Source organism: Embiotoca jacksoni, unplaced genomic scaffold (genome assembly GCF_022577435.1).
Source record: "Embiotoca jacksoni isolate LCO1_2020_lvr unplaced genomic scaffold, fEmbJac1.0.p SCAF_7, whole genome shotgun sequence".
In the NCBI taxonomy this organism is placed as follows: domain Eukaryota; kingdom Metazoa; phylum Chordata; class Actinopteri; family Embiotocidae; genus Embiotoca; species Embiotoca jacksoni.
In genome coordinates, this window is record NW_027185425.1 from 12530886 (window position 1) to 12675064 (window position 144179).

Genomic DNA, 144179 nt, shown 5'->3' on the forward strand with positions numbered 1-144179 from the left:
GAACCTGAGGCTCAGGAAATGTCAAAATCAGGGTTGTTGCAGCATTGCTGTGGTCACTATCGTGTTACGTGTGACTAGATTTGTCGAGTGCTTGACAAAAAGTAACAGCATACTTTTTGGATTTGATGTCTGGATGTGAACTCTGTGCTCGAGACAGCCATGGGAACAGGGTGGGATCAGGACGAGTCATGCGTTATCATGCATTGTCAGTGGGTGTGTTGTAGGCTTGAAATAACCATGGCCAATCACAGCTTCTCTGCTCATCTGATTTAAAGCAGCATCCCTTTTGCCAAGGCAGCTGTTGCCCCAGTAACTCAGTGTTGTTAAATGAAGATACAGAGACAGGAGTGTTGGAAACTGAGGATTTTAGTGGTATGAAGAGAGAAATCTGACAAACAGTTGACTTGGTGAATCTTAACTCTAAAGTTGCAACGTGCTGCTCCTCCCAAGTCATCCAAGTATCAACCAGTTGCAAAAAAATGTGACAAACTTCTATCATGTTAGAGCAGTCTTTATCCTTGTATACTATTTGAGGTACAGTCCCCTGTATATGTGTTACACTTGCTTATTGACATCAAACCAACTGAGGCAACAAAAAGGTAAAACTGCCTCAGGTTTTGTGGTATCACAGTGAAGATGTAAAGTAATCGCTTCCTTGATAACTTTACCTGTAAAATTCTTCATCTTATGTTATTATTAGAAACCAGTATGCTCTGTTTTGCCATCTGTTGACTCAAACTGTAAATTTTGGATTGCATTTCATGTCTCAGTGGTACCAGTCAGTAATGTGTATTTGGATGTCTCAGTGTATTAGGTATAAGTCGCTATCAGCCATGAGTGCCTTCTATAGTCTCCTACTATATAACACAGAAGTTCTCGGTCTCAGGTATTGTTCCATTGCAGTGAAGCAACTTGCTGTATGAACATTTTCCTGCTTTATTTTCACATAACTTTTTTCGGGTTTTTCTTTGTGACACTTTGACCTTTGTGGATTTACACTGGGATTTTGTTCAGGCCTAAGTGTTGACCCACCCAAAAATATAACACAAGCCAATCAGTGTGGTTAGCGTGCACACAATCTACATGAAGGCCAATTGGCAAATATGTTATGAAATACTGAAAAAAAATGAGACTGGGCCTTTGACTGGCCAGCGTACTCTACCATAGATCGATTCATAACATAGTATATAGGCAGTGTAATGATATGTGATTTTAGCTGATTATTTCTCGACATTAGTTATGCCAGATGCAGTTAATTTGAGATAAGTGCTTCCAGAAGAATATTTGCTTTGAGATGTATGTTTAAAGGCTCCATTAAGAATTCGGGAATCGTGCCAAGTTTAGTGGCAAGGTCACCCAACTAATGTTGACCATATGACTCGTTTTATTGACAAAGTGTACATTAAAGAGTGTTTAGGTAATTGAGCGCTGACAGAGAGCGAGGTCAGAGAGACTGAAGCAGTAGTTCTTCTCATTTAATGGTAGGGAACTATCAGTGCAACGAAAGGCCGGAGTTTAGCACCTCACCTCTCCAGTGTCAAAACCGTTCCACAGAATGTTGTCTTGGTTATTTGCTGAGGAGGGCACGTCAGTTTTAAAGGTATGTTGAATTCATTTAGACCTGGTCCATTTGGACTTGTGTCCCTACATTGCAAAAACAATCAACACAGTTATGATGCTGGAGTCAAAATTCATTACCAAGTTTTCCAAGTTTATAAGAATGCTTTCTTTCATACAAGTCATGAGGTAAATGCTGAAGGAAGGTTCTGGCTGGATATTTTGGGAACGAACAAAACTCCTAACTTTTGAGGACTGACGTCGAAAAAAATCATGAGGGTAGCAACTGCGCACCTTGCCGAGCTGTTATTTTGAAAAACAGTGACGTTGAGGTGAAGTGGCTTGAGTATAGAGTCATAAGTGGTGCTCTGCGAAAGTTGCTTGTGTTTGTTCTTAATGTCAGTGACAGCTCCTGACTGTTGAACACATGCCCTCTCTGAGAGTTTCATCGTGGTGACTGCTGCTTTTCCGCCTTCGGAGTGAAAGCCAAGTGTCGGCGGAGGAGTGCTGAGTCATGGCTTTGAGGTGGCTCTAACTGTAAAAATCACTTGTTCGCCTTGGGTACCTAGGTGCCCGAGCCAGCACTATTTCTCAATCACAACCAGCTGTCCGCATGTCTGAAAACTCACACCAAGCCACAGAATTTTGTTAAAATAAAGAGTCAACCTGCTTTAAAAGCCCCAAATGCTGCTGCCTGCTGTTTTTGCTGAGGACTGGAGCCACTCCTGAAACACAGTAGAGTGCTCCTCTGAGGCCTCTCAGGGCTGCACATAGATAGTGCTTTACTACATTTTAGTGGCTGTAAAGAAAATGAAAGTATTAGTTATGATCATTTATATATATTGTATTAAACATATGTTGAAATAGCAAGGTCCAGTGTTGAAATGGCATCAACCTGCAAATTCTAGCTTTTTTTTTTTTATTAATGCAGATTAAATTGGCGCTGTTAAGAACACCGCTGCATGTCGGAGAACAGCATATGTTTTTATTAACTTCTATCGCAGCAGGCTTCGGACATAATTTTTTTTTTATCCTATTTATGATCTCATAGCGGTCAAACTTAGCTTGTATTCATATCAACCATTATGGTTAGCAGCAACAGCACCATAAAAACATGTTATACCTGGATTGACAAATAGAAGTCACCTCAGGGTTGCGTACATTCTTTTGATTACCCAGGGCTGAAGAAATCACAACGAAGCAGTGGCCATTTTACATCAAATACCTTCTCAAAACTACCCTGACCTATCCCGTCCAGGGCCGAGGACCTCCTACTAGGATGCATTGGGTAGGAAGGTACATACATTCTTCTATTTCAGGGATTTAGAACATTATCTTCAGTAAAATGTACAGTAAAGGAAAAACGTTCCATTAATATTGATACAATCATGCGTTTTCCATTCTTTGCACCTTGTTATTGAATTTGTTGTTTGTTACAAGTCCTGCATATTACACAGTAGGTCTGTCCACATCAGGGTTGGAAGTACTGATACTCTTGTCCTGTCAACATCAGTATAGTGTGATAATCTTCACAGTGTAGAGCTGGGAGAAAGCCATGTAAAGTTGGGCGTTGACCATATTTCACACTCACATCAGAAGCACCATTGGAATGCATTTAACACAACCCTGAAGTATCTCACACATACTGTAAAAGCTATAATTCACTGAGTCTTCTTTAGGCACAACCTTTTAGTTGGAATTGTGTCTCTTAAACTTTTTCCTACTTTTTGACACATCCATTTGAGGACTTTTAAGGGAACAGTGTGTAGAACTGAGGATAGTCAATGAGCAGAAATGAAATATAATATTTATGTTCATACAATCACCTGAAACAAGGTGCTTTTGCTACCTTAGAATGAGCCCTTCATGTCTACACAGGGAGCCGGTACTCTTCCACTGACCTCGCCATGTTGCACCGCCATGTTTCTACAGCACCACAGAGAACACAAACCTAATACTGACTGTGTAGATTCTCTTTCACGTTTGAAAGGGAAGCCAAATTCATTTGGTGGTAATATGCAACCTCACCGCAATATGCCGCTAAATCCTACCCACTGGTCCTTTAATAGACACATGTACAATAGATATCTACAATAAAACAGCTCTAGAGCGGAGGTTATATTCATGAACTAACCATATAAACGTATTTCTGAACACATTTTTGATTTTAACCACCGACAAGCAACACACATGCTTGAGCACAAGTTCAGGAGAAGCTCAGACAGAGCGTCTCACAGAAATCAGACCATCAGTCAGACAGTCAGTCATCCAGGCAGACACACACCCACACATGCACACACACCCACACATGCACACACACACACACACACACACACACACACACACACACACACACACACACACACACACACACACACACACACACAAACACGTCATTCCAGAGGTTCGACTCACCAGCTAACTCAATAATGACCTCCAAAAAGCTTTCTCATTAGCCTTAAAGTAAACGGTCATCCCTGCACAAAGCCTGAATGAGATTCTGTAAAGTCAAATATACAGGTATTTTATGGCCTGCCGCTGGATCCACATGCCAGGAGTAATTTAGGAAAGACCACACTTCGACATGTGTATCCCAATGACTTTTTGATTGTTACAATTACATGTGCATGGCTCTTGTTAAGCCTCCTGACCGTTTATAGTTTCCGGCTGAGTACAGAGATTCAGATATTTTTTCTCCTCATTTATGGGGGAACATTAGAGGCCGCCTGCCTCTGAGGCCTCATCGCAGATGGTCCGATGATTTGCACGCCGAGGACCCCACACTAGAATATTTTTACCCTTGTAGCCTTTCTTCTCCTTTCTTTCTTGTGCTCCATCTCTGTATTTTGTCATTTCTCCTGCCAACCAGCTTAGCTCAGCTCCCGGAAAGCTATAAAATGAGTGTTTAAACAAAAAACACTGGCATGCATTTGCGCTCCTTCAAAGAGGACTAATTCTGGTGTTGGAGACAGTTCAGAGACTTGTCTCAAGTCTCGTTGGATAATCTCAGACACATTCTCAATTGACAAACACAGAGGGGTGAGCTATATATTTGCATGGCAATTCCAAGCATCGCCACTAACATCAGCCACATGGCGTGCCGTGACAAAAGACGACAGTGACACACGATTGAAATTAAACAAAAATGTCCAAGTCTCCATGACTTTATACCTGAGACGGCATTGAGAGTTGTGTGTTCCCAGGCCTGTCATGAGTGCTGCGCTCCAGTGCTGCAGTTCCCAAGAGGTTGCGCGCTCCAATCTCTCTAATGAGAGAACCTTCCAGACTAGACATTGTGGGCTCTGGCTCCAGCCTCCAGCCCATGCTGTTCTCACCACAAAGAAACAAGCCATGTTATTCACTGATTCCTTTCTGACATCCCTGGCCAAAAAGTCTCCAATCCCATCCTCCTACTGCCACCACTTTGGACTTCTCTCTGCAACACTTACCCTCATCTTTTTTGCTTTCCGATCATTTTCTTTACATTTTTGTTATTTTCTCATCTTAAATGTGGTCTGAGATGTTATGATGACTCAAACGATGCATACTCTTCCGTTGACGCACAAATAGAAATGTAAGAGCGCTGTTCCTACACAGGCAACGCTCAGGCGAACCAGCTCACACGTTCAAACTCGTACAGGAGCGCTGCTGTGCTTGGCATGTTCAGCGAGTGTCAGTGTTTACACAGCATGTGATAGCTCTGGCTAACAGGAGAGAGGAAATAGCATCGACAGAAAGGGTGGCCAGTTCTGAAGGAGGAGGTCCATCTGTGCAAACAGCACCTAGTTAAGGGAGTTATTAATTATCCCGGGTCTCGCCAACCAAACTTTTGGTGTGTGTGTGTGTGTGTGTTTGTGTGTGTGTGTGTGTGTGTGTGTGTGTGTGTGTGTGTGTGTGTGTGTGTGTGTGTGTGTGTGTGTGTGTGTGCAGGCAGCAGCAACATTTTGACTAGTAAGATACATTACATGAGGAATCACAGGAACATTCAGAGCATCTTCCACAACAAGCAAGCAAGTCCTTTCACAGGTTCTCCTCTGTACTTCCTCACTTTCTCTTAAATTTGGGAGAGAGGAGTCAATGGCTTTTTTATTTTAACCCCTCCATTTTGCTTTCAAGAATGTCTGCAATGCTTCCCAAGAATCTTGCCTTGTTGACTTTGGTTTGGGATAAAAGGTGCAGCCTCCTCTGTTCTCCATGCTGATCCGAAAGGTGATTAGGCTGGCCTCAACATGAGCCCATGCATAGCCCCGCACATTGACCCAGACAGATTACCCTCCGTTTCTGTGTGCTGCTGTTATTCAGGGGAGCCAGGTGAAGAGACAGACGAGAGGGGAGAAATTAAGAGAAGAATGTTGGTAGCTTGGCGGTGGTGGAGAGGACACAAAGTTCAGATGCTTGTTGTATTGAAATTGTTTGTTTGGGGACGACGCTGCTTCATGTATCTTCTCTTAGTTATGCAATTCATTCTGATGGATTCCAAATTTCTTGAGGAACTTATTCCTGGAAACAGTTTTGTTCTGTATTCACAGTATATACGAGTTTCTATCAGTGATGTGCCAGTTTATAGTTTATGGTTGTATTAAACACTCAAATGTTGAGTACAATCATCAGTAAGGTATCGTATCTATCTGGTTGCTGCTTCTGGTTCTTCAGTTCAATCTGTTATCCAAACATGCTCAGTGTGTGCCAGTTTTAAACTGTTTACTTTAGTTTTTAGTTTTTTCAGTTTTCTACATCTAGCTATTTGCAGTTAAGTTTTCATGGTTGTTTATGTGGATTTCATGGTCTTTCATTTAGTTTTAAACAAGTGGTAATATGGAAATTGTAATTTCAGTCCAACCCAGAGTCACGCCAAAGTGTGTAATACACCTGCCAGTCCACGATAGGAAACCGTGTCAGTGAGTTCTGACTCACCTGGGCGTGATAAACCAGGTGATGAGATTAAGTGGGAAAAAAACAAGTGGTTATGTTCAGAGAAACAAAAGCATGTGGTTTGGGTTAGGCACCACAACTTTTTTGTCAGGGTTAAGAAAAGATTTCTATAAAAATAACTGCATCGCTATCTCACGGATTCGATCCCTGGTCCCTGGGTGAAAATCAGTCAGTACCCCCAATGTCTGACTATAATCAAGCAAACTTTAAGTACTGCAGAACACTTTTATATAGATTGATACCATTTTATATATGTGTGTTAAGTATGGCGTTTATACAACGCAAAACTACAAGCTAAGCTTAGCTTAGTATAAATATGAATGAGTAATAATTTGCCCTGATCTGTGCAAAGCTAAAAAAAAAATCTGCTTACCAGCATTTCTAAAGCTCACTAAGTAACATGTTGTATCTCCTGTTTGTGGTTTTACTGGAAGTCATGTACTCTTCCCTGTCATAATCTTCTTCCTCTTGTGAACTGACAATGAGCTCCCTTCATTGTTGTAACTTTGACGACGTATTAAACTTCGCCACTACCTAAATTCCTCTTGGCTAGTTTCTCGGTCACAATTGTACACCAAGTCATGTTTGTCTTTCAGGTTTTGTTTTTCCCGAAGAACCTCATCTTAAAACAATCTGTGCGATGCATTCTGCCTTCATTAGAAATAACCGGAACAGTTCATAATTTTTTTTTTTTTTTACTTCTAGAGCAAGTCAGTTTACATTTAATTACTCGCAATTTCAAGGTGCTATTTCCTCATCTTACTGACAACTTGTGATGTCCTTGATGTTTCACACATGGTTCCATTGTCACGTTCTTGGGCAGATCTTGGTCCAGTATAGATTATCTTTGAGTTAGTTTTCATCACCAGTTCTACAGTCACTTCTCAATACAATGTGTTGATTTGAGGCTTCAGGCTGTCTAAACATATGGTGTAACGTGAGCAGTACCACAGCAGAGCAGCAGTACCGGTGCTCCATTTGTCTCAGGAGGCATTCAATTGCGGTATTGAGCTGTAGGTCACTCACATTTTGGAAGTGCTCAGTGTCCAATCCACAAATGCTAAAGTTAAGAGACCAAAACAGGGAAACAGAAAAAAAAGGATGTAATGTGTAAAACACAAGCTAATATGTTGCTTATATAGACATCTGGACTGATTGAAATAGTGTTTTCTGTTCCATCAGATGTACATATTTCAGATGACCGACATAGTGTCTGAAAGGGTATCTGTTGCAGACATGCTTCTAGAGGTGTAAGTTGCTGCACATGGAGGTGCAGACTACCTTTTCCAGGCTCAGCTGAGCGAAGCTAATAAGAAGACTGACAGATACAAATTTTCTTATCTCGCTCTTGGCAAGAAAGCAAATAAATGCTTTTCTCAAAACTTTTCTTTTAACCACAAACTGTGCCTCTGATATCATGGTTCATACTAAACCTTCAAAAGTGTGCACTGATGCAGAGGAACCAGCGTAAAATATTGGCTTATTATTTCCCTCTCCAGTGCAACAGTTGATCTTGGAGATGCATTTTTCTTCCCCTGCTACCTCAATATTCTTTTCCTCTCCACACTGTAATTACCCTCTCCCCTTTCCCAACTCCTCTCCCCAGAACTACCATCAGGAAGCTGTAAGTAAAACTGCTGTTTTGAAATAAGGGCTATTTCCACATTCACCATACTCTGATGCATGGGTGAGAGAAAAGCGTGATTGGCTTGCACGGGCCAACAATAATATTGTGTTTAATCTAGATATCATTACATGCAAAATGAGCAGGAAAAATTCAAGGGCACCATTGTTTCCCTGGGCTAGTTTTTCGAGCGTCCAATGATGGGGTGTTTCCTTTAGAAACCCAAGCCAAGAGAGATGTGGAGGTGCCACAGTTTTTGAGAAAAATGAAGCGAAAGACCCAGAATTAGAACGACAGAGGGGAGCGGAGGAGAGAGAAAAGGTGAATACATTGAAATGAGAGCAGTTATTGATCGCCCTCCAAATAGCATTTTGAAACACGTGGACAGAAAATGCTGCATTTGATCTTTCTGTGACACCATGGATGACCCTGCATCCTTGTTGTGCACTTGAAATTACATTGACATGGAGCTAATCACTGTTATTTTTGCCCCTTACTCTGTAAAACCAATATCACAACCGCTGCTCTCTTACTGGGGTTTAGATGAGAACATTAATTGCTCTTTGCTTACCATAATTGCACAGAATCATGTGTGTTTCTCTATAACATTGCCAAAATATTACACGCTTCATGTTGATAGTTTGACCAGCTCATGTAATTAACGTTAATTAAACTACAGCTCATAAAATATTCCAGTGTTAGCTGTCATTTTAGTCAGCAAATTCAAAAGCGGTCGGCTACAAACGAGTAGGTCGGCTACAAATGAGTAGCTTGATTTTTCTCTATTTCAGGACTTCAATTGCCAAAGGTCAGAAGAGGGAACGTCAAGTGGAAAACTCACTGCTTCTACTTGGCGCTTGGATGAGGCACTGGGACCAAGGCAATCCTCTGCCGCCCTGTTTCTCATTGCCTCAATCCAAGGGGACAAATTAGGGCCAAGTGCAGCAGTGGAGAAACAGGAGGAGGAAACAGAGGCAGGGACATCTGTAGGTTCCCCAAACTGAGCCAGAGAAACTGACGAAGGCTTGTTGGAGCTTATTAGGGAGGACACACAGTTCCTGGAAGACAGGGGGAAAGTAAGAGGAGCAGGGCAAGGACCAACGGCTCAATCATCCCCTTTGGAAAGAAGAAAGATTTTTTTTTGTACTTATACCGAACTCGGACTTTTTTAGTAGGAGGTAATTGATTTGAAGGTGAATGTGGGAGTCAGGCAACTGGATAGTAAATAAAGTCAGAGGATATCTGGTGGATTGATGAAGAATAACAGAATCAAACACAGGACTGGGGCAAGAACTGTGACACTTAAAGCAACATGAGTTGATTTTGGCCACTTGGGGGCAGTGGACCAAACTGTAAACACAATCACAGGAACTATTTTAATTGTATAAAATCATTACGTTAAACATGTTAGCAAACAATATCATTCATTTATTTGGAGTGGTGTTTCTTGCTGGACATCAAATGGCAAGTCCAGTCCTGACTTTCATTTTAGCTCTAGTTTGGTCTTCACTAACCCCTTAGAAGAACTCTATGGCAATCTGTGGAACATCTAATGCAGCAAAATGCTTTACTTTATTATGACCTTTGCTGTGGTATTGTGCCAAAAGTCATGTGACTGAAGTCATTTGGCGAAGTACAAAAGTCCTTAAGTCTGCATGTAAAGGCTAGTTGGGATGGTCAGATGGGTAAAACAGAAGATTTTCACCCGAGAGGACAGGGTTCAGTCCATGAGAAGCAGCATAGATTTTCTTAAAGAAATCTTTTCCTAACCCTAACCACATGGTTATTTTCCTTAACCTAACCACACGGTTTTCCACGTGGTTTTGTTTTCCTTAACAACATGGTTTGGCGTGACACCAGATTGGCTGTTTGCTGGGCAAGCATGTAGGTTTATCTCAAAGTTATTGCTGTCAACAGCAGTCGAAATCTACACCATGAGAGGAAACTTAAACAGTAAAGTTGTGTTGCAGTAGAGCTGACATAGAGTTTGTTCACCAAAACAAGAGGCAGAAAGACACTAAAACACTTTCAATTTCTGTGGGTTTGTCATTATGGGAAACCCCCAATTAGCAATTTCATCTCTACTTAATGTAGAAATGTGCGTGAATGCAGATTTACTCTGTGAACTTTACTGCTAAAGCTTCAGTCTTTTACTGTGTTTGCCTGGCTTCACAACAGCCCTGTCTGTGAAATACTAGAGCTTCCCAAATTCATTCATCCTTGAATTCATTACAATAAGGGTTTTCACTGAGGCTGAAAAAAATGAATAAAAAGAGGGAGCCCAAAGTGTTACTGGACTCCCGACACCTGACTGTTGTTAGAAATATCACATATGCACTTGTTTTAAGGGGTGAAGTGTTTTCATTTCGTGCAGTACTTGTGGCGTTCTCTGTTCAGTGCATTTACAGTGCAGAAACCGATTCCTCTCCCGTATGTAATGCTTTGCAGACTGCCAGCCAACTTTGATTCATCAAACTTTAACCATAGCTGACATTGAACATGGCATTACACTCCTGCTGTTGACAGAAATTTGTGTGAGTGTGCAACTTTAGAACAAACCTACAGCATTTCCACCTTCTCACTACACATTTTTGTATCTGTTTCTTAATGGAACATTTTCTTTATGATCGGAGGCAGAGGGTCAGATAAGCAAGAACATTTACTAACCACCAGAATCTGATCCGCTCGATATCCACAATTGATTTGCGCCCTTATATTACACAGGAAAGGAAACGATAGGATCAGCTAATGCTCCCGGTCTCCCCATCCCCTTCTTAATAACTCCTCAGAGAGGACGAGAGGAAGATGAGGGAGGAAGAGGGAGCTCAGAGAGGGTGAGAGTGCCACGGGATGTGATTAGGCCGGACCTCCCGTTTATGATTTCTGTATTACAGGCGCTTGGTGCCAGACATTCCCTCCATGGAAGGAATGTCTTCTTAACCAGTTCCATGTGAATGGTTTAGGAGGGAACCACAGCCCACTGGTTGGGTTGAAGGCTCAGCTTTTAAAACACACACCGAGGGAGAAATATGTAGAGGATGGAGGGCAAGACGCTGGAGAAGAGGCATACTAGGGGAAACATGATGAACAAAAGGTCAGAAATGAGTGGAGGGATTTCACGTGTTGTGTACCACATGCACACGGCGTACTGCTCTGTATGTACAAGGTTCAGGCCACTTTATACCTATCTATTTTCCAATCTAGTAACCACTCCAGCTGCTGTGGACATAGATTAAACATAGAATTACTCAATATTAAGTGGTAGTGGTGGTAAGAATAAAGTTAGTGATGTGGCTTTCGGTTTCATACAAAACACAGGCTAATATCTTTTCCAGGATTGCGTGACTTAAGCTTTATTAGGCAATAAGAGGGAAAGAAAGAGAGATTAGCCCCGAGCAAGAAAAAAAAATTCATATTTATATGAAATTTGTTAGCTTTTTGTCGATGAGATCATCAGATATATTGTGTATATGTGTTAAAATAATATTGGATGAGGCATGATTTACTGGAACATCTATGAGATCCAAATGTCATGAAGTCCACATGGAGAGATTTTGTTTGATATTTTATCATATGGCCTTCTATCACCCCACATCCCGGGCCAACAAAAAGACATACTCAGACATGAAACAACATCATAAAAGCCTGGCATGCTGTCTGTGTCTCATTTCATAAATTCAACCAACTGTGTTAGTGACAATTTTACACCATTTAACCATAATTGCATCACCACCTAATCATTAATGTATAAGTGTTCTTACTCTGCATTTCACACTGTTTCTCTTCCCACGATAAATTGGCCTAAAAAAAAAAAAAGCACGAACCCTGCGCCATCCCTCTGCAAGTTATGTGCATTTTACAAAGGAGCAAAGTGTTTACGTTTGTTTGCCCTGGAGTTTCTTCTCGACTGGATTTTAGCCACATTAACAAAATGCTAACATGCACGCTGTGCAGCAAAAGGCAGCAATTAGCAGCAGGAAAAAGACTCGCATGGTGAACTGCTGTAAAAGGCTTTAATTTGGCATCTTAAATAAACAATTATGTGCCATAAAAAAAACAATGCACAACCTCAGACGTATCTTTACAGGCCCTGTTAATACCATAGTGTAATTCTGTAATGTGTACCCCCCCATTCCCTTATTTCCTCGTTTCTGTTAGTCCATACAAGTCACAACCTTGTCCTATACAAGCTGCTGGCCTTAGCTCCAACAATAATGTTTATTTGACTATCTCAGGAAAGAAAAGACACGCCTGTCGGTACGAGCTAGTCAAAGCAGGAAATCTATGAGAGGAAATTTAGATGTCCTGCACATATGCAAGCCCACTCTCCTGCACCTAAACACTCGGTGTACAAACAGACAAGACACAAGCCTGAGGAAAGATGGGCTGTGGCCCCGAGCCTGCAGCATAGTTGATGAGATGATTGGCCATGTTGAAAATATGGAGGCATGTTATTAAAAAGGACTGTAGAGGCTTTTTTTTCCAGGGCTCGTCCTCCATATACAACCAAAAATCCAGAGAAGAACACAGATATTGACACGGATTCTGCAAAACTCTTGACTAGTACGAATTCAATTGGTATGATTGTTACGAAATGCTTAAACTTAAGAAAAGATTGTGCTTCTTTTTTAAAGGTCCATTCTTGTATATATTCTGTATTCCATTTCTTTTGTGATTATGAAGCTGGAATCTGTGCAATCTAAGAGATTTACACTGCTCGTCTTCAACAACTGTACCGTTCTGACTTTTGTAGGAGTGCGATGTCACAAACTCACTCTCAAGTCATATGTGTTATTTCTCAGCACCGCTTTTATCTGGAAAAAAAAGGCAGAGTGATCATTCTGTCGCTGAGCTAGTAAGCTACAAAACTAAAGAAAGCCTGTGGTTGGCCCGGGCGTGCATCATTCAGAAAAGATTCAGCCAATCAGAAGAGAAGGTGTTTGATATCCATGCGCCTAAAAGCACAAAAACAAAACAGCCTGTTCTTGGTAGAGCTTCAGGAAGAAATTTAGGAGAGGAGATATGAAACTAAACTAGTTCTTATAACCACAAAAAGTTTTGTTGTGGATATCAAGACTGCAAATAAAACACCAGTATCGTGTAAAATATGGGACCTTTAAGAGCTTAATTAAATGAAACTCTATTATTTACCTCTGTATACTGTGTAATAGATTGTATTGGTAGTGGAAGGGTCCACCATTTCTGCGCTAGGTTAAAATTGGTTTTGCCTTAATTAGACAGTTACAGTGTAGAAAGATGGGAAAAGTGTGGAAATCCGTGCAGCAAAGGAGCGGCTGGGCGGGAGTCCTTGTGTCTGGAACTCTCAGCCATCAGCTCGCTCACTTCTGTTGTATTTCTGATGAAGTAGCTCTTCAACAAGTGTAAAGAGAATAAAGATCAAAAGGTGTGGTCTGATCAAGGTTAAAAAAAAAAAAAAAAAAAAGACCACTGACACAGGTCACTGATTGTTCTGCCTTTCAGAATGGCTGAGCGAACGCTAATATGAGCAGCGTATCCAGACTATAATCACAGCGGAAAACTGAAGCTATGAGCGATGAGTCTGGAAGAGCTTGTCTAGCTTACTGCTGCAGCGCCATTGAATACTGCACTTTTAATTGCTAGTGGTGTATTTGCTCAAGTTGAATGTCATTCCTTGGGATACTGGGCTGCATTATGATGTAGTCACATCTCCATTTTCTCTCTTTTCTCAATCTTTTCCTCTTTTCTCGTGTTTTTGTGACACATCTGTGTGTGACTCTTTACCCATCCATGCATGTCATGCTCTTTATCTAGTAGCACCCTCATCCAAGAAACTGATTTAGGTCTTGGTTGCTCACTTGCTGCCTTCATGGGTGGTCCTTGCCACAGTTTTTTTGCTGTGGTGTTTGTACAGTTCAGGGGTCTTTGTTTTTCTGGCATGTCTCTCCATGCTAACCAAAGCCGGAGGCCTGCTGCATGTTTTCCTTTGCATATCTACACATCTGCAGGCTTTTGGGAGAAACTGGGCAAAAAGCGGGAAAACAGATGGAGGGTGGAGAAGTAGAGAGGCAGAAAAACACGAATGCTCCTGCCACTTTCTTCCGTAGGTGTATGTGAGCGTTAGTGTTAGCCCTCCTCCCCTGACATAAACTGTGGTTTGTTGGCAAAGGCCTGGCACTCATGTTGACAGGCTCATTATTTATACTCCATTTTGACAGCTTGTTTTGTGTGATATACACACACATATTTCCATCCTCGCTCCGCCCTGTCTTCTTAGTTCCACAGGAATAAGTCAGCGTAATGAATTTTGTATGAAAAAACAGTGTTTCCCCAAAGGGTGTATTATGGATCAAGCAGTCACTCAGTCACCAGCGCTTTATGGCTAATTCCCCCCAATCTGAACAAGGTCATATTGTTCACTATTTATACTCCCAGAATGATCAAAGTGGAAAAATGATCCCTTCCGACAGGTAATATTTCTAAACGCCTCGCTGAGAACCAATTTTGTGTTATTCAAACCATTTTCCCAGATGCATTTCTCAGGACGTATTACCCACTCAGAATCTGAAATTCATGATGTGATATCTACAGATTGTCTGTGAACAGAGCTCGGAGACGGTGCCTGCAGTGCAGTTTCTCTGCTTCCTCGTGTCCAGAGGACGTTGGGTGGTGGGACACGTGGAAACAGCTGTTTAGGGAGGAGGTTCCTGTGTGCACCACGGTCTGGACACATTCACAAAGCCAGACAGGAAGCCAGGTGAGACAGGGCCATCAGTATGCAGTGTATGAATGTGATGAGAAAAGCTTATTTGACTTTAAAAGGGGTTGTAACACCAAACAAACAAGCCCAGAAGCTTCCCCAGGGTCAGCAAGTGGTCAAGTGAGTAAATGAGTTTGTTATAATAGGACTAAACTTACAACTGTAGATTTGACAGGTCCGTGGAGACCTTTTTAAGTCATTCGCAGCAGGAACACAGAATCTACTTAGTGTACAGCCCAGGTTTGTAATGCTTGGGAAAGAGAAACCTGCAAACACAATACTACAGGGAAAGTTGTTGTCTCGTGGGGGTGACACTCGAGAGTTTACACTTGGTTTCTATTAGCGTTTTATTGAACCTGAATCCAGCATCAAATCTGAGTTATTCATATAATCAGCCCAGCCCTTAACATTTCATAATTACATTGCAGATAATTTACTAAGATAACTATACACAGCTGAGATCTGTACTTTGTTTTGGCTGAGAAAGACAATACAAATTTCTGAATCTTTATTTACATGCTGTATCTACAACCTAAATCGGGATTTCTCAGCTTTTGTATCTTTAAAACTCACCTATCCATCCATTATCTATACCCTAAAAGCACTTACGGACTCAGAACATAAAATTAAATACATTTTAGATGTAGATTTAGCACAGCCAATTAATTCCTATTTAAGAAAGGAAAAAAGGTCCAAAGCACTCCTCAGGCAAAAAATAAAACACTTTTATTCAGATGGCTAGGCGTTTAATTTTTTTCCAGCAGAGTGCCTTGGACTTTTATCTTTTTGAATTTTTTTGTTCCCTTCCAAAGAGCTCCTTCAATACATGATTTGAACTTCCTGTTTGATAATTCTTACTTTTTTTTGCACACCTCTTTCATGAGCCGTTTGCTACAAATACATACAGTCCCAAATGAAGAACTGGTAAGTTATTGGCATGATATGCATAAAGTAGTGGTGAAAAAATTATTTTAATTTATGAGTTGAACATTTGAGAGGGAGACTCCAACAATCATATGGTTCGTTTCACTCTGGGCTACTCACTATTCGTCAAATTTTCCTCAACTGCACTGTAAACTTAATTTTAGAGTAAATCTTAGTTGTTTGTCTCTCTTTAACAATCAAAATGTAGCATAACTCTGTTTAAAGAATAACTGACGCCACAGAAAGCCAGCAGTACACTCTAGTCTAGCCAGTTTTTCATAAAAATGTACAGTAAGAAGTCACAAACAATCTTTGCACACGTCCCCCTGCTTAAACTCTAAACTCCCCGACAGTTTACTGTAACATCTTGTCACTCAGCTTATCCTGCTTTTGTTTTCAAAGCAGGAAGTCTTCCACAGTTACTTTGCAATGTTTGTTCAGCTTGTTATCTCTAGATCACTGCTTAATTACCTTGTCATTTTCATATCAGATTGTCTTCAGGCAAACAGGACTTAATTATCTAATTATCTAGAGATAACAAATATGCATTATGTGCTGCCAGTTAGTCAGACAAAACAGTATATATTGTTATCTTGAGATATCAAACCCTGTCTCTTGTGATTGTGGCCCTAAATGTCTCATTATCTCAAAATAAGCTCTATTGCACCATTGATGTGCGATGTAGAGTCAAAACATCAGACTGACCCTGTCAGAGGGAGAGAGAAATAATCAGAGTGCAACTTTACTGGCAGTGGATTCAATTTTTAATTGTGCAAAAAAGGCCAAGATTACATCCCGTTAAAGTGTTTGTCCTGTCACTATGATTGAATGGGTTTAAAACTGTAATAATTGGTACCACAACAGTGAAATAAGAGCATTATAAGATAAATAAATTGATCAGAGAATGATAAGTCAGATGTAAGTTCAAAATAAAGACCCTTAAAAAAATTGAGGTCAACTTCAATACATTTGATCTTAAATAATACACGTGTATACTCAGAGGTCTTACATTTGTCCTCCATAGAATAATCCTTGAGGGATAAGAAACCCATGAATGAACTTTGCTCATCCCTGGACCACAGTGCCAGCCCCCTCATATCTAAGCGGGGTGGGGTTTTTGGATTCGCCGCTGAGATCTCTAAACTCGGGCAGTTGACTTTATTTATTCTAACCTGACTGTTTGGGTTTGGGGATTCTGTTGCTCCCTCTATGAAGGAAATTGCTCTCTTGCCTGCTGGTTCTGAAACGGAAAATGGTTTTAAAAACGATAACAAAACAAACCTAAACGTTTCTCTGTCTCTCTCTCTTTGTTTGCGAAAGATCATTGTTCTCATTGCCCCGTCAGAGCCAGCTAGCCGAGACGAGTCCTGTCATCGAGAGGGAGAAGGAAAATGGAATTTGAATCGTTGAATAGCTGGTAGAGTGATGAGTTTATCAGTCGAGAGCAGACCTCTGGGTGTGTTGTTTTTTTACTGTTTGCGTGCAAGCGTTGGTCGTCGTTAGAAGATTGGCAGGATACTGGTTAAGTTAGTGGTCGGGGAAATTACAGTTGCAAAGTGTGTTTGTCTTTGGATGCACCTTTGAGATCAGGAATAACAAAGTTTGTTTCTTGGATTTACAATCGCCTCATAATCTGGTAGGCTGGCTTTAACTCAAAAGTGTTGGACTCCCATTGCTGGGCGTTCTCATTCACGTATCCCATGACCTTGACTTATGGTACAGTAGATTCGTGTCCGCACACACACACACACACACACACACACACACACACACACACATTGCAGTGAAAGTTTTTCTGTTTGAGATATAGCAGCACTGTTGCACTCTGGAAACAATTACCAGCCAATAATCTTCACATTCTTTCATCTCACCACCAGCTCAGCTGATTAGGATATTCACTGGTACGCAAGGCTAACCTCAAACACGCACATTTTGATTGTTCCTACCATACAGTACAGTACAGTACAGTACAGTAAGTGCTCTCACTCTTCTTTCTCACACACACACACACACACACACACACACACACACACACACACACACACACACACACCTGACATCTGATTCCTGACTGATGATTAATGACCCTAGAAGTCTTTCAGCAGGGACCACCCAGGGTCAAAATAACCTGCCATAAATACAGAAGCAGTAAAATACCATTCAGTCGCCACTCTTCTATTTGCACATGCTGCAGCATCGAGAGTGTGTGTGTGTGTATGTGCACACAGGTGTGTGTATGTACCAGAGCAAGCAAAGGTTGACTAGTGACTGTGGAAACACTTAAAAATGTGCACCCTCCTCCTCCTCCTTCTCCTCCTCCTCCTCCTCCTCCTCCTCCTCCTCCTGTCTTCAACCGTTTGTGTGCATGTGATGTGTGTGTGTGTGTGTGTGTGTGTGTGTGTGTGTGTGTATGTGTGTGTGTGTGTGTGTGTGTGTGTGTGTCTGTGTGTGTGTGTGTGTGTGTGTGTGTGTGTGTGTGTGTGTGTGTTGGGGGAGCTCCTCTGCAAACACCTTTCAAAATGCATAATCTTCCTGTTATTCACTCCTGTGAGTCCTCTTCATTTTCTCCTTTTCTCTTTTCCGCCCAGTCTTCCCTTACCCGCTTCAGTGGACGGAAGAATTACCCCAGCTGTCCTCTAATCTCCACAGAGAGATTTTTCCCAGGGTGGAAACACTGTCATCCTTTTTCTCCCCGCTGTCCCCCCTCTCCCTCTTTTATCAGTGTCAAATGATTACCCCAGGGGGAAACTGAGCTCGGCAACAATATGCGTCAGGTGAGCCAGGGGGAGTCGGGCCAAAAACGTCTCCTCCTCTACCTGCTCTATCCATCCATCCTTTCTTCCAGCGTCCCTCCTCTCTCGTGCCCTTCCATCACCCCACCCACGCTCTCCACCCTTGTGCCAACTACAGGCGGTGGCAGAGCCCCAAGCCCATCTCAGAGGAATTTCCCTGTTGAAATTTATATCAATGTCAGAGGCCTCAAGTTTTATCCACAGTGTGTGAAAAGACTGAAACTCCCCTCTCCTGCTATCATTCCCTTTCCATTCTTTCCTTGCTTCTGTCCTTCTTTAAACGTTTCCTTGTTTCCCTTTCTAATTGTCCTCTCCACATCATCCCTCTTTTTTACTTTCTCTTATCTCTGTTGTGCTCCTCGACTTTTTCTTTCTTTTAACCCCCTTTTTCCTTTTTTTTGCCTTATCCTTCCTCTCTTACCTCCCTCACCAGCTTGTTTTTGCTGTCCTTCACGGCCCCGTGCAGGCACAGCCTGGTGAATGCCAGGCATTCCTTTGTAAGGTTAGAACAGACAAAGGTGGACCACATCACCTGAGAGAAAACGGCCCTTTTTGAATCGTCGCCCGAGGGAAAGAGAGGCTGATAGCGAATAAAAGAGGGACTATAAAAGCAGAGGAGAAAAGAGCAAGATGGAAGAGAGGAACACCTGTCCTCTAATGTCCTCTTGTGAACCTTCAACTCTGACCTTTGTTACTTGATATCAATGGCTTGTTGAAATAAAAGGGGCTTAACTGAAGAAAAGTGCATTAGGTGTACATACAAACACCTAATCCAGTGCTGAAAAGTGAACGAACGTTGTGCATCAGAGTAATGAGATTAAACACTGTCAAAATCATGTTAGCTTATGCTATCAATGCAATTACTCCCATACAATACTTTACTCAGAAAGTGACCACTGACTGGAATAAACAAGGTCATATTACAAACCCAAAACTTAATTCCAATCAGGCTCACAAGCAACTCCACCCTGCAGCACACTCCAACCATTCACACAACCCACTCAGGGAACGCACAGCTCAACGCCCCCCCTCCTCCCCCAAAACAAACTCCCCTCCACCCTGAACACACCACCTTTGAGCAGAACAGACCCCCATACGTTCACACATAGTGGGCCTATGTTTGGAGACGCCGGGCGTGGTGCGTAGGGTGGAGTGTATCTGTGACGCCAACCTGCCTTTCACGGCTTATTTTTGGGGCTTTTGACGAACATCAAGGGCAAAGCGGGTCTTGTGTGTTGGTGTGTGATGCAATGCAACGGTTTTCCAGTCAGTAAATGGCCACTGTTTGTTTTGACTCTTGCTAATGGAACAGAGCAAAAGGAGGAAAGTGGAGTGAAAAAAGGGAAACTTATGACGACCAGGTGTTTTTTCCCTCTTCTCGGGAATGTTTCACCTTGTAAAAGCAAGCCAGTGGGAGGGGACTTTTGTGTACCGTGCCGAAGTGAATGGTTGGGGAATTTTTCAAGGGGTGTGTGCTGACCGGAGGGTACGAGTGAGCATAAACGTGTGTTGTGTGAGAGTATTACAGGGCGAGCTCAGATTTTTGAGAAGCCAGAGGAGAAATTCTTCAGTACAACTATAGAGTAGCCATGACTAGAAGAGGCTGAGGCTTTTCTTGTTGTTTGTTGTGTGAGTCTCCACCAATCAATTTATTGCCTCATTGAGCCACAGACAACCTATGCTTTTGTGGACGGGGTGTGATCAACAACAGTATGCTCACGCAGAAACACACACCTGGGTGGTGGATGAATGAATGGCAGGTCTGACTTACCACACAGGGCTCCTATTGATGACATCATTGTGGGCATCTGGTCACTCCACCCTTTTCATGTTCAGAGAGCCATTCAGTCTACTTCGACCGCACCATGGCTCTTTCACAGACGTGACGCCTGTTGTTTATTTCTTCAGAGATTATTCAATTTGGTCGTCTCCAGTCGGGAACAAAAGGCTTTTTCCCCTTAATTTTGATAGCACAATTAACAACAGCCAAGTGTATGACCTTCCCTTACGTACAGTTCAGATGTCTGTAATGAGAAAGAAGTTAAATGAATCCCAATTCTTTATTCCCTTAAAGAATGTTCAATCACTTTGCTATCTTGACATTGGAAAAATTTGCCAAGAGTGCAAATAAAACATAAAACCCCATTTGCACTGTAAATTCTGCCATAATCACACTCCTCAAACAGCGGGTTCCATTAAATATAATAGACATTATCCAAATATGCCCTTGTTGAGACCTTGCCAAGATCTCACGCAAGGAAAAGCTGAGTTCAGCCCGACTTTGCTCCTAATGGTTGGTAGATTACACAGTCTGGGGACGTTTATTACTCTTCATGAGCGAAACATGAATGAAAGAATTGCAGAGGGACTGCCAGCTTTTGATAACTACCTGCAATTGAACTAATGAATCAATGGATGCTGCAGAAATGAAAATCTTCTCAAATGAATCAGTACCAACTGGCACAACTTGATAATGAATAAAACTACAAAACACAAAAAGCCTAGACAAGTCTGGGCATTTTTCTACCTCTCTCTCCTCTCACTTTCAAGATCGACTTGGAATCACAGACTATCTGATCTTTAACTCAGCCAACGGCTTGGTCCCAGTAGGTCTGTCAGGAAAAGGCTAGGCCAGCTGTCCTCCGGCACGTCCAATCAGAAGCACAGAACAGCATGCTCTTCAAGGTCCACTACCATAGCACAGGGCCAGCTAGCACACTGCCAATTAAACACTGAGTGCTCAGTTTGTACCGGTCCGAGCGTCCCTCTGCTCCACTGGAAGTTACCTGGTGAACGATAAGGAACGACTGTAGTTTATCCAGGTTGTTAGCCAACATCCAAAACATGATTTCCAGTCACTGATTTTCATGAGAATTTGCGCGTTTTCCCGGCAAATGCTTGGCACGTTTCAAATGTAAGGTCCATTTGATACTTGTAATACATCTTGTAGTAATGAATGGATGGGCTGTGGTAGAGAAATGTGAAACGATGTCATTTACTGCTGCGCTTTGGTGATTAACCACAAGAGAGTGGTATCATGTAATGATTATACACAAACTGCAGCAGGTTTTAGTAGCCAACACAATGCCCCCTTATGTATCACACTTATCCAGTGTTATGTCATGCAAAGAGATTATTGATTCGCTTTTGGCGCTATAAGGCAAGTAAAGGTAGAAGGGGAGTTTTTGTGGGGGGACTTTTGGATTGAAATCTGGGGGGTGCTTTGTGCCAGTGTGTGCAGGTTGAGCTTCGTTTGGTGAGCTGATCTGATAGCATGTTTGAAAAGCAGAAGGAAAAAGGGCAGGGAGATTTTTTTTTTGGAGGTGAGTTTGGGAATGAGAGTAAAAAGAGGCAGAACATGAGCAAGAGATGCCTCTGAATTTCCCCCTTCTCGTCTCTTTTCATTCCCCTCTCTTCATCCCACCCCACCCCTCTCTGTGCGGCGGCTACCCCACCCCATCCTGCTCACTCCCCTCCTCCCTCGTTGCAGCCAGCCACAGACACTTGCTTTTTGTATGAAGGGGGTTAACCCAAAGAACAATCCTGTCTGTCTTTCCCAAAATAAGCCAGTGGGAGAGGGATCGCCCAGTAAGCCAGGGAGATTGGAGCAGCGAGGTGCACAGCCCCTGGTTATAAGTCCTGGGAGTGAGAGCACAACCTGCTTGGACCCACAGCCTTTAGCTCCAAATACACTGCCTTCTTGCTGCCTGCCTGCCTGATCTGACTGACTGACTGACTGACTGAGTTTCACTCCACTGTTACTCACTCTCTCTCCTTCTCTGTCGTGCTCCCTTGCTCCTTCCCTCCTACTTTCCACCCTGGAGAGCGAGAGCGCACAGATTGGGAAGGTGCTCCTCAGACCTGCGTCTGGACAGCTTGAAGACGGCACACAGAGGATTTTTCCCTCTACTCTCACTTGCGCTTTCATCCCCTTTCTCATTTTTACCACCTCTGCCAAGAAGCACATGGATGGACTTTTTTGGTTTTTCACTGGAGGCAGAAAAATAAAACTTTAACAGACAGTCTGCTCCACCTGCAGTTGAAAATATTGATTTTTTTTTTTTTTTTTTTTTTTTAACTTTTATTTTTTTCCCTGCACTTGCAAGCAGCACTGGACCAATTCAGGGTGCCAGCTCTTTGCCCGGGAGGACGCCACTCCTCATTTTTGCCTGCATGTTCACTGAGTATCTGATGCCATTGCATCCCATGGGAGACACGCGTGGCTGAAATAAGGAGGGAGGTAGAAGAGAGACCCACCGGAAGAGCGCACCTATCGCTGCCCCTTAACCCACCGCACCCCCCCTCTGCCCCTCAACGCTCTGAGGAGAGAAAGGTAAGCCCTGTACCTGCCCTCACATTTCCTCTGGCTCTGTCAGCATCCTCATGTCCTGTCAGCTCGTGTCGTTTAATTTTTATCACATGTGCCTGAGGTGAAACTTGGCCAAAAGAAATAGAGGGAGAGAACAGGAAAGGAAAAAAAAAAATAAAAAAACAGATTCAATAACTTGGTCATGGGACCTGCATAATTCTCCCCAGTCCTAAGCTAGTGCAAAGAGTAATGCCTTGCAGATTAAAGAGAACCGGTACAGTTTATTCACCAAACAGACGCTGTACGGACGCTGATTTAGACTATTGAAGTTGTAGCTGTGCACCACGAGTCCTGACTTTCTCTGAAATCACAGGGATTCTCTGTGCCTCTCTGAAGGTGGATTGTGGTTTCTGCTTTATGTGAATTTCAAGTCTGGGTTCAGACCTTGTTGATGCATCCATACCCATATATCTGAGAGTTTTGTTGATGATGTTGAAGTGGGCGTGGTGTGTATCATGAGTGCATATTGGGGTGGGGCAGTGTGGTAGCAGGATATGTACAACACGTTATTGACTTAACAGGAGCGTCTTCCATGTGGACAGAGTTTGTGTTTATGCAAAGTATTTGCTACTCAAAAGCTATGGACGACAGGTTTATTTGACATATTTGTTACTCTTCTCTTCTCTTCTCTTCTCTTCTCTTCTCTTCTCTTCTCTTCTCTTCTCTTCTCTTCTCTTCTCTTCTCTTCTCTTCTCTTCTCTTCTCTTCTCTTCTCTTCTCTTCTCTTCTCTTCTCTTCTCTTCTCTTCTCTTCATCAACCCTGTTGCTTCACTCTGTCCATCCACTGTGACGCCTCTGGCAAGCGACACCGCATTCCTTTGTAACGACATCCCTCCATCGCAAACAGAAAGAGGACAGATAGCTGTGACTCTGAGTCCTCAGGTACCGTGCACGACAAACTGAACAGGGAGGCCGAGAGACAGAAAGAAACATGCAGAAGAAGCGAAAAAGAGCCCATAAGTGAGGCTTAGAAAACATCCACGCTCTACTGAGGAGATACATTTTTGATCACATGTGTTTTAGTGCACCAGCAGCAGGCTTTCTTAGCAGATGAAGGAGGGAGAGACACAGAGAGAGGTGTAGAGTGAGAGTAAGAGAGAGGGGGGTAGAGTCTGGAAAAGACAGTGGTCTGAAATCCAAAAACATTTGGCAGCATCCCTCTGTTTCACTGGCTTACGGCAAGAAAAAGTCGACTGGATGTATACCTGCGTGTGTGTGTGTGTGTGTGTGTGTGTGTGTGTGTGTGTGTGTGTGTGTGTGTGTGTGTGTCGGTGCGTGTGTAGCCCCACATGCATGCCCCTAGTTGACTGAATCTCCGTGAATATTAAAGTGTGTTACACAATCTGGGACCGGAGTGGATGAAGGGAGACACACCAGAACGTGAACTCTCCTCCCTGACGGTGAGCTTCAACGGGAGCTCGCAGGTCTGCGGAGCTGCTGGTGTGCAGCAGCGTCTGCTTTTACTGTTCAAAATTGCTCATAAAGTTCAGGGCCTCTTAGGTAGATTTACTCGTTTCCAGTCGCACACTGTCTTTGATTCGATTCAAGAACCTATTGGTGAAAAGATTTATACCTCCTCTCTGCTCCTTCCAGAATGGCATGTTTTTTGTCTTTTTTTTTTTACAGTGCCTGGCACATGGATGTTGGCAACCTTGCGCTGTAACCATGGCGACCGTGTGCCACTGACTTTCACTGATTTGTGTCCTCCAGCGGGAGGCAACTTGCCAGTAATTGGCTGACTTGTTGCGAGCAGCTCAAGTGTGTGTTTGTGTGTGTGGTACATTATCGAGCCACAACTACCAGGTTCCAACCGGCCGCCCCTTCAGGCCTTTGATGCAAAGTGCCAGAGCGTGACCAAGCATACACAAACAACAGTCACGCTGGATACACGCGGGCACATGCTTTATGCCCAGTGCAATGCAAACACCAACATGGATTTAACACTCCTCACAGACACACACACACACACACACACACACACACACACACACACACACACACACACACACACACACACACATTTTAAACAGATGAACGCCGTCAGTGTTGCCAAACGTCCCGCTCATAGAGTGCTGAGCTGCTCATGCCCCACTGCTTTTACTTTATAGGCCAGAACGTGTTGTAGTTGAGACTTTTTAGACTCCAAACTCAACAGCAGCTCTTTATTTTTTTTTAAATAATTTGTCAGGATAAGTCTTGTTCTGATGTCAAGGTCACGGAGCGAGGTCGTCTTTGTCAGGCCCGTAAGCTTTTTGGCGAGCTTTCATTCTCACCAGAGCAGCAAAACAGAGAGACAGAGTGGAAAGAAAAGAGTGCTTGCATGTCTCAGCTGTGAGGCATTTTAAATGCCTCCGTCAGGCGCCTTATTGTATTTCAGATTCTCACGACCCTTTGCTTTAAAATATCTTACTTCATCAGAGAGACAGGCCGTGTCGATGCGTACCTGCACAGAGAAAGACTTCCTTTTAGAGGTGATTTAAGTGAACGATGACTACATTGATGTACTTTCTGTGTACCTCTCCCTCAAGATTGTTAACTGGCCTACAGTTTGTGGCCACAAGGGGGCAGAACAGCAGGCAGTTCACTGTCAAACAGTGACCTGTTGTTGTTTTAGCAAATGTTTCAGTGAATCATTATTTTTTAAGTGTTATTATATCTGGGCTTCAACACTAAGTAACACAGATGACATTTAAGGTGGTGTCCTACTCTGTTACCATTCTTCATGATTTACTCCCATCTTCTTTGAGACTCAGCATCTACAAGCTGTCACTTGCCTGTCCGTAGCCGTGTCGAAGGATGACTCATCATTTTTAACACAACTTTGCTGTATCGGTTGCATACAGTATACTACATTGTACTACCTGGCTGTACTTCGATTCATGGTTGTATGTGCTTTTGCGTTTGTGTTTGAAAGTGGGTGAGCACATGTGCTTCTATTACTTTCAGTGCGAGCAGGAAATGAAGGAGAATGCCACTCATTCTCAAGAAGAAGTGAACGCCCACCTCGTCCTTTGACTGTCCTGGAGCCCAAAACACCTTCACAGCACGCAAACACATACACACACACACACACACACACACACACACACACACACACACACACACACACACACACAAATATCTCTCATCTGAGCCTTTTGTTTCGTTTCATAGGCACATAAAGAGGTAAGGGAGTGTAAACAGGGAACTATTTAAAGACTTCTCCAGCAATGAGTATGTTTTTGTAAAAGTCCTCTGTTCAGCCAGGAGCTGTAATTACAACCGCACACTCGCACACAGTCCTCAGCACGTTATTATGAGAAATGCTAACCGGTGGCAGCTGATATACTGAATGAAGAATTGCAGCGAAGGGAAGGGCGGTGGAAACAGAATACAGGTCCTGGTCTTAATCAGAGCCTGGACCATAACATTTAAGATTAATGGGCAGGATTTTGTTTTTCAGCTAAAAAGGGGAGTAAGATTTGCGTCTCGTCTGCGCATGTTTATGCCGTCTGAGCTTGTTTGCATATCAACAGTAGCCATCTTGGCCTGGACACAGGGCTGATATATGTGGAAGTCAGTCAGTTTTAATGGCAGATAGTTAATATGCACAAACATACGGCCCTCCAGAGTGGATGGAGCAGTGTGTTATTAATCAGGCCCTCGTATTGAAGGACATTGTTTTGGCTCTGTATAAGACAGAAGGGGGAGTAAAGGGTTTTCTATGATTCCTATCGGTTTATGTGGATTATAACTTTGGCAGCTTCATTTATTTATTTTCTCTCTCTCTATTATGAATAATTTACCTGTTTCCCGTTATCTCTGTTTATCAGTCTCCCACTTGCTCTTTCATCCTCTCAACTGTCTGGACCACGGGAAGTTTTTCCACTGGGCTGGCAGCAACAGGGGGACGGAGACCGAGAGACAGGGGGAGCAGGCGGTGGGGAGGCTTGGCAGACGCCCCTTGTTATTTTTCCTCCGCCTCCCATTGACTCTGTCAGCAGCGGTTCACTTTTCGAGAGGCCTGCGAGCTCCGAGCGGTTTGACAACATCGGCTATCAGAAGGAACTTATCGCATGCTCACTAAGACAGAAGCAGGAGGAGGACTGGTGGTGAAGGTCATCACTCCGTTGTCACATTTTCCCCTTTTAACGTTCTTCTTGATTTTGTTCCAGTTGTCCCCGCTTCCTTCATTCTTACCCTCTTTCCCTTCTTTCCATCTTTTTTTTTTTTTTACTTGACTACAAATCCTCTCGAATCAAACGCCAACTCTTAACTGGGCTCAAACTAAAACCCCTGTGGTAAAGTAGCCTTGTTCTCCATCGCCAAACATTGCTTTTAGTCAGTGAGGCCTGAACAAGGCGCAGCAAGTAAGTCACGGACAGAGAAACGAATTGAGCAATGCTTCCTGGAGTCAGATCTATATTTTTCCAGTGGTGCGTCGGAGCTTTGTGGGGCGGCAGCTTGTGTTTTCAAAGAGAATCCAACAGGAACAAATAGGGACGAGGGCCTCGGTGCTCATCCAGCAAAAGCGCTGTTCCATGTTAATAGGATGTGACATGTGCTGGTCCGTCACCGAGGCTGAGTATTCCTGGGCTTAACTCTGGATGCAAGGAAGCAAGAGTTTCCCTGCCTCTCCTGAGGATGTGCACAAAGACCTACCCACGCAACAGTCTCAGTTTTGGGGAAAAAAAAGAGGGAATCCATAACAGAGTGAAGCCAAATGGAGAGTGTTTGATGTTTGGCGGGCTGAATGCGTTTGTATGTTCAGGTAGCCAGTACAGATTAGCATGTGTGTACAGTGCATGTGGGTAGGTTTAATTCCTTTTTGACTCTCCTACCTCTCATTCATTGCCCCTCAGTTCACCGTCTGGCAGGAGTTTTGTTTGGGGCTTCCAAAAGCAGGACGTTGGGCCAACTCTTAACGGGGGTCAGCTCCTCAGTATAAAACTCCCATTATCCTCCCTTTTTATCTCGTTACAGATGTAGTTCCCGAGCCAACTGTTTATTTTTATTATTTCACTTCAGATGCAGGATGGTTATATCTCTCTCTGATGGGTCAATAGTGAGTAAGAGGTTGGAAACAGCTCTTCTGAGACTATTTGAAAAGCTCCAGACTTTGTTATTGTTCAGTCTGAGTTTGATTTAGGCGTGTGCGTAGGTGTTCGTGAAAAGAGAAAGGAGACTGGGGTTACGGGGGTGTTATGATCCCCTTGGAGCAGGATCATAAAAAGCATTTTATTTCACAGTGCCAGATTGTTCTGCAGGAGGAAATAGATGCTTACTAAGTGAGACATGCATCGAATGCTCACACAGTATGTGTTTCTCAATTATCAGTAGCAGACAACTGCTTTGTATCCTCCATTCATCAATAGTTTTGTTTAACCAGTTACCTCATAGTTAAACTTGTTACAGTTAACTTCTTTATACCAGAGAAATCTAAAAAGAGTCAGTCCTCCCGACAAAAACAGAAGCATTAAACGTTTTAGCAAATACCCAGTACCTTATAGTTTAAGTGACAAACGTGGTCTGACTCACCGGATGTAGGATGTTGGTATATGCCTCCCATTGATCAACTGTTTCCAGTGACATTGTCCTCCTTTTCCTAGATTTGTGTGTTACCATTTTTAAAATCCCTGTTGTATGAGGAACAACATCCTCTGAGTTTGCAACCTGTGTGCTGGAAATGTAAGATTTGGATCATACAATAAGACAGACCTGCTTGGTTCTTTTCTCTCATTTACAGGGATTTAGCCATTTTGATGCCGGGGCTGGCCTCCTGCATGTGCAAATGTTCCACCAAATCAAGTTCCCCTCCCGACACAATTTTGTAAAGACACTGTGGCTGCATCCTGGGCTTAGTGCCACCCGAGACGATTGTGATTGGTTTAAAGAAATACAAACAATCCAAAGTATTTTTTCCCCCCTCGAGAGGAATGACATTATGGGTGCAGCTAGTTCATTCTCCAACGCTGGCACAGCGCAATGTCTGGCTAAGTGAGACTATAGGACTGTTGGAGTTTGTGGTGTGACGTTGTTACTGGGTTTAGACAGATCAGAAATGACATTTTAGATGTGGTACGATCGTGTAAGATGAAAATTGACTTCATTTTCTGTCTGAACAACGCCTCCTTCTTGTAGCAATGACAACAAACCTTTCTGTAACCTTAACAACATAATAGCATTATCCCAAACCACAATGTTTACCTAAACATAATCAAGGACTTATTTCAAAACAAACCATAATCTTTCTCTAACCTTAACTAAACCTTTACCACCTTTGCGTGGGTCACAGTGTCCAACAGTTAAATTTTTGTAACAGAGAAAGGGACTGACATACATGTTTTCTTGCTCATCGTTGAGGTAGATCTGAAAGTGCTTACATATGTTGTGTATTTTGTCATTTAATTTGGAGGACTTGTGGGTCCAAAACTCTTTCTAAATATGTTAATTTTCATTCTTACCGAGATATTTTTGAAGTCAGGAAGGGAGACGGGAAAATACTTCTCATTTAATGAGTTAAACATCTATATTGATTTTGCTCAGCATGACATCACATGAAAACACACTGGACTTTCAATGTTCCTGATGTCATTTCACTCTAGCACAGGCGTGTCGAACTCATTTTAGTTAAGGGGCCACATACGGCCCGCTTTGATCTCAAGTGGGCTAGACCAGTAAAATCATAGCATAATAACGCACAAGTAACGACAATATTTCTCTATGTTTAAATCATTGGTGAAGGTTTTTGGATGATAAACCCTATTTTAAGATCTTTCTACAATAAACTAGAAACATAAAGAGCAAAAACTCAGACATCAGCCCACTGTTTATCCGCCTGGGCTGCTCTCTGCAGATTCCCTCGCTTTGTGACGCGTTTGACGTCAAAGCGAGCAGTGAGCGCTGCTGCCTCCAGAGCAGACGTCGCCTTTACGCTGTTTTTGAAGCAATTACCGGATCGATTAAAACAAAAAAAAATACAAAACGTTTGTACTCATAAACCTCCATATTCTCATAGAAATGCAATTTATGCCTTTCTGTAATTTTCACACTTAGCAAAGTCATCCGGCGGGCCGAGCTGGACCCCCTGGCGGGCCGGACCTGGCTCGCGGGCCGTATGTTCGACACCCCTGCTCTAGCAGGTGGTTACAGATGCCCACCACATGTGTGAGCCCTCTTTCTTCCACCCTTAAACAAACCGGCAGGGGTTGCCAGGCCCTGGCCAGATAAACACCTGAAATTTGGCTTGGCTCATGGTGTTCCCCACAGCGATGGATTTAAGACGACTTATCCCCTGCACTGGACCACCCTGAGCTTCTCTGTTGTTTCTTTTGAAAATTTTGTTATGTCACACTGTATTAGGCATCTGAAGAGCACGAATTACACCCCCAGTGGCCGTGCAATCTTTGTGTACACTGATATGTATTAACCATGGCTCCAGTCCCATGTGGGGAGGACAGCAAAATAAGACAAAACACCCACATTTTTTTGCTCAAGCTATTACAGTATCCCATGATTGTTGAGTGCAGCGTGCTGTTTCACTCAGACTTTTTGTTTAAATGGCCTTGGTTTAGAGACTTAATCCTTTCTGTACAGACTTTGAGCCCATTGAGCAACATGGGTTTCATAATGCAGCGCTCAGAGGCTTTAGGCAGCGACCAAGACAACCAGCCCTTTAAGGCTTTTGTCTTAATTATTTCCTGTAATCAGCAGCAAAGTAGTGAAACGATAAAATGAAAAAGCGACTTTGTGCTCGCTCCAGCTCAGTCGAGGTGAACGCAGTGAAAGCTTTGCTTGTGTGTGTGTGTGTGTGTGTGTGTGTGTGTGTGTGTGTGTGTGTGTGTATACGTGGTCTTTACCACAGGTCTCTTGTTTTTTTTATTCCCACAATGTGTACGTAATGCTTCCCAGTGTTAGACAGGAGAGGCGATGCAATTTGGGAGCATTCCTAAGTACTCAAAGAAGCTGTCGAATAAGAAATATTTAGTTTCATGCTCATAGGAAGGGTTAACACTCTGCCTATGATTTAGGAATAGAGTAGAGTTTCATAGAGAACATTTGAGATGCTTTACAGTGAAGACTAAGATAAACAAACAAGACTAATTGCATGAGAGCCTCACTGTTTGCCTCTGTATCAGGCATTTGCTCGGTTTTTGTCTGTCAATGTGAACATAAGGAGGTAACATAAGTAAGCGTGCGAGTAAGTATGGAAAGAATTTCCTTAAGAAACAGCATGAATGCTTGATCACAAGAACAGCCATATGTAGTGACGACAGTACATTTATTCCGAGAGATTAAATATAATATTTAGCTCAAACAAATTCATCCATATGGGTGCAATGTTGTTACCCTTTTTACAAACTGTTTCCAAAAAAGTTGGGACAGTGTAAAATGTAAATAAAAACTCAACGCAATGATTTGCAAATCACCCATATTCAATTAAAAATAGACCAAAGACAACATATCAAACGTTGAAACTGAGAAATTGTATTGTTTGATGAAAAATATGTGCTTATTTGGAATTTGATGCCAGCAACACGTCTAAAAAAATGAGTTCTGATGGAGGCATGTTTACCACTGTTGCATCACCTCCTTTGAGAGACCAGTTTCTGTCAGGAGTCCAGTTTTTTCCTCCGTTTTGCCCCCCCACCCCCTCCGATCACCTCTCCTCCTGTGTCCCCTGTCTTTGTCTGTGGCCACGCCCCTCACATCCCGTGGCCACGCCCCTCACCGGTCCCAGCAGATGCAGCCACTCACCCCTGATCACCACCTGCAGGTGTACTGCATCTCCCTGATCACCTCCCCAGACTATATGTAACCTGCCCCTGCACAACTCTGGTTGTCGGTTCATTTTTGTTAGCCACCTGTCTGTCCTCCGTCCGTCCTCCGTCTGCTCTCCGTCAGTCCTGTTCCCTTTCCCGTTCCTCCGGCCTCTGTGCCTCCTGCGGATATTCCCGGTCAAAGTCACCAGTTGGTGGAGTTGCCCTCCCGGCTCGGAGGATTGTTGACGCCGTCCCTTCCGCTGGTCTGCCGGCTGCCCTGTCAGCCGTGTCCCCCTGGAGCTGTCGGTCGAGTTGCCCTCCCGACTGGAAGTAAGTGGACACGAGAGGTGCCACCTTTTGTTTTTTTTGTTTTTTGTTTATTACAAATAAAGACTGTACTTTGGAACTTATACCTCGAGTCTGTGAGCTTGCATTTGGGTCCTGGAAAAACACCCACCACATAACAGAATGAACCGACCAAGGAAGGACCCAGCAGCCACAGACTCGAATCCAAGATACATGACTTTATTTCAGTATTTTTCCAGTCAGGCCCGCCGGAATGACACTGTTTCTGCTGAACCCCGGACTGGGTTCGAGGGAACCCGCCTGGCCTTCTGGGACCCCCCCAGAAGGAGGTGGCGACGCCGGGGTCACCGGCCGCCCGGTCCTGCTGCGCCCTTGGTCACTGGATGTGTAGCCGTCAGTCACCACACGCAAGCCCACAGCCCCGTCGGTCGCTACGGGCGAGCCCACAGCCCCGTCGGTCGCCACTACGGACTCTCTACCCCCGCAGCGCCGGCGAGAGATCCAGACGCCATCCGGGCCTGGGTGTTGGCCCACAATTGCCTGCAGCATGGCCTACGCGGCAGTAACACTGCTCCTTTGTTCCCTGTCGCTGGACGGGTCGTCGATGTCCTGCCTCCAGCTCCATCCTCCGGCGCGGTTGTCGCCCCGGCTCTGTCCTCCAGGGCGGTCGACGCCCCTCCTCCAGCTCCTGCTGCCTCCAGGGCGGTCGACGCCCCGGCTCCGGCTGCCTCCAGGGCGGTCGACGCCCCGCCTCCGGCTCCGTCCTCCTGTGCGGTCGTCACTCCGGCTCCTGCTGCCTCCGGCGCGGTCAATGCCCCGCCTCCTGCTCCGGCCTCCTGTGCGGTCGTCGCCACGCCTCCTGCTCCGGCCTCAGGCGCGGTCGCCGCCCCGCCTCCCGCTCCGTCCTCCTGTGCGGTCGTTGCCTCCGGCTCCGTCCTCTGGCCTGGTCGTTGCCTCCGGCTCCGGCTCCTGCTGCCTCAGGCGCGGTCGACGCCCCGCCTCTGGCTCCGTCCTCCGGCGCGGTCGTCGCCCCGCCTCATCATCGTCCTCCGGAGCGGTCACCCCAGTCCGTCCTGCCCCGTGGCCGTCCTCCGGAGAGATCCCCTGAACCTGTCCTGCCCCGTGGCCGTCCTCCGGAGAGATCCCCTGAACCTGTCCTGCCCCGTGGCCGTCCTCCGGAGCGGTCACCCCAGGCCGTCCTGCCCCGTGGCCGTCCTCCGGAGCGGTCACCCCAGGCCGTCCTGCCCCGTGGCCGTCCTCCGGAGCGGTCACCCCAGTTCCGTCCTGCCCCGTGGCCGTCCTCCGGAGAGATCCCCTGAACCTGTCCTGCCCCGTGGCCGTCCTCCGGAGCGGTCACCCCGAACCTGTCCTGCCCCGTGGCCATCCTCTGGAGCGGTCACCCCAGTCCGTCCTGCCCCGTGGCCGTCCTCCGGAGAGATTCCCTGAACCTGTCCTGCCCTGTGGCCGTCCTCCGGAGGGGTCACCCCAGGCCTTCCTGCATTGTGGCCTTCTTCCGTCCACCTAGATTTCCTGTCTTGTGTTGGTGTGGTCCTCTGTCCCTCCTCCGGTCCCCCCTCCTCCCGTCCGGTCCAGTTTTGGTTGCCGAGAGGCTCCCTTTGAGGGGGGGGGGTACTGTCAGGAGTCCAGTTTTTTCCTCCGTTTTACCCCCGATCACCTCTCCTCCTGTGTCCCCTGTCTTTGTCTGTGGCCACGCCCCTCACCGGTCCCAGCAGATGCAGCCACTCACCCCTGATCACCACCTGCAGGTGTACTGCATCTCCCTGATCACCTCCCCAGACTATATGTAACCTGCCCCTGCACAACTCTGGTTGTCGGTTCATTTTTGTTAGCCACCCGTCTGCTCTCCGTCTGCTCTCCGTCTGCTCTCCGTCTGCTCTCCGTCAGCTCTCCGTCAGTCCCGTTCCCGTTCCTCCGGCCTCTGTGCCTCCTGCGGATATTCCCGGTCAAAGTCACCAGTTGGTGGAGTTGCCCTCCCGGCTCGGAGGATTGTTGACGCCGTCCCTTCCGCTGGTCTGCCGGCTGCCCTGTCAGCCGTGTCCCCCCGGAGCTGTCGGTCGAGTTGCCCTCCCGACTGGAAGTAAGTGGACACGAGAGGTGCCACCTGTTGTTTTTGTTTTTTTTATTACAAATAAAGACTGTACTTTGGAACTTATACCTCGAGTCTGTGAGCTTGCATTTGGGTCCTGGAAAAACACCCACCACATAACAGTTTCTCGAGTTTTAAAAGTGAACTGTGTCCCATTCTTGTCTGATGTAGGATTTCAGCTGCTCAACAGTTCAGGATCTCATTGTGCCAAATATTTTTAATAAGTGACAGGTCTGGACTGCAGGCAGGCCAGTTTAGCACACAAACTCTTGTTGTGAAATATGCAGAATGCAGTTTGGCATTGTTTTTCTGAAAAAAGCATGGCGTTCCCTATCAAAGACATTATGTGGATGCTTGCATATGTTGCTCCAAAACCTATATATATATATATATATATATATCGTTCAGCATTAATGGTTCCTTCCCAAATGTGCAAGCTACTCATTCCGTGTGCCCATATGCGTCACTTACAGTATACCCTCACAGGTGGTGGCTTTTCAACTGCACTGATAACAAGCTGGGTGGTCCCTCTTCTCTTTAGCCTAGAGGACGCGGCATCCATGATTCCCAAAAATAATCACAAATTTTGTTTGGCAGGCCACAGAACAGTTTTACACTTTGCCTTAGTCCATGTTAAATTCTTTGCAATTTTGCATTGATGAACATTATTCTTAGATTGTTGCACTATTTTCACACGCAGTCTCTGAGTGGTAAATCCCTCCCCGTCTTCACAACTGAGACACTCTGCTTCTCTACTCTATCATAATCCTAACCTGTTGCCATTTAACCTAATTAGTTGTGAGATGTTCCATCAGGTATTTTTTTTTTAGCACTACACAACTCCTCCAGTCCTTTGTTACTACCCCTGTCCCAACTTTTTTTGAAATGTGTTGCTGGCATCAAATGAGATGAGCATATGAGCATATTTTTATAAAATAAGAAAATGTCTCAGGTTCAACATTTGATATGTTGTGTTTGGTCAATTTTCATTGAAATATGGGTTTATGTGAATTGCAAATCATTGCATTCAGTTTTTATTCACATTTTACACGGCGTCCCACATTTTTGGGAAACTAGGTTATACCATGAATAAGAACAAGATTAGGAAGCTGCTGTAAGAACACAGCTGCAGTTGCAAAGCAACACAGACCCGAACTGTCTTGTTAAAAACTGAGTGAGATCAAAGATTTACATGACCTGAGTTTAAACCTGGATATTCAATGGATGACAGATTACAGAATAAGTGGACGGAAATAAAACATCCTCTACCTAATGTTAACCATGCAAGTCTGTGATTGTTTGGACAGTCAACGCAAAAGAAGTACAGCCACTTCTGGGAGGATATTCTTTGGCCAACCAACATAATACTTAATTAGGGAGGGCTTTGAGCCAATTACCGCTCACTTTCATGTGGTTTGCAGATGGCTACGCACACTCTCTCCCTTTCTCTCACTCCCCACTTTTCCTACAAGCCGCTAGCAAAAACCCTGTTGTGTTGCCTCATTGCTAATTTGAACCAGAGAAGTGGTCATTTCCTAACAGTGGGCCCCGGCCTGCTACGCAAGCCGAACCGACAAGCAGCCCAATGGAGCCTATAAGCTGGATGGCTCCCAAAGCTGGGCAGAAACCACACAAACCCAAGTCTTCCTGACGTGGCGAAAGTGTGATCAAGATATGGGAAATATCAGGTTCTAGGAAAGAGGGATGGTGTTGCATTTATTTGGAAGATCGAATAAGGACATGATGAAAACGGGGATTGGAGAAAGTGGAAAGAGGCGAGGAGGGGTGAAAGAACAGGAAAAGATGTGAAGGTAAAAGAAGCACAAACGAGAGAATAAGTTTGATCTTCCAAGGAGCTCTCCGTTTGTGGCAGCCATGTGGCGTCTTTGATCTGGCCGAGGTTTTGAACCGGTGTCAACAGAAACATGCAGGGGCCGTCTGTTTGCTCCCAGACGCAGATCATTCCTCTAAGAATTACTCTGCCTCAGTTCACCACAGCCTCTTTACTTCTCCAGTATTTGTTTACCCTGTCGGCCCATTCCTCAAGTTCACCAACAAGTCCAGTAATACCCTCGAACTCCTGCAATCAGCGAAACTTTCTATGCTATTAATTTCCGAGGGAAGCAAAAATCCAGGGACTTTAGGAGATTTAAAAGATACGTTTGTAACAGTATAACAGTGCTGCCTTCAGCAACAGTCTTTTATCATTTAGTCCTGTAATACGGGATCCATTCATTCTGCTCCACTCACTGTCTGCCATCATATGGATGAGGCATGTTCTGTAGCCTGCATCATCTGGAAGGAAGAGGGAGGGATAACAAGAAGGTGGAGGAGGAAGACGAGGATGCAGACATGTCCGCTATAGATCGTTATAGTGAGAGGATGTGTCCTGAATGCTGTGTCCCGGCCATATGACAGGCTGCTGATTCAAACCTCATGCTGGAAGCAGAGACAGAGAGGAGACAACAGGGTTAGAGGCTTGTTCATAGTTAGGTCACAAAAAACAATGGGAGAAAGCTTAGAGGATTTTTTTTTTTCTTGAAGCAGCACTTACCGATATGAAACTTTGTAATATGAAAGCAGACACTCAGTAACAAAGCCTGATAAAAATATTAATTTGGCATTATCAGTTTGCCATGGCTCCGAAAGGCATTTTAGTACATTCAGGTCATTTTTTAGTTTTTCACAGCCTTCACCTATAACAGGACTCATAAGATAAATGTAGAGTGAATATTTTTAGACCTGTCAGGTGGTAAAATATACTTTTCATGTAGGTTTATTACCAGGTACTTTAGAAAAATGGTAGTTACATAGCTACTGACTGTTAGAAAGACAAATATAAAATCATTACATTACTTTTTCGTGATGTTGTCAAAAGTAAACCCTTTGAATATAGTTTATTGTTGAGGGAAAATGAAAAAAAAAAAATTACCCCTGAAATCATCAGGGTCAAAAAGACATGGACAAAGAGACAATCTTAAGTTAACTTACGGGGGAAAAAAATGTCTTAGCTTGAGCCACAACCAGTTAAACAAGAGTCTAGATTTCATGCCCCTGCTGTATTCATTTTGAGATTGGTTTAAATTGGTCTTTTGCAAGTCCCTAAATTGTACAGAAAAATATTCCTAAATCAAAGGAAAACATCTTTGATGATATTCAATATTTCATGCTAATATGATATAGTAACAAACATAGGAAGACTCAAAAAGTTGGACTCTTCAGAGCTAGATCTTAACACATGCAGAAGATCAATGTCAAAGTTTTAGCCTTATCTTTGGTTCTATGGTGTTTTTCATTTGCCGTATCATATTTTAAATTGATCATTTAAATAAGGAAAGGGTTAAAATATCAAACAGATAAGGAGATCCATAGATCTGTGTGCTTATCTCATGTCTGGGACTGAATCAGGACAGCATGTCTTGAGAGATGCTGTTGAAGGCCAGCTGAGACAAGCCAGGTGTAACAAATGCACACAGCCATCCACTCTTCAAGTTGAGACAATGGTGAATCCAGACCTCTTCAACACTTGTGGGAAATGTGCGTAGACCCCCTCAAACTCAGCACTGTGTACACAAACAGTGCCCTAATGAATTGAGGGCCTTTCCCTGGGGGGCATATATGTGTGTGTGTGTGATCCAAAAAACAGATTCTCTGACATTTCTCTACGTCTTGTGTTTCTTTCTATTCCCCTGTATTTTTCACTGCTGTTACAAGCTCTACTTGACTAAACTGTCTTTTATTACCAGGTACTTTTCATTTTCCACTGCAGATCCTACCCCTTCAATGTGGTATTGTATTGTACTGCTGCATGGAATTGCAATGATGTCATCTTCACCACTACACACATAGTGGTGGATATGGAGGGAATGCTGTTCTTGATTCTCTATATCCATTGACATTAGCGTAGTTTTGTGGGTTGCCTTCAAACGAGCTGTCAATGAATAAAAAAAACAACAACTGCAGCCTTACAGGACGTTCTATGCCGTACACACAATGATGATTCTCCCTGACCAATCAGTAGTCTACAGTATTTTGACGTCACCTATTAGTATTAACTCATCTCTTTTGGAACCTTCCGGAGGTGATACCAAACATAGTACCAGGAACAACCCGAAGTTTTTGCCTGATGGAAAATCCAGAAAAACAAGTAAAGTAGAGTGGAATAAAGCTGGTATCATCAATGTAACCAGGTTTTTGGGAACAGTTTGAACCTCTGAAGCTGCATCTGTTGGACACAGCTAATCTTTCCCTCACTGTTTTTAAACTGGATGGGTTTTGGGAGATTTTAGATTTAAAAATTGGTTTGTAGACTCAGCTGACACCACAAGAAATATTGAGCGTTATCTGGGGTTTTGCAGAATTGTCCATCATTATTGTTCTTGTCAAGTTTACATGGTTGTTTGCAATGTGGTCAGTTGTACACTTGTACACATATTTACAGTAAACCTTGGTTGTTAAACAACCACTTTGCAAACTAAGTAAGGGGACCGGACCTGCACCAAGCAGAAGCCGGGATTAGAGATTTTTCTCACTGCTGCTTTCCTTGATCAGTGATGCATATCAAACTGCTGGAAGAACTACGTTGGGGAATGCACTCCACGAAGGCGGCATCAATTAATCTGCTAATCTACTCCATGTGACACTCCTCCTGCCTTCGTCCCTACCCATTACACTGCCTGCAATACGATTATTCAGAGAGGAGGGGAAGACGAGGGGGCAAAGAAAAGCATTAGTTGAAATGCTGCCAACATTCAAAATTGTCCAAATAGTTCTCAGGCCTGCCAGACACAACAGCATATTCACAGTCTCTGCCTGTCTGTGGATTCAGTTCAGTCTGCCACATTCTGATTCTGCATTCTGCTGAGTCCTTTAGCAATTTTGACATTTTGCTTTGGCATTTTTGAGACGTCCTACATGTCCTGTCTGTCTATTGTCAAAAGATGGCAGGGCAGCACCTTGTCCATCATCTGCAAAATGCACGAGTCTCTCGGCCCATGCAGAGACTCCAACTCTTCTCCTCTATGTTTTCTAAGCTGCAGGGAGGAAAGAGTCAGATATGTCATGCCACATCAATAACCGCAGATGCATCTTATCCTATATGTACTCCCTGCATCTGCGTTTCTCCACGGGTGCATCACTCAATCCACAGAGGGCGTCTGGAATGCATCTGCAATCAGTTTCACTGCATTTTTCTGCAGCGAGAGCGGAACTGAGACAGTAACAGAGTTTCTCTGGTGGGTGTGAGCGCAGATACAGACAAGAGACAGACAGGCAAAGTAATGGATGGTGTTGTTTGTTCGCTGAGAGGATCATCTGATCCACAGATATCGAAATTAAGACTGTCTAGGACTGAAAAGTCTATCAGAACAGAAAACATCTTTGTTCTGTTGACTTTAGATTCTTTGTGAAACCCAGTTTCAAACCCAGATGGTAAGATTTTTGTCAACACTATCAGTCCAGACTCCATTTATTTACACATCTGTGCTTGTATGATAAGCAAATCGTAGCCATTACCTTATGAGTGTGAGAGGGCAATTGTGTTTTTCCCCACAGTGTGGATAAATAAGCAGAGGCAAAAGAGGAGGAGGAAAAAAAACAAAAACGCACACAAGCAAAAATGAGTGCGACCACTGTGGGAGATGTGGTGAACATCAAGAAGTGGGGGTGGAAGGATTGGGGAAGGGGGAGTGGATGGGTGGGTGGGTGGGTGAAAGAAATTTGGCATCGCTGATGGAAACGGGGTCTGGAGCCTGCACACACTCACACATAAACACATACAGACACACACACAGGACAGAGCAGACACCAGCACCCATCATTCAAATGGTATTTTAAGAGCCATTTAAGTCATTCCAATAAAAACCACAGCCGTTATAATACCTTGTCCAGGGGAGACAGGGGGAGACAAAGTTATGGCATGGGGAGGTGAGTGGTAAAGGGGGTAGTGGGGAGAAAATGCAGGAAAAGTAAGTCAGACAATGTTTGTTTTCACGTCTGCACTTTGAATCTTTTTCATGTCATTCCCCCTCGCTGCTCTTCCCTGCGAGCCAGAGGCAAGTTCTCCAGTCTGTGAAGATGATTTAGTGATAGCAGGAAGGTGCAAAAGCTTTGTATCCTTGCCAGCCTTATCACTTTAATTCTTCCCTCGGCTAAATGTGAGATATTTCCCGTCCATGTTGTCCCGTGGGCTTGAAGGCAGTGATGCAATTTTGTGTTGTTGGCAGCCAGGAAACATTTCACGAGATGTTTGACCCTGTCGCACTTTGCTACCTTTTCGCTCGTGCTAATACTCCACCCTGATGTGTGAACCATCAGCCGTACGCTACTCTTGTTTGACTCAGTTACCCACCCCCCACCCGCTCCCCCTCTCGTTGAGACCCCAGACTCCCCTCTGACACAACCTCCTCCGAAAATGTGACAGACCAGACCAACGTGGAACAGGAAAAGGAGAGAGTTTATCCGTCTGCCTCATGACCTTAAATCTCCGTCCAAGGCCAACAACCACACATGCATCGTTGCATTCCGACGACTGTTATTTTGGCATTACGTCTATTTGCACTGTTCTCAACTGAGGAGCTGTGAAAAGCCGTCTAAACACTGCTCTCTCATACCATGCGATCCTGGCCAGCGTGAGCAAAGCCGGGCGAGTGCAAATATGGAGCAGGACGATGGAGATGTTGGATAATCACCGCTCCTTGACTTTATGCCTTGCACCCATCTTTTTTTTGACTGTCTCGATCTCTTTTCTTCCATTTGTTAAATGTAATGTCTCAGTCAGATCCTTGTAACCCTTTAAAAACTAATTTTACCCAAATTACAAAAGCACATTTTCTCACTAACCTCCAGCGTTGCCTAACTTTGCACATGGTTTTGGTTTTACTTGCCCAGGTTGGGATATCTGTGTCTGAGGTTTCTGCCTCCGCTGAAGTACAATACAGATGAATGATATTTCATTGATGGTGTTCACAGAAATAAAAACATGTCTTAAACATGTCTTCCTAGAAACAATGTCATTACCAGACATGTGGACTCAAGTGACTTAATTTGGTCTCAAATCTTTTATTTTACTTTACCATAACTGACTCAGGGCTTCAGTTGAATTTTAACCAATTGACCTGGAATGACTTGGCATCCTCCTGAAGCCTTTTTATATCCCTCTTGCTTGAGACATACAGTAGTCAAAGTATTGGACTTAAGACACTGAAGACACACTTTTGACTTGCAGAACATTGACTTTCCTCCACCCTTGGTTACAGTATTACCCTGGACAATCCTTAGACTTCACTATCAGGTGTCTTATCGAGCATGGGGACTATTTCTTGGGAGGAAGCGGTTCCAATGAAAACTTTTCACAGCGAGGTCTATGAATTACTCAGTGATGAGAACTGTGATTCTGGTAAGCGATCTTGTTGTAGGAATTTTTTAATATATATTTTTTTCAGCTCCATGCACACTACTTCAACTCATTTGTATTGAAATTTGAATGACACAGAAATCTAAGAGTGTCCGTGGCGATCCGGGTGGTTCACTGACCTATGTTGATTCCTACAGCTGGTATTCCATCAATATACCGAACATGTACACATACATCTACATGCATCTATGCACAGCCGCCCTCAAACGTTCTGAAGCTCAGACCTCAGAATTTTTTTTACAGACCATTCAAAAGTCATTACCTCTGCTTTACAGAACACATATTAGCTTGTTCTGCTTTTATACCCGCCCAACGCAAACCTCCCCCTGGACACGCATCACCTGCACCTCCAACAGACGTAACGTTTTCTTAAGCTCATGGTTTGACTCGATGTCTCCTGTCCCCATCTCATTTTGTTTTGCATAGAAATAAAAAAATAAAATAAAAAAAAAAACACACACACATACAAAGAAAGAGTGTTGGGGTTTTCACTCCTACCGCTCCAAACCTAAGTAAACACGCCGGTTTCCAAACCATACACAGTTGCGCTAAAGAGACACGTCAGACGGGGCCCGGGGTTATGGTTTCTCAGCAGCAGATGAATGATTTGAAAGGAAGGAGAGGTTTTGTGGGCAATTTACATACGCGGGACTTTGAGTCATTTCGGGGTCGATTGCGGGCTGCAGGCAGTAATTCCTCTATCTCAGGACGGGCCATCATATCTGCGTTTGATGGTCTAATTCTTACATGCTCCTTCATTACTGTGCTGTCATAATCAGACTCTTTAAGATTGGAAATAAGAAAATGATGTTTGCATGAGCAATGAGAGAACAAAGGGAAGAGACTAATAATCAGACGGGCGGAAAATAAAATAAAAAGACTAGACATGCATTGCGTTACCATCGTGTACCGCATGCCCTTCGAGCACAGATTTCAGGTTTGGTCGATGATGCACGTACCCATCTCCGCTCTCCTCTGTGTTGCCCGTTAGTATTGTACTGCTCAAGTGAAAAACAATGGCAGAAGTCCTCCATCTGGTTGCAGTTTGGATCCCATGCCAGCTTGAGTGGGAGTGATACAGAGACCTCCAAGGGGCTTAAAACAACAACAGCTCACAGTCGAGAAGACTGGTTGCATATTTCCAGCTACTGTAGCAATAAACATACTCGCTCACACATACACACAGACACATGTTCATACACAGGGAAATCCAAAAGTTTAGCCATTAAATTGATATCATTCGGAAATCTGGTGGCTGATTACATTCATGGCAATGGACAGATATTGAAAAGCATTGAACTGATGAATTGTATGATATAACAGAGGGATGGAAGGTCTGACATGTATTGGGCCCATGGCAAGTGCAGTGGTGGAATGTCCCTTGGTGTTTTAATGGAGTTTGTCTCTCCACACCTGTGGAACTAATAGCAAGCCACTGCAGTCAGATGTCCTATGAAAATATTTGGTGGAATGAGAGAAAGGGGAGGAGGGGGCGTGGATCCGTGTGGAGGTTCATACCTAAAGACAGGCGTGTAGTTTGGCTAAGGCCTAGGATTTCCATTAAACGGCAGGTTTGAGGAACAAGATAATATCTTCAGCAGAGTGCACCAGAACCCCTCGTCTCCTCCTCTGTCCCTGTTTCTCATAGAAGTATTCGGGGTCGTGTGCTGGAGAATATCTCACACTCTGTATAGGTGTTCTGCCTGCTGTATCTTCAGTTTGATTAAAATAAATGAATCCTTAATACTTTTATTGTTGTAGTATTCTATGTGTATATTCGCATGTGCATGTTGTCACTGTTGGACAAAATCCTCAGTATCCTCGTGAAAATTTGCACATCTTAAAATGACAAGTCTAAAGCTCTTCTAACAAACATGTGTCTTCAGTGAGCAGTGAATACAGCCAATTGAATTACTTATAAAATACATGGCTCTCTTGCTAAAACCAACTTTTTTCTTCTTTCTGTTTTCACCCGACGACTGTGATGCCTCCGAAGGTTTTATAAGGTCAGGGAGGATAAGAAAGCCAGGATGCGGTATGGAAATGGGCCTGGTACCATTAGAGGATGGGTTGAGGCTTTCCACTGATGCAAACACTCCCTCTCTGTTGCTCCGTCCTCCATTTCTTTGAAGTCGGTGATGGTAACAGTTTTCACAAATGATGATGTTCCCTTTTGCCCTTTGCAAATGTGGAGTGAGTTGTAGTGGTTTAGCCTGGGACTGGGTCTTCTACAGTACAAAATGTGCATGTCATTTATTAGTTACATCTGTTTCTAAATGTCTGCCAATGGGATGAAAATGTTGTTCGAGTGAAATTCTACTTTTATTAGGTCATTTCATTGAAACTAGTGATATTAGGAAGTCTACTTTTTGTGCCTTGAGACACGGTTCTAAGGATAGCAATGTTGGTCCACCAATTTAGTCCACACTGACGTAACTCAGCTACAACTGGATGGATTTCCATCACCATTCATTGACATTTTTTTTAAGTGCTTGAAGATCCAGTCATCTTTAAAGCGTATGTCATGCAAGAGAGCTGATAAACACATTTAAGATGTATAGATTGATTTACAATGTCAACTCAAAGACTTGTTTTAATCCACTACTTAATTCATTATGCCTTAATACAAACTCCACACTTCCTGTATTAATTTCAAATTAAAAGTCCTTGAGAATTTAAGTTTCTAGAAACACTTAATTTCTTAACAAAGCTTTTATTGTAAAACATTTGCAGGAACCTGTTCTGACTGAAATCAGACAAACACTTTCGATGTATAATCTAGAACAATCACTGAAAGTGGCAGAATTGTATTGTTGGCTTAAATTTATATAATGAAATGCACATTATTGGCTGTTGTATGTAAATGTACCACCACAGTGGTTTTTCTGATTCAGAAACAGCAGCAATTTAATTGTGTGCTCATGCGTGTGTGCGGCACAGGTGAGCTACTTTAACAAATAGCACTTCACCCCTGGCCATGATATTTGTTACAGATATCCATAGTACACAGAGGATGAATCCAATTCATTAAGGTCATCTCCTGACTCTTCAGACTTCTGAGTGCCACCAACAGGTCATAATTCTTCACTTATCTTTGAAATATTTCTTCAACTACTGTATAAAGTTGATTGGCACATAATTCCGCACAGACATTATTCCCAGAGAATGTATTCTAATATTACTAAGCCCCTGACCCTGCAGCGATGATGTTAATATTTGTGCTTGAGACAATTGTGAAATATCTCAAATCTGAATGAATTGAATAACTCTGTTTGTGTGGGTCCTCTTGATCCCGTTTGCATCCTCCAGCCCCAGGAATAAGGAGAAACTAATGTAAAAACGAAAACCATTCAACTGAACATTTGTTCACTATTTTAAGAAATAAGAAATTAACAGATTTTCTATTATAATCGACAACCATTAGCACATATTGTGTACTTTCTGACTGCTTTAACGAGTAGTGGTGTATTTTTGAGCCTATATTCACTATCCTGTCTCTAATGAGGGTAAGGCCGCCTCTGCTTATAGAATGAAGAGAAAGCACAACACCATTTCAATAAAAAATATTAACATTTACTTAAAACAAAAGGCATGACATTTTGTCTTATACTTGCCTTCACTGTTGTCATAGAAACAATTAACTAAAACACTAAGAAAGCAAAGGGTCACATGTTCCTGAAAAGTTGCTTAAAACTACTCAGTGAGGGTAAAAAAAATAAATACTACGTGCAGACAGATCTGTGGTAAAGGAACTTCCACAGATCAGCTGAGTGACAGGGGGAACAAACATGATCCTTGAAAGTGTCTGACATGAGATTTTGTCCCTCTGAACTTTCCAAGTGCTTCGTAATTGGCTACATTTCCTGGGTCACGATGGGTCACTGTGTGCGCACCGTTGGCGGCGAGGAGGCAGTGATGGTCTGGTGGCTTTTGACTGACAGGTGCTTAGCTGGTGGGCAGATGGCGGCCGATAAATGTGAAGATGGAGACCAGGCGGAAGGTTCAAAGAAAAGCTTAGATATTTCTTGCTTTTACAGTGTTGCAGGGTCACATTCCTCCCAGACACAGACTTTTAAATTTTTCCAGAGATGTTGAAGCACAAGGTGTGAGCAGAAGAAGGAGGTTTCTTGGTCTCATGGAGGCATCTCGAGTAGAACGCGGGTGTGGAGCAGTCATTTCATGTTGGGTATGTCAGCTTGGATAAGAGGAAACAAAAGCCCTTCTTTATTCCTCTGCCATCTTTGGTCACTAGAACAGAGTTACCAGTGGGCAGACAGAGGGCGAATAACTCTGTGGATCAGGCACCATCTAAAACTGTGGCAGAGTGCCGGGCTGCCCCATACCACACAACTCTTCCCCGCACCCAGACTTTAATCTTTAGTCCACTTTGATATCAAAGACAGAATCGCTAATGTAGGAGGAAGGGGAAGAAGAGGGGGGGGGGGGAGAGGTATAGAGAGAGAGAAGTGGGGGGAGTAATGGGGGAATAATTGAGGAATATGGTTTCCAAAGATGTATTATTTTTTATATGAAGCTGAGAGACGTATTCAAGTCTGGAGATCAAACGATGTGGAGCTTTTTTATGTTCTCAGACCACAGTGAACGAAGGAGCTTGAGGTTTCCTGCAGCGGCCTGCTCTCTGTCATCCGAAGAGCTCAAGCAGCTTTCCCTCTCTCCCTCTCTCTCCCATCCTGTCTACCTCTCTTTCTCCACTGTCTCTCTGAGTCCTTGCGTTTAAGCTGCTGTGTCAGTCTGCTGGAAGTCCGTCTCAGTTCGGTGGACGCAGTTCAAGTCCCTTAATCAGCATGCAGATGATATCTCCTGCTCAGACATTTGGAATGGCAAACTGTTAAACCTGTCTGCCGTGTAGGTCTGTACTTTTTACCTCACCATAAGAAGGAGTAAAAAACACGGCCTTGAGAAAACAGATAAATCACTGAAGAACTGACTCAGTCGCGTTGTGTAGCTGTTAACGTGTCAGGTGTTTAACAGAACATAAAGTCTACTGTGTGTAAAACCTGACAGGTCATTAATGAGGGTGTATCCCGGAGGAAATGACACATTTTCTCATCGATGATCTCACGCACACTTGCACGTCGATTGGAGGCATCTGCCTTGGACAGGGCAGCATCACATCGTCATCTGATTCATTGCTCCCGACCGGCGTTATTCCGACCGCACTTGGCCCTTTGCCCCTTCGCTCCACTTTGCACTTATTTGCAGACTGACAGCTTGTAAACAAACTTGGTGGAAGAGGCTGCTCAACACCCACTTCTCCCTCGATTCCCCTTCCCATCCCTCTCGTTCCTTATTTTGGCAGGTCGGTCATTTAGGTTTGTTTGGAGTAATAACACAGCTTGAAGAGGTTCAGTTCACTGGAAGCACTGTATATGACTTCATGAAGGTATACCTTCCACTCTCTCTTCTTTATTAATGTTCCATATTAGACCCGTTATGTGTCACACTGCACAAAGAAGTTATTGTGTTCAAAGGAACTCGCTGTAATTAAGCTTTTTTTAAAACTTTTTCTAATAAATGGTGATTTTTTTTTTTGGGCACTTGAGGGCAGCAGAATAAATCTGTAAACATGACAGACATATTATCACCTCTAAAATAGGCTGATATGTTAGCAAAAGCTTGCATGTTTACTCATCTATCAGATATTGCACAATAGAATTAATTTGGACCCCTACTATTAACTGTCCTTTGAACTTTGTGACCTTTGTTCATTATTTCCTGAGGGAAATATCTCACTTTTAATACACTAACTGTACACTATACTTAATAGCTAGTCCCTAACCTAGTGTGTCTGCTGTCTGGTGCTGGGCAGGTAGCATACACGTAGCATTTTTAGAGCTTCTTCTGCAGAAATTTGCTGCCTGCTGTGGGCTGAAAAAAAACCAAAACAATGAGCTGAAAGTAACCAGAAAACTCCACAAGCAAATCCAAAGTTGTGGAAAACTTGTAAAGCTCAGACAGAACAACATGTCCATCATCCAGATGTTTCAAAGGCCTGAACTGTTCTGTAAAGAACATGTGCACCTTGTGCTGCCTGTAAAGACAACAGGGCCGGTTTCTGCGTCTGTTTCGATTTATTTGCTTTGGATAGGCTCTGTTTAAGGAGCCTGGCCTCTGCCGCCTCTCAGCATCGCGCCATCCTCCCCCACTGCTACTCCAGTATCCAAGGATGTGTCTCATTCTCATGTCTGTGGTGTAAGTTTTATTCCTCTCTAACTCTCATATTCCTCCCACCAATCCTCCCGTCCCCTCCAGCTGCCAAGTAGAGACAAAGAAGCTGCTTCAGCCCTCCTTTGGTCTGGTGATTATCTAAGCGAGGGCCCATCAATCTAAACTAACTCCAGACTCTGAAGAATGTCCCCTTCTTCTGGCTGCCAGGTCTGAGATAAACACATATCTGATTTTGAGAATCACCCCTTAATGAACCATTAGATGCATGTGGACTGATAAAGCATCCGTCAGTCTTATCATAACCTCCCAAACTCGGCTCCATCATGTCAGATACGCTGATATACTCTGATTAAAAGACCAAGCACACATCCCGCTATTCAAAAACACAGAAAATATGTCTCAATTGTTTCTGTATTTCCACTTAATTTTAACTATTTGCTACATAATACCAAATGAGAAGGTTATTATTGCGTCTAGCCTCGCAGAGGTTGAATGTGCCTTTTTATTGGCTCTTGGCAGCGCTGCAGGAATTCCATGAGGCAGGTGAACAAGGAAATGGAGTTCATTCAACACTACACAATTATCTGAATGTTTGTTGTCATTAAATGCTTCTTTGGTTTTTGTTTTTTTTCCTTCTTCCCGATGAACACTGCTCAAGTTTGACATTCTGGGGAGCAGACCAGACACTTTCACAGCCCATTAATCATAAATTTGTCCTGATTTTTTTGTGCTTACAGCGGGAACAGATGTGCAAATAATTCCTTTTCACTGGATTAAATCAAATTTTGGACATACAGGCTCTCATATAGCACACAGACACTATAGAAGTACTTTAAAAGTTCAAATTGCAGAATGTTATTCAGAGCTTTCCGTCCCCCCTGAACTGTCCCACACTGACAATGTGGACTGACGCCGCCTTTAATCTTTGTCATTATGTCTTGTCTCGTAGCTGCTGGAACATTCCACTGTGTGTCCCTGATCAGCTCCTGATGACTGGGCCGAGAAGATAAGAGAGGAAGAATGAGGAGATCTGGTTTTAATATGAAAAGAAGCCCTGATGTAATCAATCACACAGAAAGGGAACTGAACAGGGAGTCACCATGATCGCGATTAGTGTCACGAAAGTGGAGGGGTGTTGACAGCACAGGAGGGAAGGTCAGAGGGAAAAGCAGTTTGAGAGAGGGAGCGCGACAGAGAGATAAAGAGAAAACGGACATTTTCTTTCCCAACGTACGTTTTTTTAGGGCGGAAATATTGACTTAACCCCTGTACTGTATCTATGAGGCACTTTTTCTCCTGTCCTCCTCCAAGCTTGGGTTGATTTATTCCTCCGCTATCTTTTCCCTTCTCACCTCCCACACTCCTCAGTCCAACATCCAACACACTTTTTAATGTTTCCCTCACTCACCTCAGTTCATCTTAACAGACAAGACGATGCATAGATGAGAGGGACAGCCAGGACAGTAACACTGTGACAAAAACAAGCTGGCACACTGTTCTGTTCGTTATGCCCTGTGTCTGGCAGTATGAGCGTGAAACTCTGCTGCTGTTACACTGCAGCTAATCCTTCTGTTGTCTTGGCCTGCATGGCTGCAGATCTGCATCTTATTTAGTCACTTTTTGTTTCCTTCCCCACTTCAGTGTACAAAGTGTGATTATTGAAACAAGGCGCAGTGCTTCTGGCAAACTGGCTTATTTCTGTCTCTTTTCATCCTCGATATTTAACAAACACATCTGCAGAGCCGCACTTGCTCACATGGAAATGAGCGAACAGTACGCTCAGTGTGTCTGTCTAAAACCAGGTATATGACAGGGAACGCCTACAAACAATCCAAATACGATTTCAGATAATCTAAATGAATATGTTAACAGTTGCTAACATTTGCTTGTGGAGGATCATTGTCACGATATTGCCAAGTTTATGTGTCGGCCTGTTTGTAATTGAACTGTGTAGGTCCTCATGGAAACATCTGTGAGGAAGCTACTGAGTGCATTTTTAGTGTGTACAAATGAATCAATCAGAGCCAGACACCGAAACAGATTTGATTACTTTTTGTTGTTATATATTCTGTTTATTATTTATTGTGTTTGTCATTGAAATTTTCTGTGAATTGTGGGCTGGAGCCTATCCCAGCTGCCTCTGGGTGAAGATGGGGTATTCACACCTACGGTCAATTTAGAATCACCAATTAACCTGACATGCATGTTTTTGGATGGTGGAAGGAAGCTGGGGTAACAACTTCCACACAAAGACCAAAACAACTAACAAGCAGACCCATGTATCTAACCGAGCCGAGCTTTGTGGCCCTGTGCTACAGAGCTCTATAGCCAAATTCCTTTATTAGAATGGATGCCGTTTATTTCGTCAATCCCACATACATAATGGCACAAAAATGTGTATTAGTCTGCTGCCACAATTAGTCCACAACAAGGTACACTATCTATTCCTATTTGAGTAACAATATCTAAATTAAATGAATTAAATAAAAAGAACTACATTTTACATTATGTGTTTAAAAGCTCTTATAGCTGGAATAGCTGCTTATATGTCAATGTGTTGTTCAGTGTGCAGTACAGTATGTATGTAGAACTTGCAGGCACGCATGTATTGTGCTTGAGGCTGTATCTCAGTGTGAAATCACAAACTTAATCAGACATCTAGTAATGCGCTGCAGTGTGAAATAGCACTTGGTGCGATCCCTGGTGCTCAATTTGTCACCCTCCTGAGTGTCTGACACCTCCCAGAGCCCCTGATACCATCTGCTCTGACCTGTGCTGCTCTCTGGTGGCTCTTATAGCCTTCATAGGACCCGGCCAGGGCCCCCTGTACACGACTCCGATGGGACACATCACTTGGGTTTTCGCACCGGTTTTACACGGCCCATTGTGTGCAGTCCAGCAGCCAAATATCTTCTTTTATGCGTTTCATACTAATAAAAGCAGACTGATTATGACTGCACAGATGTAGACCCAGTAAAAATCACACTTATCACATGCCTGCTCTGAACTGCTGTTTCAACAATCCCACAAGGAACTGCTCGGAAAGTCCTGAAAAATTATAACACTAAATGTGAAGGATGACTTGTTTCTAAAGTTCATCCGGCACTCCAGCTTTTTAAATCTTTCTCTGTTCTCCTGCATCTTACTTTAACACATCTTAACAACGGCACAGACAGAACATGTCCACACACACACACACACACACACACACACACACACACACACACACACACACACACACACAGACACACACACACACACACAGACACACACAGAGCCATGTTTATACAGCCCAGCAGTAGATTTTGGGAGGTGTGAGGCCAGAACTGGCAGGGTCTTCTTACACAGCCAGCAGTCTCAGCCAGCAGCTAATAAAGACATGCATTGATCCTGATGGGTGGGGTGGGCTTCAGCAAGGACCAAAGTCAGAGGGGACTATGTGCTGTATGCTGGTGGTCTGGTTAATATGTGTGTGTGTGTGTGTGTGTGTGTATGTGTGTGTGTGTGTGTGTGTGTGTGTGTGTGTGTGTGTGTGTGTGTGTGTGTGTGTGTGTGTGTGTGTGTGTGTGTGTGTGTGTGTGTGAGGTGCTCTGTGGGTTCTTTTCAGCTGGCTAAGTCTGAAGCCTGAAACAACCAGCTGGGGTCAGCTGTGTTTTAAGTGAGTGATCAATCAACCGGGGGCCAATGAATTGTTAATGGTCCTCCACTGGTATTCAAACCGTCTAATGAATATCCATACAAAACATGTGGGTGGATTTCTGAACAGAGGGATTGAGCAGAGACGAAGACAAAAGAACTTGGAGGGGGAAAAAGAGGCACAGTTCAACGTGTTACCTTTACCCTCGCAGCTAGTCTGTATGATCCAGTCTCCTAAAACCAGTAGCTACAGTAGGTGTTATACAAAGACTGCCAAGCACTCTACAAAACAGAAACATAACTGTATTTCACTGTATGTCCTTCAATCTCACCTGCTCATCTACTGACACCTCCTCACACGGAGTCCTTGAACAACAAGTTCACTTGCTATCTTATTTCCTGTATGTCTTCATTTTTATTTTTGTAAAAAAAAAAGCGTGGAAATGCAACAAGACATAGCGGAACAAAACTGTTGGTCACCTGTGCATTCATACAAATGTCACCCTCTTGGAAATACACGACTGGTGGTTGTTTTTTCAAGCCCACAGTGCACTTCGTTATGCCGTTTTGTTGTTAACTGTCAACAGGGGCTTGTGTCTTTGTGACCTTCAGGCCAAATTTTGCCAGAGAGAAATGGGAGAACCTGTAGTTACTCGGATATTGCAGTTTACTTGTCATTTTCACTTGTGTTTAGTTATTTTCATTCTGGTTTTATGGCAGAACCACGAGTGGCTAATAATATAAGCTACAAATGAAAGGGGGAATTCATATAATCGTAAGATAATGACAAGATGGAGTTTGTTTCGCTGCTACAGTCTCACTCGGTGTGATATGACCAGTTGCTTACAGTGGCTAATGTTTTGCTGATATTAGGAAACATAAATTGCTGTGATACTGACAGTACTAATTCAGTTTGCATACGTTGTCATTTGTTTTTCTGCTTGTACTTGTACTATTGTTACACTACATTTTATCTCGACACAGCAAAGTAAAACTAGTAGTAAACACCTCATCAGGAGGTCCAGCTTTCTTTGCCCCTCTTCCTAACCGTCTGCTTTTTGTCACTGTTTCTAAGAGAACTGATTCAAGAAAATCTTTGGAAAAATCTGTGCTTTTATCTTCAATTATTCACTGACTTGTGGCCACAGTAGCAGCTTTTTATCCATTGTCCGGATTTATTACGTAAAGATTCACTGGAGACATAACAGTTGTTATGTGGTAAGTGTTTTTGCAGTTTTTGAGTTGTGATGTCATTTCTCTTTTGTGTGCTTGCTTTCTTCAGTTCATGTGGCTATTGCTACTTATGCTAACTACACTTATGTAAGCCCGTATTTAAGATAACAAACTGTTCGATCTTGTCCTTATAAAAACTTGTTTTTAAAGTTCAAACCTCCACACGCTTTTAGTATTCACCAAAATGTGTCCAGATTAGCTGTTTATTCACCTCCATGCTAACTACAAAATGAATCCGTTTCGATTCAGCAGGAATCATGTAGCTCATACTGTGGATTTACAAACTGCTGGGTAGATAAACCATGTCAGAATACGACTCCAAAACAACGGTATAGTGGAATTTCTTTCTTCCTGGTCTATTGTCTGTTTTCTGGTTGTCCGTCCCACTGCCTGTGCCAGAGAAGCCCATTCAGATGGAGCTCAGTCAGTCTAAAGTACAGTAGCCTCCAGCACGGAGGCATTTCAACTCCTTCAGGGGGATTTGACCAAGATTTCCTGCCCCTTATTAAATTATAATCTCCCTTCTACTCCTTCTTTTGCTCGTTCCCTCCATCTTAGACAGAAAAACAGGCCTCCCTCTCTGTTTTGCTGCCAATGCTTGTGTGTGTTTGTGTGTGTGCGACACGTGCATGTACGTGAGGCTGTTTCTGCTGCCAGCCGAGTGTGTGAGATGATTGGCGGAGCACGCATCTGAAGTAGGTCAGAAGGGAGATCAAGAGGGAAAGCTTTTACTTTCCTCTTCTTTTTCATTTCTCTCCTCCGTCTCTGTTTTTCTTTCAGCCTTTTGTAATGACTTCATGTCTCCTCCATGGCTTTTTGTTTCCTCCTCCCCTTCTTCTGCTTCAATCATGTTTACAGTCCAAGGCACTTCGCTCTTTTTCTTCCTCCTCTCCTCGTCCCCTGGCCCAGGTTTCAGTCCCCCTCCACTGCCATCACCTTTGACAACGTGAGCAGTAATAGCCCAGTGTTTTCATGGAGCGTCAAACTGTGGAATCCTTTGATAGAAACAGCCTACTGGAGGATTTTTTTTCTGGGCTTTTCCTTCCTGGAGGTTAGCCCCAGCTACGTGCAGTTTGGGATTTTTTCCAGTCCTGGCAAAAAAAGAATGGAACAATTGATGGTGTGTGATTGTTCCGGGTTTAGCCCCCTTATTTCAGGGCCCCAGAACATTTCTCACCTTCAGAGCGCTGAATCTTAAATAGACCCATGTGCTCCCTCTCCACATGGGCTTTGACTCCTCACCATAGCCAGCTTTGACTTTGGATGAACTGCCACCATGAATATTTTGACACTCAGTCAGGAAATAATGAAGCCGTGTTGTAAAAAGCTGACTGAGAAACTCATTAAAGGGAAAATTATGAATCATTTTTTGCATGGTGGATTGTTTCGAGCCCTTTTCTTTTTCTTAACGTTGTCGGTTTTCTGTGCCTTTCCCTGACCTGTGTCTAATGCACATTTCAGAGGCGCCAATCTGATAGAAGCGAAGCAACCCAACCAGTGAAGGGATCAAGGTAACAGCTACTTAGAGACATGGCTCAGAAACAAGACCAAGCTCAGCCCAGTACATTAGAGCCATACGTCCTATCCTTGATCCTGCACAACACCAACCTGTTTGAACAAATGACTGTTCACTAAACCCTGACCCTGAACAGTGATGCGACAGTCCGGGGTTATCAGCCGTAGCTTCCTCCATTTGCTGAAATGCATGGCCCTCTAAAAAGACTGAGATGGAACGACTTTTTACAACCTTTAGAAAACCCCAAAACATAACTTAAAAAAAGTGCTTTGAATGGATTAAACATGTATCTGCTGTGATGTAAACTAAACCTTCAACTTGCTGGCTCACTAACTTACTACTAACTTATACTTACACTGACTACACCCCAGGCCTGTCAATCAAAGCGGACATGCCCTCAAATGTAACACTTTTTAAGGCGTAATATCAAATTAATCATAGGATTATGGTCAGAATTAGTGAATTTAGGTAATGACACCATGATAACTTGTGGAAAAAAATCTTTTGACTTTGTACTTGAATGGGAGTCTTTATCAGCCAGCCCCCTGGGACCCTCAGTAGTATTGCACTTTATGGCACTTCCACATTGGCTTTACTTTTCACACCCTTTTCAAGCTACATCCATTTTTATATACAGACTATGATTAAAATCCTTTGTCAAATTTCTTGATTTTAACCAAGTTAGCATGAAACATTAAGAGCACAGCTAACACAGTTACTCACTAAGTTTGAAAATGTACTCACACTAGCCAGCCACAGCTACTCTGCCAACGACAGTTATTGCATAGCCTTTAAAATCCATAGCTGTAGGCTACAAATACGAAGTTGCTGTTGTTTCCTATTATATTAAAAAACAAATATAACAAAATACAATGGATTTTCATTAATAAACCTTTTTCATTATAATCTGTATACAAACCTTCACTCCTTTATGCCATTTGTTCCTTTATGTTCTTCTCCGTATATCTACTGTCATTAGCAGCAGAAATATAATTGCCTTTGCTCCGTCCTGCTTGGGCAGCAAACAGTAAAAGTATTCACACCAGAAATGAGCGGCACAGAGAGCGGGGAGGGAGGGGGGGTTAAAGAAAGAGAAAATAAGGGGAATGGGAGAGGGAGAGAAAAGAGCTGCGTTTGCCAGTCGAGACCTGCGAAGCAATGAGACAGAGTGATCATTCTGATTTACAGGAGATTATATTACTGGGTGTCCTCTGAGTTTTCCTTCTGAGGTGAGGTCATCTCCACAGTGCCCTCTAACACACTACTCCCTTTATGGTTACATATCCCAATCCATAAATCTCTATCTTTGTATTCATTTTTCGCACGATGAGAAAAACTATACGAGGCTCGTAATGTCCGTTTTTGAGAGTGTGGAAGTGTGCTGTCAGTGGCCTGTCCGGCTGCATCGAAAGGCTGCTCTAGAAAGGTGGAAGCAGACCGCCCTTTATGAGATTTTTTTTTTTTTTTTTTTTTACTCTTTCCTCTCGATTACCTAATCAGGCGCTCATATTGAGTTTAGGTGCACTGAAGGTGCAGGCGGAAAGGTATAGCTGTCCGTGTCTGCCCGACAGACTCTCGCTTTCTCCCGCTCACAACTCCTCATTCTGTAACCCGCTTGGGGCGTGAGTTTTGCAAACTGTTACAATGTGCCTCTGCTTTATGCTGCATATACAAATGCTACACAGAAAGATGAGGTGATAGAGCATGAATCGGTAAAGCAGCACGGGCTCTGTTTCACATGCAGCTGTACATATGTGAGGTCCTACAGCTTAATTATTCTGTGACAAATTAGCTTCACTTTGACTGCTTCACCTTTTGTCCCTGAGTACACACACACACACGCACACGTACACACACACACACACACACACACACTCTCACATGTACAATACATCACCCTGCCTCATTTTATGAAGCATGTCTGCTTCTGCACTTAGATAAGTGCCCCGGGGTGTTAAACGTGTTCCTCCGAGTGAAGTCATTAAGAAATTAACCCTCTTTCTGACCCCATTGCTCCTCTCCCCTCTCCACAACCTGTCTTTCTCCCCCCACACTTTGCACGACCTACACCATCCATTTCTTTTCACTCCTACGTGTTCCATCTGACCACTCCATCAACATAAACGCACCCCTCTCAGCTCTTTTTCTCACCCGCTTCAACCTTCAGGGATGTTAGGAAAACACAGCCCAGCTCCACAGGTACCATTTCCTTGAATTGATGAGGCTCTTCTCTTTTTCTCCACCTACTTTCTACAATATAAGGTTGTTTTGTTTTTTTTCCCTCCTGAAGCAAAGTGAGGTCCTGTCTTCAGCTCCCTCTACATAATTGCCATCTTCTATTCTGCTTCTTCCCATATAACATAAAGATTGATTCGTTTGAAAACAAGCTGTTGCAACAGAAGACAAAACAGATGATAGACAGGCAGGTGTTACAGACTGACATAAAACAAAGATGTTATTGCGCATGAACACACCTGTGCATGTGAAAAGTTCAAGAGTGCTCTTTCAATCTTCTCTCTCTGGGTGGTAGTATCCCACCCAGATGATGGATGACGTCTGTGAGTCAATGGCTTCCTGAGAGCTGTCTGATTTGGTGTGTCTCTATATTTTTTGAGTTATACTTGCATACCTTGTGCTGTTACAGTGTGGTCAATGTGTGAATCAACATAAATATGATACATCATGTCTCGACCTTACAAAGCGTCATTTACAATGTTTGTAATGACCGCTGTGTACTTAAATTATGATTCAGTGGAAATACAAATAAGAGAACATTAGGGCTTTTATTGTGGCGAGGCAGAGGGGACAGTTTTTTTTTCCTGCGAAGCAACCAAACCTTCCCAACACTTTCCAGCTGAGTGAAGTAACAGATGTTAATGTCTCATTATATATGCATTAGCTTTGTGGCTACTTTTATTTATACACACACATGGACACATCACGTGAACAGCCATACTGTTTCCCCAGTGCCCATTTGCACTGTGTTGCGTAATAAAGTGTGCGTTCAAAGCCAACCAAGAGCTGTGACCACTACTCAAAATATGACACGAGCTGACACGTCAAAGCGCCGCTCAGGCTGATGGAGGGATTACCTCATTCAAAACAAGGTGATTCTCGAAATAAAACCCCAGTGCGCTCAATTTCCTTACACACACACACACACACACACACACACACACACACACACACACACACACCCTCCTACTCAATAAGAGCTGTGTTGTGTGACTGCTGCTCTCACTTTCTTCTCTCTCCTTCCCTCAATCTCTTATCTATGTATAAAAAAAGGCACACACAGGTTATTAGTCAATGGAGCTACTTTAAACACCTTCTGCGCCTGTTTGTGTGTTTAAAACATTTTCCTAACATTTGCAGGTGCACGTCGTTTTTTTGTACAAATCTGTCAAATCCGGTAATACTCACATGTCTAGACTACAGATTGAATAATAAAGCACAAATGTATTAAGTGACTTTGAAAAGTATGCCTTTCTTCCTCTCTGGTGATTAAATATCATTATCTCTGTTTAACGTTTCCAACGTTTCCCTGCTGAATTCACACAAAGGGAGTTTGGTGAAGGAGGATGGCTGTGGTTAAATAATAGCTGAGCAGCCGTGTGGGGGTTCATAGTTACAGTTAGGAATGGTTGTGGTCATGGTTGTGGCCAAGGTTTGTCAGAATTGGGTGAATCAGCTAAAATACTTGCTCAGGTTTTAAGTGCAGCTCACTGCGAGTCCTGCGGTTGTAACTATTTAACCATCATGAACCTCGGTTGTGGTTGAACCATTTGGTGTTTTCGTAAAAAAACTGTCTTTACACAGCACGTGATGTTGAGGTGATGATTCCTCCACTCAAGAAATGGCTCAAATGTTCACCACAAAAACAACCACCTCCTCTTCCCTCCGTGACACCGAATCCTCACCCTTGGTGTACCTATAATCTCCCTGTGGCACGTGGTTTAGGAAATGTCTGGCAGTCTGGATCCACACATGTACAGCTTAAGGGAAATAGAGGCAAAGCACCTTCAACCTCACCTCCCCGGCGCTGCTGATTTCATTAGTGGGTAGACGGAGCAGTTAGGGAAGTCTGTGCTTGGCTTGCACTCAGCAGGGTTGTCTGTGTCTCCTCTGCTTGTCTGAGCAGGCCACTTGAGATGCTGCTGAATTTGGATTTGGAAGCTGTTAAGTCTGTTCTGGCGGCCCAAAGCCTATGCAGATTAGGCTCTGTTTAGGTGGCATCAACACGTGTTCAAGAAAGGTGAAGACTGCAAGTTTCCGGTTACCAGCTGGTCTGGAGACAGATTTGTGAGGTTTACCATTAGTGGGGAAGTGGGAGGTCTCTCTATGTTCCTTATGTGCACCAATGGAATAACCTTTCATTAAAAACACAGTAGAATTAGCAAAAGGCATTTCAATCAGACAATATATATTGTATTCATGAAATATTAAAACTGCATCTCAAGCTTTCTTTGATGGTTTCATATGCTATTTTGTATTGTGTGCTGTAGTACAAAATATAATATGTGTACAGGAGTTTCAGCCTCATTTCATCTCCATAGTGCATAGTGTGTTTCATCTGCCAAATGTCACTGAAAATGTATTAAAGCTATGGAAGTGAATTACTTACAAAAATATCTTGTAATTATTCCTTCCAGATCTATTATCATCTCATCATTTTAATCTCCACTGTCCAAGACACTAAAGGTCCCATTCATACAAAAAAGCCAATACATCCCATTGAAATGATTTGCTTTTTTGTCCTATTTTTTGATACTCTTGATCCTTTTTTGAAACCATGCAGATAAAGGTAATTTGTAGCAACACAAGAGAAATTTGCATTTCCAATGATTTATTCAACACAAATATTAATAGATGTGATATTCTCATGAGGAAAAAGTAATTACACCCTTGGCAACAGAAGCTAGTATTGCCTCTTTAGCAGAAATTAGTTATTGTTTTACTGGTGACCTGTCCAAGGTTTACCCAACCTTCGCTTGAAGTTATCTGTAACCCTGTTCAGGATAAAGAGTGTTTAGATAATGAATGGATAGACCTTCTTGTTTCCGGCTTGCTGAAAATTTTGTCTTCAGTCTTCCGTGCAAAATACCCTCAGATGCAAGATGTTTAAGGATTTTTCTTGCATCTACCGCCCATTTCAAATCCTCCCACATCATTTCAATAGAATTCAAATCAAGGTTTTGACTATGCCGCTTCATAACTCTCCATTTCTTCGTATTGAGCCACTCCTTGGTGGATTACCTCGTGTACTTAGGACCATTATCCTGTTGAAAGTTTCACTTCTGGCATGATTTCAACTTTTGCACAGATGACATCACATTATTTTCAAGCGCTCATTGATATGATGCCCACGTCATAGTTAAATCAGTGGCGTCAAGCTGCCCAGTCCCTGAGGCAGCAAATTGAGATGCAAAACGACAGCAAAGTAGATTCAAAACAGCCAAAGAGGCGCTACAAAGTAACACAAAATGAGTACAAATAGCACCTTTCTCATCATCCAGCCATGGATGCGGGCATCATAAATAGAGCTGTCTGGAAGAATGAACAGCAAGGTGATGACTATCAGATGTATATTAGAGTCGGTAGTGCCCTTTTACACGTAGCGGTCAGCCTGTCCCGTCTTTCCTCATTAATGTGACTTTTCTTTTCTGCTTTTTCTTTCTTTGTGTCTTTTTGTCTATTACTATAATGTGTGCGGAGATTTTTTTTCCATTTAGATCTGTTTTATATAAAGTGTCTCTCAGCCTGCCAGACGAAGCTTTTTCACTGTAACTTTGGATGCGGCTCATGTTTAATGTCTGAGAGAGGCTTTGATTCATCATTAACTCCCATCCCCTCTCAAATCCAGCGTTTTGTTCTGGTGTGTTTTCAATGAAGTGATTTTATGTGAAAATGGGCAAAAATGAACCAGTGTTTTTCAAGACACCGTGCGTAACCACTTACCAGAGGTATACTGTGTTCTCATGCATACCAAGAGCGTGTGTTGTGTTACGTGGGTGTTCTTGTGTGCGAGAGCATGTACGAGTTTCGGTCCAGCCAGCAGTGGCTCATGGTGGCCAGCCAGCGGGGATTGCGTGAGATTTTTTAACATTGCCTGCAGAGCTTTTCAACCAAAACACTTGATAAACAGATTGTGAAAGTCTGCGAACCGCCTGTCTCTGACTGATCCCTGTTCATGCACAGCTCCCGGTTCCTCATCGTGTTTGACGCCTGCAGAATGGCGGGTATCCACAACCGCCTGTTAAATTGCATCTCTACCAAAACCACAGACCCCCATACCAGACGAGCTTTGCTGCCAGCCAGCCAGAAAGTCGGCCAACGACCAAAACACTGTCCCACCAATACTGCTCTCTCTTTCTCCTGTTTATTTCTCCTAACAGCTTTGTTTCTGCTTTCTCCTTTTCTTTTTACATCGTTAATGCTTTGACGTGAAAACGTTTTGGAAATCTTTGGTTCTCCCTCGCAAAGACTCCATCAACACATAGCAACGTAAAAAGCCTCAACCAAAGATATACATTTTCATGACTAATCACAAAAAAACAGCTCAAATTCACTTTGATAAATGGCATTAAAACAAGAATTTGACTGTCTAACTATGTGGTTACTACACAATCACAGACAACAGCAAGAGCAAAGCTGTAAAACCAACTTAATCTCAGCACATGTGGTGGCAATGAACTCACCTTTTTCTAAGTACTTGTGATTTAAAGTCTGCAATAAACTCCCAGTCCTGCTGCTAATTAACTGTTGTGTAATGCTATGAGATTTTCATTTTACAAAATGTCAACTCATGCTTGTGTCCCTGCTCTGCCTCAAAATAAACTAAGAGTGAATTTTTTGCAATCCAAACTGAGACCATACCTGAAGAGACTAACAAGCACATCAACAACACAATGACAGTAACAAGTTATATGAAGTGAGAGATTAGAAAGGGATGCAAATGATTATTTTATATGATCAGACACAAGATGTTGCCTCCGTGCTCAGACTGAGGCCTTGATGTGGCTTAATGGTGTGTAGTATGATTTTGACACCTACATGTTGCATGTTAGAGAGGTGCTTTAAATTAATGACTCAGAATGAGTATAAGTACAAATTAAACCTGCTTCCGTGGCAGAGTGTGTCTCTCATGTGTCTTATTTGCTTTGCTTGCTTTACAGTCTGTCCCTCGCTTGGTGTTGTTGTTGTCACCCATCTTTTTTTTTTTTATTATTGTACAGTGCTGTGAATGTATGACACAACGGTTTGTCAATAAATCCCCAGCAGATTAATGGAAAGAAATTTAGAGCATATTGTTTTTCATGGCTATGCGATGCTTTCTCCCATCCTTAAATAATTTCCATGCTTCAGAAGAGCGTGACATTGTTGGCATTTAAAAGCGAGCAGCCTGAGCCTGAAATTATATTTTGCATCCCACATCCTCACAAAATAACTCCATACAGTCATCAGTCCAAGGTGAGCTGACGATAACAGCTCAGGGATGAGCCGGAGGGGAGATGAATGCCATTTTCACACATCGTTTCACTGGTTAGGGCTCAGTCCTGCACACCTACAGCTGCTCACTCACATACACAAACACGCTAACTGTCCTCTGGTGGTTTCCTCCTCTTCGCACCTGACCACGGTTGTGAAAATATTTAGCAGGGGGCGATGTGGTCATTTCTTCCTGAGGTAAATTAAAGTCAACAGAATTGCCTGTCACCGTTGCCAAGGGCCATCTAGACCAAACACGGGCTCAGCCAAGTGGTAACCACATACTGTACGAGGACAGCAACTGGCAGCAGGAACATACACACGGAACATGCTTAAAATAAAGATATATAAGTTGTATCGATGTGTTTGCACATATAAAACGTAAGGTATCCTTATTTATACTTCACCAGTGCTGGAGATAGTGTTTGTGTTTGACCAAGTGGCACATAGCAGGACACGTTCATGTCCTGGGGTTTGTCTATACTGTTGTTGAGTATGTAGAGAATTTATAAGGCAACATCTTCACAGCAGAAGAGATCTGATATCATGGTATGACTTCGAAGAACCTGAAGTTAATTATTTCAACTGTTTTAGCCCATTAACAATGGATACATATTTCACAAGGGGAAATTATAGTCAAGTATCTCAAATAAAGTGTTTTTCAATGAAGCATAATTGTGACATTCCTTCCTTTGTTACACCCCTATGGTTCCATTGCTCATCATCACTTTGGGTGTAAAAGGCACTAAAGTCCATATTAAGCATCTTCTTCTTCTTCTATTTCCTCCAGTTCTTTGTGTGTGACACCTGACGCCTGGGATGCTGGTGACCATGCTGTTGGCTCCTGTCTGTGTGCTGCTGATGCTTGGGGGGCGTGCTCTTGCTGGAGGCTATCCCCCCATACCTCACATGAAGTACATGCAGCCCATGATGAAAGGGCCTATTGGACCTCCGTTTCGAGAGGGCAAGGGACATTACGTTGGTGAGTAATCCCTGTTGGTGTGGTATATGTGTCATTTTGCCCTAAATAAGCTGTTTAACCACTCTGTGGGCTAATAGGTCCAGTCATTAGTTAATTGGGTCATTTGGAGCATAGCAACAGTTATTTTATACTGATTCAATACGATTTAAACCCCATGTCTCGAGTACACAAATAGACATATCCAGCATTTTGGCAGGTCCTCAGTTGGGGCTTATTGGAGGCCTGATTGTTCGCTGTTTGCTGAACTCCACGGGGCTTGTTGGTCTCTTGCACCATCTGGATGCTGTTACCCCACTGTTGTATCACATATTCCTCAGGAGAGTGTGACAGAAATCAAAATAGATTGCATAAAGACATGGATGACATAAATGATGTTTGACACAGTCAGACTTTGTGAGTTGTAGTCAGAGAAAATGTTGTGTTGAATTTACCATTTAAAACAACGAATATCTCCGAGTGTACCCCAGAAGTTGTGCACTGAAACTGCGCTGTAAATGAGATCGCAAAAGACTGGCAGAAGTTAATGTTCAGATTTGGAGCAGTGAAACTAACACGTGGTTCACATTGGATACAATGATTTTACTGCCACTCAGTGGAAACTTGTCTACACTGCATCACCACTGAATTTTTTTTTTTTTTAAACTTAATCTAAAAATAACTATCCTTTCATGAGCTGTGTTTATGTCAATCAAGCTTGACAGGGATCAGTACTGTGGCTTTGCGACCACACTCCTGCTTGCTCAGGTGTAGCTGTGGGTTTGCCATCACAAGAGCAGCTCTCAATAGATGTATTGGCTTCTGCAGTTCAGACGTATTAGAAAGCAAAACCTAAATCGTCAGCATCTCAACAAGTAATGAAGAAGCAACTTTCCCTTTTCGAGTGTGAAGCGCCTAATTTCTCCTGTGTGGATGATATATTAAAGCTGTTTATAGTGGAGTGACGTGGTAAGAAACTCAACTGAAGCTGTAATGGTTTTTACAAACCCCAAATCTAGACATATTATCTGATACATTTTTTAATGTGTGCCATATTTGTCTTCACAATTAGCATAATGAGTAGTGGTGTTTGTTGACAACCTGTCTGACCTTTTGACCACTTCTGTTCCTTAACCTGTTGAACTTTTCTAGTGCTGCTTGCTTGCTGCTGCGGCCACATGTTAGCAGTAAAGTTGGTGGATTTAAATGATTGCATAAAGGGATAGGATGAATGACTGCAACCACAAAAAAAGGAAAAAAACACTTCTTTTGTAGCATTGCACTCATGTTTGACAGGCTTCAGACTGGTAATACCAAATATATTTAAAATTATATATATATATCCAAATATATTTAAAATTATATATATATATATGACATTTTAAATATATTTGGTATGTAACCCAAATGGTGTTTGTAGTTATTCACTCCACTGGGTTTGATCTGGTCCGCAATAATGATAAAAGGGCTGCATGTCTCATTAACTGCCAGTAGGGGGGAGTATTGGCCCGTGGTTACAATAGGAGTGTAAGAGGTAGATTTTTAGAGATGGTTTCAAGGAAATGGAATAATTCTGAAGATCTTCCTATGACCAGCAAGGACTGGCAGCATACTGAGGTTCAATGAGCAGATCTCAGGTTTGGGAAGTCATGCATCACATAATGATTTTTTTAATTTATGATTTAAAAGTCCGAAGAAATTATTCACACCACTAAAGGAGTAAACTTGCTTGGTCTTACTTCAAAAATGTATTTCAAACAGGGTAGGGTGTCCAAAGTAGTGGTTGTTCCATGCATTTTTATTTCACAGAGGTCCAACTGTTTGGAGAATTTAGTTAAAATATTGATACTCCTCCTGTATGTTGAATTATAGAAAGAATACCAGATGTGCTGTCCTTTGGCTATTTGATCTACTTTAAACAGTAATTTACAGGCAACGTGTTGCTGAGATTCGACAGTTGAACAACATGCCATCTATTGTATTGTTCTGCAGGTCAAACTTGTGTTTCTGCTCTTCTGCTTTTGCTGTGGAACGGTCCACTTTGCTAGGAAGGAATAACAAGACAGTTTACGACATGTGGCACACTTTTCAATCTAGTTTTTTCTGTGTTACATAATCAAAAATATCTCAAACCCAATCGGACCTCGAAGTCAGCCAGTTAGGAAAGCAGATGAGTTAAATCCTGTCCAGTTGTCAGTAACTACAGTATAATGCACTATATGGACTGGTGACCTGTCCAAAATGTATGCTGCTTTCCACTCAATCGGCACTTTGATGTACCTTCTGATATTATGTTCGTTTATGAAAGCAGTCCACAATTTTCAGGCTTCAATTTTAGATGTCAGTTTAAATTTTAATTTACCAGGTAATGTCTTTGTGATTTCAGATATTTCTTATATGTAGCTACTTAATTTGTGATGCGCTTTCTTTTTTTCTCACATAGTTTATCTTGTGTTACAATGGACATGTACTCAAACACCACCAGCATTGTTTTTAATGTCTTCTCTTTGTTTTGCCTTAGAGGCTGCTGTATTCACTGACTCTACATTGACATTGTCACTGCTGTTCCAAAACTTGTTTATCATGTATTCAAAAAAGGATCATGTATGCTAATTAAACTACAAATATCTACACTAAAAATAAAAAATGTTGGTAGGTACCTTGTGACCAACTTTATGAATAAATTGAGCCCTTAATGTTGGTTCAAAAGACATTGGACAAGATATCACTATCTCCAAAACAGTCACTTATAAACACACATTTTTCTGCTGCTCTTTTCAGAGAGTAATATATTCAAACTCATTTGGCTGATTATGACAATCAGAGGCAGTTAATTTAATCCAGTTACTGCAGCAATAGTTAGCAATGTAGCCAGGAATTGTATCTTCTCATTTAATAATCATTCTATTTATCTGCAATTTTAAAAATCGGACTTATTTTTTGGTTTAAGTATAGTAATATACTAATGACTTCATCATATATTTTCTAGATATGCCACCCATGATGGAAGTGAAGGGGGAACCAGGCCCCCAAGGAAAACCTGGACCGAGAGGCCCCTCGGGGCCACCGGGGCTTCCAGGAAAACCTGGACTGGGGAAGCCGGGTCTCAATGGCCAGCCAGGCCCTCAGGGGCCTTCTGGCTTTCCAGGAATTGGTAAGCCTGGACTTCCAGGTCTCCCGGGAAAGCTTGGGCCAAAGGGGATGTCAGGATTTAATGGCGAGGTTGGCCCTCGTGGTGAACCAGGTCCCCGTGGTCCCCCTGGGCACCCTGGCCTTCCTGGCCCAGCTGGTCTGTCTCTAAATGGGAAACCTGGGCTTCCAGGTATCAGAGGCCCTCCTGGAGTTCGTGGTGAGCCAGGAATAAAAGGTATTTCTGGCCCACCAGGTGACCGTGGGTTTAAGGGCGAGAATGGAAATGGGAAACCAGGGCCGTCAGGTATAAGGGGCCCTCCTGGGCTGAAAGGCAATACAGGACAACCTGGTCTTCCAGGTATAGGCAAACCAGGACCAAAAGGTTTGTCTGGACTGCCTGGTATTAAAGGTGATCATGGACTCCCAGGGGATCGAGGAGAACCAGGAGAGGCTGGGGCTCCTGGTCTACAGGGTCTGCCAGGACCAGTTGGGTTAGGGAAGCCTGGGCTGGATGGATCTCCAGGAGCACCAGGTCCAATGGGCCCAAAAGGTGAGGGCGGGCAGAGGGGTATTCCTGGAATTCCTGGGACTCCTGGCTATGGAAAACCTGGTCTGAGTGGGCCAAAAGGAGATAAGGGTCATGCTGGATTTCCTGGTCTCCCAGGGGACAAAGGAGAGCAAGGAATGGTGGGCCCAATTGGGGAGCCAGGTCTTGATGGACAATCGGGATCACCAGGACTTCAAGGACCAATGGGACTACCAGGAAAACATGGACTGCTAGGGCAGAAGGGAGAACTGGGACCCCAGGGCCCTCCAGGACTGCCTGGCCTGAGAGGTGACCAAGGCCCTAGTGGACTTTCTGGAAAGCCTGGTATGCTGGGGGAAAAAGGCATCCCCGGACTTAATGGCCCTAGTGGAAAGCCTGGACCAAAAGGTGAGGCAGGGCATATTGGCCTTCCTGGGAACCCTGGCTTGACAGGTGCTCCAGGGCCTAAAGGGGAGTCAGGGTTTATTGGGACTCCGGGGCCCAGGGGCCAGTCAGGCATTCCTGGACTGCAGGGGCCCATGGGTCCCATGGGTCCACAGGGTGCCCCTGGCACAAAAGGTGAAACTGGACTTCCAGGGTATCCAGGGCTGGGTAAGTTGGGCGAGAAGGGAGCGATAGGTCCCCAAGGTCCGCTAGGGAAACCAGGGCCTGCTGGGCTTAATGGTAACCCTGGACTACCTGGGCCTCCAGGACCCCCTGGGCCACCAGGAAATGGTCAGACAGTTGTTGCTGGGCCAACAGATTCTGAGTTGGAAGGGGATGAAGTACCAGGGGACAGAAAGGGGCCTGCATACAGTCAAGTTCCACTATCTGCCTCCGTAGCACCAGCCTTCACAGCCATTCTCACCACACCCTTCCCTCCCTCTGCCATGCCAATCAAATTTGACAGGACCCTGTACAACGGGCAAAATGCCTACAGCTCTTCTACTGGCATGTTCACTGCTCCGCTATCTGGTGTCTACTACTTTGCTTACCACATGCATGTAAAGGGAACTAGCCTGTGGGTGGCGTTGTACAAGAACAATGTACCAGCCACTTACACTTATGATGAATACAAGAAAGGCTACATGGACCAGGCGTCTGGTAGTGCTGTCCTCGAGCTGAAGGAGGGTGACCAGGTATGGGTCCAGATGCCTTCGGATCAGGCAAACGGCCTCTATTCTACCGAGTACATCCACTCCTCCTTCTCAGGATTCCTGCTCTGTCCCACATAACCCTGTCCTTTCCTCAAAACATGTTCCTGTATTGGCACCTCAGAGCAGCCCTAAACCTAAAATACCTGCAGCCATAATAGAAACACAAAACCCATAAAATTCTCAACATTATTGCCATCATCTTTATCTGTCTCGCCCTCAACAACAACAGCAAAAGAAAAAACAAACTTTGTGAATGAAATATGGAAAGTTTCAAAAGGCAGGGGAAGGAGTTTCATACTGTGTTCTTTATTTCAATGTCCTTCAAATGTGTTTTGGGTTGTATTTTATGTTGGTGTTTTTTAGCTTATATTATTTTAATTATTATATTGTCATAATTTTATTGTTATTATTTGGTCCTTGTCATCATTGTTGTTGTTTATTGGATTCAGACTATTAAGTGCCTTACTTTGTAATGTGCTAGTAACAGACTTTCCCATGTGACTGCACATCCTGCCCACACGCTCTGACATAAGGACAACATCACCACACCCCAGGGGGTGATTGGTTCCCTGGCTATAGTCACGTCTCCCTTGTGTGTTATTTAAACCATGGATGGCAATACTGACATAAAGAGCAACAATACGATATAGAAAATACAGACATACAATCGCAAAACACGCCATTTGGTGCTGTAATACCCTTACTTTTCACTTTTCTTTTGTTTGACCTTTTAGGTACACTAAACAATTGCTACATTAAAACTATTAATGTGATGAAATTAGTTGCTTTTAGAGTGAGATATATATTTTGACAGTTAGTTGGCATAAGTGCCTGTTGGGTGCTATTTTTCTCATTTTAGTAGCCAACCTTTTGAAATGATGTGTCTTTTTTTTTCTCCTAATTTACTGAACTTGCAATCCAACAAATTCAATCTGAGAATAAATATGACCTCACAGTATTAGAATGATCACATTTAAATTTCCCTTTTCAAGAGGATCAACCTTATCATGCCTTTCTTCTTAAACTTTCAGGACAATATTAATTAAAGTTGATATGTATGCATACAGTCAATGTTTACATGCCATAAGATAGATACTGAAAGCAACTGCAGATGGACAGTAAGGACACACGTGTAGCCGAATCGATGGCCCACCTCCTTGTATAGATCTGAATTTTCCCATTTGCACTGCAAATCCCATCATCATGTCGCAGGCATCCTCTTCACATGCTTGACCATGACATCACTGATTTCTAACGGTATACTACCTATTAATAAATCATAATTATATTCCAAGGGAGAAAATCTGCACTGCCATACTAGAAAAGCAGCATTCTGACCGTATATCACAAAATGTGTGAAGATGCTGACAACTTGCTTCTGGTTTGTAAATCGGCAGGCAAATGGATGACAAAAAAAACAAAAAAAAACTTTCTTCAATGCCAATTTCTACGTGACTTGTGGTTGTTGCCTGGCAAATGACAGCAATTTGAAGTAATTTGGAGCTCTGAATGAAATGACTTTCTTCTAATTTTCCGAACCACTGTGACATAAATAGCTGAATTATTGTTTGGCTAAATGGAACCTCCAAGGTTACAGCAACAAGATGTTTCAGAAGCGAGTCGCGTCAAAGTATACAGCTGAATGAAATGAAAATCGAATTTGCATTCACTCCATGAATAAGTAAAGGGACTGACCGAGGTCCGCAGGTTGTGAAACACAGGTTGTGTAACATTTAACAAAGCCCTGCCAGATTTCTGGGAGAAGTGGTGGATCAGAGGTGAGCGCTGTGTATTTACGCATTTCTGTTGGATGAAGCATTAAAGGATACACTCTGTGTACGCGTGTGATTGTCTGTTCTAGTAGGTGTACCCTTCTGTCTGTCACTGTGTCAATATGTGTGTGTGGAGCTGTGTTACATTGTCCCCTTGGCGTGCAGGTCATGAACACTTCAGCAAAGATAATAATAAACTTGAATGAAGTTAAGAAAAAAAACAACAACAAAAAACTTAGAAAGATCTTAAAGTCCTGTCAGTGTTTCACATGAATTAAGAATATTTTGGCCTCCTATGGTTTTAGTCTCATGAGGTTTACTTTACAGCTCTCTAATGATGCCTTTGCAAACTAAGGGAACAAGCTATGAAATGTGATGATATGTGACATGGGAAACAGAAAACTGAAATCACATAAGGATAATGGGATAAAAGATGGCATTTCTGGTTAACACTGAACAGGCGATTATGTATATGTGTCCAATGAATGGTATAATGGCGTGCAAAGATCCTGAGTTGTACCAAGTCATGAACAATAAAGACATACCATGAAGTGGTCCAAAATCTTTATTCAGTGGTTGCAGTTAAAGAGGACAAAAGATAAAGAGATCTTGGCAAAACTGTTGTGATTTAACAATGAAAAGTTGGTGCTAATATCACTGTCTCTGTGCCTTTACATGTCTGAACTCAATTCAAATCCATGCCGCCCAAGCACTTGTTACACTGAATTTACGACTACCTTACACCCTGATGGAGGAATGTCAATGTACAGGAGGATTGTGCCAAATATCGAGCTTTGCAATTAGAATGAATGTATACTGTTTATCTGATTTACTAAGCAGTAGCTTCAATAAACCACCTACAATGCTGTGTCACTATACACTAACGGTAACTCTTCAAGTTGCTCTGGAAAGGCAGTGCGAGGATCAGGCCTAATCAGTATTTTACATCTATGTAATGCACTTACTCTTACCCTTTCTGTCTCCTAACATGAACACATCTACAACTGCTATGTATCATTGTCGATATGTGAGTCTACAAGGCAGTCCAAGGCTCGTTATGTACTGTATGTTGCCTTTTTTGTTGTTGTTGTTTTTGTCACCTTCTGCTTTTGGACATATGAAATGGTAGTGAAAGTCACATGTGCCTTTTGCTCTCTGTCCTTATGTTTTCATAGACAATGTCACTTGCTTGCTGAGTTTGCCCTGCGTGCAAATCCTTGAACAAGTGTCAGTAAGATCCATGTACCGCCTCAATCACAAATTGCTTCGAAGTGTTTTTCTGTATAAAACAAACAAAAAAAAAACAAAAAACAAAAAAAAAATCACAAAAGCCTTGGTTCGGTTTTTAAGGGATATTTGTTTGTTGTAGTTTCAATAAATACAAAAACGGCCGTTCCCATTTGCACATGAAATTAATGAAGATGTATTTATACATTTATGATAATTTAATAGGGATGCCAAAACCGACCACCGAAGCCTAGAACATATAAATGGTATTTAACAGCATTGATGAGTTAAGAGCATTTACAACATGTAGTTAGCATTCTAGAGTTGTTTGTGAAGGATTATTTGTGGACTTTTATTTTCTATTTGTGTAATGTACAATGTATCAACGTATAGGATTTTTGTCATACAAGCCTATTGCGTGCACTCTATGCAATAGAATTTGGGTATAAAATGCACTCCTGTTGATTGAAAATGTTTGTCTGCTTATACAAAATCTACAGTACTTGATTGTATTGATACCACATCAATAAAAACTTTCTTGTATGTTGGTGTCAGATTTGGATTTCTGTCTATTGTACTGTTATATTCTAAAGAAAATGTATAGTCACTGGATCACATTAGAGTCACTTCTACATCTAAAAAAAAAAAAAAAAATTGTCATTAGCCTACTAAGATAGATATAAGCCTATCAGTCAAAAAAGTAAACTTGAGCAGCTGTAGTAAGTACTTCTCATGTTTGAGGATGTCTCCCTGGCACAGTAAGTGCAGACATCTGTTGCAGGTAAATGAACGGACGCTAGAGGGAGATATACAGTTGTAACAATATTTCAGGCCACTGGTAGATTTGAAAGTTCCTCTGCCAGTGAGCTCAGAGCTACACCTGTTGGATTTCGCTTGTCAGTTCTGATCAATAAACAATATGAATCTTGGTATCAAATTGGAGCTGTGATGCAAGTAAACATATAGAATATATGGCCCAGACATAAATACATCATCGTAAATTATATATAAATGAACAAACAAATAAATCAACCAACTTTTATCTAAAAACAAGGAGACTCAATTTAACGTGGGCCCCACTGACCTTGTAGTTTATAATGTGCACAGCTGGATTTCTACTTGGGATTTGATTGAATGAGAATGTGACATAAGTTCTATATTTAAAAATAATTTAAAAATAAAAAAATAAAAAAAAAAGGAGCCACGAGCGTGAGGATAATATGTTGCTATTACTTTCTGGAACTGTCGTCACCATGGTGAGCTGTCATCATTCACCCGGATTCTTCTTACGTCGTACTGACGCCAGACACTTCCATGTCGCATTCGAGGGATCCCGGTGAACTTGAAGATCTGTTTGACGAGCTCCAAAGATACGACCTGGTGTGCATACGTGTGACAGCTGTTGTTGCAGTTCACCAGTTTTTGACGGTAAATTAACTGACGCTAAGCCGTATTATGCTCCAACAGGATAGCGAAGGGGGAAAGGGTATCAAGAAAATCGCCTGCAATAGTTGCTAGGTAGAATGTTTATTCATTTGTTTGTTTTAATAAACAGGCTTTGCTTGTGCTCGCTGTCTACACGTCGCTGAATGCCAGTTCTCACAATTACAAAGCTCTGCCACAGAAAGAAGAAGAAGAAGAAGAAGAAAAAAAAAGACAGATTCCCCAGCTTTTTTCCCCCCTCAATGACTTGACCTAATGGGGGGCGGGTTGAGTGAACGGGCACGGCCTCGCAACCAGCGTTTCCGACCGTCCCTGAAGGTGTCGGCAAACCCGAGGAGGCTCCTCCCCAACAACAGTTCCCGACCTCCGGAGAGAATCCGAGCTGCCACATTGAAGAGGAACAAAAAGGCGACCTGACAGCGGTTTCTGCACTCCTCTCCACTTTCTCCGGGGTAGTCACGGGATTTCAATGTTCAGCCTGCTCTTTGTAAGTAATTATTTACCAAACTACCAAAAAAAAACCCCAAAAAAACCTGGCCTCTCGGAACTTGTGTCTCTTTGCCGTAAACGATATACGACGGTAGCGCCGCGGATCCGCTGGAAGCCCCGATATTAAAAGTTGGGTTTCCACGTCGTTAAGATGACCCCCACCCTCACCTCCACCTCCACCACGCCAACGACACGGAGCCGGACACACGGAGAGACGCGTGAAGGACCGTCCGTGGAGACGAAACCGGTGTGCGGAGCCCACGTTGACGTTTAGCTCGGGGGGGGAGAGCGACGAGCTGCGGGGACGGCCGGAGCGTTTGTTGTCTCCGCTGTTTGAAATGCGTGTTAGCAGGTATACATGTTGACCGTCACCGTCAAGTCGGTGTCGCCCACCCTCGTGTCGGTTGACTCTTAACACCCGGTGAGTGTTGACGTATCTACGGACCGGAGAGAGGAGAGAGGAGAGGAGGAGGGTTTGATTGGTGAAGTGCGGAGCTGAGCTAGACTGCGAGCTAACGTAGCTGCGTTAGCTCGCCGTTGCGGCCATTGGCTATTTCCCAAAAAGAAGAAGAAGAAGAAGAAGAAGAAGAAGAAGAAGACATGTGTTGACGGACTCTCCGACCACGAGCATCAGCGCGCTGCTGCGATCGCGTCTCATTTTGAAACGGGACACGCCGGGTGCTGATTACCGCTCTGTTATTGTCCAAACTGAACGTCGTCCGGAAATTCACAATAGGAGCTAACGTTAGCCTGTGAGCTATACAATGCTGCTGGTGGACGAGCACACACACACACACACACACACACACACACACACACACCCCGTTGAGCAACATCTAGTTTAACGGTAACGAAGACGCTGGTTAACGTGTTATCCGCCGTGTTGGTCGGCATTTGTCTGCACGGTGGTGGAGGAGGAGGTGGTGTTGGTGGAGGTGGTGTCGACAAAACGACGGTAGTTATGAGAAGCTCGGTCGGAGGTTAGTAACTTGATGGCCGGCTTTGACTGCCTTCCGCCCTTAAGAGACCGACCTGCAGCCCGGACGGTGACCTGTTTCTGTGAAGCCGAGATGTCAGACTTAAACGAGGAAACAAAGAGGCCGGCAACCCGATATTTCCTGTACGTCTGGTACCCGTATGTACTGTTTAATTGCTGTCTTTATTTATTTTATTTTTTTACCGTTAACTATCTTCGGTTTGACTCGGTAGATTCGCCAGGCTTTCCCCGCGTACAAGACGTAGCTGACACCGGGGTATTTAGGTGGGTCTGTAATTTAGCCTCGTCTGGTTTCCGAAAAAAAACCGGAAAAGCGCCCGAGCATTTAGCCATGTGGGCTCGTAAGTGAAATCAGGAAATGCACTCGGGGAGGAAGTTGACTGGAGCAGCTGTGACACTAAAGGCCGCTGCACATTCCCATGCCTCTCGGTTTTCAATTTATGACCTTCCGATGAATTTTTTTTTTTTCGCCTCCTCTCTGGTAGTAAATACAGCGAATACAAAATGAGGAGCTTTAAACATTCCTCCCGACATAGGCGGATGAGTAACTGGTGTAACAGGTAAAGCTAATTATACATTCCTGCTTATGAGTCACTGCAAGGTGACCCAATTTGCCAACAGACTATAGAAGAAGATGATGTATGTTTACTGCAGTTATCAAAACAACCTAGAGAGTACGGCAAACTATTTGAAATAACAAACAAGTCCCACTTTCCGTCACTGTACCGTTATATCTAACGGGCTTGTTTCACCAAAGGCCAGCATTTTACAACTTCAGGCTCGTTACGGCTTTTTGGGTCTTTTAAGGCTCTATCCACGTTTTTTTTTTTTTTTTTTTATTGTGGAAGTAGGTCACTCTGGCGACCTGCTTTATTTCATAGCTAATTGACACATGATGCGCTGGCCAATCTAGAAATAGCATCTTGCCACTCAGTCCTAGTACAGCACACCCTGCAGCTAAAGGCAGTCCTTACAGTAAGAGGGGGGAGGTAGTCATTCATGAGATAGTCAAACTCCTATTACCTGCGGGTCAAGTCTCCAGCCAGTAGTGCTTATTTATTCTTGTGCATGTTTGAAAATGACAAAATATAAGGTTAACCCTCAGTTCCCGTCTTCTACTTCATCACACATGCTCGTATGTATTTTGGGAGAACATCTTAATGACCCCTTGATTGCACTTTGAGCATCCTGGTTGTATTTTGGCTGTCTGTTTTCTGTTTGTAACAGAGATGACTTTTCTTCGGGCTGAACTACCTTTTAAATTTGAATTGTCGTGATCTGTTAAGAACAAATTGACGTATGTTATCCTTTTACGGCACTTTTGTAACAATTTCAATACCATTAAGTATTGAAATGGGCCCTGTCAAAAAAATGTGTTTTTAGCAAATTTCAAAACGTAGACGGCGTCTACAATAATGTTTTTATTTTGAAGTGCGTCACTCTTCCTGCTGGAGTAAATCTCATCAGTGTCAGTGAGCTGGTACTGCGTTTGTTGTACATAGGCGCCGTTTGCAGCCTGAAAAGGTCAATAAACTCAGTAAGTTTAAATGGGGGGCAAGTCATGACAGTAGAACACCTAATTTTCAAATGCATTTTTATAAATAAAAAAAAAAAAAGCACCATTCAGGAACTGGTATCAAAGTCAGGTTATTGGTGCTGGTATCAAAGTTTGGGAATACACTATGCAAGTTAGGCCCAAATCTAGTTGGATGCTGACATTGTAATTTACAAATAAAAGGGTGGTTCCCCTGTCCACTAGCAGCATTTAAAATGCACTCTGACAAGAAGGGAAGTTCTCAGCCTTGGTTACCGAAACTGTGAAAGGTGAAGCCCAGTGTACAGTAACATGATGCCAACTTACTAAGGAGGGTTACTGGGGGGAGAGGAACACCTATGTTGTAGCCTGCTGGCTTTCAGCCCATCCAGCCACAGGGTGGCTGTGAGTGTTGAAAGGTGGGTTAGAAGAGGCCTGTTTCACAGTGACTGCCTCACAGATTTGGCCAGTTTATAATCTTAGTTATTCCCCCGGGGGTCTGGCTGTGTTGAGGAGCACAAGCGTTGGTATTACTTTGGGTTCGCTCACGAACATCTCTCACCGCAAAGAAATTGTTTTGTGTTGAAATCAATTCAAAGTGGAGCGCTTTGATTAGATGCCCACAGTTGTTTTGTTTTTCTCTCTTTTGAAGCCGTTTAGCGAAAAAACCACATATGATTATGCATTAGCAGCCAGAGGCACCTTTTGTGTGTTTCTTGTGCAGTGTGTTTGTTAATGAATCATGCCCTGGTCGGCACGGTGTTCGTTTACTGTTGTTGCCACAGCATTCGGTAAAGCAGAAGCACAAGCTGGCGGTGTCTGACAGGCTGACATCTCCTCTAGATGCTGCTGCTGCTGCTGCTGCTGCTGCAAAACTGCCTTCTGAAACTATAGCAACAGGTAGGAATAGGATCTTCTTTTGTTATTTGTGTTTACAACTACCTTGTCATGCTCCGGAGCTGCAGTTAGCTGGGGAACACTCATCCCTTTACCAAAACCTGCTACAGTAAAAAGGTCTGGTTGTTGTTGTTATTAGAGTTGTTGTTGTTTGTAGTTGTTCCACCTTTTCTGATTCAGAAAGTGTTCTGGTTCTGAAGCAGATGTGGTCGAGAGAAATGCCGGATTATTTCACGTAAACAAACTCGTTGTGTATTCCTATTGCCGAGGCGCCGTTTTGTTTCTCACTGCTTCTTGGTCTTTTCTTCATTTCCTTAAGCAGCTTATTAAACATTTGAAATGTGCGACTACCTTTCACAACACGACGTCAAACTAATGTGTTCATTGTGGCCATAATCTCCCAAAAAAAATGGATTAGCCGCCGGCGGCTAATCTGAGTTTTCTGGGGTGTATTTTTGTGCTTCCGGTAAGGAAGCTGGTTTACATGTTTAAAAAGTTCTTTAGTCAGAGTATATGTGCAACCGATCTGAACCTTGACCCTCTTAAATGCTGCGCCTTCTAGTGCTCCTTCAGCGTTGCCTTGTGAATGTTTAAAGAGAGCACAATTGCTCTTCTCTGATCTCTTCACAAGGGACACCAAAATTCCCTGCAGAAGCACTTGTTGCTACCACAGAGATAATCGTTGGTATGGCAACAGGCATCCCCTGATGCTGCTGTCACAAGGCAAAGTTAGTTTCCAAATGTCAGAAGAATTGATGTTGCAGTGGGACTCTGCACCTCCTGGCAAAAATGTGAGCAGACATTCATCTGTCTGTTGCCGAGCGTTGGGTCTCCTGTACTGAGACGCATGTTTATTTGACACCGTCATGGACATTTTCTGGATTTTTGCACGTTGATTTCATTGTAAAGGTGTCCTGAATTGACTGTGGTTCATATAAATAATAATTAGATGAACCCACAATAAACAAGAAGCGTTTGTCTCTTTCAACAAACTAGTTAACCTCTATGGGGAGAAGTTGTCAGTTATTTGCCAGGGTGGAAGTAATTGTTAGCTGGAATGTGGAAGCAACACCTTGTATTGTCTTTTCTGCATAACAGCTGCACATATCTTTGTCCATCTTGCCCAAATTCTGCTTTGGTGCTGCAATCCATGCATCTGTGATGTGTTGGCAAACAGGTAGAGGTGCATTTCACTGCTGGGATGTTTGTCGTCTATGTTGGGAGATGTTATCCTGCAGCAGATTTAGGATTGTGACGTGAGATTATGACTTATCAAAGGAGCTCAAATGGCCGGATATAGTCCCTCGACCCATATTCCAGATCAAAGCTGTAAACTTTACTGTACTGTCTGGAGAGGTTGTGATGCGCATTATTATAGATGGCCATGTTGTTGCCACTTTAAAGGTCCTCGACAAACAAAAGTTTACTTTTAGGTCACTTACCAAAACACACGAGTGTGAGGTTAAACGTCAATGATTTACTTCCTCATTATATGTTAAGCAGTTTTTTTTTTTTTTCTCTCTCATTACGTTTTTAATTCTGCACTCTTAACATCCCCGAGATAATCACATCCCAGCACTCCTAGAACTAAGCCTGTACGAGGTAACGTTAAAATACAAGAATAAAGTGCTGATGGCAATTTCCAGATGGTGAAAATGGATACTTTACCGGAAGCATCTTCTTCCCGTTAGATGCCTTGTGTAAAACAGAATTCATTGCGACATAAGTTGTCGCAGTTGTTCTGAGTGGATGAGTTTCACCAATCATTTAGTGATCCATTGAAACGTTAGGAAAATGTTCAAACGACTTGGGTTCAGTCAGGTTCATGTTTTAATTGTGTGGGCTCATACTATGACTGTCCCTGGGAAGTTTCCTTTTTTTGTATCGCCAATCCAAACAAATAGTTTTATTCTAGTTCAATTCTAATTTCAGTAGTGTTAACGATGTCCTTTGTCCTTGTCTTTTTATTTCAGTTGTTGGCTTGTGTTTATTAGCAGCTCCAGGCTGCAACTACTCTTGGACACATAGTGGTCGTCTGCAATTTTCAGCTGGTTTATGGGTCAACTGGTCCAATTTTCCAGAAGCTCAGCACAAGTTTTAACAAATATTCCTGATATCGGTTATATACGGCAATAACTGCAGTCCAAACAGTGCAGCTGTATTTTATATCTTGACCAAAACTATAAAACATGTAGAGTTACTATATCATGTTTTATTTTGTGGCAGAAACACTTTTGGCTCCTTTTGCGAGAGTCGCTTTTCTATCGTGTGTTGGCACTTCATCTGTATTGAAATTATAGTCAAATCCAAGTGTTTTGTCTAAGTTTGCTTCTCTTTTCCATGCGCTTGTTCAGATGCTTGTGTGTACATTTTGTGAAAAGTGTGATGAAGAGTGCAGCCAGGACAAACTCCGCGAAGACAGAACAGGTCTTTGTTGAGACGTTTTCCCCTTTTCATTCCCATTTGTAAGGTACTGAGCCCTGGTCTCTTTTCAGTGCTTTCCAGAGATGGATCAGTCCTTGTCCTCCCCCCCCCCCCCCCCCCCCCTCGCCCTCTCTCTAAGCGCTATCAGGGGCCTTTGATCGTCACATTATTTATCTGCGCTCACTCAGAGGCTGCAAAGCAGTGTGATAAGTGGGCTTTGCCATGTGCAAGAGAGCGTGTGTTAGGGGGTGTTTCTCTGTTCATGGAAATAAAGGGCGTGTTACGCGTTCTCTCACCTCTCTTTTCTAGCCCGGTTAACACGGACACACGAAAGCCAGAACAACAAGTACTCCACAGGAAGATTAGCTCCTGTCCTCTGGGAGCAAGAGAGAGGGAACCTGTTGTGCTGAGCGCAGGATCGAATGAGGATGTCTTATTTAACACGGCATCAACAACACTAAGCTGGCCATTTCAACACAATAATTGCAACTGTCTTTTTTTTTTTTTTTTTAAACATTTCAACTTTCTGATATTTACAGCTAAATAGTTTGTGTTTTCCTTCATTTAGCAGAGCAAATATATTACGCACCGTTAAGGGTTACACCCGTTTCTAACAACATAACATACTGAGCTACCAGAGGGGTGTACTGCAAAGTGAAATTAGTGGGTTAGCGAGGTACGTTGAGACTAAAGCCAGGGTTGTCAAGTACCACGAAGGTGGCTCTTTTAAGCTGGCTAAATCACCATGGTAACCGATGCTGCAAACTTAACCTGGTCCGGAGCAGGTTATGTTGGAGATATTGGATCAAAACGGAAGAAAGCACCGCCTACTCACCAGTCAGCTCTCTCTGAAAATCTCTTGAGTGATGCTTTTATATATATCGTTTTTTTTATTTGCTCCTTATCTAACAATAAAATGAATTTGATGAAATAGCCACGTGTAATTAGTCTGCCCTTCCTGTGCACTTTAAGATAAGGTGTTATTATAGCTCAAGTCCTTCAACTTTGGTGATACAGTCACAAAGTCCGATTTATTTAATTTATTTCTTTGCACATCCTTCCATCATTTAGCAGCTGCTGCTGTGCTGCTTTTAGATGGATTATGTGTTTAACTTTAATGTAGTTTTTTTTTTTTTTTTTTTTTTTTAAATGATAGTTTGCTCGTCGTTTTAAAAATATGCGTCTCTGCTGTCAGAACACTTGTTTGTGATTGGCCAGATATGGCAAACACTCCCTTTTAATGTGAACGTGCTCAGAGCCTAAAGCAGAGATCCGGAGTTAAGAGAAAGCTGATCACCACCGTCGTAGTACTGATTAGCTCTGACTCACAGCCAGCTCGGGCAAAAAAAAGAAAGAAAAGAAGCCTGCGTAAGCTGCTCACCTCTCAGTAAGTGATAAGTGAATCGAATCAACAAGATGCAAAAATAAGGACATAGCAGCAGTTTAACATCCTCTTTCATGCAGACATGTTTTTGCTGTCGGCAGTTAATTGAGAAGCTAGTCCTGCTCCAATGGGCCACGTACAGAAGTTTGTTGCTTGCAAAATTAATCTGCTGTGACTTATTAATGTTAATTTTGTAAATTGGCCAAAGCGAGTCTTAAGTTGATGTGGTATCACCGAGGCGGTGGCTGCTCCACCAGTATTCACGTTTGACCAAATGTTTTCTAAAGAAAACGGCACCGTTTTGAGATTTTAAATGAAAGTTGCTTTTTTTTGGTTCAGACAGACCAACACGGTCGTGAGTCATTCTTAGGGAGACAATCTACCAGTTAAAGTACCACTAAACGTCAAAGCATATTAATATTTTAAGCTTGTCAAACTAAAAGCTCTGCATCGGTACCACGCAGTCAAGTTATTCTCGTCATGTTATATCATAGCTTGTGTCTTTCTTCACTTCCGTTAATATAGTTTTCAACATTTACTTTGACCGGTTGGCAGTCATTTTAAAGTTAAATTAGCTTCCTGCTGTTTTGGGTTTAGTCTGAAGCAGGATACTCATCAGATCACTTTTGCATTACAGCCATATTCTTATTTAAAGACTCCTCCACGCCTCAGTAGGCACAATTGTTTTAAGTCAGTTGACTTTAATGTTTCCCTCCTTTATTCTGCGCTATTTATAGACTTCCCCTTTTGTTTTTAGCAGATTAAAAGTATCTGAGCAAGTTTAGGTGAGACATTGCGGTGAAGCTATAAACCCATTCAAAGAGGTCTGCTGTGGAAGGAGAAATCCAACTTGTGGGCGGCCGTGAGGATATTTGTGCGTCTGTTGGTTTGGACTGTTGCATTTATAGAGGATCCAAACTATTTCTAGGCTTGATCAAATACTGTCCACCCACATACAGACTATAACAGGAGGAGTATGATTTCTCTTTACGAGCAAGTGTAAAAGGAAGTTCTTTGTGAAAGTTTTTCTACTTTTTGTTGACCTTTTTTTTTTTTTTTTTTTTCCAAACAATGAAATATTACGTTATAAGTTATCAAAGTCTGAAAATAAAACATTTGGATCTCAATTTTATAATGATATTTCTTAATCAAAGTTAGATGTTTGTTGCTCTGCTACCACGTTTAAATGTTGGACTGAGGGAGGTGGTTTTATTATGCGTCCATTTTACAGTAGTCCTACCCAAAGTGGGAGACTGTGTATCTCAGGGGTCTGTGCTTACAGAAAAATCTAGCTTTATTGTATTTCAAACCACAGAAACCACAAGCCTCAGTCACAGTAAATGGCTTCTTTTTGACACGGGTAAACACCGACATGACCGGCTGTGACTCCTATCTCAAGTATATGACTCTGACAAGGTGAAGCTGTCCAGAATTCAGGTAGTCTGTTATTTTTACTCACAAGCTTTGAATTTTGTTTTTGGATTTGATGTTTCTTTCCATACATATAAATGTGCAGTAAATTTGCCTTCCCGTGCAAATGCACAATCTAATTAGTCATATGTTGAAAAAAAAACAACAACCAGAAAATACCATTTATCATTTCTCCAATGATAAATGGCATTTTTGTCATGGCAACAAATTTATTCAATTCTCGACTTAAAAGAAAAATAAATGAAACGGTTCATTGACTATCAGAATGGTTGGCGTTGAGGTGTTGGTAGCAGTGGCAATAAACCCAACACTGCTATAATTAAGCTGCACCACGCCAACCCTTCCTTACCCACATTGCAGAGTAAGTAAAGGTGCTGTTCTCCAAAAGAACGTTTTGAATCGTGTACCAGTTCTTCCCAGATCCGTGACCATATTCTCAGAAACACACGGCTGGTTATATTGACAGATTTCAGTCAACAATACATACAATGACAGAATCTCCTGACTTGAAGTACCGCTTTAAATCCAAGGCTCCTGTTTGTAATTCCCCGGGTGTGTGCAGCACAACAACAGTATGGGATCTCTGTTGGAGTCCAGTTTTGCATACAAGCCTCCATCTCTCAATGCTGTCTTGTCTAGGCATGTCTGTGGATTTTAGTGTCTTGCCTGTTTCACGAGATAAACTGGTGAGGTCCACACACAAAAAAAGTCTAACTAAACGAGCTTATTGTGGTTTTTGTGTGTGTTTTCTTTCTTTCTTGCCTCTTTGTCTTTGTGTGTTTGCAAGCATGACTGATGGCAAGGGAGTGTTGTGCACACTACTTCCTTTGGTGTGTGTGTACTGTTTGCTGAATACTGTGGTGACCTGTCATCATACCCCACATTGACAGGCCTCTTCAGTATTGGACTGTGTCCTGTGAGTCCACAGCACTTCACATTCTCATTTAGTGTCCGACTAAGGTGATAGGAAAGTCATTAAGAGCATTTCTTAGTTTCTGTATGACCAACACATAGGGCTTGGTAAGTGTTCAAAAGTTTTGAATCATGGTCCTGAAACTTTGCCCTGGATATGGTTCTTGAAAGATCCTTTTTTCCAATACCAATTATAGAGTCCATTTTACCAAAAAGAAAATAATATTAGACATTTAGTACAAGCTCTTAGTTTCCATGCAGTTTAAAGGGGGAGAGTGTAACCCAGGTTAAATGCCTCACATGCAGACTGTCAGTAGATGTCTGCCCAAGTGGAGCTTATGTCTCGTAAAGTCTATGTTGACTCACTTATGCTAATGAGATAACACTTTTATAAACATAGCAAACGTTTCCTTCCAAAAACAACAACAACATTATTATGGGTACGTAGCATAGCAATTGAAATTCAATTTGGTACTGTATGACAAGGTATTTTTTGACACGAAACAATATCAGAGCGACTTGCATAAAAGTATCCCAAGTTCTGCACGTAGCCCAACAAATACATTCTTCTGGTAGACATTGAAGAATGGAGCAATCGGTTTATTCTAATACTGCTCTGCTCCAGCTGGCAGGCAAAAACAGAGGGAAAGCAGTCATGTGTGGCATTTCATAATGCAGCTGCACCTTCACACTAGGCGCTTGTTTTTCAAAAGAACACAAGCTTTTACCCAACATGTGCTTTGTAAAGTAATCTCATTGTTGTAATTGAGTGAAAGACTGGTTTTCCAACCAGTTTGATGCTTGTCTCCGTACTCCAGGAAGAATAACTATAGTTTTCGTGTTAATGAGCGTATAATGTAAGCTGTGGTTGGCCTTCATCTTTGAAAATGGATCAGAGCTTGCTGTCGGTGGCCCATACAGCCGTTTTGAGATGGACCAGAGTTTACTCTCGCAACCAAGTTTGGCAGCACCTTTTTTTTTTAATTAATTTTTTTTTAACTTAAACGCATGTACGAAGGTCCGCAAACATGCCCTTGGAACTTCTCCAATCTGGTCAAGTGTGAAAATCCCCCCCCTAAATTTAGCCACGTGTTAGTGTCAGTCGTGCTGTTCGTGTAAAGTTGGCTTCTGTTTGGCTCTTCCTGTAATCAAATCACTGAGCTCTCTCAACCAGCTGCTTTTCCCAACACTGGTTTAAAACAAATGAGAAGTGGATTTTTCTCCTCTTGTTTTTGGTGTGAACACAATTTAGTTTGAGGACAGTTCCAGTTTGAGGTGAGATCCGCCCACCCAGCCTATCGGCACTATTGACGTCACTCCGTGAAACCAGCTGGCCTGTTGGGCAGGTGTGATCCTCTTGTTTAATCACAGCCGTAGTCTTTGCTCTTGACTTTTTCCTTTCACTTAACTTTTTTGCTCTCTTTCCGTCTTGTTGAATTTGTACTAATCCGTTGTTATGTCCTCTTCGGGATTTCTCTTGCACATCACAACTTACTTGGCTTTCTTCTTGTTACTATTCCTTTGTCCCTATCCTGTCTGCCAATCTTTTATTTGTCACTCACGGAGGCCACAGGATTGAAGGCATGCCACTGTGACACTTTGCTCCAATTCGTTTCCCACTGCTTCACGCTTTCTGTAAGTTTGTGTCAATGGTTTCCCCTGGATTCTCCTCGGGGAGTTTCCGATCAGTGTGCGTCATATCAGACAGGTAAAAGCAGAACGCAGTACCTCCCTGTCACCTTGTATCGACGCACATATACTCATAAAAGCTTGTTGCCTGAGTAAACAGTCTGAAAGAAACATGGGTGTTGCAAGCAGGGTGGGTAAGTGCGAGTCAGAGCCTTTATCCCTCTCATGGCATCCCTGCTGCTCTCACTTCAAGCAGAACAAGGCTTCCTCCAGCCTGCCCTCCTCCTTCTCCTCCTCCTCCTCCTCCTGCTACTACTATTACTCCCCCTACTCCTCCTCTTACTGTCCATACTGCCATGGATGACAGGCGCTCCCCCTGCCACTCGACTTGGAGCTCACACAACAAATTGGCCCTCCAGCTGCTTCAAGGCAGTACAGTCTGGTCTTGCCCGGTCTGGCTCCAGACAAAACATCAGTGAGAGATGCACAACCTCAAACCACCAGACAGGGATGCATGTAATACTAACATCTTTCGCAAGGGAGGAGGAAGATGGACTCAGACATTCCACATTGTGTGTAAAAAGTCTGCCGTTTTGCCACCGTGCCTTTCCTCTCTTTATATTCCATGTCCAGACATTTGAGCTCCCGTTGCTCTCGTGTGCATGTGTGTTTTTCTTTCTAATTTTAGACCAACATCCTCGCCCTTGTGGCAGATGTATTGCCCCCGCCAGCTTGTGGCTATCTACACTGTGTGTGTGTGTGTGTGTGTGTGTGTGTGTATAGTAGTGGTGGTGGTGGAAGAGTCATGGAGATAGGCCACCTGACAGCTATCAGGTGACGGCAAGAGCTGTCCGCAGCCTGAGCTTTACAGTTATGGAGTCCCACGGCAGTAAAATCCTTAATGCGGGGAAAGGTTTTCAATTAGCACTCCCACTGTATCAGTTCACTCAGTCCATGCACTTAAGCTGTGATAACTTTACAACTTCCACCCACAGTGCCCTCCCTATTGTTGGTATTATGAGCTTTGTTAAAGCTTATCTCTTACACTCAAATCCCTCTATAACTGAATACCCCCTTTTATTTATTCATTTATTTATTTATTTTTTTTTACTCAGTTTGATATTTAACCAGACTTCATTTCATACTTCTTCAGACAGACTGATGAATCATCCTAAAATGATGACTTGGCAGTTACAGGAAACTCGTGCCCCGGCTCCCATCCTGTTGCCCCCTTTATCACCTGTTCAGGTTTACATGTCCGTTTCTGTTCTGAGACACTTTGCTCCTTATCAGCCGGGACGACGACTCCCCGCCTCCCACACAACCATTGTGCTCTCTGTATTCTGCTGTTCGTTCTCCTGAGTCACTGTTGCAGATTTGTGTGAGGGGCCAGCTGATTTGGGAAGTTCGTCCTATCAGCTCTCAGTCGGGCCGTTTCCCTCACTCTGTCTCTCTCTCTCTCTCTACTTGTCTCTGTCCTTTTGCAGGGCTACTAGACAGTAGAGCATGTGATGTAGAACAGGGCACCAAGGGAGCTTTCTCTGGGCCACTGTGGGGGCCGCTGCCTTTACTCGGTGACCTTTCTCCCAATTTAGAATATATATTTGTACATAGACATGCACACACACAAAATGCCAGCTGTATTCTGTACTAGTGTTCCTGTCATTTGGCTCAGTTGACGTGCTCTTCTACTACAGCTGAGCGACTCGTCCTAACAAGAAGGCGGCCTTAATCTCAACTGTAACTTTTCTTTACCTACAACTCTAGTATGATGCTGCACCTTTTTTTTTTCTTTCTTTGATTGGATTTTCACATTTAATACCTTCCTTGTAAAAGGGGCAATCAAATGCAATTTAATCGGGTTGTAGTGTCAATTTATGCAAAAAAAATAAATAAATACAGACCTGGTCATTAAAGTTGAAATTGAAGTGTTGTGACATTCTGCTTTGTTCAGCAATGCCAAGGTAATCAAATAGAATGACTACAAAAGAAAAGATTAGCGTCATCACAGTTTGGCTCATTATTTTGGTATTTTTTTTTTTTTAAAGCACAAATTTATGGTTGTTGGACAAGAAAAAAAAGAAGTGATTTTTATGATGTATATTGATCTGCAGGTGAAGCTACGATGAAAAATAATCGTTAGTTGCAGCTGTTAATTGTTGTGTGATTTGGCCCACTTATAACATGGGTTCATGTTTGACACAGCTGAAGTTGTCTGACTATTTCTCAGTCTACACTGCTGCTTGTTTCCTGTGTGGTTAAACATGTTTTTGCTTCTACAAACACATTTGTCGAGTGTGTGTGTGTGTTTCTTGTTCTTCCTGCATTTGATGCTCTGTATAACTGCAGAACCAGTTTGCAAATTTTCAAGTGTGATTTGCATGCGTTCCCGACTGCTGTGATGGCAGACGGGCAGCCCTGATGTTGCCACAATTCACTCGCTTCTCTTTTGAGACACTTGCTCAAGACTGTTGACCAGAATTACACATATCTTTCGTAAAGATCTTGTCTGCTTTTTTTTTTTTTTTATATCTGCTTATATGCGTAATTTATGAGCAGTTGACAAGGAAGCCAGGCATTGGTTTTGGCTAGAGCTGCACCTTTCCTGATTAATTATTTGTTGCTCCATACCCTGTCACAAAATGGCTAATAAATACCAAATGTCCCTGAATATTCAGTTTACTATCGTTAGAACTACTTTTCTGCTTGAAAAATGACAAACAATTCTAAGACTATTGGAGTCGTTGTTGATGGCGAGCTGCTACTTATTTAGTCAGAATGACTGACAGGATACAACGAAATTGAGTCCAAGTTGGTGCAACACAGGAAATAGAAAATAATGCTAAAATAAAAAAAAGATACAGATATAAAAATGATGAAGAAATATGCGTGTGTTTGCCTAACCCTATAAGAACAGTAGTATTGGGGAAGCGTGCTGCAGCTTGTGCTCTGTGTTTTGGGTTCATGTGTAACTTTGTGGATGCATCCAGGAATATGTACGTGGATGTAGTAGCAGAAGGGATTTAAAAAAAAAAAAAAAAAAAAAAATGTTTTACTGTCTTCAGTCAGATCAATGCAGGAGCGACATGTTTTAGTGGACAATTTAGCCTGGTTAAGGGATGGCAGCCATAACATAAAGCATTGTAGCTTAGTCCCCTTCAGTGTAATACAAGGGAGCTGTTGATCCTGCTCCACCTTGGCCACATGGGCTTCAGTTCGTGCAAACCACGGTGAACTGAAATGGTGTTTCAGTCTGCCTCTTTGCTTCTCTCTAACCCTACTGTTGGCTGCATTCAAAACCCAGACTGTATGAAGTCACTTTGTGCATCTGGGCAGCCATCCACAATCCAGTTGCTTTTCATCTTTTAGCACAAGCTGTCATTGCGGTGTCCTTGGCGTGTCTGTTGGTTCTTTTTGTTCTTCGGCGTTTTCCTGGTGTTGCCGTCTCTTAACTGTCCGCTTCCCCTTTCCACGGCCAGTCACCTCAGGTGAAAGCCACATGTTTATCTGCCCCCCCCCCCCCTCTCGACACTCGTTCGGCCTTTTCATTTTCGGAGGATTAGAAGCTGATGAAAACAAACCATAGAAGGCACCTCGCTCTCGGTCCAAGCTTCAGTTGTCTGCATACAGCAAAGCCCCTCTCTGTTCAGTGCTACTCAGAGGTGATAATTAAACGCATCACAGACGGTCTCGGACATCACACACTGGCAACAAAAAAAAAATCAAAAAAAAAAAAATCAAGGCTGTTTGGAGTGTCCTTATAGCTGTTGCCAAGTATAAAAGATGGAGCGGAGGAAAGACATTTGGGAGGCGTAGTGGGCTGTTACATCTCTTTGACTCTGGCTTTGTGGTTGGCAGTTAATTGAGAGGGTAAGCGACAATGTTTTAGAGGGTAGGAATAAAAGAAAGAAGAGAGAGTTGGTGAGGTTTTCAAGAGTGGCTGTCCTTAACTCGCTCTGTTTTTTTTTGCAAAAATTGTACGAGTTGCAACAAATGACGGTGAAGTTAAATAACCCGAGTAATTGTGAGTGAAATAGAAGCGAGGAGAGCGACTGAGAGAGTACAGAGAGTCTTGTGTCGCTCTCAAGGAGGTGAAAAGAGGGAGCGTGGGACTGAAATGCTGGTGCTGTTTGAAGCTCTGCCCACCCTGTAATCCTCACCTTGTGACTACTGCCTGTGACACGGTGCTAAAGTCCGAGGCCTTTCTCTCAGTTTACCGCCCACTACCTTGCCTACGTAGTCAGCGTAGTGATAGCCAGCTCTCGTCATCCCTTTTTCCTCATCCAGCCCCGGCCTCACCCCCTCCCGGCCTCACTACTATGTTGCTCTGAGACGGTTCCAGCCAGTTTGTGGCGGCTGGGTTTAGGCTGTCAAGGACTTGGCACGGTTGAACTGACTGCTCCCTGGCTGGTTACAGACCAGACATTACCTGTTCTGAAAGACACCCTTTATGAAGCGAGCGTCCACGCTCCGTGCTGCGCATATTATTAGTTTCCATTTTGGTGACAGGTGGTGAATTGGTTCTGATGTAATCTAAAAGTGTATTTCACTGCAGACATAACGTAGGGTGGAATATAGAAACCGTCATGTTTGGGCTTTTTGTTGTTTTTATTCCCAAAGCTGAAATTTCAGGCGTTCACGGGTCCGGTTATATCTTTAATTTTGACCAGAGCTCTGAGCGTGCTGCAGGTTTCAGTTCGTCAGGACTGGGGCAAATGCAAGTTGCTAAAAGGACCACGGAAATCAAGGCTCAACACATAAGTTGTGACAAGGGCAGCAAGTTTTGAGATAACTCTTTTTCTTTTTGATATTGTAATTGTAATTTTAAATTTTTTTATTTTTTTCTGTAACTTAAACTCCAAGCCTATTTGTGGTCTTTTACACAAGATTATATACATGAATAGAATCAGATGAAATAATGGGATGAATTACTGTTGAAGTTCACCCAGGGCTCAAACCTCTCATTCAGGCAAAAGTTACTATAACTTACTTATAGTACACTTAACATCACTACTACTACTAATCAACGATAAACATGCCATTATTAACGGTAATTAAATGCAGCTGATTAAATTTACCACGTAATTCATAGCGAGCGAAATCAACAGTCGTTAACTTAAATATGCAGCTTGTTAAGACACTGGTTATATAATTGAAATAATGGGTGTTGTGATTTCAAAATCAGGATATATATATATGATAAAAAAAAAGTATAAATGTTCAGCCATCGGCGCGTGTGATGTCATCAAAATGCTAATTGTATAATCGATGTCTCCTCGTTCTGCTCTCTTCGCAGGGTTTCTGTGTTGACTTGAGCCGTACCTATATGGCGTGTGTGAGCGGGGAATTCTGCCAGGCACAGCACCTCACCTCCGTGGAGAAGTGAATCGGCCGCCCCCTGAGGGACTACGCTACCCAGAAACCCCCCTGACCGCCAGCATACTCGGAACTGCTGACCTTTCCAAAGACCCCCCTGGGATACTGCGTAGTCCTTGGCCTGACTGTCCTGCCTGTCCCAACCGAAAAGAAAAACCTTTGCTTTTCCACTTTCTCCTTGAACAGCCAATCACAAACAGCTCTCCTGAATGGGGTAAACTGATTGGATGACTCCTGGATAGTCTCCTCATTTTTTTTTTTTTTTTTTTTTTTTTTTTTGGTTTTTTTTTGGTTTTGTTTTTGTTTTTTTTTTCAATTCATTTACATTTTTTGTTTTTGTAATAATCACATTTTTGTTTTGTTTTTTACATCCTGGAGTACTGTGGACTAGTTGATCCTTTTTGTTACCTTTCTCTGTGTGCATCATACCCATAGTGAACACCTGTTGTCTCCTGACCCATCCTTCTCCACGTGTTGTCGTTTTTATTTATTCTACCTTTACCTGAATACATCAATCTCCTAGCAGTCTTTGCTGACTTCTGAGCCAAAAGTCGCTTTTGTTTTGTAAGAGTATTTTTATTGTAATTGTTTTTTAAGCCGTCTCGCCAACATGAACCGCCCCGCTGCAGTCGAGATTGCCTACGAGTGCATGAAGTTCCTCATCACCCACAACCCCACCAATGCCACGCTTAACAAGTTCACCGAGGTAGGCCTTCATCTCTTTATGTTTCTATCTGTGTTTGCGTGCGTGTTTGTCTGCAAGTGCTCCGTCTTACAATGTCCTGTCTGATCTCCGCCAGGAGTTGAAGAAGTTCGAGGTGAACACGCTGGTGAGAGTTTGTGACGCCACCTATGATAAGGCTCCAGTGGAGAAAGAGGGGATACAGGTCCTGGTAAGAGTTCACGTTTCTTTGCAGCCTTTATTACTGCCTTTATTACTGCTTTTCACAGTCGCGCACTTTTTACTTTTTTTGTTGTGTCTACTTAAGGACTGGCCCTTCGACGATGGGGCCCCCCCTCCCACCCAGATCGTGGACGACTGGCTCAAGTTGCTCAACACCAAGTTTCGAGAGGAACCCGGCTGCTGCATCGCTGTGCACTGTGTGGCAGGGCTGGGCCGGTATGTACGGTCTGCTGTTGGTCTTTCTCTCAGCTTAAACCACTCTGCTATTTACCCAATTAAAGACATATAAACTGTAAGACCTGCATAGACCTTTTATCCAGAGATCCATCCATCCATCCATACATACTGTACATCCTTATTTGGGTCCAGATCCCGCACATCTCTCTCAGGTCAGAAACACCAATTCGAAGGTAGTAACACATCAGCTTTCTCTCCCGTTTGACACAGTATCTCTTCCTCTTGTTTCTCCTTGGTGTTTGCATTATGCGGCGAGTGTGATGCTGCTGTAATGTCGGTTAGACCACATCTCCCTGGAGTGGCTGTGATGCAGGAGAGATTAAATGGACTCTGGTCTGAGTGCGCACACACACACACACACACACACACGGCACAAAAAGAAATGATCATTGAGATATTACATGCGCGTAAACTCTCCTGATCTTCCTGTTGTCAAGCCCTGCTCCTTCCTTTACCTATCTTCAACCCACAGCAGTGACTGATTTAGTGTCCATCATGAATGCTCGCCCTGTCTTCCTGCTCCTGACAAATCAGCTGGGTACATTATCCGCCACCATTTACAACAGTCAGTCATTGCAGTCTGCAGGCTTGAAAAGAAGGCAATTACATCTTTTATCTAATCTTTGTACATGATCTGCCTGTTGGTCATGAGCTTGCACGGGCGACGGGCAGATACGCACACGTACTCAGACAAGTGCGACAGTGAATTACAGTCGCGTTCTGCTGAATAACAACACTAGTGTGAAAACAAAGAAGGCAGAAGCACATGATGTGGGCGAGCGAGTGTGAAAATGTCCTTCCTGACCACAAGTGCACAGAGAGCCAATCAGTTCTCAACGGCTTCTAGCGTTTTGCATTGCTGTGGCATTCCAGAGGCTGTATAATTCCCAGTATTGGTTAGACTGGCATTTTCTGAAGCCATCTCCTCCTCTTCCCTGTGCTGTGTTTACTGCAGTCATCTGGCTTTTCCATAGCTTCACATTCTGGTCTGCTTTCCACCAGCTGACACCCGGGCCCTAAGTGTAGGAGGCAGCAGCTACGTGCCTCCTCGTCGTCGTCGTCGTCGTCGTCGTTGTTTGTCCTTTCTTTAAAAATACTCTCACCCCTCCTTTGCACACTTTCACACTATTATTTCCATTCTCATTTCTTTCAGCGTTGCCTCTCTCACATACTCTTGAATTTTGTGCGAGAGAAAAGCCACTGAAGGAAATGCCCCGTCAACACTGCGATCCGAACTGCCAAGTGGTGTAGAGGTTTTTTTTTTTTTTTTTTTTTTTTTAATATTTCTTTATTTTTTCACACTCTATCTCCTCCGGTGAGAAAGGAGAGGCCTGTCTTACTGTAACTTATCACAGCTCTGTGCGTGTGAGGCTCAGGGTGTGAGAGCGGTGCCCCAGCAGGGGCAATGGTGACCTTGTGCACCCCTGTTGATTTCCCAGGCCTGTTTCCCAGGTTACCCCCCCCCCCCCCACACACACACACACACACACACACACACACACACTCAACACCATTTTACTATGTAACCATGTGAACCATGGCATTTAATCTTGTGTTCTCCTTCTCTCCTTCTCTGATGCTCTCACTGTCTCCTTGAACCGGTCCGTCGGATTTCTTTACCTCTCAGAGCTCCAGTCTTGGTGGCCTTAGCCCTCATTGAGACTGGGATGAAGTATGAGGATGCTGTGCAGTTCATAAGGCAGTAAGTACTCAACCTCCTTTTGGACTTTAAAGGTTTTTAATAATGATTTAACGGTCCCTTATGGTTAGTACTTGTTAAGGTTTTTATGAAGTAAATCACAGATTCTCTTTCTTTTGCTTTGCACATGTTGATTATGTCTTAAGTTTTGAAACTGTCTGACAACAGTCTGAAAAATCCTACGGACTGTTAAGTTTAATTTTAGAATAAATAAAGATGTACTCTACAAGATGGCTGGTGTTAAAGGGACGCAACAACATTTTGGGAAATACACTTATTCACCTTCTAGTTGGATGAGACTGCTCCCAGCCAAGAGATGGACCAGTGCATAAACCCCAGTAAAATGGCAAATTGTCATTTTTACACTTTGGTTCTTTGTATAGATTTAACAACAAAGATATAATGTGTTAATTAGTGAGTTTGAATGGTGCTGTCAGTGGGTTTTGTTACCTTTTGGACCGAGCCAGGCCAGCTCTTTCCTCTTGTTGGTGGTCTTTGTTTTTGACGCTAAGGTAACCAGCTGCTAGCTGCAGCCATATATTTAACTGGCAGCTATGAGAGTGGTATCGATCCTGCCATCCAACTCTCAGCCAAAAAAAGAGCAGATAAGCGTATTTCCAAAGATGTCAGCCTGTTTCATTACCACAGTAATCACTGTCGCCTCGTGTGTGGTGTGCTCCGTGTTCTCCGTTCTAGATAGCATTATTTTAATTTCCTGCCCTCCTCCTCCTGCCCCCCCCCCTCACCCCTTCCCCCCCTCTTGCTTTTCACAGGAAGAGACGTGGAGCCTTCAACTCCAAACAGCTTCTTTACCTCGAGAAATACAGACCCAAAATGCGTCTGCGGTTCAAGGATACCAACGGCCACAACTGCTGTGTGCAGTAGGCTACCAGTCAGTGCATCTTTCTTATGCGCATCTAGTGGGGAATCTTCCACCAAGGGGAGATAAAAAGAAAAAAAAAAAAAAAAATGAAGAGTGCTATCAGTAATTATTGTGATGATTTGTTAACACTGAGTCATGGTTAATTGATCAGAGAGCAAGCGAGTGATCAAATGAATGAATCCAGATCTGGGGATCCACCAGCCGAACCAATGAATGGAAGGTCAAAGCACACAGATAGGCCCGCCTCCCGGTTACACTGTTCAACCACGGGCCAGAATTTTTCAACTTGAGTCCATCCTGTTTCTTTTTTTTTTTTTTTTTCTTTTTTTTTTTTGTTTTGTTTTGTTTCAGTTGTAATCATGGGATAACAAATTTCATTTTATGAATTTTTATTTTTACACAAACATGGTGATGAAAAGATGAAATGTTATAATATTCTGATTTTTATTTCCACTAATTATTGATATTATGATTAGGCCAGAGTAATGTACCTTTTAAAAAAAACAACAAAAAAAAAAAAACAACAAAAAAAAAAGAACTTTTTAAACTTTGAACACATTGTGACTGTCCATCTTTTTTGCACAAAACTCAAAGGTTCACCTGAAAATGCAGTAATGTTTTCCTTTTACCCTTCACTTGCTTAAAAGTCACTTTCAGTTTAGGGGTTCACTGAGTTTGAATATGTCTGCAATATTTATTCACAAGATATGATATGTGTGGCAGTTATGAGTTTGGCAGGGGCAAGGACACTTTGTTATCCAATAGTTGTTTTGTTTTTTATCCTTTGAGAGCCATGTCTTTTTTTTTTTTTTTTTTTTTTTTCTTGTTGGAGTGCAATAAACAGTCCACCTCAGATAAGCCCACCAAACCCTGCTGAGCATCCTACACACACACACACACACACACATTACACATACACTCAGACACTCATCCAGGCAGTCAAACAGGGAAAAAAAACAACTACTACGACAGGTACTTCTCCTGCTTTCATTCACTCTCCCTAACAGGGCTACAATAGGACTTCCCGAGATATGCTTATTTAAACTCGTACACAGAGCCTAAGATCCAATCTGAAAGAGAAGGTGGAGAAGAATGAAAATGGTCAGTTTTTTTATCATTGTACCCATTTTGAAAACATCCCCAATTCGTATTGGTTCTTTAAAAGATAAATAAATTGAAATAAAAAGCACACTTGCGTCTTCTGACTCACTTGATCGCATTTCAATAGATGAATTGTGAACGTTTTGGTTATTTTGTGGTTGGTGAAGAGGGTCTGTTTTTGATGGTGTGGATGAAGTTTTTTTTTTTTCCTGTACACAAGGTAGTTGGAGGTGATGGTTATAAAAAAAAAAACCACAATAATTTTGCGGGATATAAGGCTATACATCTTTTTCTGTGCCGTTGATGTTGGTCTTCGTATTTAAGCTTTAAGTCAGTCATTTACATACTTTTGTCGTACCAGTCACCGTAACAAAATGTCATTCTCATCCTATTTTTTTTTTTTTTTTTAAACTGTGCTACAGTGCTGTCACTTTGCACTTGTTGATAAACTTGCTCGGTGCTTCACAGACAGTGTGTGTGTGTGTGTGTGTGTGTGTGTGTGTGTGTGTGTGTGTGCGCGTGTGTGTGCGCGCTCAGTAGGCATGTCAGTCAGAGGCTGCCCTACATGTCCTTACCCCATAGAGAGTGACTCAGCAGCACGTGGCCGGCACAGGACACCGTGGGGCTGAGAAATGACTCACGACCTCAAACCGGTTATCACGACCGAAGCCAGTACCTGAACCAAATTCGGTGCCCCCTCTGCTGTTTAAATGCTGTCACTGCGACTGCAATTCAGGAAACGTTGACGATGGGTACCAGGACGTGCCAATGCTGTAACATTAACAGCGTAATACCTCGGAGACAGACGTCGGGGACAGCCGGTAACTGCAAGTTGCCATAAAATGTGTCTGCAGTCAAAGCCAGTGATAGTTTCACACCCCAGAAGAAGTACGACGTGGGTCCAACATTAGTCGGCTTCTGATCTGTATTAAATCATTGAAGATAAAAGAACCCACCAGTTAAGAGCATACAAGGGCAAAATATTAGATGAATTAAGTGACATGTTAATTTTTTATAATTGAATAAGCACTGACACTGATAAAGTATGTCTGTTATTGTCACTGCCTTCAACAACGCAGTGGAACCACAAACGGATGAGCTTGTTTTACCAGTTCATTGCTGCGTGGCCTGCTCTGAATAATATGAACGTGTCATTTTCGACTTTGAAATTGGCGATGATCGATTTGCATATAACTTTTTATTCAGCGTTTCTGTTGAGAAGTTGCAGATTCATTGTTGAGTTGTAGACACGAGTTGCAGCATTAAAGCCACAGAAAGGAAATGGTTTCATCCAATTCGACTTTCGAGAGAACCAAGATCGGTTTAGATAAAGACGTAGACACCCTTTTAGATAAGAGATGTTTACTGACGCGCGAGAAAGAGATGCGCATCTGGCTGTATGCCGCGTTTCCCACCGATAGTCGTCAGTTGGAGCTGACTGGATGTTGGCGGCGCCGTAACTGACGCAGCCCAACAGACGGGTGACTCCGTGTCGGTTACGACAATGATCAAAGGCCGCAAATCTTACTGCGAGAGGAGAGAGAGGCCTGCTCGTGATTCTCGCTCAGAAGAAGACTCAAACTGTTCCTAGGTCACCTTCATAAATACGCAGCACTTTACAGAAGCTGTAGGCGCTCGAGATGTCTACAGCTGGACTCGTAAATTTGACCCAGAACATCATCAGGAAGATGTCTGATCGTCTCAAATTTGCTGTGCTGCGCGACGCCGACCCGACACGGATCGAGCCGGAGCAATGAAGAGCTATCTTCGGCAAGAAGAAGAACATTTACGATATTTACAAAGCCTTCCCTTTTTATATGACTAAAGATGGAGCACACGCGCCGCACTTTTAACATTCATTCACGCATATAACTGTTTAACCTAGAGACACGTGTTCCTACGGTTACCGATACAAACTTTACATTTTGAGGGACACCCGCACATATATGCAGGGATAACAAACTCCACACAGCTTGGGGATTTAAACCCAGGATCTTCCACACAGATAAAAAAAATAAATAAGAGCTATCCAGAAACACAACCTTGGTCTACGAGGCCGGTCGCAAAATACAGAGACAGGAAATAGACCAGCCCCAGTCCTCCCTAGTTTTATGATAAACTGCCACTTGTGGTTTTGTGAGCTTCATAAAATATGTATACACCAAGGACTACTTTTTTTTTTGTTGTTGTTTTTTTTGTTAATATACATCCAAATGCTGCTGGAAAGGCAGAACAACTGCTTCTCTGCTTAACAGTAAAAATGTGAGTATTTCAATATCCCTGCTTGTAATTCAGTAAAAGGTCACGTGAATGGAACATCATTTTAGATCCTAAAAATTAAAAACGCAAATAGAGATAATGAAATGCTTTTAACCACCGAAAAAAACAAACAAAAAAAAAAACACGTTTTCTACATTTACATCACTCAGCCAGAAGTCAGCGTTTTTTCCTTTTGTGTGTGTTTTGCTCCAAGTTCGACAAAAAGACTGAAAGTTCAGTCAGTTTGGTCTGAACTGTGGTCTCGGGAGCAGATCAGTCCATGTCGGGGACGAATTCACTCTTACGTCATCTATAAACCGTCGTTTGCGATTTTATGTTTTGCCACCTCAGATCAAAGGAAAACGACCTGGATGCCAGCATGAACAGAGTCCACGTGGAGCACACACGAAGGACGCTGACCTCTGCACACGACCTTCATACATGTCTCACGGTGTCTGCGGAGGAGGAAGAGGAGAAGAGGAAGAGGAGGACCTGCAGGACGCCACGGGGGGGACCCGTCAAAAGTTTGCGCACCCAGCAGTACGTGCCTGTCCGGTTTTTACCTACCACGTGGTGACTGTTGGGTGTGTTAATAATAATAATAATAATAAACTTGATTCGGATAGCCCCTTTCATACAAGAAATGCAGCTCAAACTGCTTCACGGCAAGTTTCAGATATAAAGGAACATTAAGAAATAGAAGGCAAATGAGATAAAACCGATAAAATGCATAATAAACATTGTGTGTGTGTGTGTGTGTGTGCGTGTGTGCGTGCGTGTCGGCCGCCGTGCTATTATTATCATCTCTATAATCTTTTGAGCTCGAGTTTCCACTTAAAGCTGTTGCTGTCGGTTGATTGGGTGTTTTGGCCCAACAGCTCGTTTGCCCGTTAACGGGTTGACTTCGGTTGTGATATTGTTATACTATGAGGAGGTCCGTGGAGTACCGTGCACAGTTTTAACGGATTGATATTAGAGCAGCTCCGAGTCAGCTGCTTGTTTACTGCGTCTGTGCTACAAACTGGTAGAAGACATATGAGATACCGCCTGCAACGAAGAAAGAACCTCCATGGCAGGTCTATTACGACATGGTGGACTTAATAACACGCCCGAGTGTGGCTCCGCCGTCTTAATTGATGGATCTCGCTTCAACAAGTTGCACCATTGGCTCTTCTCGCCGCCTGGTGTGAGCAAGAAATGGGTCTTTTAAAAGTTTAGCGTATTCATTGACAGAATTACAGAAGATTCGTAAAGCATCTGTGTTTCTCGGGGTCACGCTCAATGTTTAGTTCAAATTCACCCTGCAAGTATATTGGGCCAAAACACTTAAAGAGCTACATTCATCTTTTATTTTTTTATTTTTTTATTTTTTAAACTGGACATCAAGAGACCCAAGGACGGCTTTTATGTCGACTTTAAAGAATGTTTGGGGAAAAAAAAAAAAGGACCAAAAGGGTTTTAGTCTTGTACAAGGAGACCTTCATCTCTTGCAGCACGCAGAACTTTCTGCATAGCGGATCTAGGGCACACTACTCAGCAGCCAGCTCTGCGATATGCCATTGTGAATCGTGGCCCTTTTTAAAAAAAATGCATGTTCAGCTCTTGGCTCTGTATCTTTAATGAGGTGTGTCTGAAATATTTGATAGCCTTGTGCTCGTTTGAAAAAAAACAAAACAAAAAAAAACAAACCCAAATACGTTTATTTTCATTAATATTTGATACGGAAATGAATATATGTAAAACACATACATTAATTAGTCTGTTTTGATCAATTGTCTCTCGTCGAGTGCAGCTCCCCCACAGGCTACGCTCGGTGCGCATCGTTCTCCGGCGCTTCAGAGCAAAACCATTTCATTTTCAAAGTGAGATTTAACATCTTCTAAGACTGCGCACTTAGGGAAATTATCAATTTTCATTCAGCAGTGAGGCAGATTTGTAAAAAAAAAAAAAATCAACGGATATTTGTCACGCTGGAATGTGTTTTTGAAGGATGTGAAAACAAACAAAACAGCAATGCGGGAGTTGATAAATGCGGAATGGGGAAAAAAAAAAAAAAATCCGGTAATGGTTTCGCCCACAATTAGAGTTGTAGTTGCATTTGCATTCACTGAAGTCAGTGACTTTGGGATGTTTAGCAAACAGCTGGGGGGGTTGATGTATAATTTAAAAATGAAAAACAAAACGACATACACTTAACATTATAAAGGCTGATTGCAGACTCTCTTTAGATATATTTGACCGCTTTCAGGCCAACAAATAATGTAATAATATAAATTAAAGTGTAACCGATCAGTTCATCAAATTTCTAACACTGGTCAAATTAAAATAGGGGTTGTGTGGAGGGGACTTTAGTTTACCATAAAGTTTTGCCCCCAAATTCGGTAGCTGTTTCTTTAAAGGAGCACATGGACTGAGAACGTATGAAAACGTGTGGTGAAAGAACTCTCTTTTAGTATTGAAGACTCGAGCACCCACCAGCAATAAACATCCTGAACTGCCTGCGTTCATACACAGTTTTACTGCAACTGCTTTTAGTGCCTGCTCCTCAGCCGGCACTTTATCGGACCTAAACTTGCTGTAAATATCTTTGTCCGTGCCTCCACTTCTTACAGCTGACGCTTTGATGTCAACTGATGAAATTGTGAATACATAAATCCATCTCTCGGACATCTTTACCCCAGAAGACGCTGCCGTGCACAAGCCATGCGCCCTCCTTTACTTCTACAGTAAATGACACACGGGCTAAATAAAAAAAAAAGAAGATGTCCTGCAGTCTCTCCCCTCCCCACTAGATGGTGATGTAGACCTGTGTGAACGGCCGCCCAGTCATTGCATGCGCTGACCACTAGAGCGCAGTATTGATACACCAGTCTGCCGTGTGGCTCTGGTGGGCCGCACTGTTGAGAAGTGTGATGTGGTCTTTCTGGCAGCACCTTGGACAGCGGCAATCTGGTGAGTCATTCTGCCACTGTATTCAGGATGTTTGAATTCAGCAGCAGAGCCCATGCAGTAATTAATAACCACATATTTACGTTTGTGACAAAAGTGGGGTGGGGGGGTGGGGGGTGTTGTTTAACTTTTTAGTGTCGCAACCTCACTGAGCAGAGTGAGGAGAGCTTGAAACAAGGAATAGGTGTTTCTGACTGCACCGACAGGAGCAGGCTTGGCTTTTTCACACGTTCCGATATACTATAGCACATTTCTGTCCAGTAACTTCACTGGGACGCCGGTGACTTTAATGTTGTTTGTTTATGTCAGAAGTGGCTGACACAACTCTCAGATGCCTTGCCAGAATAACATGGATGCTTGTTAGAAAAGAGCCGAGGACGGGGAATCGCATATTTTTTAAAAGCTCCTTTTGTGTGGCGCGTTCGTTTGGCACAGAGCATCTTCATGTGGGTGAACGGTATTGTGCAAGTGCGCACGTTCTGCCCTCGCCTCCGTTCGCAGGGAGGCCGGGCCGGCGTCGACGAGCGTGAGTCGATGGTGAATGACAGGCGGAGACACTGCCAGTCAATCAGCAGGGTTGTTTGGCCCCTCTCTCCTTCTCCTTCGCTCTCCAGGGGATAAGATATGTGTCATCCTCCCATGAGGCATCTTCACCACGGTGCTGCCTCCATCCTCCCGTTACTGAGCCAAGTCCTCCTCGCCCTGCTCTGCTTCTACGTGTTAGTTTGTCTACACTATTCAAACCCTTTGGCTTATCTTTGGAACTCTCCTCTCCTCTCCTCTCCCCTCCTCTCCCCTCCTCTTTTGTTCACCTGTTTGCTTATCAGCCCGGCTTTCATCTTCAACTCCAGCAGCTGTTTCCCGTCTTCCCCTTTTTCCTGTGGATCTGCAGCGCTGCAGTGGCTCACAACTTCACCCTCGTCACCCTGTTGATCTCACATTCACTGGTCTGTTTCTCTTTTCTCGAGCACCATCTCTCCACTCCCTCTCCTTCCCCTCCTTTGTTCCGTCCCTTTCTCCATAAAGCTGGTGAAAAACAAAAACTGAAGCAGCAAGTGGTGAACGGCAGATGTTGTTGTTGTTGTTCCTTTTTTTTTTTTGTGGGTGCTGTTAAGCTGGCTGAACCCTTTTTTATGTGCCCACTGAAATGAGAATCCTACAGTAGAAAAGGGGGCTTGGTTAGGCCCAAAGCATTTTTCCTTTTTAAATGCACTTGCCAGCAGTCATATCAATAGCCCCAAAGCAGCCATGAAAGGCCAATCTATCCCGACACAGCATGTGATAAGTGCTTGTTTTAACAAGCACTGCAACTAATTGGCTGTTTGAGCTCTCTACTCATTAGCATCTAGGGTCACGCTATTCCAGCAGACAGGTGTGTCCATTTTCTTGTTTTTAATCTTTGTCATATCTCTCTCCGTCTCTTTATCAATCTAACTTACCTCTGTCGTACCGTGTGATCTGAGCGTGTCATCCACTTCAGCACGTATCTGATTAGCTTTGGAAACCAATGTGCAAAAAGTGTCATGCGGCCCACACACATTACATGTGCCATCTAATTAGCACACGTCTTCATTCCTTTCCTTCCTGTGAAGAAATAAGACGTGGGCAGGTTTGCTTTGACTGCTTGCAACACATAAGTACCCACTCGCATTGAGACAAGCATGATACAACAATATATATAAAATATATATTAATCGATTGGAATTCCCTTAGGTCTGTGTTTTAAAGTGGCAGCCAATAATTATTTGCATTACTGATTTATTTTCTTTAATAATTGATTTTAAAACAACATGAAACAGTAAATTGTTTCCCAGAGCACACACACCTTTTTAAATCTCTTGTTTGTTTGACAAGAGTTCAAATAAACAAAATATTCAATTTACACACAGAAAAGCTGAAAATTCCCACTTTTGTAAACCTGGAATCATACATTTTTTGGCATTTAAAAAGAAAAAAAAAAGATGATTAAAAGTTGCTGATTATCAAAATATTTACTAATTAATTGTATTATTTTTCAGTGACTATTGATCTGAGTAATCTTTATTGCTCTAATATGTAGTAAACATTGTAATATACTTGAATCTTTTGTGGATTGTTTAGAGGGGTGTAGTTGGGGGCAGACCCATTCACAACTTAGTCATCAGTCCTTTAATATGCTTACAACACACCTCTATGACGTGTTAAGTTGTAGTGTTCAATGCTCAGTAAATATTCAAGGGCAGGTTGCAAGCTTTATTTATTAATAAGCTTTATTTGTTATTGATCCTTCTGTTTTTTTTTCTTCCAATTTTAGGCCAATTTTGAAACTTCCATTTTTATCAAAGGTTTTAGAAAAAGTGGTTTCAACACAACTCTTAGCTTTTATGAATCATAACAACATCTTTGAGAAATTTCAGTCTGGTTTTAGAGCATTACATCGCACAGAAACTGCCCTCCTCAAGGTAACTAATGACCTACTTTTAGCAGCAGACAGGGGGGAGAGTGCAGTTTTAATTCTTTTAGACCTAAGTGCAGCTTTTGACACCGTAGATCACACCATCTTAATCGATCGCCTCAAAACCTGGGTTGGCATCAAGGACGCTGCACTTAGCTGGTTTTATTCTTACCTTTTAGAAAGAACCTACTCGGTCAAATTACTCGCCTTCCACGACACACATTACCTGCGGTGGTTCAATTTGAGGTCCAATTTTATTTTCTATCTACATGTTCGGCCAAATCCTTCAACGACACGATGTATCTTTTCATTGCCATGCAGACGACACACAGATATACCTTCCGCTGAGACCTGGTGACCCAAACAGCCTGGCTGCTGTCTTAGATTGTCTCTCTGACATTAACTGTTGGATTGGCTCAAAACTTTCTTCAGCTCAACAACTCAAAATCAGAAGTCATATTGTTCAATTCCCCAAACAATAACACCGGTCTCATTAAGAGTCAACTTGGTCCCCTGCCTGCTTATTTAAAACCTGTTGCCAGAAACTTGGGGGTAATGTTTGACTCTCAGTTAAGCTTTGAAACACAGATAAAATAAATGGTCCAGTCCTGATTCCTTCAATTAAGAACCATCTCCAGAATCAAACCCATACTGTCACACTCTGACCTGGAAAAAGTAATTCATGTACTCATTTTCTCTTGACTCGACTACTGCAACTCCCTCCTTTCTGGCATAAACCAAAAATCTATCTCCCGCCTCCAACTAGTCCAGAATGCAGCAGCTAAGCTTCTTGCTGGTTTTAACGGACGACATCACATTACTCCAGTTCTGGCCTCTCTCCACTGGCTCCCGGTTGGTTTTAGAATTGATTTTAAGATTTTGTTGATCACTTTTAAGGCCCGCCTGGGTCTGGCCCCGAGCTAAATTACTGAAACGTTAGCCCCATATGAGCCAACTCGCAGCGTTAGATCCTCCGGTGGGGTCCTTCTGGCCGTTCCAAAGTCGAGACTTAAATCAAAGGGTGACCATGCTTTTGCCATTAAGGCCCCTCGACTTTGGAACGACCTACCTGAGGAGATAAGGCTTGCAGAATCATGAACTTCTTTTAAATCACTTCTTAAAACCCATTTTTATAGAATTGCTTTTAAGTGATGTCGTCCTTTTATGCAGTTCTTTTGTTCCCCTGTTTTTATTTGTTTATTTTATTCATTTATTTATTTGTTTGTTTTCTATTCCATTTGCTGGTTTTGGTTATTTGTTTGGTTTTCTTGTATTCATTGCCTTTATGGTATGGTCTTTTTTGCCTCCTGTTTTTTAAATGTTTACCGGTATTGACGTTCTGTATGACTATGCTTTGCTTCTCTGTAGAGCACTTTGTAAACTCTGTTTTTAAAGGTGCTATATAAATAAAGTTATTATTATTATTATTGTTATTTATTATTTATTTGCATTAGGTGGACCCCTTAAGCAATGTTAAATTTGCTACGAGTTAACTCTGTTGTTATCTGTGGGACACTAGTGTTTCCATGAGAGATCACCTTTTCGGGGTCAGCTGTCAAAACACTCTCCGGAGACGGCGTCAGTATCCCCGGTGTAATCTGTTCTGGCAGACAGCTGATCCCCGCTGAGTGAAACGGCTGCCAAAGAATCTGTTCTGAATGCCAACACTCCCCTCTAGTCTTGTACTGACAACAAGCAAGCCAAGTCCATCTCTGGGGTCAAACCGCTAATCAAAACAAAGACATTAGCTATTCTTTTGCAACTTAGAACAAATGCTCCTCCTGCTGACTTCCAACCTCGCTTCACAAGCGCTCGTTTCTGGGGGATCCTCCTTGTTTGGACTCAGCATTGAACTGCATAATTCAAGTAATGCTAATCTCACAGTAATGATCAAGTCATTGAGTGAATAATGCTGTCTTTTCAATACTGCCCCTTTCCACTATTGACTCTTGAGACATTGCTTTGCTTACTGACTGTTGCCTGTGATTTTTCAGGGAGTGGATGAGTGGGGGTTGGAGAGGTGAATCCACGATTATCCCTAAGCTACTCCTCTATTGTGGGTAGATCAAAGTGGTATTTATGCTAGGCCCTTGGATGTGTACATGCCACATTGCTGTAGAGAAGGATACTCAATGGCAATATGAAAGCCTCTCCATTAATGGATGATGGGTTGTTGGCCCAAATCGTCAGATGCAAGTTCAAAAGGGCTAATCGAGCCGCAAACAATCCAATGTAATGTTGTTGTTGCAGAGCATCGGCAGCGTGCACAAGACGTTTTTTTTTAAAGGAATAGTTTTAGGTTTTCAGTAGAAGAATACAATTTCTTGCTTTCTTGTTGAGAGCTATCAGCAGCTGCTCAGCTTTGCATAAAGAATAGAAACGTGGGGAAAGCGCCAGCATGGTTCTGTCCAAAGCCATGAAAACCAGGCCTCTGTAGATTACACGTTAGGATGTTAAATCTTGATGGTTTTACTCATAAGTGACAGGCGTTGGTATAAACCGAACCATCTCTGGGCAGGTGCATACATGTGCAGTCTCTACTGGTTGCCTGGCAACCTCACTAATTACTGTGTGAGTCCGAGAAATTATTGCACCTAAGAAAGTCTCTCACGTAACCCCCCACTCGGCACGGATGAAACAAAAAAGATATAATGATATCTTTAGAGGTTTGTTAAACTTTGTTACCTTAGGACACATGCTCTTTTCCCCTGCAGTTATTAACATAACCAGCTGCTGCAGTATCATAATTACCAACAACATGCAAGAAAGCAAATATACATGTTTCCCAAGATGTCAACGTTTGCCTTTAAGACACTTTTTTTTTAAAAATTTTTTTACAAACAAATATGCAACTCCAGAATATTTTTTGTGTGTTTTCTAAGTAGTACCTGAACAGTACCTGTATTCAGGTATTGAGTTGCCAATGGAATTAAAGCTATGCTTTCGCTTGAAAATCTAGGTGAAACATTCAGTGAATGAATTGCAGCCCTGAAGTTATTTAAATGCAGACTCGACTGTTGCTCCCACAGTTGGAGTTGATCTGTGTGTGTGTGTGTGTGTGTGTGTGTGTGAGACTGAGGCATCTATAAGAGCTCCACAGCTTCTTTCGGTACATGGCTGTGATCATTAGTGACGTCTGCCTGTTCTCAAGATAAAAGTGAAGGCGCTGATGTTTTTATTAAGTGACAGACAACATGCATCTGTCTGAAAAAAAATGCCTTTAATCTCTGCAAACCACCCGAATCTCTCTCGGTGCATTACTCTTCCTTAAGAGGTTTAAACAGCAACCTTCTGAACCTGTCAAGAACACACACTTCTGTGTTTCTCTGATCATGCAAGGTGTGTTCGGAAATTGTCCAAAAGCCTGTAAAATTTGAATAATAAATCTGTTTATAAGTTTTGAAAGTCACAATTACCATTTACTTCTTTCAAAAGTATTTGCATTTTTGTTTTGGACCAATTACTGCATTCTTGAAGTAATCTGTTTTCAGGCTCAGCTCTTCACCTCCTGTCGCATTTCCTGTGGCTTCCCCGTGGATCACTTGAAGTGAGTGATGCCTGTTGTCGACCTGCCCGTTGTCCGCAGACCTCCCCTGGTGGAAGTACTGGCCCACTACGTGCAACCTCAACAAGCCCTGGTCACTTTTGTCAACATCCAATGTGGATGAGTGCTGACCGCAGGTCTCGGTAAAAGTAGAAGTATGACTTTCATGCAGTTGATGAAGAAATACAGTTTAAGATGAGACTCTTATGTTCCTAAGGTGCACAATCAAGGCTATGCATCCAGCTAATTAGTTACCTGGGGGTGGGGGGGAGCTTTTTTTATGAACAAAAAAAATAAGATTTCCAACTGTTTGCATTGTTCTTGCATTTAAAAAAAAAAAAAAAAATGTTTTTAACCGTCTGTAGAAAAAAGGTAAGAGACGGTGGCATTTGCTGATTGCTGAAAGTGAATGCGCTGCATGCATCAAGGCTTGCTTACTTATTGCTGGAAGGCTGGAACTCCGATTGCAATCAGAGGGACTGTGGGAGAGAAGTTGTGGGATGGAACAACGGTAATACATAGAAATTCAAAAAGTGCAGTTGGCAGTGGGCACCAGAGACGGGGAGAACAGCGGGTGAATAGGAGGCCAGCATAATTGACAGCTGATTCTACACAGTGGATATCCAACCTTCGCTCCTTTGTTTTTCTTGCCCTCTCTTCCTCTCCACACACATATTCAGAGAGGGGTCTCCAATTGCATGTATAATTCAACCCTGTCTCTGCGGCAGAGCCCGTATAGAAGCATCGTATAAAGCTATTTAGTATTCCAAATATTTACTGCACGATACACAAGCAAATACCCACCACTGTCAAGATATATAACAGGTTTCCTGTTCGTGGAGGGAATAAGAGTGGCCGGGGAGGATATCAGGGGCTGATGAAAAGTTGAGGAACTGATGAACTCGTCTTCCTGCAAATGCACCAGTGCGCTATACTGTTCGTTGAGCACCACCTTGATGGTAATATGAACAGGCTATGCGAAGACTTGGAGGCAATTTTTTTCCAGCTAACAAACAGCAGGATGTAGAAATAAATTGAAGAGGGAGGGGAAATCAGGGAATGCCACCGGGCTGTTTGTATGCATACATACATAAATACTGTGTATATGGAAACAAATCTGATGCAATGGCTTTGCTAAATACAGCTCCATAGTGTTTGCTGTAAGATGACTACTCTACATTTGGAGCCAGACACCTAAGGCTTTCTCTTCAGCTGTCTTCAAAAGCCAGATGAGTAAGACAGGAAAAGGTCTCGGGAAAGGTCTGCCAAGGGCTTGGCCTCATGGAGCTAATCAGGATCTCTCTCTAATTGGCCATTCAAGGCCTTTGCCTAAGTCTGACTACAGACAAATACTTGTTCGGGGCATAAACTCCTGGTGACAAACTGTGTTACCCTCGACAAGAGGATATGGGGGGGGGGGGGGGGGTGTTCATAGTTTGCACGCAGAGCACTCAGTCATGCAGAAAGTTAACAGTCTGACTGGTGTTCATTTTTTTGTTCTTTTCTTCTTTCCAACCTTTACAGCATCGCTAGCTCTCACCGCAAAAACTACATTCTCCATTCCCTTTACCTGGCTTCTCTTCACAGTATGCAGTCGCTCCTCCTGCTCCACCACCAGCGAAGCCGAAGTTGCATGGATTAATCTTACGCGACAGGATTCAGAGGCCTGACGTCCTTAAATACCCTTTGCAGAACCTTCACAAATGAGTGACGTGGATGTTAACTTGATTGAGTGTGGCTCTGACAGCAGCAATTATGTGCTGACAAGTTGCAGATCTTCAAGGAACAAACATGGGATGTTCAATTCAAGCTTCAAATATGATTCCATGTTTTGACAGGAAATCGGTATTGGAGAGTATTGTGTTGCGGTGCATTACACTCTATCTTCATTTCATCTAATTGCGTGAAAGTCCAATCCAGTTTGGAAGCTTGCGAGTTTGGAATTGTTGAAACACGGAGCAGAAAGTTTCCTTTGTTGCTCGCGGCACCATCGCTGCTCGCACAAGTGCTGCAGTCAATAAATATCTGAGACAATCTCCCCTTTTCACCCTTTATATCAGGCAGACTCTAAATCCAGTCTGGAATGCATTCGCTGCTATCTGATCTCTGCTGTCAAATTCCCTCCAACACACACGCACACATATATGAACGCGCGCGCACACACACACACACACACACACACACACACACACACACACACACACACACACACCCCTCAGTGGCAACACAACTATCCAGTTTGCATGGTTGCCTCTATATTTCATAATGTGCCATGTACCAGTGTGAGATATGGTCCCTGATTTCATTTATGTGGAGCAATGGTGGCTCTCTTATCTGTGCTGGAGTGAAATAGCTGTTGTTCAATGTCGTTAGTATGTCAGTCTCAAACTGATGGAGTGTTAACATGCCGTAGAAGGCTGCAGTGGAGCATTTGGAAGCTCTGTTGATGCTGGGAATTTCAGATAAAAACAGGAATTTTGGGGTTTTTACAAATTAGTGTTTTCCCTGATTTTGAGTTTGACTCTAGTTCTTTGTCCAACTTGTGGGTTTGACATCCTTTCGTCCCAACTAAGATTATGTGAGACAAGTGATTGATTCTTACATACGTGAACATAGATTGTAGACTATTTCTTGTAAGTCCATTTACGTTGTTCTTGACCTTTGTAGTGTGCTGACCGATGAGTGCGTTGAGCATGTGACGCTCCGAGGAAAAGGCCAGACGTCAAATCACACTGAATCTACTGAACACTCTCATTCAGATATACTGCAGGTGTTTTTCTGTCAAAGCATAAAATTGGAGCCTTTTCTTTCAGATATCAGTCAAATACATTGTTCTGCTCAAACATATTTGAATGTTTTCATAATGACTCTCTAAGGACCCAAACATTTCATTTTGTTTTTGAAGCTATTGTGTTTTTATTAATTGACAATAGATTCATAATAAGGCATAGTTCGGCAGCCATAAACAAGGCTTGTGACAGCTTATTTGAACCTTCTCAGCCCAATTTGTAATTTCCGCGATTAAAGTTATGTCTAATTCCAACAAGTTCACAGGGACAGATTGGCTTGAGGCGTGAGTACGAGCATGTCTGTATTGTCTCTTGTCTTTAGACTGCTGTAAATCACACAGAAATGAATTAGAATGGAAGGATGGATAGACAGAAATAAATCAGTGGGCATTTTTAATCAAAATACCTCGAAAGTCAATTCCACTATCCTACAGTTCCATTTTTTTTTTTTTTTTTTATTGAATCAAATTATTTATTCCCATCTGTTATTGAATGCTCTGGGCTTTGTGCTCAGTAATTGATTCTGATGGCCCGGTGCAGATGGAAACTTTGTGTTCACCACAACAACGAGCTCAGCTATTGGCATAGGGGGGGGGACACAGATGTCTAGCCATCCAGACCTCACAAGCACAACTAATCATTGCATGACTTACTGCGCTTCATCAAAACAGCAGAAACTTGTAGGGATTTTTAAGTTGACTTTACTTAAAGTGTGACTGTGTGAGAAGTGCAAGCATTCAGTGTTCATGCCCCAAAATAGAGCAGCTACATGTAACTGCACTGAATCAATCAGCTAAAATTTGGAGCATCTTGCTGTGAACGTACACATTTGGACACATGCTGTTAGTCAGGACTTACTGTTTTGTTTTAGCTTCACACAGCCACTGTATGCTCATAATAGTCTGTCGACATTCAACTTGAAAGACCTCTTGCAGATGCCTCTTGGTTTCTTGGCATTTTAAACTCCATCCAATTCACGAGTTGCCATTCTCGTCCTACATAAGCAGTCCACTCATTCCCTTAGGTTCAAGCAAGCTGTATAATAATGACTCTGGATACTAGATATGGAGTTTTAACATTTGAAATTATTCCATAATTTCTGACTAATGCGTGACTAATAGCTTTCTTGCTCTTCCCGTCTTCTAGTCTGTCTTGTCCCCTCCCTGCCCCCTCACTTGGCTTTCAGTTGCTAAAAGCTTGCTTTCACTGCTTCTTTCCTGTGGTTTGTTCAGAGATGTGGCAAAAAAAATAAAAAATAAATAAAAAAAACATCGTGGAAAGCGAGGAATAAAAAGCCGTCACTTTGCCAAAGGAAGTTTTAATTGGAGCCCAGGGGAGAAGAGCTCCTCCTGTTTTTGCAAATTCTCTCTGCTCTTTATGGTAAGCAATGAGCAGCAATCTGATGCCCAATAGGGAAATGGGGGGCAGTTACGCTGACAAAAATTCAAAAAGGACGCTGCCCACTTTTATAAAATACCTGCTTGTGTTTGTAATATTAAAACAGCAGAGCTTTCTTTCGCTCCCAAAATGACACAGTGCTTTTTAAATCAGCTATGTTGTTCCACTGTCACTCAAGGTTTCATCATGCAGCCTCGGATGTCTCGGAGGACTTGGATGTAGCCAACTAATATGTTATGCATGTAAATAGAAATTAAAAGACACTGACATGAATAAATTGTGGCTTTATTTCACGACCACCACAGAACAAAGATTATTCAAGTCTTTGGGAGTCATCTTTTTAATCTCTCCCTCTCCCTCTGTCACTTCTAAAGCTCTTGTTTCAGTCCCTCGCCCTCCATTGCGTTCTTTCCTCCTCCCTCCATCTATTTCTCCAAGTTCATTCATACTAGCACTGGCCCATATTGAATTTCTGTCCAGACACAGCCACAAACTGCCAGCAACGCTTGGCCTAAACTCTAAAGAAATGTCTATCAAAAGTCGGGCGAACAGGAGGAGAAGCGCATAACAACAATGGCGGCAGGAGGGACTCTTTGACAGACTGACATCACCAAGAGTAATTGCCTGTCATGTGCCGTACTGTTTCACATTTCACATAAAGTCCCCCCTGTTATTCATTTAAAGTTAAGCCGGGATGGCCAAGGTCGCTGCACTCATCCTGTAAAGGGAGGGATAATTGAACACCCCACCTTCTCTCCGGACTGCCACGGGATGGAGTGACAGCAGAGGCAGGAATGACTGGAGGTTAAGAAGAGACTCATTTGAATTTGAATGCAGTTTGTGAGATGCTGTTGGTGTTGCTGGAGTGTTTACACAGTTGTGTGTGGGCTCGGGGTGACTCTTTATCCTGCTTGTCATTTTCTTGAACTCTTGTTTCTCTGTACCTCATCTTCCTCCTCTTTCCATCCAGCACTGCAAATGGTGGGAAAACCAAAACAAGAGGGTGATGGGGAGGAAATCCATGTTGTCTTTTTCTCCTTCAGGCCAAAATCGCTCTTTTACTTGACCTGCCTTTGCTCTAACCCTTTAGAGGTCATGTCATTTTGAGGCAGTATTAAACATGCTAATACACAGCTGTCATTTGGGTTACTCCAATTTGTTTTGGTTGTCTGTGCCTGGGTGTGTTGTACATTAGCTGTTGCACTGATTGGAGAGTTCACACCTGTGAGTTTATTTTCAGTCAAGACAAAATATGATGTCAGACACCATGTCTATTGATCATTCAAATTTAGCTATTTGACATGCAGTGTGCAACAAATCCAGACCTATGTAATAACCTGCTATGGGACTATGAAATGTTTATGAAAATGAAATCGTTAAAGAATATGTGTTTTTCATATTCTGCAATGATATATTATACCTTTGAGCCATTCATTAATAGAAGTATCAAGCAGGAATGTATAATTAAAGTCTTTGCTCATTAGAATCGTCATCATCATTATGTTTTCCTCTAACAGAGCTGGTGTACAGCTGATATTACTCTGAAGTCATGTTTTTTTTTTTTAAAACATTTTTTGATGAAGTCCATAATTAATACAGGAACTGAAAAAGCTGCCGCTTGAAAAAAGGTCTTAGATTGAGCCTTTTGTTTCTTTGATAGTTTAATGTTTCTCGTAGCCTCAAATACAAACCAGATTGCGTAACATTATACTTTGGAACAGGAGTAACAGAATTACTGTGTTTGGATTGGACTTGGATTACAGATGGGACTTAAATTAATGTATGGTCTGCAAATCCAAGGTTGCATGGCGAAAGTAGTGTACATGATGTGGATGCTGCATGTTTTTTCCATTGTGGAAATTTTTACGGGCACTATATAGTACATTTTCATTCATGCTCCAGGGATTTTATGCAAACACGAACGTACGATACAAATATAAACGGAAGTGCAGATTTAAAAAAAAAAAAAAAAAAAAAGATTCATTTGCATATTTAGATCCCATCACAATGCGGGCCGCAACAAGGTAACATCAAGGCATACTCTGATAGAGGATGAGGAATGCCTCATCATTATTACTATGGTAATGAATTATTCATGTTAACATATTCTATAAAGTTGGCAATGTGTTTATATGGGTATTTGTGCGGTGTGACGATAAGGAGGAAGCAGAATGGTGGAGAAGGCGAGTGGAAGAGTGGAAAGAGATCAACTGTTGCAGAGGTGATGTAATAAAAGATTCATAGCACAGCGGAGTCCAGGTCAGCTGGGGCCTCTGCAGCCTCTCTTTATCGCTGGCAGCAGTTTACCCAGCTCTCCACGCAAGGGCAGGGAATTTGTGCATGTGTGCGAGTCAGAAAATTATAGACAACCAGATCTTATATATCTGCTCTACATCCCCATCTATATATCGCTATATCTTTATAGCGAGATGATATGAGTGTGTGAGACACTTGATTCAGTCGCAATGTGTGCTTTCATCGGAGTCAAAGTTTTAAAACATCAAAACTGTTTTTAAAATTAAAAAAAAGTAATCTATCAACTCCCCTAAGAATTAAAAACTCCTGTATAACGTCCTATACGGTGCTATATGGAAATGCCAGAAATTGCACATGGGTTTATACAGATAAGAACATGTGGCAACACTTCCCACCTTTAGCCTGTAACGCAGTGTGTCTGACAGTACCAATGAATATGTTACCTCTCTGTGAGATTAAGAGGGACAGGCAGACTGTTCCATATCAAATCAGGTGGAAGTCATTTCCACCTCTGCCATACATTTATCATCCCATGTCAGAGCCCCCCCTCACCCCTTGTTCTCTCCTGTTCCCTCACACTGTCAAAACAACACCTTTGGCATCTACTGGATTTCATATATATTACTCTTTCCCAACTCTCCAGAGAGCAGCAGAGAATTAGAGCAGGGAGAGAAATGAGCGTTCTTATGAAGAGTAAAGGTGTGATATATAATAAGGTGTTCCAGTGCAAAGTGCAAAAAAAATATCATTATTCCAACTTTTTTCTTTTCCAGATATTCTGTAATGATGATGTATTGCTGGCGGTACCATCTCGCTCTGATTTGACATGTGCACCAGGAACCATATTGAGTTTTGTTTTCAGGTGCTTTTCCTGGTGGTAGAGATCAGAGAAAAATGTGGGGTGAATTCTCCACGCCTAGGCGTTATTTTTAGGGCGACAAAGGCTCGATGTCTTGCTGGGGGGAAAAAAATTCGGAATATTTTTTTGTTGATGCTATTTTCCAGCTGGAAAAATCCATCTGCAGGCTTTTCACACGATAGCAGAACATTGAGCAAAGTTAAGTTTGACATATTTTGATTATAGGGAGATGGAGTACTGCTGACACTATATAAAAATGTCAAAAGGTTCTGCATCCTCTTTTTTTGTGGGTGGTGGTTGAATATAAAAAACTCCCAAAAGTAGAGTTTATGGTAAATCAACACTTTTTGAAGTGTGCTGCAGAAAAAGTTACCAGTGGATGTGTGCGCACGTGTCCGCCTGCATGTATTTTGTATACTTGCATGTCGCATCTCTGGCCAATGAACAAATATCCATAATGCCAGTGTTGTTCCTTCACTTTTGATTACATTGAGAGCTCTTAACATGGCCTGAAGCCTCGTGTGTTTTCACTATCGCTCTGGTTGTTCTGTTGCCTGCTCCCACTCATTAGCTTTCTCTTCATTACTTTGCAAATGGTAAGCATTTCTCGGTGGATCTGACATTGCATTATTCCATTCATACACGCTGGCGAGAGCATGAAGGAAAAAGGATGGATAGAAGTGGTCGAGGAGAAGGAAGTATTTAGTGTTCAGGATGATGAAGGATAGAAGGGGAACATGGACACACACAGTATGACACAAACAAGGCCAGACAGCGTTTAATCATCCTGGCTACTCTGGCTGTATATAGTTCTAGTACAGGCTTTTAAAAGGATTGCCTCTGTAGACACTGGACGGCCAGATGAAAGGCTGTGTATCAATAGTTAGAAATTCACAAGACAATGTTATGGGAATGAAGCTCTGGGCAGTGCTCTGACAGAAATGTGTTGATCGGCAGTAACAATGCTGAAGAAAGTCATGGTATTTCACAAGTTTAGAAACACACATTGTATTGTTTTCTTGTGTGTGTGTGTATTCTGTGATACTTTGGAATTGGATTATTGTGAGGCTGCCTTGAAAATGAGCCAAAACCTTTCTAAACTGAAAGTAGACAAAAGAAAATGCTTCAGATTTTGCAAGACAGTCGCAGAACGTCTTTAAAAAAAAACAAACTGAAGTGGATTCAAAATATCACATTTATTCTTTGTCTTTTTTCAAGTATGCAGCCCTTTGTTTTTGCGTCACATTTTGCTTGCTTGCATAGAAACTACCCACCCACTGGGCTGCAATTTATGAAAATGATAATTCATTACATTTGATTTGATTGCATTTTTAAAATTCTTTTTTGACACATTCATCTACAATTTAAGAAAAATATCCATCACAAGTTCCCAGATCCTGAGATGATTGTTTAAAGTGCTTGTTTTATCCGACCAACAGTCCAAAACCCAAATGTAGTTGGTATAAAGTACTTCCAACTCTTAGAGATGCTGATATGTGGATGTCCTTTTGGCTCGCTGTTTCCACGCTTTGTACGAAACTAACTAGCTCTAGCGTCATAAAATGTCAAACTATTACTTGATCTGGGCTGCTACTAAAAGTGTTTTCTCATGTATAAATTGTTCGCATATTTCTTGATTAATTTATGAATCATTTATCATGATAAAAAAAAAAAAAGGACAGTACTGGTGAAAGAAGCACCAAAATCTAATATTATGAAATATTTTATGTATGTATTTTTTTATTGCGAGACCTAAATTCAAATAAATTCTGCATGTATTTACGTTTTAGTACTTTGCAACAAGTCTATGCATCATCTGTGGAAAGCACAGAGCCTTTAGGGGAATGGCCAGTAAAAACAAACATGGAGACTCACACCAACAAGTTGGGATTGAATACACACGCGAGCTCCGTTTCATTGGCCTCTCTGCTGAGTTATAGAGCCCAATTTTATAGGTAAGTTTGACAGTGAATAGAGACATTAACGACTACAGCATGTTTCTCTAGTAATAAAAATCTCACTCTTCTCTAGATGTGCCTACGGTAATTATTCTCCATGAGACAGAAAAAAAAAAACACTTTCATATTGATTACACTCATATTTCATTTTCATCTTATGAGACATCTCTAGAGGGGCAGAGTAAAATATGCTGGTAGATGAGGAGTACGTCTTTAGCTGAATGTTTTTCCCAGCAGGCTTTGAGGTAATAGATCCCTGCTGCAATAATTAGTGGAGAGGACCATGCCCTATGGCAGCCTTCACAGTAATTCACTTCGAAATTAGACATCACCTGTAAAATATAAGGACGCTACAGACAAAAGCAAAAACCTTCACAACGTTGACATGTTACCGTTGGAAGTTTTGTTTTGAGAATAATTTTGTTCAAGGTAAATTTAAATTGTACATTTAAAATGCTATTATTTTTCAACTTAACAGAAAATATTTTCTAGTAAAATGCCGAGAGAATCTTGAGAGAGAAAATATGTTCTAAGGAGTGGGTCAACATAAGGTTTGTTGGCACCATTTTTGATAATCATATGATGAATTGCAAAGAAATGGGCTGCAGGGGAAGAGACGCTCCACTCTGCTGTGATGCTACGTGGACTACTGAGGCTGCCGGGTGAACCTCTGCCCACACTGCTGCACGGAGTGCTGGCTTTTTATTCAAGTTGATTAATATTAAAAATGTTTTGTGTCCACATCACACCAAATTTGGTGTCATTGCAAGGGGCAATGGACAAAGATTCCTGAAATTAAGATGTTTTTATGATCTTTTTTTTTTTTTTTCAATACATAGAGAGCAGAGATACGACTTGTTGAAAGGCTACTCTACAAATAGGATTGAGGCATAGAGGGACAGGGTGTGAAAACCATGAACTGGAATTAGTGGTATGTGTAATCCTCCAATCCAAACCTCTGCAGTATTACCAACACAAGTGACCTTTAGCACAAGTTCTTTTTCATTAGTTGTGTTATAACTAGAGTTTAAAATATTTGCGCTGACTGACATTTTAGAAATGTCATGTCACTCAAGACTTCCAGGAGTTTGCTTTAAGCTATAATATTATAATCAAAGAAATTAACTTTATTGAGATATTGCTCTTCAGAACATTGTATCTCAGTGGTTTATAGGGTTGAGAAGGACTACAGCTAACACAAACAGCGGTGTATAACATCTGCATTTTGGAATCAAACCCTATCTCCAAACTTTAAATCGAACTGATAGGATTAAGTACAAATAGTCTTTTCTTTCTTCTTTGAAATCTTTTTTTTCTTTTTTTTTCTCAGTGTCAACCTGCTCGGTAACAGCACTACATCTGGCACGCTAACATCACGGGTTGGTGATGATAACGTGTTTTGTTCCCGTTGAACACGTAAAGTCAAAGAGATAAATCATGTTCAGTGAAACGTGGATGTGTTAATGCAAGGAATTAATTCCATCGGTATTACAAGAGAAATTGCTTTAAATGTCTGAGGGAGACAATAGCACTTGAACAGAAAGAAAAATCACGCATCACGTCGAGGCAGATGGTTTATACCTCAATGTGAAATTGGGCAGGAAATGTTTTACATTTACCAGAAGAGATTATTGTAATAATTCAGGGTAAAAACATTGCCACTTTTTTTTTTTTAAAGAAGTACAATTGGGTATTGAGATTAGGACCCAAATTTCTTTGCATTTTATTGAGTAATAAAGCTACATTGTTTGTGGTATTGTGACAAACCTTTGTTAAACTGGGTTTTAAGTTTAAGTTGTCTTAAATCACTGCAACAGTTAAATCTGTATTCTCTGACAACTTTTAGCATAATGCTTGATGTGACAAAATGAAATTTCCAATGTTACCCCAAACTATGCTTGCAGTTCTGTGAAACTGCACTTGGGCATAGTACGAGTTTTTGATAAATGAATTTGTTAGTAAACTAGTAGGTATGGGAATTACAAGCAAAACTCCTATTGAGATTCCTTCTGCACTTCTTCAAATATTCATGCTGAGGGAAACATGAATATTCTTTACCAAATTTCAGTCAAACATTTCACTCAATTCTGCAACTGTTAATTTCATGCTTGCATTATAGTTATAGTCAGGAGATAATCAAAGTCATAACAATATTATGATGTCGATTTGTTTGTTTGGAACTTTAACTAACTGGTGGCACCGGATGAAAAGTCAGGGAGTTCTTTTAACATCAGGGATGTATGTGCCAAATTTAAATGGCAATCAATCCAATCGTTGTTGAGATATCTCGGTGTAGGCCAAAACAGCGGAGTGGAAGTGCAACCGAGAGACACACCAGCCAGTACAATGACGTGGCCGTCGCTCGAACCGCATTCCTGGAAGTGAATCCAAAAGTGCGAATCAACAGAAAGTGTCAGACCGTGGCACTACATCAGGCCGCGGTGACTCCATCCAAACATGAAGTTAGCCCTCATTACGAACCCACAGTTACAAAGTGTCCTGCTGTTGTGATTGAGACATTTGGCTGCGCACTTATGAAAACCCATGTTTTTCAATGAGACACTTGGAATCAAATGAGCTCCATGATTATTCCACCAAAAAAATAACAAGGGAAGATAAGACCCTGTGTGTAATCTACAGAGAGCATGCGCCCTCTATTTTCCTTGCTGTCTCCGGGTGCCTTGCCGTTCCTCCTCCTCCTCCCCCCATCTGTCTCATTCTCTCTCCAATCCTTTTCCTCATTTTGCCTCTTGAAATCAGCCTCTTCTAATGTCTCTGGCTAATCTCTGTCTCCCGTTTCTCTCGGCTGTCCATCTCTGCATCTCTGTGCCCTCCCTCCCTCTCTCTCTCTCTCCCTCCATCTACCCCTTCTTCCATTCATCATTAATTCATGCGATGCAGCGCGGCAGAGCATCAGTGAGTGATACACTTCAACCATAACAAACAAGTCCAAATATCTGTACTCAGCAGGAATGATCTGCATCAACTAGGACTGAGGAGAGGGAGAGTGGGCTGGGGGGGAAAAAAAAAAGTGTTTACCAATTTATTTATTTTTGACAGTCAAAAAGCAACTTTCCCCTCTTTCATCATGACATGTTTTGCTATTTAGATTAACCCACAGTTTGATGAGAGGAATTCATACCATGTTTGATTTTTCCAGTGTTGAAAAAGAATATTGAAATGTTTTACCGAGTACTTGGAGTAGTTTGGCCCTTTTGAAAGTGTAAATTATATCATTTTTTGAAATGAAAATCATCATACTGCACAATCTTAGTCCCTATCTTTGTCAATACCCATAGTATCTACATGCATTACATGTCTAAAGCCAGGTCTTAATCAATAAGAGATCAATTCTCTGCAAAATCCAATAAGCAATAAATTCAAATGCATTAACGTATCTATCAACTTCTAATATTTATTTTTAAGAAAGCTGCTTCGATAGACAACAGAACCTAAAATAAATGTTTTGATTTCAACATCTCCATAAATTGTGTCATAATTTGTATTTGCTAAATCAATAAATACTGATGCTGACACACAGACACACACTGTACATAGTACATTCACATCACCACAGTTGGACAAGACGCTGCAAAACATTGCAAGCTTCCCACATTTGTCATTAGCAGTTCATGTAAAATCACAGTTTCAGTCAAAAGCCCTAATTGGAGTCTATTTTCTGATAACTGCCTCATCTGCTTATCACGCCCCGTGACCGACAGAAAGCTCTAATTTTGGGTCACGGATTTGTCCACAACAGCGTTGAAAGTTCGGCTCGACATAAGCAGCCCGAGCGCTCATTGTGCTCAGACGGTGGCTTGTCCTTGAAGTTGTGCACGCTTCCAGGACATTGAGCAGATTTCATCCCCCGAGGAGAAGCTTTGCCTCTGAGCGTTTTCTGCTGGCTCATGTCCCCCCTCTGCGGACAGACCAGTTCTGGCAGGCTGTTTGTCAAAATGGCACAATATCGAGTGTGCCTATAGGAATGTGTTAACCCGAACTGAGTGCCTCGTCAAGACTGTGCTTCTCCCGGATTAGTCTGTCGGATTTATGAGTTTGTCTGCACGTTCCTGCTGTTTTTTTTTTTTTAAACATTATTTTGTATCCTCCTTAAGTTTAAAAGCTGTATGTCTGCGTCATGCTTACACATAGTCTTCTGTGTCTTGTATAAGGCATCGGTGAAAGGATTTACTTCCTTCAATGACACAGACACAAAATAAAACCTTGATATGAGGGCTCACAGGCTCATTCTTGTGCTTCTTTAACTTCCTAACCACAGTGACCTTGGATATAACAAAATCCTGATGCCTACATCCATTAATGTTGCATGTCATTTTTATAACACTACCCCACTTTACCCCAGGCTCATGCACTGGATAACACTCAGGCCGAGCCTCAGAATAGCCTTTACACACACAAGCCTTTAGAGATCACAAAAGTATTGCCTTTGAACGTTGCAGCACATTTTATTATTGTTTTCTACATGGAATTGTTTAATAAAAATTGAGGCAAGCAGTGTTTCCCATAGGTGGAGGTGGTAGGGAGCGGTATCGTCCTACCGTACAGACACTTATTTACTTATACTCTGGTCAATACAATTCGCCATAATTTTGTACAAAAGATAAAATAAATACATAATGTTAATGATTCTGCCTATTGATTCAACAATTTAATGATGCTCATTGTTTTTTTTTTTTTTTTTTTTTTTTTAAGAGAAGAAACACCACATCATGTACTGTATATACAGTGGGTACGGAAAGTATTCAGACCCCTTTAAATTTTTCACTCTTTGTTTCATTGCAGCCATTTGCTAAAATCAAAAAAGTTCATTTTATTTCTCATTAATGTACACTCAGCACCCCATCTTGACAGAAAAAAACAGAAATGTAGAAATTTGTGCAAATTTATTAAAAAAGAAAAACTGAAATATCACATGGTCATAAGTATTCAGACCCTTTGCTGTGACACTCATATTTAACTCACATGCTGTCCATTTCTTCTGATCCTCCTTGAGATGGTTCTACTCCTTCATTGGAGTCCAGCTGTGTTTAATTAAACTGATTGGACTTGATTAGGAAAGGCACACACCTGTCTATATAAGACCTTACAGCTCACAGTGCATGTCGGAGCAAATGAGAATCATGAGGTCGAAGGAACTGTCCAAGGAGCTCAGAGACAGAATTGTGGCAAGGCACAGATCTGGCCAAGGTTACAAAATAATTTCTGCAGCACTCAAGGTTCCTAAGAGCACAGTGGCCTCCATAATCCTTAAATGGAAGAAGTTTGGGACGACCAGAACTCTTCCTAGACCTGGCCGTCCAGCCAAACTGAGCAATCGTAGGAGAAGAGCCTTGGTGAGAGAGGTAAAGAAGAACCCAAAGATCACTGTGGCTGAGCTCCAGAGATGCAGCAGGGAGATGGGAGAAAGTTCCACAAAGTCAACGATCACTGCAGCCCTCCACCAGTCGGGGCTTTATGGCAGAGTGGCCCGACGGAAGCCTCTCCTCAGTGCAAGACATATGAAAGCCCGCATAGAGTTTGCCAAAAAACACATGAAGGACTCCCAGACTATGAGAAATAAGATTCTCTGGTCTGATGAGACCAAGATTGAACTTTTTGGCGTTAATTCTAAGCGGTATGTGTGGAGAAAACCAGGCACTGCTCATCACCTGCCCAATACAATCCCAACAGTGAAACATGGTGGTGGCAGCATCATGCTATGGGGGTGTTTTCCAGCTGCAGGGACAGGACGACTGGTTGCAATTGAAGGAAAGATGAATGCGGCCAAGTACAGAGATATCCTGGAAGAAAACCTCTTCCAGAGTGCTCTGGACCTCAGACTGGGCCGAAGGTTCACCTTCCAACAAGACAATGACCCTAAGCACACAGCTAAAATAACAAAGGAGTGGCTTCGGAACAACTCTGTGACCATTCTTGACTGGCCCAGCCAGAGCCCTGACCTAAACCCAATTGAGCATCTCTGGAGAGACCTGAAAATGTCTGTCCACCAACGTTCACCATCCAACCTGACGGAACTGGAGAGGATCTGCAAAGAAGAATGGCAGAGGATCCCCAAATCCAGGTGTGAAAAGCTTGTTGCATCATTCCCAAGAAGACTCATGGCTGTACGAGCTCAAAAGGGTGCTTCTACTCAATACTGAGCAAAGGGTCTGAATACTTATGACCATGTGATATTTCAGTTTTTCTTTTTTAATAAATTTGCACAAATTTCTACATTTCTGTTTTTTTCTGTCAAGATGGGGTGCTGAGTGTACATTAATGAGAAATAAAATGAACTTTTTTGATTTTAGCAAATGGCTGCAATGAAACAAAGAGTGAAAAATTTAAAGGGGTCTGAATACTTTCCGTACCCACTGTACATGTGAAATGCCATGCCCGCCTCCGTAGATCCAGCTGGATCGCATTTGACGAATCATCTCCAGCTGGATACTAGTACCCCGGTCTCCCGTCTGTTCGGCGTCAGTTCGTCCGTGGCCTACCCATCAACCCGTCCCGTAAGTCTGTCCGTCTCCCTGTTTTGAGATTCCGGTTCTGACCCCAACCCGTTTCCTGTTTCCTGCCGTTCAGCGTCGAGCCACGGGCATTCACCTGAACGAAGAAGACTCCAGATCGTTCCGCGGAGATCATCTGCTGCAGTCTTGGCAATCCCGTGTCGAGCTACGAGTGTCACACAGTCGACCCTGCCTATTCCGTCCAGTGTCGAGCCACGGGCATTCACCTGCACGAAGAGACCTTCCAGTGTGTTCCTCGGAGATCAACTGTCGAGGGTTTGGGCTATCCTGTGCCGAGTCGCGGACATCACGCAGTCGATCCAGCTAATCGGCCGCGCTGGTGGAGGACCACGGGATTCCCACCGAGCCACGTCAACCTGCTGCTCGCTGAGGAGAAGACTCGGGATTCCCCAGCGGAGCGTCGCCGTCCGGCTACGTCACCCGGTCACGTCCCGAGGAGAACTCCGGGATTCCCTCGGTTTGCAACGCCCCGCGCCGGCAGCCGGCCGCGTTCGCGGAAGAGCCAACTTCCGGCTCGGATTGGGACTCAGACTCTTGGTGTGTTTTCCTGTTTGCTTTCACTGCCTGGGAGAAATAAATACCTGGTTCCAAAGAGACTTTGCTGTGTGTCTGCATTTGGGTCCGTTTATCTACACACCTCATAACACTGCCGACACAGATCTCGCGATGTCCTCTCGGACAGATTCATAAATAAATTAAAAAGGCAAAAACAGGTCGCCAAATATTGCCCACTGGGATGGGCCGCACAAGTAAAGTATATGTATGGGAAACACTGGGGAAAGTATCTCTGCTGCACTTCCCTACAATGTGTGATTCAAACTATTATTTTATTAGGTCACTTCATGCACTCAAAGTCTGACTTGTTTTAGCTGTAGCTACGTCACTTTTTATGCTATTAACATTTACAGAAAACAATAGCAGCACCTGAATGGATGTTTCTATTTTTCTATTGAGTTTGACAATATTCTTGTTAAAGAAATGTTATTGCCCAGATCTAGATGAGAAGATCTGTATCTGTTGTTTATACTATAAATATGAAGCTACCGCTGCCAGACCACTAGCTTAGCTCAGCACAAAGACTGGAAACGAGAGGACACAGCAGTATTGACAGAAATAAATGTTGAACTAATCCTTTACAGAAATGCCTGCAAAAAACAAAAAGGGATTCAGCAACATCTAGAGCTACAGTACGTCTCTTGTTCATTTATTTGGAGAAATAATTCTGTCCCCCCTTTTACCCAACATGATCTAACTTGGAGAAAGTCATGGCAACCTCAATAATGAGCCTGTTGCATTGTATAAGCTTTCTCTCTCTCTCTCTCTCTCTCCTTCACAGCTGCAGCCTGCATCTGTGAAGGAGTAACATTTCTCCGATGATTGGTGCCCAAGTTAACAGTGGACGTCACCATTCCTTTTAAAATACTGAATGATTGCCTCTACATGCTCTGGAGCCTTGAGCATGTCTTTTGTTTGATTTCTATGATCACAGGGACTATTTCGAGGCATCGTGTCTAGGCTTGAGGTACGCCTTATTTTTCACTGGCATTTGTTTGAAGTATCATCAAACATGACTCGCAGGCTGATGAGGGAAAACACTGAAGCAAAGGGGGTGCCGGCTTAAAACTACTTTTATCTGCTCTAAATCCATTTCATTTAAAAAAATAAATAAATAGAAGAAACGTTTAAATATAGCCATTGAAATATATGCAAATGAACTGTCCTATAAGTTGCATAATTAGTGACAATAACAAGCTCCTGTCCAGTTCCCTGGAGTGCTACCTGCACCTGACATCAAAGATTTCCCAGTGAGGAGTTCACCTATGCAAACCAGGTGACCCTACATGATTAATATGCTCACTGCTCTTAAGGTTTGTGGCAAAACTTTGTTACAAACTTCATTTCAGATTCTTCTTCTTTTTTTTTTTTTTTTTTTTTTTTTTTATCACTTTAGGATTCGTTTTGGTCTTTAGCTCCAACTTTATTTCAATTTTATTTGACAAAAAAATACGGGCGTGCAACAAAATATGCTCAGCGTGGGTACAGAAAGTCACTGCACCAAGGCCAGAAATAGATAAACCATAACTTGTCATTTGAACTCTTAGGCTTTTGTATGGATTCAACAAACAAGAGCTTTAGTAAGCTTTAGAAGTGATGGAAAGCATATTTTGTTTCTGTTCGACAGAACCAGTCTTGCTGTTTCCCTCTGTTCTCAGTCTTTGTGCTCAGCTTAACTAACCATCTGCGGGTGGTAGCTCTATGTTTAACAGATACAGCAGTAGTGTCAGTCCTCTCTTGTAACCGTCCAAAAAAAAAACAACAACGAGCATGTTCCCTGAAATGTCAAACTCTTTCTTTAAGTGCTGATAAATAATTGACTGAAATGAATACAGTAACATGGCCTTCTGACGTATGTGAAGTTTATCCATCTTTTCAGTGACTGACAGTCATGACAGAGATGCATTTGATTGTTGGAGCGTTTTAATGGCTTTGAGTAAGACTGCAGATGTTGCGTGTTTTAAACACTTAAACATGTTACGTTTCAAATCATTTTTCCTCGGTGCTATATGTGCTGGCCTTCCCTGTGGAGGTGAAAACCTTTTTGCAGTGATGTCTGACCAATGGATATTATCTCGGATTAACTCCCGCAGTCTTTGCGCCAATGAGGGATAAGAAGCTTGTCCTACTGAAAAAAGCCTTCAAATCGAGTACCTCATTTGAACTTTGTTTTAAATAATGCTAATCTCATCATTAACTAAATGCTGTAACGACAGATGTGAAAAGCAGGGTTTTGGGGCTGACCCGTTATCTTCAAAACATTTGTCTTCAGGTCCATTTATACTCTTACGATCGTTAATGGGAACTTGCTGTTGGAAAGTGAGCCCTAACAACTCCATTAGTCTTCTTCCACTTTTTGTTTGTTCCTAAATACACATATTTTTAGTTAGCAATTTGCCTAATCGTCCGCAAACAATCATTGTCCTGTCCCTTAGGAGGGTTGGACCCTGTGCTGTATGTTTGAACAGTGATTGTTGTGGCGTAGCTCCAAAAAGAAATGTGGATTCATTCCATCAGCACTTTGCCGCTCCTCCCTCTGTTTTTATCTTCTTTTTTTTTTTTTTTTTTTAATCCTTTTTCAAACACACACCATCTCCCTCATCTCATCCTCTCACTCCCCCTATACCACGTTGTTTTCAGTGCTGCATTGCATTTGCAAATAATCACATTGTTGCCACAGACGCTATCTGATAAACGGAGCATGTGTGCACGTTAGTGACTTGGTGCATAAACAGTAGGTTATTATTTTAATGAAGATCTGTCACTCTCGTCAGTGTTGCAAACGTGTGAATGTGTCTTTTTACAAGCTGCCTGTAATTTACCACAACAGTCCCACTGGGAACGGTGACAGAATAATTGAACAAGATAGAAACAATGAATTAATGTAAATGCATTAAAAAATATGTTTTTGTGGGGAAAAGAAGTACTTCAACAGCTTGGTTGGCAGGACTAATTTGATTGAAGGGGTGCTGCAGGTTGTGGCAATTAAGATCAACAGTCCAGCAACTTTCACAGAATTATTTGTAAACATTTTCACAGCTGTTTGCAAATCCGCTGACGCCTCGGATTAATCACCCTTCACACAGCCATAATGCTAATGAGTAACAAGCAGGATAAATCTAATTTGCGACTTCAGTCATGTCAAAAAGTTTGTCCGGTGATAACCGAGAGAGATAGAACATGTAATGGTTAGTCAAATGGTGGACGAGAATCATAAATGAGTTGTGACAACTAATTAGATGCAAATTACACGCTAAAATAGATGAGGTTTATACACGACCATATAGAGATCAACAGATTCTGGATTGTTGCAACCGATCACAATATTAGGTAGTAAAAAAAAAAAAATTCTGATATCAATACACTGACCAAACTGTGACAATTAAACAGGATATGTAATGGTAGACAGTATATTTTACAATTTAACAATAAATCAATGCACCGAAACAATGGACTTCACAAGGAATGTAATAATTATATATAACTGTAAATTAAAAATAATGCAACACAAATGGAAAATTTTGTTGAGGTAACGTCTGTAAATTACAACAGAAAATAACCCTTTTTACAGTGGATTTTTACCGTAATGTAATTTTCTTTCGGTAAAAATGGCATTAAAATAGGTATTGTTCAGGAACCGGCAGTGGTATGGAACATCTTTTGAATGATACCCAGCTCAAATGTCTGACATTGAAGTTCAGGTCAAGTCTCATTGATGGTAATTGTCTATATGTATATTGGTGATCAACTGGCTGAACTACCAGAAGGTCAGTGTTCTTCTTCAGTTTTAATGTTTTTAGTGACTTAGGAGCAAAACCTCAAGTTGTTTTAGTCCTTTGTTCAGCAGGGTGAACAGAAAAAATGATTGTTTAGTGATTGCATTGACTTTCATTTTCTTCGCCTTCTGTTGTCAAAGCATCAGACCCTTAGCTTTCTAAATGCTAACACATGGAGCGGCGCTAAAGAAAGGATAGCCTTACAACTTTGTGAGGCCCTGAACTCTCACCGGAGTTGACTTACTGTATGCTCCATCTTGGGTCAGTCTTTCCATGCTGATGGGTTGACCCACATATCTCTTTGGTCAGTAGTTCAGTCTGAAGTAGGTATACAGCAAGAACAAAACAAAGCTGTACAGTGTGAGTGACAGATCAATTGCATGTTGTCTTATCGTGTCTCTGTGCATATCTCCTTACTTTCTACTGTACTATATCTAATACAATGGGCAAAGTGAGAAAAAGAAATGCAATGGCACTGTAACAACCACATTAACAAAACTGTAAAAGGAAATAGAAGTTATAAAACTGTAGATCAGAGGTTGGTTTTATGTCGGTGCACTCAAATAAATGTACTTATTATATGACATTGAGAGTGTTTTCAGTTCGATGGACAGAAACACAGAGAGAGAATGGGGCTGGAGTTAAACAAAATGGTGGAAATGGTTTTCTGTGCACCATTCGGTTTCTTTGTCCCTTTATCATCAGAATCACACAAAGCCCTGAGTATACCTGGATGGAGAAGGGAATCAAGATCTGAACACAGCTTAAGGTGAAGGGGGCTTCTCGGGATGGAATAGCAGAGAGAGAATGAGAGAGAGCGAGGGGGATGTTTCTCTTTTTTTTTTTTCCAGAATGATTTTGTCAGATAGCATTGTCGCTGCAGTAGCTTCAGGTGTATTTTTGCTGCATGTGGTCCGATGCTTGTTTGCTGCTTTTCTTATATATGCAGAGTACAACATAAAGATATAATGTTGAGTCCATGTCTGTGTGAGTGACTTTACGTGTGTGTGTGTGTGTGTGTGTGTGTGTGTGTGTGTGTGTGTGTGTGTGTGTGCGTGTGTGTGTGTGCGTGTGTGTGTAGCTGATATGTCGGTGTGGCCATGTCGATGGGAGGGGAGAGAGTAGATACCACAAGGGGTGGGGGAGGGGGCAGTGAGCGAGTATTTGTATCTCAGGTGCACGACAGAAAATGGAAAATGAAAATGGAAAAAAAAAAAGGATTGAGGGGCACTTGTCATCAGAGGCGGCTGCCATTTCAGACGAGAAATTAGTAATGTATTCCTGCAAATTTGCCGTGTTATTATGGATGGGAGGCTTGGGATGAATGCTGCTGCGGACCGGAAGAAGGGAAGAATGCTGATCAACTCGGGGAGAAAAGGCAGGGATACACAAACATGAAAATCTAGTATGACTACACATGGACGTGCATACCAATTCTCATATTATAGACTCATCCAAATGCATGCATATCCAGAATGAGCTGTAATTCCTGTGTATAAAGGTGTGTGTGTGTATTTTTTTTTTTTCCAGTTCTGAAATACATATACAGCATCAATTCACTGTAATTGCTGATATGTTTTATGAGCAATTACTATCAATACAAAATATTGATTTGCTAAATGCAGCAGGTCTCCAAGGGCAGGTTAAGATATTTTGAGCGATGGGTTTCAGGAAACAAAGAATTGATTGAGAGACGTTTGAATGCTTTCCTTCACTTTGCACTGACATCTCGCAAATTATATCAATCGAGTAAAACCATCTCTTTCATTTGCACTATAATGTAGTCAGCAGAAAATAAGGTAAATATATAGACACATCAGTAATGAGAAATCTACACGAGGGACACACGTGGACAATCATCGGGTTTATTGCGCTTTCATTAGCTCTAAAAGGTGCCTGGCGACCATCAGCTGCATGCAGATGGTAGTGAAGTACGGTCAAATCAGTCATACAATAGACGCTTGACTAAATGGGATTGGGCATGTAAGCTAAACAGCACACGGCTGGAACTGCCTAGTTATTACCGAGGCTGTGGATTTACATTCTGCTGTATGTCAGTTGGATATTGCTTTCCCGAGCGTGGAAGGTCAGCTCTCATCGCTTTACTAATATCCTCAGGTCCCCTTTTCATTTTCGGAGGCATTCTCTCGTCCCTCAGACTGCATTTGTGTGCGAACGAGCGTGCGGGAGCAGCGGCGGTGCGTGTACGAGCTCCTGAGGCTTCTATGTTCAGACCAATTTTATGGCTGGCTTCATCGCAGCTCCACGTCTCTTACATACATCCGCTACGCCACAGTGTCGTCGTATGAACACACAGAAGGCGCCGTAGACGTCGATGAGCATTTACAATCCTCGCACCCTGCCTCCGACATGCAGACTCATGTTCACTAACCCGTCTTGGCTGTGTTTTGACTCCCTTCATTAGCAGCTCTGCTTAAAAAAAAATATATATATCCCAATATAGGCCAGTGTGTGCTTCTCTGTTTTTTTTTTTTTTTTTCCTGTTACTCTCTCACTACATCTCCCTCTTCAGTTTGATGTGCTCCATCTCTCAGATGACTGACAATGTGTTAAATGTTGAGTCTTGCTGTCAGATACGGGTTGCTTTTGGGCATACCAAGTCAAACCTCCTCGTTGCTTCCAGCCAATGCTTCTATCAAATTCCGATCTCTGTGACTCAAAGTAAAGCAGTGTGATAGGGAGATGGAAAGAGCAAACAAGACAGATGAAAAGGATTACAGCATCTTATCACTCATGCACTAAATGGACACGTCCATTAATTATTGACACGGACACCTTGTCCCAACATTTTATAGTCACTTTTGTGTCATAAGGGATGACTCAATCTTCTAGGCAAGAGAGCTCAAGGACAGAGCAAAGCGTGACTCTCACTTTCATCTCACCATCAACACAGTCATGTCGACGAAAGGATGAGGCTCATTCATCACATGTGGTTTCAAAGAAGACCTTATATATCTTCCAGTTTACAGCCACTCTGCATAAATATCTAGTTTGGATGAATTAGGGTGGAGGGGTATGGCCAGTTATCTTTCAGGCTTCTTAGGGAATGATATTTATATTTTTTTGTGTACAAATGCGGTAAGACTAAAGCTTCTAGACATCTATCTTTTAAAGCCTGTGTGTGAAAAACAGATTAGGAAAATAGCATCACTTGCAAGGTAAGCATATTATAATAATGGGGATTATCTCTTTGCTGGTTATTTTGATATGGCAGAAACATCCTCTGTAATAATCAGCTCGAGCACAGAGTTTTCTCGCTGGTTTGTGTGTATTTTGTAGATGATGTTCGGCCCAATCCTGTGGCTTCACTTTACATAACCAGAGGTAATATTTAATTAAAAACACAAACTGTCATAGCTGACTCTAGTCCTTTACAGACTAGTCCTCTTATAGATGCAGTCAGTATTAGCCGTCACTAGCCACTGCTTGCCGACGTGAGTCACGACAGTCATTTCTTTTTCAAACATCAAAGAAAAAGTCTCCCAACCGAAGACATTATTTTTTTTTTTTTTTTTGTAGGCACATTTTTTTCATCTCTGTTCACATAAGCACTTTGTCACACTAGGTCATTATAGAGTCATAAATACTTGCCTGGCAGTGAGTCATGGAGGACTACTTGTTGGACCAATCCTGTCGTAGTCGGTAATCTGGAAGGTGTCGGGGGCTGAAGTCACTGTTCCACCTGATGGACACTTTGTGAATTCATTTAAACTTGGAACAATTGATTGTCCTTTTTCCTTCTAAGTCAGTAGAAAGAGGGTGCATTGATGGGTACACATCCTATCTTTAGTGTGCTGAAGGTGACGTTGAAACATGTAGAATTATTTTTTAGTTTTTTGCTCCTGACCGAACGGTCTTCTTAAATAATTTTTTTGTGGAGACAGGATAAAACAAGACCTTGTCACACCCGTAGCTTTTTTTGTCGCTGTAGACTTCTCGTCTTGGGTAGTGGCGAACATTGGACGTAATTGCATCAAAATCACATTATTTTTTTAGATAGGTAAAACAAAGACCCATGAACTGAGATAATTCAATTGATCAATTTTATTTAAACTATAGTTAAGAAAGTGCATGTTACCTAAAACAACTGAGAACAGAACCAGTAGGGATAAAAGGTGTCAAACAAAAGGCCATCTGTATTAACAGCACTTCTCTTGAATCTTCTTACCGGCTCCATTAGCCTGCAACCCATTGATTTCATTTCACCTCTCATGCATTGAGTGCATCTCAAGGTCACATGTGGCATTCACCCTTGAAATATGCAACCAATTTTCTGGATAGGTCATGCTAAGAAGGTTTGTCCCTTTGCGTTCACGTGTTTCCAGCAGGGGAGAAAGGGGAGGAGAAAGAAGAAGTCATGGGTGATTGGTTTAGTAATTTACAGCGAGGATTGCTATATGGAACAAAGTGAGTTTGAAATGTCATCCGTCATTTCTCTGATTGCATTGCTGGAGCTGCTTTTGCTTTTTCATACATATTCTTACCATCTCATTCTCTCTCTCTCTCTCTCTCTCTCTCTCTCTCTCTCGCTCTCTCTCTCCTTTTTCTCTTCCCACACAGGCAGAACCACATATTCCCTTTCAAATAATTGTCTGTTTAAAAGTCAAGGCTTTGTCAAGCCCGTCACAATTCTTTTTAAAATGCTGCCACGTAAAGCTCGCAGCTGAAATCTTCTCCGAATCATCGATTGCATCAGTAAAACCAAGAAGAATCATGCACGCACAGTTCGCCTCTTTAAATGTGTAATTTCTTTTATTTATTTTTTCAGACTTTGACAACCTGCGTGGCTGACAATCTTGTGGCTGACAAACAATGGCACAGTCACTTTCTTTATAAAAATGATTTTGTTGACCTGAAGAACAATATTCAGGCAAATGATCTTTTCCCACCTGATTTGGATTAAGACATCACAGCTCCAGCCCTCGCCTCCGCAATGTTCTTGTCTGTGTTGGCAAAATCAGAGGTCAATTTAAATGAACACATATGGTCGCCCTTCTTGTTTCATCACACGTGCTTTGGGATGAATGAGAGCTCATTAAATATTACCTCTATAGTCACTCGATAGAATTGCTGCTCACACATTCAAGGCACGTGCACGGCAATGATCCAACATTCATAAGGAGCAAAACATTGTTATTTTTCAGCGATAAATTGCTAAACTCAGTTTCAGTGTTAACATTTATTTATTTTCGTCATTCCGAATGCGTAAAGTCACTCAGAGCCGTTTTGACAGGGTAGACGGAGCACAAGCATCTGACAGGATTAAACTGCTATGGCTGTGGGAGTTCAGTGATCCTGCATGTGCTCTGCAAACTTATGACATTCCCAGTGAAGGAAAAATGAAATGTGCTGAAGCTGATGAGCACAATTTTTTGTGTTAGATGAACAGATATTCACAAACCAAGATGCTTTCCTCAAGCATAGAATACAGCCTGATTTTCCACTTCTTGGTAGGAATGTCAGCATCTTATTTAGCTCCAGCTGTGAGTAATTATTTGTTCTCATAAGTCTCTGCATGGACTAATTTCCACCAGATTTCTACCTAAATTTAAAATTTGTTGTTTGAGATAATTGAAAATATAGTTAAGCTGACATAAAATCTGTGCTGGCTTGATAAAGAATACATAGAATAGAAATGGCCTTTCATCATTTTGTGCTTTCACCCAGTATCGGACTGCAACAATTCTCTGCTCCTTTTAAAACTAAACTTTAAATCCCTCCTGAACTCTGACAAGATCTCAGATCAGTGTCACTCCATTCATCATTTTAAACACTGTGTTTTATTCAGCCTTTTCTCCTCAGACTTGCATTTTAATGCATCACAATACCCTTTGTGCATGAGCAGAATTTGTTTTGCCTGAAATGCAGCATTAGATTTCCACCCAAAGGATGTCAAACTTGATTTACTTAAATTTTACACAAAGGATGTGTCCTCTCAGCCAAAGCATCCCATAATCCAGTTTGTTGATGTCAACTTTGTGTGCCATTTGAAGACGACTTACTGAAGAGAGAACTGATTCTTTTTTTGTACCTTTTGTTTCCCACGAGGCTGCATTGTCAAACAAGTCCTCACGATTTAATGACAAAAGATGTGGTTTCGCCACACCCTTTAGAACAAAGCACTGAAGTATTCTCTGACCTCACCCTCCTGTATTTTTTCTGGCTCCAGAAATGTTAAAAATCACTGTTGGAAAAATCCATTTTTGTCTGAGCTTGTAACATTTGTTGAAACGACAAGGGTTCAGCATGACCTTTTGCATCCTCAGAAAGAACCTACTTTGTTGGGCTGCAACCTTTGGAGGATTTGATGCCTAATATAGGGAACATCAAGTCAGCAGATGATAACATTTTCATGGTTCATGCTGTTGTATGACATTCTAACATCTTTGCAGATGTTGCCAATGCAGTAACAACTAAAGTTGTTCGTGAGCTTCTTAACCCACCAAAACTGCCAATTGCTTTCTTATGGATAAGCCAGAGGCATCACTGTTCAGAATCGAATACCAGCCTCTTTGATAAAGGGAGCCTCTGTTTTGCACATATCCCTGAATGGGATTTTGAAGATGGAAGGTTTATGTTCCTCTTTTCTATTAATTTCAATTTTTTTTTTTTTTTTAGTCTAACTCTAGTCGGCTGCAATCTAATTAGTATTCGAAATAATACCAGCCGACTGTGATTGGAAGTGGATTTAGTCTCAGATTGCTCGGTCAAAACTACACACTGCACAATTCCCCTTGCAGATCCTCTGGAAATACCCAGCGAACGTCAAGGATCTTGGTGAGGTTAGAAATGCAGCACTTAAGTCCGCTTAAGAGCAAGAGAGAGTCACAGTGCATTCAGGAAGACTTCTTTCTATGATCGCCGTTCCTCCCCTGTCTCTTTCCTTCTCCCCTGGTATGGTTATGCTAAATGTAATTATCTTTTGCCATAATCACAGTTTGTGATGGGTGGTGGGAAATAATCTCCCACGTTATGAAATCCATCAAGTACATTTAGACTTTAAGGTTTTGACATTTATCTGATGCGCTTATTACGGGTGAGCTACTGCGGCAATTTTATTCCTACATCACCAATATTACCTGCAATCAACATTAAAGCCACACAGCTCCGGCTTCGCCATAATGATAAACTATTCGTAAGAAATGTTGCCAAGATTAGAAACAAGAATGTTTAAATACGTATTTAAGGGGAAATGATACTGTTACTTTAATGTAGCAGATATTACAAGCTAGTTTAGTCATGCTGTTGTGATTAAGAGGGAGAGACCACTGTGAACTCTATGGTGAATGATGCCTCACTGAAGATCAAGGGGCACATGATGCATGGAGAGAAGCACAGTGGTTGCAGTCTGAGGAAGGTTAACCCTTGTTTCTTCCTGTTGATTCCCTTTACCAGTGATTGAATCACTGACATCTTTTGTAGTGGAGCTGGGATGCATCATCCACACGTAAACCCAAAGAGAGCACAATTGTTTTGTTCTAGTATACAATTATTATCCATAGAAAATGAGGAGGCGTTTCTTCTAACACCACTTTTTGCTATTGTCGAAGGGGAGAAGATGTGTGTAAAGTGATGCTGATTTTGTGGTAGGGAAGACGTCCTTTGGGGCTGAATAGTTGCCTACACTGATGGATGCGCTGCAACCTTTCTTCTTGACCATTTGGCCCCAGACCAAAAAATAATCTGTACAAAGGGCAGAGCTGTAAGCAAATTTATGTTGTATTTGGAAGGAATGGGATGAAAGATGCAGGCACACAACTCTCACATTACAGTGCTGTAATAATACTCTATATTATTATGTACAAGATTGTGCAAACAGATAAGATGACATTTAGAAATGTGTGAAATATGACAATCAGCGATATGTCACCTATCAAGTAATGATGTCAATACACTTGACACTTTTTGAAAGTGTTAATAGGCGTTAACAAAGACTGAATTGCAAAAATGCCAAATACGGGACACAATGCATGAAAGGGTTAAATAGGCCGTGTGTGTGTGTGTGTGTGTGTGTGTGTGTGTGTGTGTGTGTGTGTGTGTGTGTGTGTGTGTGTGTGTGTGTGTGTGTGTGTGTGTGTGTGTGTGTGTGTGTGTATATACATAATCACACTGTGAACTGTGAGGTAGTTGCTCATGAAAACAAGACTATATGTTCAAAACAAAAAATGTAACCACTAATTTCTATATCTGCATCATTTACAAGTAGAATGTGCCACTTTCAAGAAGTTTAAAACACAAATGCTGAGCTACCTGGCGAGGTACTTTATTAGCATTTTAAGGCCAAATGAAGAATCCACAATACACTTTTTATACACAATATACTTGTCCATTAGCGGAATTCGCTAACACACGCCGGTATCTTGTGTTTGGTTGCATCAAGAATTGCTGCCACTAAAAGATTAGTGGCTTTGTGTAACTGTTACTGTTGGTATGGTGGAAAAAGTAGTCAATAGTTGGGACAAGTTTGAAGGGGATTGGAGGAATAGTTGGTCACACAAACTGCTCTCAAATTATTGTAGAAGGATTATTATATTTTTATATCTTTATTTTCCTTTTTTTTTTCTTGAGCTGCGAGATGCTCCACGATGTTTACCAGCTCATCTCTAACTTTGCTTGTCTGCCGTTTGGCTCTGAGTAGATGGTTTACAGTGGGCTTATTTCAGCTTTATGCTGAACAGCTGCCCGCTGCTCCCTAACAAGGGGATGGAAGAAGGTTTTGGGGGATGGAATTCAAAACAATTAGATAAAATGGGCTGAAAATAGTAAAGGGGAATTTGGGAGTTTTAAACAGTTTTTTTCATCAGTTATTAATATTGCAAATACTGATTGTTACAATTTTAAATAAATAAATGCAACAGTAACCCCAACAAATACAAGAGAACTACAACCATATCCACAACAAAATAAGCTACAACCAGCTACAACTGGATGTCATCTGGTGGCATGAGGAAGAACACACCCAAGTTTCCTGCACTCCCTTCAAAGCAGCACTGAAGTATGTGTCAATTTATTAGATTAATGTTATTAGTTCTACTTAATATAAAGTGTTAGGAGGACATTTGAGAGTAATCTGTTATCCAATTTCACAGGCAGTCTAAAAACGGGTCTTTGAATCTCTCGTGTCTCGATCTGCTCCTCCCTCTCGCTCTAATCTCCTCTCTTCCAGCTGGAGCCCAGGGAACAGGGGAGCTCCATCGCCACTCTGAGGAGGGGCTAATCCGGGCACGGGCCGCCCAGGATCGCTGCTCTGGTCCCGGGCCAGTGCTCATGGCTAGTCCCCTCCTCCAGTCGTGGGGCTGGCTCTGCTTGAAGCTTGCCTTTGCTAGACAGCATGGCGGCACAGTGGTGGTTTAAGGGGTCAAGGGGAGGGAGGAGGAGGTGGAGAAAAGGGTGGTGTTAGAAGGGAAATAATAGATGAACAGTGAGGGAAGGCAAGGTGGCGGTATAGATGAATGAAATATATCAATCTTGGGGAAAATGGGAAAGATGCTGTTTAAAGCGAGGGGAGGATAGAGTGCTTGAAATGGAGAGCATGGGATGTTATGACTTCATAGGTTTACTCCCATCTGGGGGAGAGGAAAGGGAAAGGCATAGCGAGGGAGAGCGGGAGCATCAAGTGTTTTATCACCTAATTAATATAAATAAGTTGAACAGTAGGGGTGGCCGATATAAAAGTGTATCACAACATTTTATGGCATTTTTGCACTGAGAATATAAATGAGGAAATAAAATGGTATAATTGAACAATATCTTTTTGGCCATGAATCCCACCAGCACATAGCATGGAGAGCTGTGCAAACACAATGATAGAATAAAATTCAACTTAAGCCTGAGCATTATTAGTCAAAAAGTAAAACATCTGAATTTTTGTTATTAAATACAATTTCAGTAAAAATACAAACACTGCTACTGTTTTTATTCATAAACTAGACACAAATGTGAAGTCACATCACAGATGACATTTAAAAAAATTATACGACCAAGACGTCAAAACTATGTGCGATTGATTACTGATCAGCTGACCAATGCCTTTGGTTAGCTGTGCTTAGCAAACTTCAGATAACAATTTTGACACATTATTTTCTCTTTGAATGTTGCCTCTATGTTGCAGTAGATTTCTAAATGCTCTGGAGACCGTATCCATCTCACCTATTATATTTGAAAATCCACTTTTTGAACACAGAACACAGCTTTCAATTGGATGCAATGGTGTCAACATTATTTGCCGGCAATTTCTTTCACCAACTCAGTAAAGAGTTCTTGGTACAATTGATATTGAATAAGTGTGTGAAGTTATATTTAATATCTTTTTCTAAATATCACTGGTTCGCAGATTGTTTGTCAAGCTTCTTGAAGGATTATAAGTTCCAGCTTGTTATAGCAGCCAACAATGTCCTGCGGGGGACGTTTGTAAAGTAAATCCCTACTTACATCTGTTGCACAGATTGTATTAAGTATCGAGTGTTCTTGTTATCGTGCAGAACTGATGAGACTGGACAAAGTAAGATACCTCGAGCAATAGCCAAAGCATGACAGTGGTGTCTACTTATTCAGGGTGACTGCTTTCCCCATGTTAGCTCCACTGTACTTTGTCATTCACCGCCCTTTTTCTTCTTGTCTAGATGCTTGAAGAAACGGATGTTTGATACACATCTGATCTGTTGTAGTTTAACCACTTCCAAATAACAGACAAACCATGTGTTTTAAGAATGAACTTTCCCTCAGACTCTTCCAACATCTACGCTCTGCCTCTGGCCGTGCTTGCTATGTCTGTAATCACACAAGATGTCCTCGTCACAGGTGCAAACACGTCATCATGTGACTATATCATCAATGACAATTCACCAACAATCATACCGGTATATCGAAGACCATCTTCTATGGCACAGCTCTTTTGACCACTGCCATTGCAAAGTGAAAGCCTTCGCTTGCGTCTGGCAAATATGCTCTGCGCGTCTATGTCGGTAACATTTAGAATCAGCCAAATATTTACTCTGAGAAAGACACTTAACAAGTAGAGATTGGAGGACTGTTTATGCTATTTACAAAGTCAAAAAGTGACGTTTTCCTTTGCAGGGTAATGATGTAGTTGTCAGTTTAAATTGGCGGGTGCACTGATGTTATCATCGCCATTTTCAGGCCTAGTAATGATCAGACATCCCTTGACAGCACCGTCAGCTCATAGGCTAAATAACACAGACAGAAAATGGATAGTAATTGGAATCTTTCAGTACATTTTTTTAAGCGTGTAACATCAGCTTTTCAGCCTAATTAACTCAGCAGGTGTCAATCGGGAACAGCAGTATTTGGGACCGTGAAATGTTTTTTCTTGTCAGTCCCTGAAGTTTAAGTTAGCTCGCACTGCTACACTGGTGAAGTGTTGGCATAATAATTTGATATGTGCATGTAAATTAATGCTCTTATTTGTAAAAAGTACTTGACTGCCAAATCAACTAAAAATGTTGGTCTATAATTTTAGTGTAACTATTTTCATTTAAAAACTTGTTCTCACCCCTATACTACCAGCTACGTGTCTATTACATGTATAAGATACACAATTAAATAAAACTTTTTTTTTTTTTTAATTTTTTTTTTTTAAGTAAGTAAGCCACTTATTTTATGGCTTTTTTGCTAACTGACTTAAAATCTCACCACGAGGGCCTCTCAGTCGCAGCAAGGTTTTTTTTATTATGTCAAATAAGATTTCTCAGAAAATACAGTTGTCCTGTTGTCTTGCGAATGTATGTTTGTAAATGTAATTTTTTTTTTTCCTGTTTTAAACTGAGCTTCTTCTTTCTTTATAAAATTTGCTTCAAATATTTGTGCTTTCAAAGGTTTTTGATATTTATTTTATTATCAGAATTGTAATATGTGTAATGTAGGTGTAATGATTTAAAAAAAATGATGGAGTTTCTCAGAATAATTCTCTGTGAGCTCGATTTAATATCAGAAAGTGGTTGAACTTGAAGTTAATTTATGAACGGCTTTAAGGGCAAATATAAATCCTTAATGAGAATAGAAATGAATTTACATCAGATGTTCTTCAGCCCTGCAACAATGGGTGTGCTATCTTTAATTTGCCGTATTTCCCAATAATTTCACCTAACAAACTCATGTTAAGTCTGAACTCGCATTACATAATTGAAAGACATCTCGGACAGTGGCACGTGTCGACGTTTGGTTGCTCACTTTTTGATTTCTCCAAGGAGAAAGAGGAGTGGAGAATGATGGCATGAAAAAGAAGCCAGGGAGAACAGGGACGCTGGAGATCGAAACAGAAAGCGAAACATTGGCTGGACAGAGAACAAAACAGAGCGGCATCGAAAAGAAGAGGCACACAGAGAGGTGACAGGTGGAAGAATAGAAGGATGGGCTCAGACGGATGAGAAAAGTTCCCGGACAGAAATGAGAGGAGGACAGAACAAGGAATAATACAGAAAGTAGAGATAGTGAGGCGAGGCGTGGGGGAGGGCGAGACGTGGCGGTAACAGATAGAGAATACGAACAGGCTCCCCCACTGTCTGTGTGCCTCTTTGTGATAACAGAGCCAGAGCAAGGGGAGCGCACAAGTGCAAGAGAAAAGGATAGACTCTCTCTTTCAAAGAAGAGTTATGGGAATAACTGTTCTTTTTTTTTTTTTCTTGCGCACCAAAGCCTCTTAGATTAAGTGTTTACTCTTAGCTCCTATAGGGGAGGCGAGACTCAATCCCCGGTTTTTAAAGAAAAACTAATTACTTGCTTTCTACCTCAGATGAGAGCTGTGTAATGAACAGGATTTTCCACAGCACAAGTGTGGAAGTGTTCGTGTGAAACCGGTTTTGTATACACGCACACACACACACACACACACACACCGGCTTTAAACGTGTCCCTGTGAGGAAGCGTTTGCAGATTATGACAAGCGCTGGAACCATGAGCCCGGGCTGGCTGGGCGGCTGGCAAAGCTTAAAAAGCTCTACAGGTGTTTGGGCCGATGCCCGTGCGTGTGTCTGCAAGAGAGAGAGAGAGCTTTATTAAGGGTGTGAGGCAGCATGCATTTCCTGTATTACGATGAGATTGCAGCAGGCGGTCCGTAGTGAGGCACGCGCACACATTGTGCCGTATGCGCACGCGCTCTCTCATTATAATGTTGACTAATACGGTCATAAAAGCAAGCACTTCTCAGAAATGTGTTCGTCAAGTGCAGCAGGAAAGACATGGCACTCGAGCACGTGAATGTGAGAGAATACATTACAGCGATGATCACCAAAAAAGAAAAGAAAAAGAAAAAGAAAAAAAAAGCTTTTTTGCGTTATGCGTTTCATTTATTTATTTATGGTGGGGGGGGGGGGGCGTTTCATTTCTAAGGCAGCGTAGTGCTTTCATTACACAATCAATAGCAAGCAGCGGCTCACAGTGTGTCCATGAGATAACGAGAAACGTGATTATCAATACTCTCCTTTACAGGTGTCATTAGAGATGCTGTTACTCATCCCTGCATCATAGAGCACCTGTTGAAAACAGTAAGCTGCACATGAACGCTCTGCCTGAAAATGCTGTTCGCACGACTTTGCCTGATGTGAGCATCTATATTTTATATTTTACCGAAAAATCATAATGAAGGTTGTATTGCAGCAAAGCGCGCTCGGCTTTGGTTTCTGCACAGTGTCTTTCACATTGTGCACTCAAAGTAACTGAAATATAAGATGTCGTTTGCCAAAATGTATCATGAAGGTGATTCAGTAATATTTGCCTGTCTCTGTGATGGCGACATGCAAACAGTGTTCGGGTTGTCTGGTCTCAAACGCCTTGAGGGTATTTCTTTAAATTTGGCACAAACATTCACTTGGCGTCAAGGAAGAGCTAATTCGCATTTGGAGGTCAAAGGTCACGGTGACCTCATGAAATACAATTGTGGCCATGACGCAAAAATGTATTCGGTAATTAGGACAAAATGAATGTCTAATAAGAGGACTTTTTAGATCCGAAAGGTCAAAGGTCGACTTCATTGTGATATCACAACATTCTGCAACATGACTAGTTGGCGAAGGCATACAACCATGAGGTGGTGTTTCAAGTTGTACGTTGAATTAGCGTTGTCCTTGGGGATCACTTTCTTTCTATTTTTTTTTTCTGCACATTAAACATGGAATTGAAAAATGTCTTAATCTAGAACATATACATTTATTTTAATTATGGAATATCTGCAGTGTGTTTTAAAATGGGAATAGTTCTAGCTTAATTATAGAGTCCTGGCCTGATTTGAACAAAATTGATTTCAAGGTAGCCCATAGTGAGAGTATTACATGTTTCTGACCTCATCCCCATAAATCTTGGAACAAATTACACAAAACCCATAACTTGGTTGAACAGTTTTAAACAGAAGAAAATTTGATGATTATTTCATCAACATTATTGACTGTTGCTACTCTCAGTAAGCACTCGTGTTGCTGGTGCTTCTTGCTGGTTTTCAATGAAATAGAAAAAAAATATTCATTCACAATTCATGTGTCTCCAGATTGAGTGACGCCTTCATTCGACCATTATAGACCTCTGATCTAGTGATGGAAAGTTGAGTTTTGAACTTGGAAGCATAAGCTGACAAAACAAGGTTAAAAAGAAAAGGTCCATTTAATAGTTTGTAATTGTATCACTATTGTATGAATTTGGCTTCATACAATCAAAAGCTCCAAAAAAGCTGCGAAATCTTGAGGGAAGATTATTTAGTAATTGTCTGTTTTTAGTGTCCGTAGCTAAATGTTAATTTGATGGAAATCAACAAAGACAAGGTTTTGCCTTTGAAGGACTGTACTAATTTACACTAGTGACCTTAAGTGAATGTTTGCTTTGATCTGACTAGTTATCTATTCCATAATTTGTAAGGTTAAGCGAGTGTTTCATTGTTTTTACCTCGAGCATAATTACGCTTTAAAAAAAAAAACATAAAAAGAATGACCAAGGTTTTTCTACATCTCTTAAAACAACCTTTTCAGACCAATATTTACTTAAAGGCAGATAAAAAGGAATAAGTTAGATCATCTTTCAACCCCCGTTGAGAAACACTGGTTGAAAGGGAAAGCTGCATAGAAATGATGATTCTGTCTGCGTGGAGCTCTCTCTGAAGCTCTTTGTCTTTCCGACATTAAACCAGTTCTGGCAAGAATTCTGCCTCCCTTTTAGACTAATTTATTTAAAGTGCTGTTCTGATTCTAAAACTAGGTTCCTGTTTATTTTATAACCAAAACCACTCTTTTCTTTTGTGTGTGTAATGGTTCTAGCTGCAATGTTAAACCTCCAAGTCGAACCCGTAGTTTCAGTATCTAACATTCAGCCAAGGTTCATTCTTGATATCCATAATTGTTTTGACATTTCCTCAGGCCGTACAGCACACCCTCATGTACACCACCGTCTATATTTCTGCACAGCAAGGTGGATTGCTGGCTCTAGCAGTGGCCACTAATAAAGGGCAAAATAACCATCTGTGAAATCCTGAATAATGGCACTACCCCTATTAGCTGTCCACATCTGATTTCAGTAAGTCAGTTGAAGAAAATACCTGTCTCATTTAAAAAAAAAAGAAAAAAAAGTGTTTTCATCTGCCATTTTAAATATGAATTTGTAGTCTTTCAGTTTTTAGTGGTGTCATCCATGAAGAATAATACATGAAGCAGCTATCAAGTCATGGGGGCCTCGGGTAACACTGAAGTGAGTGTATTTCAATTTCCTTTTCACAGCTTCTCTGGTTAGTAAGAGTAGGAAGACTCCTCATTGTCTTCGTGGGCGCATGACAAGGTGTTGACATTGATTTTTATATTCCCAAGTTAATAGAAATTGTACAATCTGAGTAGACAGAACTCGCTTCAAATCCATCTAATTACTGCATTGTCAACGATGTGTGTGTGTGTGTGGGGGGGGGGGGCAGTGATGATGACCTATGATAGAAAAATAAGTTGTCTGTTCTGAGCACAGGTATCAAAATCCCGGGCAGCACAGTGGTGCAGTGGTTAGCACTGTCGCCTCACAGCAAAAAGGTTCTGGGTTCGAATCCGGTCCTGGGCCTTTCTGTGAGGAGTTTGCATGTTCTCCCTGTGCTTGCGTGGGTTCTCTCCGGGTTCTCCGGCTTCCTCCCATCATCCAAAAACATGCACCTCAGGACTGTGCTGACAGGTCATCATTGTAAATGAGAATTGGTTCTCAATTGATATTACCTGGTTAAATAAAGGTCAAATAAATAAATAAAAAAAAGTAGAAACTGGCAATGTGAAGACAGAACATAACAATAACAGAATTTACACTGAACACACCATGAATTGCTATTTACAGTGTAATTACTGTTCAGGAGCAATTCTACCGACCAAAAAACACAAATCTTTTAGTGTGTCATCAAACTTTTAGGTAAAAAAAAAAAAACTTTTTGGAGGTGAATATTTCCCTTTGACCAAAGCAGCATCTGCAAACAACGGGTATTCTCTAAAGCGATGATGGCAATCTCAGCCCAAGTGTGACAAGTGTTGATGGAAGTGTCACTTCCGCTGACAATGTTTGTGACACTCTAAGCATCTGATCATTCATGTCAGTCTGGTGAAAAGACATATGGGTGCTGCAGAAATTGTGTGTGTGCAACTATACATAAATGACTGCAGGTCTGTCCAAGATATCTCATTGTCTACACAGTTGTTAAGATGTATGTTAATCACTTTGTATACAGTAATCACCAAGCCTCCATAATCTTGATTTGCATATTTTATGGATGTACAATCCTGAACCTCTATTTGGAACAAACAGCAACACCATTACATAGGATATAAAACACTAATGGCAGCGATTAATTTTTTTTAAAAAATTTTTATACATACAATATGTTACGGGATCACGTCATAATTACTGAGTTGTTTTTTTTTTTTTTTTTTTTCTGGCCTATGTACAACATTGCAAGATGCTGCTATTAGTGTGAGCTCATGATTAAATGTGGCATTCATTTTTCACACGGCTGTGCTACATCTCTTAAGATCCTTAAAAGTATAAAACTGCTCAACCTGTTCAGTTCTGGTGATGAGGCATATTTATTTGGCTCGCATCTTTTAGATGGAGTTTCCCTCTGTCACATTGTGGCTTGGTCCAAAGGACGGGCCATATTTCACATCGACTGGAGTAGATTGTACATTTGATAAAACTTTTTGAATATACAGAGTAATTCATGTGACGGCCCCTGGCTCTGTGTGTGTGTGTTGACTGTTCTTTATCCACCCATATTGCTTTTGTTTCAAGCCAGGTTATCACAATGATTGTCTGCCTTGTCCCTGTCCTTTTTGTATATTTTGGTATTGCATGCTCTCTGGCATTTGGTAAGAAGTTGTGCATTTCTCTCCGTTTGTAATTTAACTCGGGTCAATTATTGTGGTGTGTTACAGTGGAACTTAGCTAATGTGGTAGTTTGGTCTGTGACAGGACGTGTTTTTCTTCAGGTTCGGTTTGGTAATTTAAAGTTGCTTGGGAGCTTTTTTTGGCACGCCTGGTTATTTTCTTTTCTTGTTTCAGTATTTGCTGCGACTGAACAGGGAAAGTAGACGGTTTGTGTGGATATTTGGGCATGACTTTGCATCTTAACGTGAGTTTGTTGGTTTGTTAGTTCTGGTAGGTGCCAAGCTTTGGTCCTGAGGGGCCAGGTGTCGCTTCTGTGCACGGGTCTAGTAAAGTGGTGTGGAGTTTTCCCTGCTAGGCTGTAGCGGCGGTCCCCTTTGGGTTCGTTGGGGGATTTGCGTAGTGTTGCGGTCAACGTGGTCGAAGCATCGTTTGGGGGCACGTCCGTGGACTCGGGAAGGTTGCTAGTTCGCTAGTCACCCCCCTGATCCATCGGGCTGTAGTGCGTAAATACCCACCACAAGTAACCCCATGAAGACTAGGGCGGAGCTTAGTTATGGGGCTTGTGCGTAGATAGTGGAAAAATTCCAAACCCGGTCGGAGGTGCGCACAGCGGAACGTCACTGTCTCGCTGGAACATGAGCAACGTAACCATGAAAGAGAAACTAAAAAAAACAAATTGAGGTAGAAGTAATTCGCCAGCAGACAGAGAAAAGTTGGAGGGATATTCTCAACTCGGGGTAAGGATGGTAGATCCAGTCAGGATCAGGGTGAACATGAGGTGTGAGTCCCTTTTGATCTTAAAAATGTGCAGTTGTTGCCACAATGAAATGAGGGAACCGGATGCATTTTTTGTGTTGTTTGAGTGTGTTTCTACGGCGACGGGCTGGCCTGACGTGGACTGATCCCTGATGCTCCAGTGTGTTCAAATAAGTAAAGCGCAAAACGTTTTTCCATCCTCAAGCCTTAAGGACAGCTCTAGTTCTGTCAAAATACAATCTGCTGTGCTGAAAGCATATGAGCTAATTCCAGAAGCATATCGGCAGCATTTCAGGTCTCGGGAAAGGAGATATAAACAAACTTATATTGAGTTTGCTCTGGATCTGACAAACCATTTTAAAAGCTTTTAATTTACTGCAGTTAAAGATATGCTTCTGAGACTAATTGCGACATACATAACTGAGCTGATGATTTTGGCTGGGAAGGTAATTCTTGCACTCTTGTTTTATTTGATCAGAGGCGAAAGGGAATGCTGGCACATTTAAGTTTTGACACTGACACCGGCAATCCTATCCTCAGTCGTGTGATGGTCTTAACGCTTTTATCTATTCTATTATATAAAATGATCCTTAGCTGTAAGCTTGTTCAAGGAGAAGTGGCAGTAGGGGTGCGGCCATTGAAGGAGCGCACTTAATTCTGCCCTGTCCTAGAGGGTAGCCGTGTTTGGGCTGACATCATCTATAGTTGTAGTCTGTTCGGTTGATGCTGCCGTTGAGCAGAGCTCCACCGAGTCTCTTCGGCATGTGTGGTCACGTGCCTAATGTCTCAGGGTGTTTTCACACTTGGTACTCTAAGGACAAGGAAAGGACTCAGTTTGGTTTGTTAAAAGGGGACCAATAAGTGGACAACAGAAAGGAGGACTCACTTCTCTTTCTGGACCTCTCCAGCTGTGATGGAGCCTCAGTCCTCGGTTTGGTAGCAATACACACCAATCAGCCATCCCAGGGAGAAGGTTTTTTTTACTCCAAAAACGTACTGAGAATCTTATGTCCTGGCTATGTTCATCAGCAGAATGTTTTTTTTTTTTTTTTTTTTTTTTTTTTTTTTTT

The 144179-nt window shown here is 42.2% G+C and overlaps 2 protein-coding genes across 5 annotated transcripts; both read left to right on the forward strand.

Moving 5' to 3' along the window:
- The first annotated feature begins 22647 nt into the window (after positions 1-22647).
- On the forward strand, positions 22648-70882 carry col8a2 (collagen, type VIII, alpha 2). The gene is made up of 3 exons (XM_069175833.1): positions 22648-22901; positions 62358-62549; positions 65515-70882. Exons 2-3 carry the CDS (start codon positions 62387-62389, stop codon positions 67416-67418), a joined length of 2067 nt encoding a protein of 688 aa, XP_069031934.1. The 5' UTR covers positions 22648-22901; positions 62358-62386; the 3' UTR covers positions 67419-70882.
- Positions 70883-72126: 1244 nt separating this feature from the next.
- ptp4a2b (protein tyrosine phosphatase 4A2b) lies at positions 72127-93767 on the forward strand. 4 transcript variants are annotated; one of them, XM_069175834.1, is made up of 7 exons: positions 72127-72269; positions 88776-89069; positions 89453-89561; positions 89656-89748; positions 89845-89975; positions 91624-91698; positions 92469-93767. In XM_069175834.1, the coding sequence occupies exons 2-7, from the start codon at positions 89065-89067 to the stop codon at positions 92578-92580; spliced, it is 525 nt and encodes a 174-aa protein (XP_069031935.1). In that variant the 5' UTR covers positions 72127-72269; positions 88776-89064; the 3' UTR covers positions 92581-93767. The 4 variants fall into 4 exon arrangements, with proteins under 4 accessions (XP_069031935.1, XP_069031936.1, XP_069031939.1 ...); XM_069175835.1 differs by lacking the exon at positions 72127-72269 and adding an exon at positions 72307-72692; XM_069175838.1 differs by lacking the exon at positions 72127-72269 and adding an exon at positions 73041-73406.
- Positions 93768-144179: the final 50412 nt, after the last annotated feature.

Bases quoted from the DNA above. Each gene is read 5' to 3' on its own strand.
- col8a2 (XM_069175833.1), top strand. From the start codon at position 62,387: ATGCTGGTGACCATGCTGTTGGCTCCTGTCTGTGTGCTGCTGATGCTT. The intron at 62,550-65,514 runs GTGAGTAATCCC...TATATTTTCTAG, and splicing joins GGGCAAGGGACATTACGTTG to ATATGCCACCCATGATGGAA.
- ptp4a2b (XM_069175834.1), top strand. The intron at 89,562-89,655 runs GTAGGCCTTCAT...GATCTCCGCCAG, and splicing joins CGCTTAACAAGTTCACCGAG to GAGTTGAAGAAGTTCGAGGT. The intron at 89,749-89,844 runs GTAAGAGTTCAC...TGTCTACTTAAG, and splicing joins AAGAGGGGATACAGGTCCTG to GACTGGCCCTTCGACGATGG.